This window comes from Staurois parvus, unplaced genomic scaffold (genome assembly GCF_062004578.1).
Source record: "Staurois parvus isolate SC_StPar_1 unplaced genomic scaffold, SC_StPar_1.0 ptg002198l, whole genome shotgun sequence".
NCBI classification, from domain to species: Eukaryota; Metazoa; Chordata; class Amphibia; order Anura; family Ranidae; genus Staurois; species Staurois parvus.
Genome location: NW_028319994.1, coordinates 121835 through 266013, shown reverse-complemented (window position 1 = coordinate 266013; position 144179 = coordinate 121835). Strand labels below are relative to the sequence as shown.

The 144179-nt window shown below is 45.9% G+C and overlaps 1 protein-coding gene across 1 annotated transcript; it reads left to right on the top strand.

The window, feature by feature from the left end:
* Nucleotides 1–37660: 37660 nt before the first annotated feature.
* Nucleotides 37661–126463, top strand: LOC149431624 (killer cell lectin-like receptor subfamily G member 1). Its single transcript, XM_089665461.1, has 6 exons — nt 37661–38005; nt 40224–40277; nt 45563–45619; nt 49973–50124; nt 125937–126049; nt 126143–126463. The coding sequence occupies exons 2-6, from the start codon at nt 40229–40231 to the stop codon at nt 126264–126266; spliced, it is 495 nt and encodes a 164-aa protein (XP_089521587.1). The 5' UTR covers nt 37661–38005; nt 40224–40228; the 3' UTR covers nt 126267–126463.
* Nucleotides 126464–144179: the final 17716 nt, after the last annotated feature.

Sequence of the window (144179 nt, the reverse complement as noted above, 5' to 3'; positions counted from 1 at the left end):
ATGTCCCTTAATCGTGTATCCCCATCCTAAAGCCATTTGCCCGAGATATTGTCTTTCCCTGGTGGGAAAAATTCTGTGCTCACCAGGGGAATCAATAATGAATTATACTTCCAACCCATTTGTTTGTGTATTCCATCCCATAAATTTAACACCTCCTGTGTCAAAGTGCTACTAATCTCATCTATAGTACGAAACTTTTGTGGAACCCAAATAACCTTCTCTAGTCATGTTTTACTTAACCTCCCTAGCGGTATTCCTGAGTGTAGCTCGGGGTAAAGTTTCAGTACCAAAAGCGGTTACCCCAAGCTACACTCGGGCTTACCATGCAGCGTTGCATAGGGAGTCCCTGCAGCGCTTACCTTGTCCTTCGCTCCCGCGATGTGTCCCCTGCAGTGTCCCCGGCCATCTCCTCCAGCCGATGCCGGCATCTGGCTTCTGTGTTCCGGTCCCTGTGACGTCGGGACGTACGGGCGCCAGAACCGGCAGCAAATTTGAATTTTTTTTCAAAATTTCATTTTTTAAAAAATGATTATTACATAGTAAAACATTGCTGTTTCAAAACATTTCACATACATTTTGTCCCGAGTGCTTTGTCCTGTTCCCTGCCTGCATTTTGACTGTTCTTTCTGCCTGGAAACTTAGAAAAGTCCATGGTGTCCAAAAAGCGTCCCTTTATGTTAAAATCGATTTTAGAACGGCTAGAGAACAGCGATAGTAAATCAGAACCAATTGCAGAATTGAGTGATAATGATTTGTGGGAGAAATTCGTCATCAGACACTGAAAACGATTCTGCGACTGAGCTCAGCGATGTGCGAACTTGGCGCTCTATTTCACATTTCAGTGTTTTTGGTTTGATTATATTATTTAATTAAATTAATTATTATTATATTATTATTTTTTAGGATTATTTATTAAATTATAATTTATGATTTCGTGTTTCAAGTTTTATCATATCTGGAATGTTTACTAGACTCTTGTTCGGACAGATTTCAGTGAGTTATTCCTAAATTACAGGCCTACAATAAAAAAAATACATATTTCCATGCAAAAAAATGGTACCGCTTTCAGCACCAAAAATCTGAAATAATCATACCGCCAGGGAGGTTAAAATTCCCTCTATTTTAACCCACCTTTTCCACTGTGAATTAAATGTCCAATCTACCACTCGTGACAGCATCACCACTATATAGTAATTCCTAATGTTGGGCAAATGTAATCCCACTTTCTTTTTATTATTACACAGAACTTCATAACTAATTCTCAGTTTCTTATTAGCCTATATATATATTTAAGTATTAATTTTTTTATTATCCCAAAAAAGGATATTGGAATGTGGACCGGAGGCATATGGAATTTATATAACATTTTTGGGACTATCACCATCTTAACCAAGTTTATCCGCCCAATCCAGGAGACCCTACCTCTTGAGAGTCTTCTCGGCTCATCTTTTATTTCATTTACAGTATTAATGGAATATAATTAACCTAATAAATGTTTTTTATAGAAGGAGTTAGTTTTATTCCTAAGTAACCCAACTCTTTCTCCCTCCATGTGAATGGGAAATAATTTTGTAGGGCCTGCATCTTTCTTAGAATCCTTAATATTTAAGATCTCTGACTTTGAGAGGTTTATCTTCAGATTTGAAAGCTCTCCATATTGTTTTAATAAACTCATTAAATTAGGTAATGTTAGTCCAGGGTTCGCTATATAAAACAGCATATCAGCTGCGTATGGCACTAAATTATGATCCATCACTTCTACCCTAATTCCTCTGATATCTACACTTTTTCTTACAGTCACCAACAAAGGTCCCAGGGATATAACAAATAACAATGGAGATAGTGGGCATTATACATCCTAAAAAACCCTGAGAGGGACCCATTCACCTTTACTGCCCCTGTTGGATCATTATAAAGCTCCTTTATCCACTTTAATATCCTATCTCCTATTTGTAATACCTCTAGAGTATTTATCATAAACCCCACAATCCACCCTGTCGAAGGCTTTTTCAGCATCAATCGACAGTAAAATTGTCGATTACTTTTCTCTCTTCACTTTTTGATGATCAGTGTGCCCTTATGATCAGTGTAGCCCCAGCAGTGCCACCTGTCAGTGTCCATCAGTGTCTTGTGTCAGTGCTCGTCAGTGCCACGTGCCAGTGCCCATCAGTGCCACATCAATGCCACATATCAGTGCCCATCTGAGCTGCCTTTCAGTGTCACCCATCAGTGCCAGTCAGTGCCACCTATCAATGCCAATCAGTGCTGTCAATCAGTGCCGCCTAACAGTGCCAGTCAGTGCCGCCTATCAGTGTGCATCAGTGCCGCCTATCAGTGCTAGTCAGTGCCGCCTATCAGTGCCGCCTATCAGTGCCATATATCAGTGCTGCCTTTCAGTGCCATCAGTGATGCCTGTCAATGCCCATCAGTGCCACCTACCAGTGCCTCCTCATCAGTGACCATCAGTGCCACCTATCAGTACCCATCACTGCAGCCTCATTAGCGCACATCGGTGAAGGAGAAAAATCACTTATTTACAAAATTTTATAACAAAAACTAAGAAACAATTTTTTTTTTCAAAATTTTCAGTGGTTTTTGGTTTATTTAAGAAAAAATTTAAAAAAACAGAGGTGATTAAATACCACCAAAATAAAGCTCTAAAAATGATAAAAATTTCATATGGGTACAGTGTTGCATGACCGCGCAATTGTCATTCAAAGTGTGACAGCGCTGAAAGCTGGAAATTGGCCTGGGCAGGAAGGGGGTATAAGTGTCCTGTAGGCAGGAAGGGGGTAGAAGTGTCCGGTAGGCTAGGGGTTAATAAAGATATGGGTCTATAACTAGCACATTGTGAACTATCCTTTTCTTCTTTCCAGATAATTGTTATATGTGCTTAGAGAGATTCCTTATTCCCATTCCCTCTCCTAAAACATTCATGTATGTACAAAGTTTCAGGATCATTAATCTTTAAACTTCTTGTAATACCCCACCGTATACCCATCAGGTCCTGGGCTCTTCCCTCCTATTGTATTCTTCAGGGCCATATTAATTTCATCTTGGGAGATCAGTTAATCTAGAGATGATAATTTTTCTTCTGATATTTTTGGCAGGTCTATTTCCTCTAAATAGTCCGGTATTTTCTTCCTCTTTATACCCTCTGTACCTTCCTGGTTCCTGGAGCCCACATCATACAGTCTACTATAATATGTTTGGAACACATTAGCGATGTCGGTGGTGGAATAAACCAGTTCTCCTTTTTGATCTTTAATCTATTCGATATAATTCTTTGTTTTGTTTTCATTAAGTCTTTTCCTCAGATATTTTCCTGGCCTATTCCCCCACCGCAGGGGTGGACTGACAGCTCATGGGGCCCCCGGGCAATAGGGGATCATGGGGCCCCTGTGTCCTTGCCCAAACTCAAAAAAGCCTATGAAAAAGGTACCAGGGGCATCTCATGGGGCCCTCTACTGACCTCAGGCCCTCGGGCAGTGCCTGAGTTTCCAAATGGTCAGTCTCCCCCTGCCCCACCGGTATCTTTCATTTGAAACCCTATTAAATATATTTCTTGTTTCCTGTTCCAATAGTTCTTTTAGCTCATCTCTTTTACGTATAATCTTCGAATATATCTCCATATTCTGTTTCTTTTTATGTGCCTGCTCTAAGACATATAAATCTTCCTTCACTTCTTTCATTTTTCTCTCCCGTTCTTTGTTTTGTTCTGGCCCCTATAGCTATCAGAATTCCACTAATATACGCCTTATGTGTTTCCCAAATGGTGGCTACCGAGACTTCTTCAGTTTCATTTAACAGAAAAAACTGCTCTATTTCCTCCCTCGACCTTCTTTCTACCTCAGGGTCCTGTATGAGCATCTCGTTTAATCTCCACATAGCCCTTTTGTTCCAGTCATTTCCCACCATTAGTCGTGTTATGACAGGAGCATGATCTGAAGTAGACATTACCTCTATATAAGATTTAACCAATAGGTCCAATTGTTTATGTTCGATCATTATATAGTCCAACCTTGAATACGTCCTATGCGCCATAGAGAAGAAGGTATAGTCTCTCTGTGATGTTTCACCCTCCATGTATCTATAAGTTGGTATTGATGTAACTTCTTTTTCAATATTCTTAGTTTTTTTCCTCCTCTTTTCTGCGCATTCGAAGACGCATCCAACCATGGATCCATACAGAAATTAAAGTCTCCTGCCAAGATAAGACTACCCCTCTTGAAATCCATAATTTCCTCCAGCATTCCACTCATATATACTACAGAATTTTGATCGGGATAATAAATATTAACCAGTGTATATTTTTGTCCCCACATTTTCCCTCTTAAACATAGAAACTGACCATCTGGATCAACTAGTTTCTCCTCCACATCAAAAACTCTTAAATTATATCTTCTCTCTCTATTTTCTTGATCCTCTAATTTAAACGAGAGCTTCCCCTGTTCTCTTTGAATCTCTTCCAGCCACGGAAGATGTCTGTTTTACAGTCACAGACACTGTCAGAGCAGGAGTATTCCCAGATGGCGGTAGCGGAAGAGGAGAGGGGAACGTTATCAGTGTCTGTGCCACGTAAGATGCCTGATACACAGTTGCCAGTAACAGGACATTTTCAAGTGGTGGCAGAGAAGGAGTAAAATGCAGAGCAGGAAAGAGTGCGCTAGGAGTGTCTGCTTAATGGAAGGGGCTGATGCTGGAGTATCTGCCAATCAGGAAGGGAGGGCAAAGACGGCACCCAAAGTTGGCCAATCTGAAGAGAGGTGGTATATAAAACAATTGTGCAGCGCTGAGGTATTAGATATGCATAAAAACCAATATGTCAAATGGATAGACTTAAAAAGTTATATATAAAACACATAAAGTCCCAAAAATGATGAAGACAAAGTATTAAGATGTGACCAAAAGTGACTTGTGCTAATCCAGACATAGTGTGATCCCGCAGTCCATGTGAGCGGCAAGCATATAGTTAAAGTGCGCAATTGATGCTTCTGCAAAGGACTCTGCACAGTACTACTACTGTGTAAAAAATGTGAACAGTGAGCACAAAGAAGTATATGAGCTGCTAGCACAATGTGGCAAATCCTCTGCTTCCAGTACATTACACAGCACTGAGCAAACCTTTTAGCACTATATAAATACTGTATAATATGTGCATATTATTCACTTTCATACAGTCCAGTATTGCAGTGTCCCAAAAATAATCAGTGTGTCAATGATGACCAGCAATTAAAATGTCTAACGTATTGTGTGAACCGATAGTGATCAATAATAAAAAGTGACTTCTGTAACAATCCTCCACCACTATGCACTCACCAGAAGCGAGAAGCAAAATAGCATTGAATGGAAATGACTCCTAAGGATGCATCCATCCACCCACTCCCTTTCGCCAGTCACTGATCCATCAAAGGTGAAGTGCCTCCTGGGGAAAGAGCTCACATACAGAGCCCGAAGACAGTGTAATATAGTGTAGTATTTTTTTTAAAAGATATTGCAGCCACGTGGAGCATAAAACACAATTACAAGTAACAGATCACTCACAAAGATGGCCGCCGGACCATCGCATGGACTCTGTGGCGTGACGTCAGCACTTAGGCTCCTCCCTGACATGTTTCGTGCACATTCTCAAAGGCTCCCGCTACTACTATTACAGCTAAAGGTACTCGACTCTCTCCTAAAACTACTTATTGCTACATATGAACAGAAAGTCAGTGACCTGCTCTTAGCTGAGACTTCTGCATTGCTCAAATGAAGGATAAGCTCATATGTCCTCAATGTGAATAGTTCTGATTTTGGAGTATCCTACTACAATTCCCTATCCCTATTCAACAATAAAACTCCAAAAAATCAAATCATAGACTGATCATTGGAGACAATGAGCCAAAGAATGTGTGTGTGCCTGGCTACGGGGTGACGCAAGGGGAAATCGGGACATCATACAAGCGGCCCTTACGAGGGTAGTGCTATATTTGTTATTGAACATTTTCTTTTTCTCTTTTTGTTTTTCAGAAAAAAACTTTCATTTAGCCTCGTATGCTTATGAAAGTGTTGTTACATAAACCTGCCCTATTATAATCTACAAAGCATATATTTACACTGGTGATATGGATGACATAGAATATGCTAAATTAAACCACAAGAAAAGACATAGGAAACCACAACAGACAAGACCTCACTTGGAGGGTAAGTAGCATTAATTGCTTTCTTTTCTTTTTGGATGTAGGTTACTGTGTCCAAAAAAAAAAACTATACATTTTTTTAAATGTTTTATTTATAAAGCAGGGACTTGATGTGAGGTGCTGTGCAATAGTAAAAGTGTGTAAATTACGAACTATGCCTATGATAGTTTACAATCGAATGGCTCACATAAAAAGGCCGAGTTTTCTACAATATTTAACCACTTTGAACCAGCTTTCATTTGTAGCAACCACCAAAAATATCAAAGACTACCAATTTTGATAGAAACTTTTTGAGACGGGTTGCCAGTTTTTCAGTTTCAAAAGTTGGTTACAAGTTCTTTTAATTGTCTGAAAATTTATTTATATGGCTAGTGTTAGAGATAGGGGATTCCTCCCCAACTCCATAGCCACCCCCCAAAGTATGCTATTTTATGGCAGAGCATCATCACTAGAGATGAGCGAATCGAAGTATCCGAAGTGGAATTCGAGTCGAATATCGGAAAAATTTCGATTCGTGCCGAATCCGAAAAACAGCCTAATTCGGACGCGCGAATCGAAATTTTTCCGAAAATGGCGGCTGACATGTGCGGCGACGGAGCGGGGATGTCGGGGAAGGCGCGCAGACAAGGCGCGCTGCCCCATAATGCATTCCTCAACGACATGTGATCGCATCAGCCAATCAGCAGCCAGCCAGCCAGCACTGTGTAATGGTCGAGGTATATATAGCGGCCATTTTGGAAATCTTCATTTGCCTGCAGTCATTGAACAGAGGCAGACCGCTCTGTACTAGGGACAGGGACAGAGTTAGGGCCACAGAAACGAGAATTGGGGACAGAGAGAAGTTACTTAGGGACAGAGAACCATTACTCAGGGACACAGACTTGTTAATGAGGGCCACAGAATCGTTATTTAGGGACAAAGAAACGCTAGTTAGGGCCACAGAATTCATACTCAGGGACAGACAGAATTTTCACTCAGTGCCAGAGAATTGTTACTTAGGGCCACAGAAACGTTATTAGGGCCACAGAATTTTTACTCAGGGACAGACAGAATTGTTACTGAGTGCCAGAGAATTGTTACTCAGGGACAGACAGAATTGTTACTGAGTGCCAGAGAATTCTTACTCAGGGCCACAGAATTCATTCTCAGGGACAGACAGAATTGTTACTCAGGGACAGACAGAATTGTTACTGAGTGCCAGAGAATTGTTACTCAGGGACAGACAGAATTGTTACTGAGTGCCAGAGAATTGTTACTCAGGGACAGACAGAATTGTTACTGAGTGCCAGAGAATTGTTACTCGCACAGACACAAAATTGTTACTTGCACAGACACAGAATTGTTACTCGCACAGACACAGAATTGTTACTGAGTGCCAGAGAATTGTTACTCAGGGACAGACAGAATTGTTACTGAGTGCCAGAGAATTGTTACTCAGGGACAGACAGAATTGTTACTGAGTGCCAGAGAATTGTTACTCAGGGACAGACAGAATTGTTACTGAGTGCCAGAGAATTGTTACTCAGGGACAGACAGAATTGTTACTGAGTGCCAGAGAATTGTTACTCGCACAGACACAAAATTGTTACTTGCACAGACACAGAATTGTTACTCGCACAGACACAGAATTGTTACTCAGGGCCACAGAATTCATACTCAGGGACAGACAGAATTGTTACTGAGTGCCAGAGAATTGTTACTCAGGGACAGACAGAATTGTTACTGAGTGCCAGAGAATTGTTACTCAGGGACAGACAGAATTGTTACTGAGTGCCAGAGAATTGTTACTCGCACAGACACAAAATTGTTACTTGCACAGACACAGAATTGTTACTCGCACAGACACAGAATTGTTACTGAGTGCCAGAGAATTGTTACTCAGGGACAGACAGAATTGTTACTGAGTGCCAGAGAATTGTTACTCAGGGACAGACAGAATTGTTACTGAGTGCCAGAGAATTGTTACTCAGGGACAGACAGAATTGTTACTGAGTGCCAGAGAATTGTTACTCGCACAGACACAAAATTGTTACTTGCACAGACACAGAATTGTTACTCGCACAGACACAGAATTGTTACTCAGGGCCACAGAATTCATACTCAGGGACAGACAGAATTGTTACTGAGTGCCAGAGAATTGTTACTCAGGGACAGACAGAATTGTTACTGAGTGCCAGAGAATTGTTACTCAGGGACAGACAGAATTGTTACTGAGTGCCAGAGAATTGTTACTCGCACAGACACAAAATTGTTACTTGCACAGACACAGAATTGTTACTCGCACAGACACAGAATTGTTACTCGCACAGACACAGAATTGTTACTCAGGGCCACAGAATTCATACTCAGGGACAGACAGAATTGTTACTGAGTGCCAGAGAATTGTTACTCAGGGACACCTAATCGTTGAATTAAATAGTATGTCAGACAACATGCAGAGGAGTGGCAGAGGAGGCAATGTTTTAGGAGCGAGCAGACGTGGCAGCAGAGGAAGGGGTCGAGGCAGCAGTATTCGCAGCCAGAGGCCAGTGCTCCCGGTGTCATCCAGCGGTCGTGTCTCCACCGACAACCCTGCCGTCATTGATTGGTTGGCTCGGTCGTCTTCCTCTTCCCAGGTCACCTCTGACACCTACAGCCAACGGTCGGTGGGTACGTCAGACACAACCGTTAGTTGGCATGGCCCGGGAGCAAGCCCACTGAAATCACGTGTCCTCTACCTGCCCCTGTCCTTTGCTGTTCCCTCACCAAGCGAAGTATCGCATGCTGTGGGCTCAGCCCCACTGTACAGTGAGGAAGAGCTAACAGAGGGCGGTCAGGAACGGGGGGAGACATCGGCCTTTTCAGCAGCCAAGCGAACAAGTACTGGCGAGGAGAGTGGCTCGGTAGCCGGTCTAGAGACAGGTCTGTCTCCTGACCCAGACGCAGCCGAGGGGGCTAGTAGTGAGGCGGAGACCCTACTTGATGATGAGGAGGTTGATCGCACTTGGCAGCCTCGTCGTCATCAGGCAATTTCTTCCGCATCATCAGGAGAAGAGGGTGGCAGCTTGGCAGCGAGCAAAACAGTCGGTGGGTTGCCCAGGAGACAGCAGCAGGGTCGCATCAGTGTCAGTGGAGCCAAACGTCCACGGAGTAGAGCACCAGCTCCACTGCAGCCTACCACCACGGCCAGTAGTGGTGCCGGTGCGCACGGAGGAAGTAGCAGTCAGCCAGTGAAGAGTAGCGGGGGCAAAGTTTCCTACTCGGTGGTGTGGCAATTTTTCCTCAAGCCGCCCGAGGAAGTAAACGTAGCCGTATGTCGACTATGTGGCCAGAAATGCAAGCGTGGCCAGGGGGCCCATGTTGGGACTACAGCGTTGCGTCAGCATATGCAGCGTCACCATTCGGTGGCCTGGGAAAACCGTGATAAACATACGGCGGTTCTGCCTGCCCCAGCCCCCGCTCCATCACCCGCTCCGTTACTTGCTCCGTCACCCGACGTCGTCAATCGCCCTCTATCAGCCAGTCAAGGCTCCAACACCTCTGCTGAGGGGAGTTGTCGCTCGTTGGCATCTTCCGCTCGTTCAGATGCTCCTTCTCCTGCTACTCCTCTTCTCGGATTCCGTCAACAGTCTTTCTTGGAATCCGTATCCAAGAGACAACAGTTTGCGAGCACGCACCCGACGGTGCAAAAGCTGAACGTCCTCCTGTCCAAGTTGCTGGTGCTGCAGTCCCTCCCTTTCCAACTGGTGGACTCAGCACCTTTCCGAGAAATGATGGCTTGTGCCGCGCCGCGGTGGAGAGTGCCAAGCCGTCATTTCTTTGCCCAAAAGGCAGTGCCAGCCCTGCATTCACATGTAGAAGAGATGGTGGGCCAGTCTTTGAGCATGTCGGTCTCTGCCAAAGTGCACGGCAGCGCCGACGTGTGGAGCTGTAACTACGGTCAGGGACAGTACATGTCATTTACGGCCCACTGGGTGAACGTGGTGCCGGCACAGCCGCACCAGCAACTTGGACAGGTCACGACGCTTTTGCCTCCACGTTTGCACGTCCTTGGTCCAGCAAGCATGTCCGCCTCTACCACCTCTTTTTCCGCCGTGTCCTCAGCCGCCACCCCCGTGCCAAGTCCCATTACCCGACCGGCATATCACATGTGCAGGGCGCAACGGTGTCACGCTGTGCTGCACCTGGTATGCCTTGGCGAACGTAGTCACACAGGGGAGGAACTGCTGAGTGTAATGAACAGAGAAATCGACAGATGGCTGTCTCCGCGCAAACTAAAAATCGGAACCATGTTGACTGACAACGGAAAGAACATGGTGTCTGCTCTGCGTCAAGGAAGGTTGTGCCATGCGCCATGCATGGCTCACGTGTTCAATCTGGTTGTCAAGCGGTTCCTAAAATCCACCATCCCACTGCAAGACATCCTTAAAATGTCACGTAAACTGTGCATGCATTTCAGCCATTCCTACACCGCAAAGAACACCCTCATTGAGCTGCAGCGGCAGAACGGAATTCCACAGCATCGCCTGATCTGCGACGTTGCAACAAGGTGGAATTCAACCCTACACATGTTAGACCGCCTTTACGAGCAGCGAAAGGCCATCACCGATTTCCTGATGTTACAAGCGGATAAAGGTACTCCCCTGTGTAACTTAGATGTCAGCCATTGGCAGCTCATGCGTGACACCTGCCGCTTGCTCAGGCCCTTTGAGGAGGCCACGCTATTCGTGAGTCGGCAGGACTATGGGATGAACGACGTCATTCCTCTGTTGCACGTCCTGGAACAAATGCTGTTAACAATGGCTGGTCAGGGTGCGGTAGACGTGGCGCACAGATCTCAACGCCACATGACCCCTGTGGGGGCAGGACAGGAAGAAGAGGAGGAGGTAGAGGAGGACATTTGTGCTCAGGAATTATTGAGTGAAATGGGTGGTTTTTCCACTCAGCGGACAGGAGTGGAGGAGCAGGAGCATCTGGTAGAGGAGGAGGAGGAGGAGACAGAGGACCCAGACGCACCGTGGCAGTATGCTGTGGAGATGGAGGCAGGGAGTCCCTCGCATTCCTTGGCACAAATGGCCCATAGCATGCTCGGTTGCTTGCGTAGCGACAGCCGAATAATAACCATCAGACAGAGGGATGACTTTTGGCTGTCCACCTTGTTGGACCCTCGCTACCGGTCCAAAATGGTGGCCTTTTTCACACCTGCTGAGAGGGAGGCCAAAATTACGTACTATAAAAACCACCTATGTAGTCAGTTGGTCTCTGCCTTTGTGCGCCAACGTCCATCCTCAGACACTGTGGGCCCTGTGCGCTCGCGTTCCGCTGGCATGGCAGCAGGGGAGGGGTGGGGTGGTAGGAGCAGTGGCAGCTCCACCAGCAGTGGCTGCCTCAGTCTGCAGTCGATGATGAGTAGCTTTCTTCACCAGCGCAGTGAGGAAACTACTAACCAGCCGCAGCAGCAGCAGCAGCATCAGGTGGACCTGGAGCAGGAGCTCAAACAACAGGCTTGGGCCTACTTGGACAGCACCCTGCCAACCGAGGTAGACAATCCCCTTGACTACTGGGCAACGAAACTTGACCTTTGGCCCCAACTAGCTGAATTTGCCCTTGAAAGGCTGTCATGCCCGGCCAGTAGCGTGGCATCGGAGCGCGTGTTTAGTGCGGCAGGAGGTATTGTAACTCCGCGGAGGACACGACTGTCCACCCAAAGTGTGGAGAGACTCACGTTTGTGAAAATGAATCAGGCGTGGATTAGTCTGGATTTCAAACCACCAGTTCCTGACACAACTGACTAAATCCGCCATGAATCATGCCTCAAACATGTGCCACTTTCAGGTCTCCTCACACTGCTGGTGTGTTTAATTTTTTGACATAGGGTGCTGGCAGATTACGGGCCTCCTATAGCTGCTGCCAGGCCCCTAATCTGCCATAGGCCCCTATATACCGCCTCCTCATGCTGCTGCTAGGTCCAGAGTCTCTCATGGGTCCCTGTACGGCCTCCCATTGCTGCTGTCTCCATCGCCACACTCTGCTGCCATGTGCCACTTTCAGGTCTCTTCACACTGCTGGTGTGTTAAATTTTTTGACATAGGGTGCAGGCAGATTACGGGCCTCACATAGCTGCTGCCAGGCCCCTAATCTGCCATGGGCCCCTATATACCGCCTCCTCATGCTGCTGCCAAGTCTAGAGTCTCTCATGGGTCCCTGTACGGCCTCCCATTGCTGCTGTCTCCATCGCCACACTCTGCTGCCATGTGCCACTTTCAGGTCTCTTCACACTGCTGGTGTGTTAAATTTTTTGACATAGGGTGCAGGCAGATTACGGGCCTCACATAGCTGCTGCCAGGCCCCTAATCTGCCATGGGCCCCTATATACCGCCTCCTCATGCTGCTGCCAAGTCCAGAGTCTCTCATGGGTCCCTGTACGGCCTCCCATTGCTGCTGTCTCCATCGCCACACTCTGCTGCCATGTGCCACTTTCAGGTCTCTTCACACTGCTGGTGTGTTAAATTTTTTGACATAGGGTGCAGGCAGATTACGGGCCTCACATAGCTGCTGCCAGGCCCCTAATCTGCCATGGGCCCCTATATACCGCCTCCTCATGCTGCTGCCAAGTCCAGAGTCTCTCATGGGTCCCTGTACGGCCTCCCATTGCTGCTGTCTCCATCGCCACACTCTGCTGCCATGTGCCACTTTCAGGTCTCTTCACACTGCTGGTGTGTTTAATTTTTTGACATAGGGTGCAGGCAGATTACGGGCCTCACATAGCTGCTGCCAGGCCCCTAATCTGCCATGGGCCCCTATATACCGCCTCCTCATGCTGCTGCCAAGTCTAGAGTCTCTCATGGGTCCCTGTACGGCCTCCCATTGCTGCTGTCTCCATCGCCACACTCTGCTGCCATGTGCCACTTTCAGGTCTCTTCACACTGCTGGTGTGTTAAATTTTTTGACATAGGGTGCAGGCAGATTACGGGCCTCACATAGCTGCTGCCAGGCCCCTAATCTGCCATGGGCCCCTATAAACCGCCTCCTCATGCTGCTGCCAAGTCTAGAGTCTCTCATGGGTCCCTGTACGGCCTCCCATTGCTGCTGTCTCCATCGCCACACTCTGCTGCCATGTGCCACTTTCAGGTCTCTTCACACTGCTGGTGTGTTTAATTTTTTGACATAGGGTGCTGCAAGATAACGGGCCTCACATAGCTGCTGCCAGGCCCCTAATCTGCCATGGGCCCCTATATACCGCCTCCTCATGCTGCTGCCAAGTCCAGAGTCTCTCATGGGTCCCTGTACGGCCTCCCATTGCTGCTGTCTCCATCGCCACACTCTGCTGCCATGTGCCACTTTCAGGTCTCTTCACACTGCTGGTGTGTTAAATTTTTTGACATAGGGTGCAGGCAGATTACGGGCCTCACATAGCTGCTGCCAGGCCCCTAATCTGCCATGGGCCCCTATATACCGCCTCCTCATGCTGCTGCCAAGTCCAGAGTCTCTCATGGGTCCCTGTACGGCCTCCCATTGCTGCTGTCTCCATCGCCACACTCTGCTGCCATGTGCCACTTTCAGGTCTCTTCACACTGCTGGTGTGTTTAATTTTTTGACATAGGGTGCAGGCAGATTACGGGCCTCACATAGCTGCTGCCAGGCCCCTAATCTGCCATGGGCCCCTATATACCGCCTCCTCATGCTGCTGCCAAGTCTAGAGTCTCTCATGGGTCCCTGTACGGCCTCCCATTGCTGCTGTCTCCATCGCCACACTCTGCTGCCATGTGCCACTTTCAGGTCTCTTCACACTGCTGGTGTGTTAAATTTTTTGACATAGGGTGCAGGCAGATTACGGGCCTCACATAGCTGCTGCCAGGCCCCTAATCTGCCATGGGCCCCTATAAACCGCCTCCTCATGCTGCTGCCAAGTCTAGAGTCTCTCATGGGTCCCTGTACGGCCTCCCATTGCTGCTGTCTCCATCGCCACACTCTGCTGCCATGTGCCACTTTCAGGTCTCTTCACACTGCTGGTGTGTTTAATTTTTTGACATAGGGTGCTGCAAGATAACGGGCCTCACATAGCTGCTGCCAGGCCCCTAATCTGCCATGGGCCCCTATATACCGCCTCCTCATGCTGCTGCCAAGTCCAGAGTCTCTCATGGGTCCCTGTACGGCCTCCCATTGCTGCTGTCTCCATCGCCACACTCTGCTGCCATGTGCCACTTTCAGGTCTCTTCACACTGCTGGTGTGTTTAATTTTTTGACATAGGGTGCTGCAAGATAACGGGCCTCACATAGCTGCTGCCAGGCCCCTAATCTGCCATGGGCCCCTATATACCGCCTCCTCATGCTGCTGCCAAGTCCAGAGTCTCTCATGGGTCCCTGTACGGCCTCCCATTGCTGCTGTCTCCATCGCCACACTCTGCTGCCATGTGCCACTTTCAGGTCTCTTCACACTGCTGGTGTGTTTAATTTTTTGACATAGGGTGCTGCAAGATAACGGGCCTCACATAGCTGCTGCCAGGCCCCTAATCTGCCATGGGCCCCTATATACCGCCTCCTCATGCTGCTGCCAAGTCCAGAGTCTCTCATGGGTCCCTGTACGGCCTCCCATTGCTGCTGTCTCCATCGCCACACTCTGCTGCCATGTGCCACTTTCAGGTCTCTTCACACTGCTGGTGTGTTAAATTTTTTGACATAGGGTGCAGGCAGATTACGGGCCTCACATAGCTGCTGCCAGGCCCCTAATCTGCCATGGGCCCCTATATACCGCCTCCTCATGCTGCTGCCAAGTCTAGAGTCTCTCATGGGTCCCTGTACGGCCTCCCATTGCTGCTGTCTCCATCGCCACACTCTGCTGCCATGTGCCACTTTCAGGTCTCTTCACACTGCTGGTGTGTTAAATTTTTTGACATAGGGTGCAGGCAGATTACGGGCCTCACATAGCTGCTGCCAGGCCCCTAATCTGCCATGGGCCCCTATAAACCGCCTCCTCATGCTGCTGCCAAGTCTAGAGTCTCTCATGGGTCCCTGTACGGCCTCCCATTGCTGCTGTCTCCATCGCCACACTCTGCTGCCATGTGCCACTTTCAGGTCTCTTCACACTGCTGGTGTGTTTAATTTTTTGACATAGGGTGCTGCAAGATAACGGGCCTCACATAGCTGCTGCCAGGCCCCTAATCTGCCATGGGCCCCTATATACCGCCTCCTCATGCTGCTGCCAAGTCCAGAGTCTCTCATGGGTCCCTGTACGGCCTCCCATTGCTGCTGTCTCCATCGCCACACTCTGCTGCCATGTGCCACTTTCAGGTCTCTTCACACTGCTGGTGTGTTAAATTTTTTGACATAGGGTGCAGGCAGATTACGGGCCTCACATAGCTGCTGCCAGGCCCCTAATCTGCCATGGGCCCCTATATACCGCCTCCTCATGCTGCTGCCAAGTCTAGAGTCTCTCATGGGTCCCTGTACGGCCTCCCATTGCTGCTGTCTCCATCGCCACACTCTGCTGCCATGTGCCACTTTCAGGTCTCTTCACACTGCTGGTGTGTTAAATTTTTTGACATAGGGTGCAGGCAGATTACGGGCCTCACATAGCTGCTGCCAGGCCCCTAATCTGCCATGGGCCCCTATAAACCGCCTCCTCATGCTGCTGCCAAGTCTAGAGTCTCTCATGGGTCCCTGTACGGCCTCCCATTGCTGCTGTCTCCATCGCCACACTCTGCTGCCATGTGCCACTTTCAGGTCTCTTCACACTGCTGGTGTGTTTAATTTTTTGACATAGGGTGCTGCAAGATAACGGGCCTCACATAGCTGCTGCCAGGCCCCTAATCTGCCATGGGCCCCTATATACCGCCTCCTCATGCTGCTGCCAAGTCCAGAGTCTCTCATGGGTCCCTGTACGGCCTCCCATTGCTGCTGTCTCCATCGCCACACTCTGCTGCCATGTGCCACTTTCAGGTCTCCTTCACACTGCTGGTGTGTTAAATTTTTTGACATAGGGTGCAGGCAGATTACGGGCCTCACATAGCTGCTGCCAGGCCCCTAATCTGCCATGGGCCCCTATATACCGCCTCCTCATGCTGCTGCCAAGTCTAGAGTCTCTCATGGGTCCCTGTACGGCCTCCCATTGCTGCTGTCTCCATCGCCACACTCTGCTGCCATGTGCCACTTTCAGGTCTCTTCACACTGCTGGTGTGTTAAATTTTTTGACATAGGGTGCAGGCAGATTACGGGCCTCACATAGCTGCTGCCAGGCCCCTAATCTGCCATGGGCCCCTATAAACCGCCTCCTCATGCTGCTGCCAAGTCTAGAGTCTCTCATGGGTCCCTGTACGGCCTCCCATTGCTGCTGTCTCCATCGCCACACTCTGCTGCCATGTGCCACTTTCAGGTCTCTTCACACTGCTGGTGTGTTTAATTTTTTGACATAGGGTGCTGCAAGATAACGGGCCTCACATAGCTGCTGCCAGGCCCCTAATCTGCCATGGGCCCCTATATACCACCTCCTCATGCTGCTGCCAAGTCCAGAGTCTCTCATGGGTCCCTGTACGGCCTCCCATTGCTGCTGTCTCCATCGCCACACTCTGCTGCCATGTGCCACTTTCAGGTCTCTTCACACTGCTGGTGTGTTAAATTTTTTGACATAGGGTGCAGGCAGATTACGGGCCTCACATAGCTGCTGCCAGGCCCCTAATCTGCCATGGGCCCCTATATACCGCCTCCTCATGCTGCTGCCAAGTCTAGAGTCTGTCATGGGTCCCTGTACGGCCTCCCATTGCTGCTGTCTCCATCGCCACACTCTGCCATGTGCCACTTTCAGGTCTCTTCACACTGCTGGTGTGTTTAATTTTTTGACATAGGGTGCAGGCAGATTACGGGCCTCACATAGCTGCTGCCAGGCCCCTAATCTGCCATGGGCCCCTATAAACCGCCTCCTCATGCTGCTGCCAAGTCTAGAGTCTCTCATGGGTCCCTGTACGGCCTCCCATTGCTGCTGTCTCCATCGCCACACTCTGCTGCCATGTGCCACTTTCAGGTCTCTTCACACTGCTGGTGTGTTTAATTTTTTGACATAGGGTGCTGCAAGATAACGGGCCTCACATAGCTGCTGCCAGGCCCCTAATCTGCCATGGGCCCCTATATACCACCTCCTCATGCTGCTGCCAAGTCCAGAGTCTCTCATGGGTCCCTGTACGGCCTCCCATTGCTGCTGTCTCCATCGCCACACTCTGCTGCCATGTGCCACTTTCAGGTCTCTTCACACTGCTGGTGTGTTAAATTTTTTGACATAGGGTGCAGGCAGATTACGGGCCTCACATAGCTGCTGCCAGGCCCCTAATCTGCCATGGGCCCCTATATACCGCCTCCTCATGCTGCTGCCAAGTCTAGAGTCTGTCATGGGTCCCTGTACGGCCTCCCATTGCTGCTGTCTCCATCGCCACACTCTGCCATGTGCCACTTTCAGGTCTCTTCACACTGCTGGTGTGTTTAATTTTTTGACATAGGGTGCAGGCAGATTACGGGCCTCACATAGCTGCTGCCAGGCCCCTAATCTGCCATGGGCCCCTATATACCGCCTCCTCATGCTGCTGCCAAGTCCAGAGTCTCTCATGGGTTCCTGTACGGCCTCCCATTGCTGCTGTCTCCATCGCCACACTCTGCTGCCATGTGCCACTTTCAGGTCTCTTCACACTGCTGGTGTGTTAAATTTTTTGACATAGGGTGCAGGCAGATTACGGGCCTCACATAGCTGCTGCCAGGCCCCTAATCTGCCATGGGCCCCTATATACCGCCTCCTCATGCTGCTGCCAAGTCCAGAGTCTCTCATGGGTCCCTGTACGGCCTCCCATTGCTGCTGTCTCCATCGCCACACTCTGCTGCCATGTGCCACTTTCAGGTCTCCTTCACACTGCTGGTGTGTTAAATTTTTTGACATAGGGTGCAGGCAGATTACGGGCCTCACATAGCTGCTGCCAGGCCCCTAATCTGCCATGGGCCCCTATAAACCGCCTCCTCATGCTGCTGCCAAGTCTAGAGTCTCTCATGGGTCCCTGTACGGCCTCCCATTGCTGCTGTCTCCATCGCCACACTCTGCTGCCATGTGCCACTTTCAGGTCTCTTCACACTGCTGGTGTGTTAAATTTTTTGACATAGGGTGCAGGCAGATTACGGGCCTCACATAGCTGCTGCCAGGCCCCTAATCTGCCATGGGCCCCTATATACCGCCTCCTCATGCTGCTGCCAAGTCTAGAGTCTCTCATGGGTCCCTGTACGGCCTCCCATTGCTGCTGTCTCCATCGCCACACTCTGCTGCCATGTGCCACTTTCAGGTCTCTTCACACTGCTGGTGTGTTAAATTTTTTGACATAGGGTGCTGGCAGATTACGGGCCTCCCATTGCTGCTGCCAGACATGTAATCTGCCATGGGCCCCCGTACCGACTCCTCATGCTGTGACGTTGCAACAAGGTGTAATTCAACCCTACATATGTTAGACCGCCTTTACGAACAGCTAAAGGCCATCACAGATTTCCTGATGTTAAAAGCGGATAAAGGTACTCCCTGTGTAACTTAGATGTCAGCCATTGTCAGCTCATGTGTGACACCTGCGCTTGCTCAGGCCCTTTGAGGAGGCCACGCTATTCGTGAGTCGGCAGGACTATGGGATGAATGAGGTCAAATCGGCCATGGGCCCCCGTACCGCCTGTTCACGCTGATGCTGGTCCCACAGTGTGACCTGGGTCCCTGTACGGCCTCCCATTGCTTCCACTCTGCCATGTACCTCTTTGAAATCTCCTCACACTCCTGCGGTTGTCCATTTTGTCATAGGTTGCTGGCAGATTAGCGGCCTTCCATAGGTGCCGCCAGGCCCCATATCGACCATGGGCCCCCGTACCTCCTGGTCACGCTGCTGCTGAGCCCACAGTGTGACCTGGGTCCCTGTACGGCCTCCCATTGCTTCCACTCTGCCATGTGCCACTTTGAAATCTCCTCACACTCCTGCGGTTGTCCATTTTGTCATAGGTTGCTGGCAGATTACAGGCCTTCCATAGGTGCCACCAAGCCCCATATCGGCCATGGGCCCCCGTACCGCCTGGTCACGCTGCTGCTGGGCCCACAGTGTGACCTGGGTCCCTGTACCGCCTCCCATTGCTCCCACTCTGCCATGTGCCACTTTCAGGTCTCCTCACGCTCCTGCTGGTTTCCATTTTGTCATAGGTTGCTGTATGGCCTCCCATTGCTGCTGCCTCCACCGCCACACTGTGGCTCCAAACACTGGTTTTGGCCCCGTGACTGGCCAAAGGAGTGAAGTGTGCAGTGATTCTAAGATCGACGGCACTCATCTGCATGTCATACTGACAGACAGTATTATTTCTCTTCCCCAGCAGACTCCAAGGGCATTTAAATTAAAGGTACAGTGTTCTGCACTAATATTAAGTCTCTCTGAAGCCTAGAAACACCCTTTTTTAAGTTAAATTCACAGCGAATTTATTCGACTCGAATCGAATATTGTCCACGAATTCGCCGAATCAGTCGAATCGAATTTTTCATTTCTTCGCTCATCTCTAATCATCACACATGCAACATTTTTGCATTTTTTTGCATTAATGAGCATTGCTCTAAGGCAGCCTATGGATGTAGAAAGAGCAGCAGCAGAAAAGTCAGACACAGGGGCGGACTGACCATTTGGAAACTCGGGCACTGCCCGAGGGCCCAGGGTCAGTAGAGAGCCCCATGAGATGCCCTTGGTACCTTTTTCATAGGCTTTTTTGAGTTTGGGCAAGGACACATGGGCCCCATGATCCTCTATTGCCCGGGGGCCCCATGAGTTGTCAGTCCGCCCCTGGACAGGCACCATGTGCACTGTGGTCCACTACAGTGCTGGTCTGTTGGTGCCTACTGTGCTTGGGCATCTTCCACTTGTCATCAGAACAGAGACAGCAATACATTTTAAATTTTATTTTCACCTGGTAATACTGCCCATAACCCAGTACCAGTTCTAAGGCGGCTACACTCACTTCACTGTATCTATGAAGGGAGCCATAGTTGACGCTCAGGCTCCTCTACTGATTTGTACTACAAACACATAGTCCTCTCATATCTATCATACACGGGTCATGGAGTTTGTAGTTTACAAATGCTAGCTTGGAAGGAAGATGAGATTCATTGAGTGTAATTTATTTTCAACTCACAGGAAGTAACAAGGACATTTAATGACCTACAGGGACTTTTATGTACTCTCTGAAAATGTTCCTGGCTCAAAACAAGAAAAGGAATGCAATCTTCACATCCAGGAACTACTAAGCTGCAATATAATATGAATTTTGTCCTTGAGTTTAGAAATCTGTACTGAAATAATTATTGGAGTGATGTTTCTAATCCTCTAGGAAAACTGGTTGCCTGGCTGTTTTTTGGCTCATAATGTTCTAAGTCACCGAAGTGGTCTAAGTATGCATATCAGAATGAAGTCAAAACTGCTGAGCTACATACTTGGTCTGAATCAATGACTTAGTATTAGTGGATCAGAATGGTAGACCAGCAAATGGAATATTTATAAGGAGAGATCAACAATGGTAGTCCCTATATTCTCAGTACAGATTTCCTTTAACGTGTATATGTATAGCCAAACCTTTTCCCATCCCGTCCTACAGAAACAACAAGAAATGAAAATCTCCCCTTGCAGTGGTTGTAAACCTCTGAAATGAAAAATGAACAGAGCATATTCGATACTGTGTCCTTGCCTCAACCCAAAACACCTAGCATGGTTTCTATCTTCACTTCTTTCCCTCTACTATCTGCATTGGTCACTTTTGGGTTATGTCGACACCACAGAATCTCAGAAAAAGGCCCGCCCCCCCCCTCTCCAACACACTGAAGGTGATTGACAGCCTCAGCTGTACGTTTCCCTATGAAACTGTATAGGGGGGGTGTACTTTCTTTCCACTCATGTCTCAGATTACACTGAGCTCTCCTCTTCCCGATGCACAGTGCATGATGTCTGATCCCCACCCCCTGCTTTCTGGAGCAGAGAAAAAGCCTTTATCTGAGCCCTCTCTCTCTTCTACAGCCTTCTAAAACACACAGATCAAACAGGTACAACTTATTTAGGAGGATGTGTATCATCTCTGTGTATCACCTGAGACTAGTCACTTCACTGGGTAGATGTAAGGGATTACAACCACTTTAAGGGACCTGAATTTCCATCTTAGACAGTTTTTACTAGAAAAGGTCCCCATTGGATATTTTACCTTCACTTATTGCTTTCATAGCAAATCAAACGGTGTATTTCCACTAACTTTCTGTCTCAGTGACAATGGTCACCAGGACAAACAGAATAGAGAATCTCCACAGAGAGGAATCAGTTTTTTTGCAGTCTCACCCTTTCCCACTCTGTCAAAAACATAAAAAAATGCTTTTTCCTCCAATCTTCCATTTTGCAGACCTTTCCCTATCTGGGAACCCCATACTAGACTTTGACTCAACATGCTGAGGGGGTGTACTGGACTGGGGGTACTGGATCGGCCTCCAGCATCTGTTTTGTTTTGTCTTTTCTAACTCCTCACCTTTTTTTTTGCTATACTTCCTGGGGAGCCCCTCCTCCACCTTTCTCCCCATATTCCTCTCCCTTTCTCCTACTTCTTTGTTTCTCCTTTTTCCCTTTGTCCTTTTTCCCATCCTTTTTGCTCATCTCTCATTTGAAGGACATATCTCCACTATGCTGGCCTCCTCTCCTCTCCAATCTGCAGGAGTTGCTCCTGAATGCTCACCCGGTGATGCCGAGTGGTATTCCCTATACATTACAGAAGTTAGGCTTTTAACACCCTTGTTATTAGAGATGAAATGTCTACATATGAGGTGGTATCAAAACATTTTGAGACTAGTTTTGTAACAAGCCAACAGATGGCAGCACTAGGCACAGGGAGCACCGCCCTTCATAAGTCAGTGTGCCAAAAAGACAATGTCCTGTGTACATCGGGAGCTGTGCAACTAGTGTTATTCTGACCACATACGTTACCAGGTCTGCTATTTCATCATGGACAGCAAGTTAGAACAAAGAGCAAACGTGAAATTCTGCATGAAAGTGGGAAAATCTGCCACAGAGACGTTTGACATGATTCAGCAAATTTACGTCAATGCTGCAATGAGTCTTCCAAGGTGTTTTGAGTGGCATGCGTGCTTCAAAAGTAGAAGAACATCACTGGAAGACGAGAGATCAGGAGGGCCTTCAACGAGCTCAACACCCGAAAATGTCAAAAAATTTGGCAACTTGTGCATGATGATTGTCAGAGAACAATCCACAACATTGCTGCCATTGTCAATGTGTCATACGGAACATTCCAGGCAATCCTCACATGGGATTTGAACATGCGCCATGTTGTCCCCAGGCTGCTGACCCAAGAGCAGAAGGAACACTGCATAGATGTCTGCCAAGAACTCCATCAGCATGTTGTGGATGACCCATCCTTTGTCAAGGATCATTATCAGTGATGAAACTTGGGTGTACGGGATTCATGCAGAGTTTCACATTTGCTCTTTGTTCTAACTTGGTGTCCATGATGAAATAGCAGACGTGGTAATGCATGTGGTCAGAATAGCACCAGTTGATGCCACCTCATACTGCTGTTCACTCCTTACATGTGTCTCCTTGAGCAACTTCCTTTCCACATTCCTTATCTCAGTTTCATTGATGTATGTTATTTTATTCTGTTTTATGAGCCCTTACAGATCTCTGGGGAGTGTTTCCCCTTACAGAGTTGACGAATGTTTATATAATTTGGGTTCTATACCAACGTTGTACTTTTATTTGGTATGTTGTAACTTGGCTATTAATAGGCAATTGTTTTGAACATGCTTCCATTTACCTTTTAATATTTTAAAATTTTTGTGAAGCAAACGAAAAGCATAAAAAAAGCTTTTTAATGCACTTTAATGTGGATATAAACACACTGTTAACCTGAGCTATTGTATAGCCCAGGGGTGGGCAAACTTTTTGACTTGAGGGCCGCAATGGGTTCATATATTGGACCCGGGGGCCGGACCAAGAGTAGATGAATGATGTGTATGTGTCATCCATAGTAAGTATAGTAATATTCCCCCATAGTAAGCATAGTAATTAATCCCCCATATAGTAATTCATCCCCCATAGTAATTCATCCCCCATATAGTAATTCATCCCCCATATAGTAATTCATCCCCCATAGTAATTCATCCCCCATATAGTAATTCATCCCCCATATAGTAATTCATCCCCCATAGTAATTCATCCCCCATATAGTAATTCATCCCCCATAGTAATTCATCCCCCATATAGTAATTCATCCCCCCTATAGTAATTCATCCCCCATAGTAATTCATCCCCCATAGTAATTCATCCCCCATAGTAATTCATCCCCCATAGTAATTCATCCCCCATATAGTAATTCACCCCCCATATAGTAATTCATCCCCCATAGTAATTCATCCCCCATATAGTAATTCATCCCCCATAGTAATTCATCCCCCATATAGTAATTCATCCCCCCTATAGTAATTCATCCCCCATAGTAATTCATCCCCCATATAGTAATTCATCCCCCATATTAAGTCCCCAAGTCCCCCCTGTGTCAATTCACTTACCTTTGCTCCGCGCGTTCCTCTCGCCGTGTTCCCGCGCCGTTCCGGTGTAGCATGAAAATCTGTCTCCTATGAGGATCTGTCCCCCTCGACGTATCTGCGCATGTGCCAGTTTCAGGTATTAGCAGCCGATCGGCGATCTCCGGCACATGCGCAGATATGTCGAGGGGGACAGATCCTCATAGGGGACAGATTTTCATGCTACACCGTTCTTCAGGGCGGACTGTGAGAGGAGCCTAGCGGGAGCCTAGCTCCGCGGGCCGGATTAAAAGGTCCGCCGGGCCGTATACGGCCCGCGGGCCGTAGTTTGCCCATTGCTGGTATAGCCCCACCCTACCCTACTATGTAAAGCTGTCTGAAATGTACCCATCAGCCTCAGACTCTGTCCAACCACCAGCACCTGAATACATATGGCAACTATGAAAGGGAGGGAGCTGTGCTTGCACAGAACCATTGATTGGCTGGTCTGCCTTTGACCTTGCCCATCTGACCAATACCCATGACTGATACCGCTGCTGAAGGAGGTCTAGAGCTGCCATTGGGTTTGCATGTCTGGTCAGTGACAGGGTGGCAGGTGGGTTTGCTGCCAAAAAGTTGTCCGTTTGGATCTACAGAATTTGACATGATTTGACAAAAAAAATGTGCAACAGTGTCAAGGGGTAAAATATAGTTCCATTATGCATTCCAAAGTTCAATAATTCATACAGTTTGTTTAAAAAGTGGATATTTTGCATTAAAAATGTAACTACCAGAAATTGTTTTAAAAAAGTCATAAGATATCAGACTTGCCTTGTGTTTATAACAGAACCTACCACAATTGTCTACGCTGATATAAAGACTTCCCACGTTCAGTTACCAGTGGAGGATGCAAAGCCCGGTCAGTACAGGTTTACACAATATTTCTTCTCTTAAATCCTATAGACTTGTATAGATAAATGTTCATTTCTAATAATGCCTCCCACACTCCAATGGAAAAAGTTGCAAAGGCTTGTATTTGTTTCATAGACAAGTATTGTACATGTTGTGTTAAATCTCTTAGATTGTAAGCTCTCAGGATCAGGGCCCTCTGTTTCCTCATGTACCAAATTGTATTGTAACTGTAATGTCTGCCTTCATTTTGTAAAGTGCTGAGCAAACTGTTGGCGCTATATAAATCCTATAACAATAGGAAGGTGCAGCGCTAAAACAAAATATGCAACATAAAATGTAATAAATAAATATCATAATATGCGTATAATTATAGTGAAAAAAATGAGATGTCACCAGGTGGTGAACTAAGTGCGTAAATGTCCCAAATAAAACTGCCCACGTGAGGATCCTGTATGATCCCAATAAGCATGCATGGAAAACTGATCCAAGGTGGCAGATGATAAATCCGAACTAAATTGCACACTCACCAGAAGTGCGTAAAACCACACATTTGAGATATAGCCTGTCTCATCAGGTATTACTCAGGTCAACTGCTTTCCAGGTCAGGTCAGGATCCTATACACCTTCTGGTCACATCTGCAAGGGGTGCTCAGGGGTCCTTGATGCGTATCACCATCTAGGGTCACCTTTAAAGCAGACTCTGCGAATGGCCCTCGTAAAGAGAGGCCAATAAGGGAGACCACGTAGAGTGACACTGTAGGGAACTTTATTCCATCAAAGATAGGTGCAATAACAATAGTGAAATGTAACAAAGAACACTGACCATATAGTATTCAGGATGGCCACCAGCGGTGGCTAGACGTCCAGTTGCTGTAGCCCCCCAGCGGTGGCTAGACGTCCAGTTGCTGTAGCCCCCCAGCGGTGGCTAGACGTCCAGTTGCTGTAGCCCCCCAGCGGTGGCTAGACGTCCAGTTGCTGTAGCCCCCCAGCGGTGGCTAGACGTCCAGTTGCTGTAGCCCCCCCATACATCTCGTACATCCCGTACATTTCATCCATCCCCTGCATCCCATACACTCCATGCATCCCATAGACCCCATACATTCCGTACATCCTATGCATCCCGTACACTCCATACATTCTGTACATCACACCACAATGTGCCCAGTGCATTCTGGGAGTTGTAGTTTGTATGTCCTGACCTCAGAGTGTGCCAGCTGTAAGCGGTGAGCTGTTCTTCCTAGGAGAGGGTCCAACTGCTGTTTGCCCTTGGCGGAGCATTCCATATAGAGGCTTCTGGCTATTTCCTATGTCCTGATGAGATGTGCTTACATGCTGTTTACCAGTAGTTTTCTGGTGAGTTTACATCTGACAGAGGTGGAGGATTTCTTCACTGGATCATTTCAGAGTGCTTCACCGTGATTGCTGTGCCTCATAGTCCCATGGGCATTATATTATATGCAGGGGTGGACTGACAACTCATGGGGCCATTGGGCAATAGGGGATCGTGGGGCCCCTGTGTGATTGCCCAAACTCAAAAAAGCCTATGAAAAAGGTACCAGGGGCATCTCATGGGGCCCCCTACTGTCCCCGGGCCCTCGGGCAGTGCCCAAGTTTCCAAATGGTCAGTCCGCCCCTGATTATATGTAATATATATATGGACTCTATTCATCGTCACTTTATATGTTGCACTTGACTGTTCCATATTCACTGAATATTTATCTTTGCGCTGTTCATATTACTTTCCCACTTTATATGTTGCACTTGATTGTTCTATATTAGTCATCTTAACGCAGTATTTTATATCAGCGCTGCACCTTATTGCTTCACATCAGTATTAATATTATTTATTTAATTTTAGCACTGCACTTTATACCATATTTTATAAGGAGTTTTTACCTTTACCTTTGTGCTTGCTGCTTCATTTTTAATTCCAGCGCTCACCTATGCATGACATGTAAATATATGTTAAAGGTGTAAACATATTAACAAACAAAGCAAACAAAAATAAAAAATGTTTTAATTATTAATAGTTTATAAAATGGAATTAAACAAAAAAAAATCAGCAGGAAAATAATTAAATGGAGAAGGAGAATAAGGCGTTAATTAGGGCTGATTAGAGTAAATAAAGGGTTAATAAGGGGTTAAAAAGAGGAAAATTGAATTAAACCCAAAAGGGGAAGTTCCGCTTTAAGACTGGTCCCCCACTCCCCATTAAGGACTGGCACCTTTGGGGGGGGGGGGGGGAAGCGGGTAACCGAATTTGACAGGTACTCGCTCCCACTTCCGCTCCGATCGCCCAGGCGATCGGAAGTGGAAGGTGTCCTCCCTTCCTCCCTACCCGTAGTTTTTTGGGACACGTGACAGGTCCCAGAAGACTACAGGACTATTCAGGAGGCGCAGCGCTGCTCACGCATGCGCAGTGGGTACCCGGCTGTGGAGCCGCAAGCTGTCACAGCTGGGTGCCCACACTATAGATGCCAGCGCCCAGTGAGAGAAGACGGCCGGTAAAATGGGCTGCAGGGGAAACACCGTGGGATCATGGGACAGGTGAGTGGGTGTTTTTTTAAAAGTCAGCAACTACAGTTTTTGTGGCTGCTGACCTTTATTTTTTGACATTTTTTGAGTGGAACTCCACTTTAAGGTTGCTTATAACTGACTTCATCTGCAGATGGAAATTCATCCCTTTAATCTGTAGATGAATAAATAGAAAGATACAAAATGAAATAATGTTTCTTTTATCTTTTAGGCCTAGCAATTTGTTGATAAACATTGTCAGGCTGCTTTTTTTTTGATAGCTCCAATTGCCAGGACTTGTTTCCCCTGCTGACAGCTGAATGAGTTATCAGAACTTCTTCACAACCATTAATTACTTGCTTTTTTTTAAAAAAAAATGTACATTTCAGCTGTCAGCAGGGAATCTCGGTGACAACTGAAAGAACTGAGGCTGAAGGTCTCGGTTTCAGGTATTGGAGCATTTGCACCAGTACCGATACTTGTGCAGATGCTTAATATCTGTACAGATACTGACACTGGTATTAGAGCATCCCTAATAAGTGGATAACCAGGCTTTCACAATTATTTATTTAGTGGCCATCACCACGTGTCGTGGGTCTAAATTGATGGTTCATGCGGCTATAGGTTTAAGCATGAGGAAGGTTTTGCCTGGATGCATGGGGATAGGGTTACCAAATGATAACTTTAGCATCTTATATATTTGCTTCCACAATTATTGTGCAATTGGGCCAGTCCACCATGTGTGTAGGTAGCAGGGGCGGACTGACAACTCATGGGGCCCCCAGGCAATAGGGGATCATGGGGCCCCTGTGTCCTTGCCCAAACACAAAAAAGCCTATGAAAAAGGTACCAGGGGCATCTCATGGGGCCCCCTACTGACCCCGGGCCCTCGGGCAGTGCCTGGTCAGTCTGCCCCTGATTCCACCACAACCTGTTCCAAACAGAATGGCCAACATTGCCATCAAGCAATGAATTTAATATTATTATTATTATAATTCAGGATTTATATAGTGGCAACAGTTTGCTCAGCACTTTACAATATAAGGGAGACAGTACAATTACAATACATTTCAGTACAGAAGGAATAGGAGGGCCCGGCTCGTGGAGCTTACAATCTAAAGAAAGGGGGAGGTGATACAAAAGGCGATAGCTGCGGGGGATGATCCGGCGGAGGTGATTCAAGTACAGTTCTTAGGTGGAGGTGGGGTAGGCTTCCCTGAAGAAGTGAGTTTTCAAAGATCGTCTAAAGGCAGACAGGGTGGGGGCTGACTGGACATACTGTGGTAGGGAGTTCCAGAGGATGGGAGAGGCTCTGGAGAAGTCCTGGAGGCGAGTGTGGGAGGAGGTGATGAAGGAGCTAGAGAGGAAGATATCATGGGAGGAGCAGAGTGGGTGATTTGGGCGGTATCTGTGAATGAGGTCGGTGATGTAGCTAGGGGCAGTGTTGTGGATGGCTTTGTAAGCTGTGGTTAGTATTTTGAATTTTATACATTGGGTTAGTGGAAGCCAGTGAAGGGATTGGCAGAGAGGGGCAGCAGTCGCTGATCGGTTGGTAAGGTGTATGAGTCTAGCAGCAGCATTCATAATAGACTGAAGGGGGGATAGCCTGTGTAACGGTAGACCAGTGAGGAGGGAGTTGCAGTAATCGAGGCGGGATATAACCAAGGCGTGGATAAGTTGTTTTGTGGTGTCATTGGTCAAAAAGCGGCGGATTTTGGAAATGTTCCGGAGATTGAGTCGGCGGGATTTAGCCAGTGAGTGGATGTGGGGACCAAAGGAGAGGTCAGAGTCTAGGATTACGCCTAGCACCCTGGCATGAGGGGAATATGGGCAATGGATGACATTGTTGATTAATCAATTGACAATCATTACATGTATGGGTTGAATACCATATCCTGGATCCTTTATGCTTCGGCTGTTTTGAGCCTGACCTTATTAAGACGTTTCAATGTGTGTTAATCCGTTTTTTCCATTCGATGTTGCAGGAAGCACAGGGAAAAGTGCCAAGTGTGGATATATCACCAAAATCTTCAACATCCTCATTGTACTAGCCCTTTCTTGTGCCCTTGCCGTTTTCAGTGAGTAGATCATCGTGATAAAAATTCATTTCCTGTTTCAGTATTTTGTCTTCCCTTACAAATTACCATCTGATTGTACAATCCCCATTACAGTAGATCTGCCAACAAATATGTAGCACAAGGTTCTGCCTGACTGGATACACATTGATTGGCTACTTTAGTTAAGTTCTCACATTACATAATTTTGTTGATTGTACAGAGATTGTAATGTGTAAAATAAGCCTTTGTTTCCAATCTTGACAATTCCTACATTGCAGTCCTACATTGTAGTCTGCCCCATGCTGAGAATGTGTGGATACCGTTTATAACATGCTTTACATTTTAGTGTGAATTAAAGATCAATCCCAGGTAGATATAAAAAGGCACATTCAATAAAGCTCCAGTATAATTTTTGTATACAGCTTGGCACAACATAACTAAATTGATTTGCATCGGAGGGAGGTGAAAAGGAGGAGCAGTGATGTCACAGCCCCCACCTCATCCAATCAGAGAACACCTTGGGAGAGATTTCCTAAAAGTGGTGCGCATTTGCGTGTGCAACTGTGCATAGTAACAAATCACTTTGTAGGTTTTATTGTCCGAGTTAAAGTGGACTGTCACCCTCTATATCAAGTTCCCCCCTTTCCACCCTTCCTCCCCTCCTCTACAAGAATCAAGCAGTGGATTTTTTAATTAATTCACTTTTTTTGGCAAACAGCGAGGCCTGGCCCCTCAATGCAAGTCATTCCCCTAGACCAGTGTTACTCGACCTTTTTTCAGTCAAAGCACCCTTTAAAATTATTGACAGTCCAGAGGCACCCTATAAAAAGATGGACAGTCCAGAGGCACCCTATAAAATGATGGACAGTCCAGAGGCACCCTATAAAATGATGGACAGTCCAGAGGCACCCTATAAAATGATGGACAGTCCAGAGGCACCCTATAAAATGATGGACAGTCCAGAGGCACCCTATAAAATGATGGACAGTCCAGAGGCACCCTATAAAATGATGGACAGTCCAGAGGCACCCTATAAAATGATGGACAGTCCCGAGGCACCCTATAAAATGATGGACAGTCCCGAGGCACCCTATAAAATGATGGACAGTCCCGAGGCACCCTATAAAATTATGGACAGTCCCGAGGCACCCTATAAAATTATGGACAGTCCCGAGGCACCCTATAAAATTATGGACAGTCCCGAGGCACCATATAAAATCATGGACAGTCCCGAGGCACCCTATAAAATTATGGACAGTCCCGAGGAACCCTATAAAATTATGGACAGTCCAGAGGCACCCTAAAAAATTATGGACAGTCCCGAGGCACCCTATGAAATTATTGACAGTCCAGAGGCACCCTATAAAATGATGGACAGTCCCGAGGCACCCTATAAAATTATGGACAGTCCCGAGGCACCCTATAAAATGGACAGTCCAGAGGCACCCTATAAAATTATGGACAGTCCCGAGGCACCCTATAAAATGGACAGCCCAGAGGCACCCTATAAAATTATGGACATTCCCGAGGCACCCTATAAAATTATGGACAGTCCAGAGGCACCCTATAAAATTATGGACAGTCCCGAGGCACCCTATAAAATTATGGACAGTCCAGAGGCACCCCATTCTAAAATGGGGTGCCTCAAGACTGTCCATAATTTTAAAAGGGTACCCCATTTCAAAATGTGAAGAACTATTCTAATAGTTTTATATAATGCAGCAACATCCACACATGTAGGACACCCAACATTAGAGGTGATTTATTCTTCCAAAGCAAATACACTTTTGCACACTGGTACTGACTAGTATTCCAATGTTTCTCCTCTCCCTCAGTTTTTCTCCATCACTGAGCTGATGTGACCCCACCACTGATGGACAGGGGATGGTCAAACTAGGATGCTGTGCAGGCAGCTGACATCCTCCTTATCAACTGATGATGTCATTGGTTGTCAGGATGCTGGCGGCTAGAGGGTTGTAATGGTGCCCAATGAAAACCTGTGGCTTTGTGTAACTAAAAGGCAGGTTTGTTCCACTCACTGGCTTGTATACAAGTTTTGGGCGATTTTTAGACATTTTGCAAAGGCACCTCTGAAGAAACCTCAAGGCACCCCAGGGTGCCTGAGCACCTTGGTTGAGAAAGGCTGTTCTAGACAAAATGATGTGCATACTGCTCCCTGGGCCTTCTGAGATATGCACGTCACATATCTCAGGAGGCCTTTAGTCATTCATTTAGTAAGTAGGGGGGGATGCCTAGCGGCACGTCATCGCAAGTAAGTTGGTGGCACAGGACCCAGATATCTCAGGAGGCCTTTAGTCGTTCAATTAGTAAGTAGGGGGGGGATGCCTAGCGGCGTGTCATTGCAAGTAAGTTGGCGGCACAGGACCCAGATATCTCAGGAGGCCTTTAGTCATTCAATTAGTAAGTAGGGGGGGGATGCCTAGCGGCGTGTCATTGCAAGTAAGTTGGCGGCACAGGACCCAGATATCTCAGGAGGCCTTTAGTGATTCAATTAGTAAGTAGGGGGGGGATGCCTAGCGGCACGTCATTGCAAGTAAGTTGGCGGCACAGGACCCAGATATCTCAGGAGGCCTTTAGTCATTCATTTAGTAAGTGGGGAGGATGCCTAGCGGCACGTCATCGCAAGTAAGTTGGTGGCACAGGACCCAGCAGTGCCAGTTGACAGTACGATGTCAGCAGGACAATACTGAATCTGGTGGCTGCGTGTTTATCAGAAGTGTGCCTACAACACTGATGGGGAGGGGGTACCTGCAAAAATGGGGGGGTACGCTAAAGATCCTCCTTAATTGAACAGGCTTATGTTAGAAGCTGATTGTCTACTATACACAGCTGCACCATATTCTGTGTGCAACAGTTTTAGTAAATATTCCCCTTGTGTTCACTGAAAAGTATAAGGTGTTCCATAAATGGTGGCAGTGCCAAGAGAGTACCCCTGGGGGTCAGTGCGCAGAGGGGAAACTGCCTGTGCAGAACCCCAAAGTTGGCAGCTATCAATGTATGTAGTGCTGACTCCTACAGTGTTTTACAGCATCACGAGCAGCCCATCAGAAATGCTTACTTACATTGTGCCAACCTGGGCAAATGTAAACAAATTATTTTTCTGCAGTTCAGCTTTAAAGCATACAGTCACCATCCACAGCAGTGTGATTACAGTGAAGCACACCCCACCCCCTAGTAAAATATTCCCTGCACACAGTTTACCCTTTGATCGCCCCTCATGTTAATGAGCTTGTATCTCCAATCTGAAGTGCACTGTAGCATTATGTCAGATTTGTGTCTTTTTATGTTGTGCTATGAACTCTATTTTTAAAATTAAATTGCTGAAGTTCCAAAATATTGAAACATCTCCAAATGTACATCTCCAGATAACATATTTTCAATATGAATTTTTTTATAATTAACCCCATGCCCTCCTGAGCAGGGGCGAACTGACCATTCGAGCACTCGGGCACCGCCCAAGGGCTCGGGGTCAGTACGGGGCCTCATGAGATGCCCCTGGTACCTTTCATTAACTTTTTAATAGGCTTTTTTGGGTGTGGGCGAGGACACAGGGGCCCCATGATCCCCTATTGCCCGGGGGCCCCATGAGTTGTCAGTCCGCCCCTGAGGATTTCAGTATTTAATCACCTTATATAGTGTGAGTAAATCTGATCTTGTACTGAGATTGTATAATCAGATTGTAACCTATATGACCAGCTTTGCTCTCTAGAAGCCTCGTCAAGTATTAAACACCAGCTTGAACATGTATATTTCTAGGAGATCCTTCATATACATGTTGGAAATTGATCATTGGTGAAGCTGGAGATATCTGATAGTCCAAACCCCCAGTTATGAAAGTGAAAAAAAAAATCCATCAGTCACTGGGCCTTGTAGAGATACTGTACTGTATATTTTCTATACTTGGAGTCACAGTTTTCAGTTTCGGTACCATCTACTAATGCAACCGTACGTTTACTTATGACACCAAAAATGTTATGCTCTGTTTCTTCTCTTGTCTCTTATTCAGTTTACAAATTTATCACCAAGAACCCCAATTCAGGTAGGTTCAAGTGTTACTAAACCCACAACAGTACAATCAGTCTGTAGATGCAGTAAAGCATGCTTGTTATACTCACTGTGGAACCTAAGGGGTTAATCCTCTGCATTGTGTAAAAAGGCTGCTTGATCCTTTCTTCTCTGATCCTCCTCTTGTTGAAATGACCACCTAATACAGACTGAACCTGTGGCACATGCACATGCTCAGTTTAGTGTGTATTGCTAGAGAGGCTTTTTTTTTTTTCCTTGGGAGGGTGCATGTGATCAGCACAGGGCCAATCAGCACTGCCCAGACAGAGGGTCAAAGGTTTCACATCCTCCTAGAGCAGTAAGAAAACTCCTACAAGCTTTAACCAGTGTTCTGCTGGACCCTGATAGAAGTCACAAGACTGCTATATACTGCTGATGAGAAAAGGTATTTAGCAGTTTATATTTACTAAAATAATTGCATTTCCATGTTCTGTGTACTGTGGGAGACCGGATATAGTGAATGCCGGGTCCGGGAAGACCAGATATAGTGAATGCAGGGTCCGGGAAGACCAGATATAGTGAATGCAGGGTCCGGGAAGACCGGATATAGTGAATGCAGGGTCCGGGGAGACCGGATATAGTGAATGCAGGGTCCGGGGAGAGCGGATATAGTGAATGCAGGGTCCGGGGAGAGCGGATATAGTGAATGCAGGGTCCGGGGAGAGCGGATATAGTGAATGCAAGGTCCGGGGAGAGCGGATATAGTGAATGCAGGGTCCGGGGAGAGCGGATATAGTGAATGCAGGGTCCGGGGAGAGCGGATATAGTGAATGCAGGGTCCGGGGAGAGCGGATATAGTGAATGCAGGGTCCGGGGAGACCGGATATAGTGAATGCAGGGTCCGGGGAGAGCGGATATAGTGAATGCAGGGTCCGGGGAGAGCGGATATAGTGAATGCAGGGTCCGGGGAGAGCGGATATAGTGAATGCAGGGTCCGGAGAGACCAGATATAGTGAATGCAGGGTCCGGGGAGAGACCAGATATAGTGAATGCAGGGTCCGGGGAGAGCGGATATAGTGAATGCAGGGTCCGGAGAGACCAGATATAGTGAATGCAGGGTCCGGAGAGACCAGATATAGTGAATGCAGGGTCCGGAGAGACCAGATATAGTGAATGCAGGGTCCGGAGAGACCAGATATAGTGAATGCAGGGTCCGGAGAGACCAGATATAGTGAATGCAGGGTCCGGAGAGACCGGATATAGTGAATGCAGGGTCCGGGGAGAGCGGATATAGTGAATGCAGGGTCCGGGGAGAGCGGATATAGTGAATGCAGGGTCCGGGGAGAGCAGATATAGTGAATGCAGGGTCCGGGGAGAGCGGATATAGTGAATGCAGGGTCCGGGGAGAGTGGATATAGTGAATGCAGGGTCCGAGGAGACCGGATATAGTGAATGCAGGGTCCGGGAAGACCGGATATAGTGAATGCAGGGTCCGGGAAGACCAGATATAGTGAATGCAGGGTCCGGAGAGACCGGATATTATGAATGCAGGGTCCGGGGAGAGCGGATATAGTGAATGCAGGGTCCGGGGAGAGCGGATATAGTGAATGCAGGGTCCGGGGAGAGTGGATATAGTGAATGCAGGGTCCGAGGAGACCGGATATAGTGAATGCAGGGTCCGGGAAGACCGGATATAGTGAATGCAGGGTCCGGGAAGACCAGATATAGTGAATGCAGGGTCCGGAGAGACCGGATATTATGAATGCAGGGTCCGGGGAGAGCGGATATAGTGAATGCAGGGTCCGGGGAGAGCGGATATAGTGAATGCAGGCTCCGGGGAGAGCGGATATAGTGAATGCAGGCTCCGGGGAGACCAGATATAGTGAATGCAGGGTCCGGAGAGAGCGGATATAGTGAATGCAGGCTCCGGGGAGAGCGGATATAGTGAATGCAGGCTCCGGGGAGAGCGGATATAGTGAATGCAGGCTCCGGGGAGAGCGGATATAGTGAATGCAGGCTCCGGGGAGAGCGGATATAGTGAATGCAGGCTCCGGGGAGAGCGGATATAGTGAATGCAGGCTCCGGGGAGAGCGGATATAGTGAATGCAGGCTCCGGGGAGAGCGGATATAGTGAATGCAGGCTCCGGGGAGAGCGGATATAGTGAATGCAGGCTCCGGGGAGAGCGGATATAGTGAATGCAGGGTCCGGGGAGAGCGGATATAGTGAATGCAGGGTCCGGAGAGACCAGATATAGTGAATGCAGGGTCCGGGGAGAGCGGATATAGTGAATGCAGGGTCCGGGGAGACCAGATATAGTGAATGCAGGGTCCGGAGAGACCAGATATAGTGAATGCAGGGTCCGGGGAGAGCAGATATAGTGAATGCAGGGTCCGGGGAAAGTGGATATAGTGAATGCAGGGTCTGGGGAGACCAGATATTATGAATGCAGGGTCCGGGGAGAGCGGATATAGTGAATGCAGGGTCCGGGGAGAGCGGATATAGTGAATGTAGGGTCCGGGGAGAGCGGATATAGTGAATGCAGGGTCCGGGGAGAGCGGATATAGTGAATGCAGGGTCCGGGGAGAGCGGATATAGTGAATGCAGGGTCCGGGGAGAGCGGATATAGTGAATGCAGGGTCCGGGGAGAGCGGATATAGTGAATGCAGGGTCCGGGGAGAGCGGATATAGTGAATGCAGGGTCCGGGGAGAGCGGATATAGTGAATGCGGGGTCCGGGGAGAGCGGATATAGTGAATGCGGGGTCCGGGGAGAGCGGATATAGTGAATGCGGGGTCCGGGGAGAGCGGATATAGTGAATGTGGGGTCCGGGGAGAGGGGATATAGTGAATGTGGGGTCCGGGGAGAGGGGATATAGTGAATGTGGGGTCCGGGGAGAGGGGATATAGTGAATGTGGGGTCCGGGGAGAGATGATATAGTGAATGCAGGGTTCGGGGAGAGCGGATATAGTGAATGCAGGGTCCGGGGAGAGCGGATATAGTGAATGCAGGGTCCGGGGAGAGCGGATATAGTGAATGCAGGGTCCGGGGAGAGCGGATATAGTGAATGCAGGGTCCGGGGAGAGCAGATATAGTGAATGCAGGGTCCGGGGAGAGGGGATATAGTGAATGTGGGGTCCGGGGAGAGGGGATATAGTGAATGTGGGGTCCGGGGAGAGATGATATAGTGAATGCAGGGTTCGGGGAGACCGGATATAGTGAATGCAGGGTCTGGGGTTTAGTAACTCTTTAAGTGTTTAGGGTTCCAAGACATCATTTTTTCTATTGAGCTTGATGGAGAAACTAAGCAGTTGAAGTTATTTCCCTTAGAAAACCCATAAGAATGTTATTATTTCAGCTTTTTGGTAGATGCTTTTACAATCTCTTCTAACTCTAATGTATTTTTAAACTCCAACGACATGCTGTGTCTCTGCAGCAATGAAGTAAACCTATCTGCCTGCTGGCAGTCTTCTTTAAAATGTACACCGAACTGCACATGTGCATCTCAGTTTACATTCCGGCACAGCACTTGGGTGTCAGAATAACTGAACAACTGCACATGCATGAGAGTGATGCCATACCACACCTTTCAAGATGGCCAAAGACCAGCACCCAGAAGAAACCAGAAAGAAGATGCCGGAGTCGGCGAGGTAAGTATTGCAAACTTTAGTTCCACTTAAAATTCAATATCTAGGCATGACTAAGCGTGGCTTTATGGAGCACATTACTTATTGTGGGTCTATATCAGTCTGTGGCGGACTATACCTTCATGAGTTATTGCTAAACACTATCAACATAATTTTTTCTGAATACAGGTGTACCTTGGTTTATGAATTTAATGCGTTCTCCGGGACATTTCATATTGCGAAACATTTGTAAACCAAAATGCGGTTTCCCATAGGAATGCACTGAAAACCAATTAATCCGTTCCAGAGGTCAGAAAAAAGTAACAAAAAAAGTCACTGTCACACTAGGTCAGTGCCAATTTTTAAAATGCAATTACCTCTTTTTTTTTCACTATAGCTCACAGAATCAACTGTCACTTCCTCCCCCCAAGCTAAAAGAAAGAATGTTTCCATTTAGTTTATTTCCCTGAGTTAAAAGAAACAATGTTTCCTTTTAGTTTCTTAAAAGAAACAAACTTTCCATTAGCTCCGGTGAAAGTGACAGCTAATTCTGTGAGCTATAGTGAAGAAAAAAAAAAGCCGGCTGTTAGGGCCTGGACTTGAACCTGGGACTTCTACTGTGTCAGGCAGTAACTCTTCTCACTAAGCTACCTAGGATGCTGGACAGCACTCTGCCTCATCTATTGGATAATCCTGCTCTTGAACTTTGAACTGCTTGCTCCTCCCATGAACTTCCTATATAAGCCATGTCCTTGGACTTCCTCCTTGCCAGATTATTGTGCCTTTCCAGCCAATATCCCACTACTGTTCCTGCTGCTGTCTACACCTCCACTACTGATCTTTGGCTTGTTCCTGACCACGATTTTGTCTCATCCTAACGTACTACGATTGATCTGCTACCATTTGTGACCGACCCTTGGCTTGTGACCGACTCTGCTTTTGTCTGATCCCTAACCTGTTGATCCGCTATTGGTTCCCAGTCTGCTCATTCCCTGGTGGGGTGATCCTGAGATCTGCGACCTGGTATTAACACGCAGCTCAATCCATCTCCACCATTAGGAGCTCTGGTGAATACCAGTTAATACTTAGACCCCGCACCTCAGGTGAGCCTGCGTCATTCCCAGGGAGGATCCGCTGGTGTACCTATACTGCTGGTTTCAGGTAAGCCTTTTACTGCTATAGCAACTGTTCTCTGAACCTGACCTTACACCGTGACACCGGGAATTGCATTTAAAAATTGGCACCAACATACACTTAGTGAAAAAATCATAAACCAAAACGCGGTTTTTCGTAGGAATGCACTGAAAACCAATTAATCCATTCCAGAGGTCAGAAAAAAGTTTTAAAAAGTTGCTGTCACGCTAGGTCAGTACCGGTTTTTAAATGCAATTACCTGGTTTTTTTTTTCTTCACTAAAGCTCACAGAATCAACTTTCACTTTCCCCCCTCCAGCTAAAAGAAAGAGAGTTTCCTTTTAGTTTATTTCCCCGAGTTAAAAGAAACAAAGTTTTCATTAGCTCCAGGGAAAGTGACAGCTAATTCTGTGAGCTATAGTAAAGAAAAAAAAAGAGCCGGAAATTGCATTTAAAAATTGGCATTGACATACACTTCGTATTGTGAAAAAAATTAGTAAAAAAACAGTAAACCAAGGCATTATTTTCAATGGATTTTCATTCGTAAACCAAAAATTATGTTAACCGAGTCGTTCGTAAGCTGAGGTACGCCTGTACAAATCTTCTGTTTCAGCGTTTCTGTGCCTTTGTGTATTATTGTTGAATCCTAAAATTACTTTCATACGGTGTTGCCATGACCTGTCAAAATATATATATATTTTTTTTTAATAAAAATTCCTGTATGAGGGCAATTCAGTACTAAGGCCCCTTGGCGTCTAGCTGTAGCGCACCCCTCTAGGCGTTTCAGTGTGCCCCCACTGCCTGCAGCCTGTCAAAGTCTGCACCGAGTGGTAATCACATACATTTCAGGCCCTGTGCATTCAGGGGCGAATTGTATTCCAAGCATGTGTCCTTCAACACACAGGGTCCTAAATGTGAGTACCACTCGGTATACCAGTCTTGTGTGCACCAACCTACCATAGAGACTTTGACAGGCTACAGGCAACAGGGCTGGATGCTGCACTAAAATGCTGAGAGGAAGCACTGCACATAAATGACTCCGTGTTCAAGGGGCCTAAAACTGTAAAAAACAGACACGCGGACTGTCAATAAAGAAGTGACCATCAACAGCAATGGTCCAGATTGATTACATGCTGACCCCCAAGACAGACTTTTCACCGTCTCCTTCACCTGATCACCCTGTCTTCTTTTTTCAGTCTGAAAACCCCCAACAACTGTAAATTAAATTGCTAGCAATACATACACCCTGGGCTGTGGATAAGGGGGTACCACCAGTCCTCCTGTATGGGGCCCAGGTCAGCAGGGGGGCCCAGACAGCTGGGTGAATCTAATGCGGACAGGGAGGGTGATCAGCACAGTGTGGGGGGACAATTACTAGAACCGATCCCCTGTATGGTTCTCTCTGCAGCAACTGAAAGTTAACTTCTTCTCCTCTCCCTCCCTCTGGTTTCAGCTACTGCAGAGAGAGCCCTACAGGGGATCGGTTCCAGAAACTGCCCCTTTCCCGAATGAATGCAGTAAGTGATCTGTACTGATCACTCACTGTGTTCATTCATAACTGAAGTATAGTAAACTGTTTTGTTTTTTTTTTTGGGGGGGGCTGCCAGGTTGGCTTTATGGGGCCCTGTGACCTCTGTCAGCAGAATGCGCAATTTTCATTCAAAGTGTGAGAGCGCTGAAAGCTGAAAATTGGCCTGGACTGGTAGGGGGTAAAAGTGCCCGGTAGGCAAGGGGTTAAGAGTGACTGAGCAGAAGGAGGAAGGAGAGTTTGGGTTAAAGATGGAGAAGTGAAGGTTGAGGAGCAGGAGCCTGGGAGGGGGCCCAGAAGGGAAAGGGCTCACCTACAGGCAGAGAGGAAAGCACTGCACATAAATGAATCCATGTGCAAGGGGCCTAAAACTTTAAAAAGCAGACACACGGGCTGTCAGTAAATAAGTGACCATCTACAGCAATGGCCCTGATGGATTATATGCTGACCCCCAAGACAGACTTTTCACCGTCTCCTTCACCTGATCACACTGTCTCCAGTTTTCAGTCTGGAAACCCCCAACAGTTGTAAAATACATTGCTAGCAATACATACACCATAAATACTTGTCAACAAATGGGCTCTTTTTGTTTTATCATCTTCTGTTCCACAAGTTTATGTTGTACACAAGCAACATGAATGTACTGTACAATTGTAAACATGATAAATCCTACAAAATAATCTGTCTTTCTATTAAGTTTCTTTTATTTGTTTTATAGAAGACATGGAGGAACTAAAGAAACAGCTTTGCGTGAACATCCATGAGGGAGCAGGTACATCATTTTATCTACGGCCCATTAAACGGTCACCAAGTAGTGAATAATTGTCAATACAATAGAAAATGAAAATCCACACACTTCTCGTCCAGACCACTTCTAAGATCTCTATTGAAAACAGTGGACAAATGGACAAAGCGCTTACACAGGCTGACTTCTCTGACTCATGGGGGGGGGGGGGGGGGGGTTACAAAACACAGACTGTGTACTTTGCAGTGCAGTTGCTCCAGAGTTTAGTAAATGAAGGAGAGCTCTGCTGACTTCCATCATCCAATCATATGCCCGCAAAAATACTGTTTTTTTTCTATTTATTTCCCTTGCCTCTGATTGGGTATTCTTTGCAAAGTGAAGCTTCACCTCATGTACTAAGCTCTCGAGCAACTGCACCTGCAGAGTGCACAGTCTATTTGCCTTTGTTAAATCAGCCCAATTTTGTCCCCTAGTGGGGCTTAGTCACAGGGTCAGTGGAGGAAATGTCATTAAATGTAAAATGATGTCTCACTAAACTGCACACATTTAGTTGTCATAGTTCACAAAAACATAAAAAGTGCTTGTGGGCGGGTACCTTTTGCCGTGAATGTGCTCATCAATGTCCGGGACCAGGCGGGTAGCGCGGTCATGTGAGAATCAAACATTAAGGCGGCTCCCCAACTTAGAGTGTCGCTGTGTGCAGTAATAAATGTACTGTACAGGGAATAGGTTTAACAGATTACATGCTAAATAGTTACTTCTTTGACTTTGCAGTGACAACCACATTTCTTAATAAAGCCATACCCCTTAGAAATATGCCCCACCTTGGCTGCTTTCTGGTTTGGGCCTTACTGAAAGGTGGCAACCATGTGTAGCACCCTCCTAACTAGCTAGGGGGAGCTAGAGTCAATTTATAGTTCGGAGGGCTGAGTAGCAGCCTGGGTGTAATAATCAGCTGGGTGAAATTTAGGTCAGGGCTGAGAGACTCTGCAGAGAAGTTCCCTGACAACTCCCCCTTTGGAGGAGTCTCTAGAACTCAGTGGGTGGGAGTGAGGAGGAGCTGGATTGCACTTTTGAGGGAATCCAAGAACTTCTGGCCAATTCCCAATAGGAGGTTTGGCATGGGGCCAGAACAGCCCTTAACCACTTTACAGCCACGTTATAGCCAAAAGACATCTACAGCGCGGTTGTCCAGTTCTGGGAAGGCGTCATGACGTCCTCCCAGAACACGCCCCTGTCAGTGATTGCTGTGTTCTATGGACACTACTGATCAAACGACTAGGTAAAAGGCCAATCACAGCTTCCTTTTACCGTGTGATCAGCTGCGTCCAATGTCACAGAAGATCACAAAGTAAATACAGTTACCGGTTATCAGCAGCACTTTCTTCACGCTGTCACAGAGCAGATCTACACTGATAATCAGGGCACTGATGATCAGTACCCTCATCATCAGTGCCCAATAGTGCCACCCATCAGGCTGCCCACCAGTTGCACCCATTAGTGCTGCCTATCAGTGTAGCCCATTAATGCCACCAGTCAGTGCTGTCAGTCAGTGCCACCAGTCTATGCCACTCATCAGTGCCTATCCGTGCCTATCATTGCAGCATTATCAGTGCCTCCTCATCAATGCCTACCAGTGCTGCCTCATCAGTGCCACCTCATCAGTGCCACCTATCAGTGCCCATCTGTGCAACCTATCAGTACAGTCTCATCAACGCACATCAGTGAAGGAGAAAAATTACCTTTTTGCTAAATATTCTAATAGAAACAAAGAACAACTTTTTTTTCAAATTTTTTACTCTTTTTTTTTTTTTTTTTTTTGTTTATAGTGCAAAAAATAAAAAGCCCAGTGGCAATTAAATACCACTAAAAGAAAGCTCTATTTATGTGAAAAAAATGATAAAAATGTCATATATGTACAGTGTTGCATGACTGCGCAATTGTCAAAGTGCAACAGCACTGATAGCTGAAAATTGGCCTGGGCAGGAAGGGGGGTGAAAGTGCCCGGCAAGGGGTTAAAAGTGACTGAGCAGAAGGAGGAAGGAGGGTTTGGGTTATGGGGGATGAATTACTATATGGGGGATGAATTACTATACGGGGGATGAATTACTATATGGGGGATGAATTACTATGGGGGGTGAATTACTATGGGGGATGAATTACTATATGGGGGATGAATTAATATGGGGGATGAATTACTATATGGGGGATGAATTACTATATGGGGGATGAATTACTATATGGGGGATGAATTAATATGGGAGATGAATTACTATGGGGGATGAATTACTATACGGGGGATGAATTACAATGGGGGATGAATTACTATAGGGGGGATGAATTACTATGGGGGATGAATTACTATATGGGGGATGAATTACTATATGGGGGATGAATTACTATATGGGGGATGAATTACTATATGGGGGATGAATTACTATATGGGGGATGAATTACTATGGGGGATGAATTACTATGGGGGATGAATTACTATATGGGGGATGAATTACTATATGGAGGATTAATTACTATGCTTACTATGGGGGAATATTACTATACTTACTATGGGGGAATATTACTATACTTACTGTGGATGACACATACACATCATTCATCTACTCTTGGTCCGGCCCCCAGGTCCAATATATGAACCCATTGCGGCCCTCAAGTCAAAAAGTTTGCCCACCCCTGGTCTAGATTGATTGCATGCTGACCCCCAGCACAGCCTTTTCACCGTCTCCTTCACCTGATCACACTGTCTCCTTTTTCCAGTCTGGAAACCCCCAACAATTGTAAATTACATTGCTAGCAATACATACACCCTGGGCCGTGGATAAGGGGGTACCCCCAGTCCTCCTGTATGGGGCCCAGACGGCTGGGTGAATCGGATGTGGGCAGGGAGCATGATCAGCACAGTGTGGGGGACAATTCCTGGAACCGATCTCCTGTATGGTTCTCTCTGCAACAGCTGAAAGCTGGCTTCTTCTCCTCTCCCTCCCGCTTTCAGGGAGAGCCATACAGGGGATCGGTTACAGTAATTGCCCCTTCCTGAATGAACATAGTAAGTGATCGGTACTGATCACTCACTGTGTTCATTCATAACTGAAGTATAGTAAACTGTTTTTGTTTTTTGTCTTTTTGGGGGGGGCTGCCAGGTTAGCTGTATGGGGCCCCGTGATCTCTGTCAGCACCCCGGCATACACCATAAACATCCATGAGAGACAAGCAGGTACACCATTTTATCTACTGCCCATATAACGGTCACCAAGTAGTGAATAATTGTCAATAGAAAATGAAAAGCCACACACTTCTAGTCCAGACCACTTCTAAGATCTCTATTGAAAAGAGTGGACAAATGGACAAAGCGCTTACACGGGCTGACTTCTGACTCATTGGGGGGGTTACAAAACACAGACTGTGCACTTTGCAGTGCAGTTGCTCCAGAGTTTAGTAAATTAGGGGAAGCTCTGCTGACTTCCATGATCCAATCATGTGCCTGCAAAAATATTGTTTTTTTTTTCTTTTTATTTCCCTTGCCTCTGATTGGGTATTCTTTGCAAAATGACCTCATGTACTAAGCTCTCAAACAAATACACCTGCAGAGTGCACAGTCTATTTGCCTTTGTTAAATCAGCCCAGTTTTGTCCCCTAGTGGGGCTTAGTCACAGGGACAGTGGAGGAAATGTCATTAAATGTAAAATGATGTCTCACTAAACTGCACACATTTAGTTGTCATAGTTCACAAAAACATACTCTGCAGAGAAGTTCCCTGACATCTCCCCCTTTGGAGGAGTCTCTAGAACTCAGTGGGTGGGAGTGAGGAGGAGCTGGATTGCACTTTTGAGGGAATCCAAGAACTTCTGGCCAATTCCCAATAGGAGGTTTGGTATGGGGCCAGGGCAGCCCTTAACCACTTTACAGCCACGTTATAGCCGAAAGACATCTACAGCGCGGTTGTCCAGTTCTGGGAAGGCGTCATACGGCGTCCTCCCAGAACGTGCCCCTGTCAGTGATCGCTGTGTTCTATGGACACTACTGATCAAACGACTAGGTAAAAGACCAATCACAGCTTCCTTTTACCGTGTGATCAGCTGCGTCCAATGTCACAACAGATCACAAAGTAAATATAGTTACCGGTTATCAGCAGCACTTTCCTCACGCTGTCACAGAGCAGATCTACACTGATAATCAGGGCACTGATGATCAGTACCCTCATCATCAGTGCCCAATAGTGCCATCCATCAGTGCCCGGCAGCTCCCACACATCAGGCTGCCCACCAGTGCCGCCTATTAGTGCAGCCCGTCAGTCCTGTCAGTCAGTGCCACCAGTCTGAGCCGCTCATCAGTGCCCATCATTGCTGCATATCAGTGCAGCATTATCAGTGCCTCCTCATCAATGCCTACCAGTGCTGCCTGATCAGTGCCACCTCATCTGTACAGCCTATGAGTGCTGCCTATCTGTGCCACCTCATCAGTGCCCATCAGTGCTGCCTATCAGTGCAGCCTCATCAATGCACATCAGTGAAGGAGAAAATTACCTTTTTGCTACATTTTCTAATAGAAACAAAGAAACATTTTTCAAATTTTTTACTGTTTTTTTTTTGTTTCTAGTGCAAAAAATAAAAACCACAGTTTAAAATACCACTAAAAGAAAGCCCTATTTGTGTGAAAAAAATGATAAAAATATCATATGGGTACAGTGTTGCATGACTGCGCAATTTTCATTCAAAGTGTGAGAGCGCTGATAGCTGAAAATTGGCCTGGACTGGAAGGGGGTAAAAGTGCCCGGTAGGCAAAGGGTTAAGAGTGACTGAGCAGAAGGAGGAAGGAGAGTTTGGGTTAAAGATGGAGAAGTGATGGTTGAGGAGCAGGAGCCTGGGAGGGGGCCCAGAAGGGAAGGGGCTCACCTACAGGCAGAGAGGAAAGCACTGCACAGAAATTACTCCATGTGCAAGGGGCCTAAAACTTCAAAAAGCAGACACGTGGGCTGTCAGTAAATAAGTGACCATCAACAGCAATGGTCCAGATTGATTATATGCTGACCCCCAAGACAGACTTTTCACCGTCTCCTTCACCTGATCACACTGTCTCCAGTTTTCAGTCTGGAAACCCCCAATAGTTGTAAAATACATTGCTAGCAATACATACACCATAAATACTGGTCAACAAATGGGCTCTTTTTGTTTTGTCATCTTCCGTTCTACAAGTTTATGTTGTACACAAGCAACATGAATGTACTGTACAATTGTAAACATGATAAATCCTACAAAATAATCTGTCTTTCTATTAAGTTTCTTTTATTTGTTTTATAGAAGACATGGAGGAACTAAAGAAACAGCTTTGCGTGAACATCCATGAGGGACAAGCAGGTACATCATTTTATCTACTGCCCATATAACGGCCACCAAGTAGTGAATAATTGTCAATAGAAAATGAAAAGCCACACACTTCTCGTCCAGACCACTTCTAAGATCTCTATTGAAAAGAGTGGACAAATGGACAAAGCGCTTACACGGGCTGACTTCTGACTCATTGGGGGGGGGGGGGGGTTACAAAACACAGACTGTGCACTTTGCAGTGCAGTTGCTCCAGAGTTTAGTAAATTAGGGGAAGCTCTGCTGACTTCCATCATCCAATCATGTGCCTGCAAAAATACTGTTTTTTTTTTCTATTTATTTCCCTTGCCTCTGATTGGGTATTCTTTGCAAAATGACCTCATGTATTAAGCTCTCGAGCAACTGCACCTGCAGAGTGCACAGTCTATTTGCCTTTGTTAAATCAGCCCAATTTTGTCCCCTAGTGGGGCTTAGTCACAGGGACAGTGGAGGAAATGTCATTAAATGTAAAATGATGCCTCACTAAACTGCACACATTTAGTTGTCATAGTTCACAAAAACATAAAAAGTGCGTGTGGGCGAGTACCTTTTGCCGTGAATGTGCTCATCAATGTCCGGGACCAGGCGGGTAGCGCGGTCATGTGAGAATCAAACATTAAGGCGGCTCTCCAACTTAGAGTGTTGCTGTGTGCAGTAATAAATGTACTGTACAGGAAATAGGTTTAACAGATTACATGCTAAATAGTTACTTCTTTGACTTTGCAGTGACAACCACATTTCTTAATAAAGCCATACCCCTTAGAAATATGCCCCACCTTGGCTGCTTTCTGGTTTGGGCCTTACTGAAAGGTGGCAACCATGTGTAGCACCCTCCTAGATAGCTAGGGGGAGCTAGAGTCAATTTATAGTTCGGAGGGCTGAGTAGCAGCCTGGGTGTAATAATCAGCTGGGTTAAATTTATGTCAGGGCTGAGAGACTCTGCAGAGAAGTTCCCTGACAACTCCCCCTTTGGAGGAGTCTCTAGAACTCAGTGGGTGGGAGTGAGGAGGAGCTGGATTGCACTCTAGAGGGAATCCAAGAACTTCTGGCCAATTCCCAACAGGAGGTCTGGCATGGGGCCAGGGCAGCCCTTAACCACTTTACAGCCACGTTATAGCCGAAAGACATCTACAGCGCGGTTGTCCAGTTCTGGGAAGGCGTCATGACGTCCTCCCAGAACGCGCCCCTGTCAGTGATCGCTGTGTTCTATGGACACAACTGATCAAACGACTAGGTAAAAGACCAATCACAAATTTTTTTTACGATGTGATCAGCTGTGTCCAAAGTTACAGCAGATCACAAAGTAAATACAGTTACCGGTTATCAGCAGCACTTTCCTCACGCTGTCACAGAGCAGATCTGCACTGATAATCAGGGCACTGATGATCAGTACCCTCATCATCAGTGCCCAGCAGTGCCACCCATCAGGCTGCCCACCAGTTGCACCCATCAGTGCCACCTATCAGTGCTGCCTGTCAGTGATGTACTGTAGGCAGTGGCATCAGCCAGTGCCATCAGTCAGTGCTGTTAGTTAGTGCTTCCAGTCTGTGCCACCCATCAGTGCCCATCATTGCTGCATACCAGTGCAGTATCATCAGTGCCTCCTCATCAATGCCTTCCAGTGCCGTCTCATCAGTGACACCTCATAAGTACAGCCCATCAGTGCTACATATCTGTGCCACCTCATCAGTGCCTATCAGTGCTGCCTACCAGTACAGCCTCATCAACGCACATCGGAGAAGGAGAAAAATTATCTGTTTGCAAAATTTTGTAATAGAAACAAAGAAAACCTTTTTTTTTTACACTTTTTTGTTTATAGTACAAAAAGTAAAACCTGCAGTGGCGATTAAATACCTCTAAAAGAAACCTCTATTTGTATGAAAAATATGCTAAATATGTCATATGGGTACAGTGTTGCATGACCGCGCAATTATCATTCAAAGTGCAACAGCACTGAAAGCTGAAAACTGGCCTGGGCAGGAAGGGGGGTGAAAGTGCCGGTAGGCAAGTGGTTAAGAGTGACTAAGTAGAAGGAGGATGGAGAAGTGAAGGTTGAGGAGCAGGAGCCTGGGAGGGGGACTAGAAGGGGAGGGGCTCACCTACAGGCAGAGGAGCTGGAAAGGAGGAAAGCTCAGGACCTCATCGGCTCCCAGAGCAAGGACCATCTGTGCAGTAGGAAAGGAGCGACCCAGCAAAAGGCCTGAGAGCAGCCACCAGCCCATCAGCTCACAGACAGAGGACTAAGCTAGTAGGCCTACACCCCCTGGGCCAGTAAGGGGAAGGAGCATTCTACTGGGAAACTGGATTAGCTTTCTACTCAGGACAGTCTTACATTTAAAGTGACAGACACTGGATTTCCTGCCCAGGGATTCCTTCAGACAGTTGGATAGAGGAGTATCTGGGTTCTGGGGTGGTACATCAGGAGAAGCTGGCTAGCTCTCCAAGAATAGACTTTTGCTGTTCAAAGAGATTTGTACATAGTTCCAGGAAGATTATCTTCAGTTGTCGTTCCCTTGGGCATTCCATACACCCCCTCACCCCGTCCAAGTTAAATACCCCTAATAAAATCTAAAAAAAACTACCGTATTTTCCGGCGTATAAGACGACTTTTCTTTACTTAAAAACATACCCCAACAATTAAGGGTCGTCTTATACGCCGGGTATAGAACTGGATGTGCGGAACTACTGTACGGTAGCTTCAGCTACATACAGTGTACCGCGCTGAGCCAATCAAGACGAGCGATGTATTCTATTAATGAATACAGAGCCTGCTCAGATTGGCTGAAGTTGTGACATCATCAGCACGTCTCTCTGACGCAGCCAATCCGAGCAGGCTCTGTATTCATTAATAGAATACATCACTTGCCGTGATTGGCTCATATGACGTTCTCCCATTCTCCGCGCATGCGCGGCGATGTGCTGTGTCCCTCGGACACAGCGGATCACCGATCACGGAAAGAGCCGAAGATGACGGCTCGGTCATGTGATCAGCTGTGTCCAATCACAGCTGATCACATGTAAACAGGGAAATGCCTTTTATCTGCATTTCTCTCCTCTCGAGCTGTCACGCTGACAGAGGAGAGGAGAGCCGGTAATCGGCATTCCTCAGAGGGGACATGTACACTGATCATCAGGGCCCTGATGATCAGTGTAGCCCCAGCAGTGCCACATGTCAGTGTCCATCAGTGCCAGCTGTCAGTGTCCATCAGTGGCAGATCAGTGTCACATATCGGTGTCACCCATCAGTGCCAGTCAGTGCCACCTATCAGTGCTGCCAATCAGTGCCACCTATCAGTGCCAGTCAGTGCCACCTATCAGTGCGCATCAGTGCCGCCTATCAGTGACAGTCAGTGCCACCGATCAGTGCCACCTATCAGTGCCAGTCAGTGCCATATATCAGTGCCATGTATCAGTGCTGCCTTTCAGTGCCCATCAGTGATGCCTGTCAATGCCCATCAGTGCCACCTACCAGTGCCTCCTCATCAGTGCCCATCAGTGCCACCTATTTCATATGGGTACAGTGTTGCATGACCGCGCAATTGTCATTCAAAGTGTGACAGTGCTAAAAGCTGGAAATTGGCCTGGGCAGGAAGGGGGTATAAGTGCCCTGTAGGCTAGGGGTTAAATGGTGTTGCCTCGGAAGGGGGGTAGTCTTATACGACGAGTATAGCCCAAAACCTATGTTTTAACTGGAAAATTAGGGGGTCGTCTTATACACCCAGTCGCCTTATACGCCGGAAAATACGGTAACTCAAAGACTGGTTACTGTCTCCTAGATTCACGTCTGTGTGTGAAAATGCATGTTGCCTGGCTGTGAAGGAAACCTTCAGAAACTCCTAAGGGGGTGGCGCTACACATGTTTCAGAGCATAAGCAGGTCAACCCTATCTTCAATCTCAAAATTGAAACAATGCAGCTCCCTGTAAAGATGAATACGATTGCAAATATTTCTTCTCCTGCTTCACACTCCACCCAGCTCTGTTGAAAAGGGATTGTCTCCCAAAGTCTGCCAACACTTCTGGGAGTGTGGACCTCCTGTGTCCATCACTGCACTCACTGGTTCCTTGGCCAGAAATATGGCCAGAAAAGGAACAAAAGGGGAAGGTGGGGAGGACACATTTGGAAGAGTGCAATGGCAGAGGCTAAACCTGGGTTGGCACCTGCCTGGTGTTAGGCATGGAAGTAACCCTAGTGGAAGAGACCAGAAGAAGAGATTCATCATTTTGTGGTGGGATTGCATTCTAATGCTCCAAAAATAAATACAATTTGTCTCTTTTCTATACTAAAGTGTGATTAGATTAATATAATGTATAAACATTTTATTTATTCAAAATACATTTTCTTACAGAGTGCACGGTGTGTCCTGATGGCTGGTTGCGGCACAGAGAGATCTGTTATTACTTCTCATCTGGCAAAGAATACAGAACATGGAATGAGAGCCGGGAAACGTGTGAAGGGATGGGAGCCCATCTACTGGTCATAGAGGACCGGGAACAGCAGGTATGGTATAACATGGCAATAGATGTGAGATGGAAGGACAGATGGTTTACTGCAGGAACACAAAGGAGAGATCAGTGGCTCATTTATGTTTAATTACTAATAATAGCATTCTGTTACTACAAAGATGGCTCTTTATGGTTTGAGCTGCACAAATAACACGTAGCAGCGATTAATTTCACAAACTTAGGATTTGTTCACATTTATGTTATCCCTCTGAAGACTGATCTGCAGTGGATTGCTTTTCTGAGGGCATTTGATGGGCAGAAAGGATGCGTTAGGTTGCCACCTCATTGTTTGTTTTAGCCCCTGAAATCCAGCATCACTGCACAGCGACCCCCATTTACGTGAATGGGTCAGTTTTGCCAGGTAATACAGCCTGCCAAATGCAACAGTGGGGATAAATTTTGCAGCAGCATGTTTACATCCCTGTGCACCTGCCCTTGTAGCTTAGGGAAAGCAGTTTGGGGGCAGTAAAAATGAAGCTTAGCCATGTGTTTTTACAGCCCCCTAACCACAAGTACAAATGAGCACCTAGAACAATGGGCTAAGGATTGCTACTCCATTGTTATTGTTCTTTCATACAAATGAAAGCTATTTGTGAAGCAATCCATCACTATTTTTGCTAATAAACTAACTGTATGTGCACCGCAATAATGATCTTCTGTTATTAGCTCCCTTTTGGTCTCCTCTGTGCTCACTTCCTTTGTTATATCAAGAATTCTGATGAGCCTGTGGGTGGGGTCATCTGCACCAGTGCACGCGGTGGTAACTTTTGTGTAGATCAATGCCAGGACCAGACAAGGACTGCGGCCATGTGCAAAGTCTAACATTAAAGCAGTCCCCCAACTTAGAGATGAACCAACTGTGCACAGGAATAAAGTGCAGCGTTCCTCTGAAGAGCGATTTGTCCCATGTCACTACACACTGTAACCTGTATGTACAGTATTTTGCATTAGAAGGGACGCACAGCCCGCTCCCACTCCACCAGTCCTGCTTTCTTTTGTTTTTAACCTCCCTAGCGGTATGATTATGTCAGTATTTCTGTGCTCAAAGCGGTACATTATTTTCAATGGAACTATGTTGTTTTTTATTATAAATACTCAAAAAATGTCACGCACCAAATAAATATTATATCATAAATTATATCCTCGTGTTTTAAAAACCTCTTCTTACTAAAAAATATTCAAAATAATTCATATGTGCCATGTGATTATACTCAATAGTGATAAAACTCAAAAAAAACTAAATAAATAAATATCTAAAAAATATACGATTGTGACAATATTATTATTTCATAAATCTGTAAACAATAGTCCCATAAATCCTTAGTGTAGTCCAAAACATTGAAATCCTGTGTACTTCTTATATATTGTGCGCTCACCTCCTTGTAAGCCTAATGTATTTAGGCTAACATCACTTTGTGTTCACAAATTGGAACTTGGTGAAATCTTCAATTACGACTTTTGGAAGATGATGGATATCCCTTATTTTGTGGATATAGATGCTTGGATCTCTCCCTCCTGATGCTTGCAAGTTTTCTCCTCTGTCTCCTCGATCCTTTCCTAGAGTCTCCTCCGTATTAATATTCAAAAAGAAAAAGGAGATATAGTGCCTTATCCTTTGTTAAAATGTGCTTTATTTCATGTCCAGTAATGCACTCACATTTTTTAAAAACATTTCACTCTTTGTAAGTAAATCCAACAAGAACTCCTTCTCTGTGCATGTGTGCGCCGCACACAGTCTATATTCGCCATTCTGGGTGTAGTGACATCAGAGCCCCTCCCCTATGCGTTGCGCCACAGGTCACAGGCTCTGACGTCACTACACCCAGAACGGCGAATATAGAGAGAGGAGGGGAGAGAGAGAGGAGGGGGAAGAGGGGGGGGGGGGAGGGGGGAGAAGGAAGAGAGAGAGAGAGAGAGAGAGAGAGAGAAATGGGAGAGGAGGAAGAGAGGAGAGAGGGAGTGGGAGGAGGGGAGAGAGGGGGGAGAGAGAGGAGGTGGGGAGGGAGAGAGAGAGGTTGGGGGGGGGGGGAGAGAGAGGGGGGGAAGAGAAAAAAGGAGAGGGGGGGAGGATTGAGAAATCCTATATAATAATAATTTAAAAAAAAGAAGGGAAAGAATACACAAGACTCGCTGGAGGTGTGGGCGGGGCAGACACAGGAGGAGAGAATGGGAGGAGGTGGGGTAGCTTTCTCTCTGCTCTCCGGTCTGTGTGTGTGTGGGGGGGGGGGGACGACTGTCAGCACTGGGGACTGCATATGCTGATCGATCCCCTGCAGTGCTGAAGGGGAGATCGGCCGTGGGGGAGCATACAGTAGCTGACATGCAGGAGATGGATGGGGTACCGATCCTTAATGGGGAGCGGGGGACAAAGCATTAAAGCGGAACTTCCCCTTTTGGGTGGAGCTCCACTTTAACTCCCAGTAACAGAATGGGGTCCCACTGTGCACACAGTGCTCTTTAACACCTTTCTTCCCATAGTTTGTGATTAGGCCCTGAATCTCCATTATGCAGGTTTGGATCCAGTTGCTGCTGGATACCGACCGCTCAGGAGGGAGCCAGGTTACCGACCCCTCGCTACCGGAGGACCCGTAACTTTACCAGGTAGAAACAGAGCAACTGGTTGCTTGTAGCTTGTTCCTTCAATTGGTTACCCGTAGCAACTACACTCCTCTTCTTAACTTGCCGAGTTATTCTTTTGTAGAAATGTTACTTCATGCCCCGTCAGAACAAACATGCACCCCTTTGAGTAATTTCAGGCCAAGCTCTTAATGGCTAAAATAACTTTTACTGTAGAAAAGTAATGCCCGTAGCGTAAATGACAGGAAAGAAGTAGCGCAGGGCAGGCATGACTAGGCCTAGAGTGGGTAAGGAAGGCTAGAAAGGGTTAAGTCAGTGCAGGGGTTTGAAAATGTACAGGTGGGAGCTGGTTGGTAGAGGGAGAACGTGGGTGGTCTCTTTGGCACCTTTGGGTGGGGTGTCCTGGGTGGGGGGCGGTCAGTCGGAGCTGGACGTTGGTGAGTGAGCTTCAGTGAGCTTCCCTCCCACCCTAGCTACACCAGCATTATTAGGGCCTTTTTCCCTGAGAGACAGTGGGGGCTGTCATGGATGGTCTGGTGGCCCAGCTGCGTGAGGCGGCAGCCTCACGAGGAATAGACTGGCTGCAGAGCCGGGTCTCTGCCTTTCTGCAGGACCCGGGCTTGTCACTGGACCCGGGCTTATCACAGGGCCCGGGCTTATCACCAGAGGAAGGGGGGTGGGAGCGCCCACGTGCTCGGAGGTCTCGGCCTTTGGAGCGCTTTAGCCCGGACTCCCCCTCCCCCAGAGCTCAGCGTCGCATTGGGAGCCCCGCTCGGGACCCTCCGGCCCCTAGGGCAAGGCACTCTCTGGCCTCTGCTCGCGGGGGAGCCGGGAGGAATCCCCATCTTCGGCGGAGCTCGGTGGGCGGGGTTTCGTACGGAGGTAGCCCCTCCCCCCCGCCCACGCGGCAACGGAGACGGGACGGCAACGGCTCCTCCACTGACGAGGTGCCTGTCAGGGAGGGAGCCCAACGTGGGAGAAGGAGCGCTGCGGCTGCCGGGCTGTCCCCTGCGGCAGTCGGCGGGCCCTCTGGGAAGCATGGAGCGGTGGCTCTGAAGAGGCACAAGCAGAAGGGCAGCATTGGGCAGAGTGCTGAGAAGTGTGTGCCGGGAAGGAGACCAGGGACGTCGAGGGGCGTGGCTGGTGCCAGGAGGAAGAGTCAGCAGCGGCACGGCCTGGAGGGACCCGTGGCTCCTGGGACGGGGAGGCCATGCAGCCGTCAGGAAGAGGACGGAAGATCGGAGGGCGAGCTGTCGGAACCCGATGCGGGGGCGACAGCTGGCCGCTCTGCGGCGATGGAGTCGGGACGCGCGGCTGATGGGACATCTCCTGAGCAGCCTGGTGAGTTCCCTGTTTTATTTTCTTCTGCACTTCGGGACCTGTTGGGGCGAGGCGGGGAGGGATGCAGGCGTTCCCGAGTCAGGTTTAAGGGGGGGTCTCGGCGATTTGATGTCTGGTTTGAGGGATTTGTTGCGGCGCTTTGAGCGGGGTGACGGTAGGGCCCCTGGGCCTGCTTCAGCGTGGCTTCCGCCGCCGGGTGGGGAAGGGTTCGGGGTCCTAGAGCAGGAGGGAGGGGATGTGCGGAGCTCGGGGGTTTCTCCTCCTCCTGGTTCTGCGCCAGGGGTGGTTACAGCGGAAACAGGTGTTCTGGTTTCCGGGGTTGTAGATGGGGGTGCTGGGGTCTCCGGGACGGTAGGCGTGGCGGACTCGGCCAAGGGCGAGGTATACGTATGTTTTGAGGGCCCTTTGGGTGAGCACTTACCGTCGGAGGTTCGAGAGCGGATTTGGAGAGGGGAGTATGTGGAAATTTTCACGCTCTTGACTTTGGAGCATTTTCCGTTAGATGGGTCACGGGTTGACGAGGGTAGGCGAGAGGACGCTGAGAAGCGGCGCCTTCGTTTTATCCAGCGTACATTTGCGAATTGGATGCAGGCATTTGCGATCATGGCCAGTGTCATTGGGGAGAAGACTCCTGAGCATTGCTCAGCTCTCTTTTGTTACCTGGATGCCATTAGCGAGGCTCACAGGGTTTACGGTGAGAACGCATGGCTTCGATACGACGAGCAGTTTCGGCAGCGGCGGGCTGTTCGCCCTTCGTTGCATTGGGACCATAAGGACATTGGCCTTTGGATGCGCCTCATGACTCCCGTGCGGGCTCCTGGTCTGTTTTTTCAGGGTGGGGTCGGTAGTTCATTCTCCCCAGGACAATCGGCCTCAAAGCGTAGGGGTGTATGTTGGCAGTTCCAAGAGGGCGCGTGTCGTTTCGGGGGGTCCTGCCGTTTTAAACATGAGTGTTCAGGTTGCGGCGGCTCCCATCCTTTGTCGCGCTGTTTCAAGCGGGGTAGAGGCCTGCCCGGAGAGCATGCGAGTAAGAGGGACGACTCCGGTGAAAGTGGAAAGGATGCGGCCTTTCCTAAATAGATATCCGGATCGAGCAGCCGCCGGGCTGCTGTTGGCCGGTTTTTCGGAGGGTTTTCGTATCCCGTGTAGTTTGACTTCGATCCCCCCTTTAGCTCGTAACTTACGGTCGGCGGTGCAGCATGCTGAGGTGGTTTCGGCGAAGTTGAGTAAGGAAGTGGGGTTGGGACGTATGGGCGGGCCGTTTTCTTGCGCTCCGTTTTCAGATCTGGTGGTTTCCCCCTTGGGGGTGGTGCCCAAGAAGGAGCCGAATTCGTTCAGGTTGATTCACCACCTGTCTTTCCCCAAAGGGGGGTCGGTTAATGACGCCATCGATCCGCAGTCCTGTTCGGTGTCTTACACATCGTTTGATGCAACAGTTTTCTGGGTTCGTCGTTATGGGCGCGGTTCGCTTATGGCGAAGTTGGATATTGAGTCCGCTTTTCACTTGTTGCCGGTACATCCGGATAGTTTTCGTTTTCTGGGGTGCCATTGGCAGGGCTCGTTTTACGTTGATAAGTGCCTTCCCATGGGGTGTTCGATTTCTTGAGCATTGTTTGAGCGGTTCAGTTCGTTCTTGGAGTGGGTGGTGCGGGATGTCTCCGGGATAAATTCGGTCATCCATTATTTGGATGATTTTCTTTGCGTGGGTCCGCCCGCTTCCAGGGTATGCGCGGTTTTGTTGGCTACGTTGCAACACGTTGCTGAACGTTTCGGGATTCCATTGGCTTTGGACAAGACAGAGGGCCCGGCTTCGGTGATGACTTTTCTGGGCATCGTTTTGGACTCGGATGCCATGGAGTGCCGGCTGCCAGGGGACAAATTGTTGGCCCTACAAGGGGAAATTCGTGGGGTGCTGGACAAGCGGAAAATTCAGCTACGGGCCTTGCAGTCATTGCTGGGTAAGCTGAACTTCGCTTGTCGCATCCTGCCGATGGGGCGAGTATTTTGCCGACGGCTGGCGGCAGCGACGGCGGGAATTACTTCCCCTTTGCATTTTATTCGTTTAACTAGGGAACATCGGGAGGACTTGCGGATTTGGCATACCTTTTTGGATGACTTTAATGGACGGTCGCTGTGGATGTCTGGACCAGTCAGTAATTTTGACCTGGAATTGTTCACGGATGCGGCGGCTTCCGGGGGATATGGGGCCTTTTTTAGGGGGCGGTGGAGTGCGGCTCCGTGGCCTTCTTCTTGGGCCGCGGCGGGTTTCCTTAGTAACCTGGTGCTGTTGGAACTTTTTCCGGTGGTATTGGCGGTTGAGGTTTGGGGTGAAAATTTTAGGAATCGGAAGGTTCGTTTTCATTGCGACAACTTGGGGGTGGTTCAGGTCATCAACCGGGTCTCGGCTTCCTCGCAACCAGTGGTTGGCTTGCTTCGCCATTTAGTGTTGCGTTGCCTGCAGCTGAACGTTTTTCTCCATGCTGTGCATCTCCCTGGGGTTGATAACATCTTGGCTGACGCTTTGTCTCGTTTTCAGTGGGACAAATTCCGAGAGTTGGTGCCGGCGGCGGAGCGACAAGGGGTTCCTTGTCCCGACTGGCTGTGGGAGATTGCCTTGGGGTCGTTGCAGGTTGGATCCGGAGGTCGGTGAGTGAGGCGACATGGTCTGCATACTCGAAGGTCTGGCGGGAGTGGCGGGACTTGTTACATGAGGTCGAGATAGATCCGTGGGGGCCGGAGGTAGGGGTGGCTGTTTTGTATTATTTGGCAAGGAACTTGGAACGGGGGGTCGGCTGCTGCAGTGGATCGGCGGTTGGCTGGCTTGGCCTTCCTCTTTAAGCTTCAAGGGTGTCGGGACTTCACAAAAGACTTTTGGGTACGACAGGCTCTTCGAGGTTACCGTAGGGCTTGTCGCAGTAAGGATTCTCGTCGTCCGGTGTCCTTCGAGTTGTTAGGATCGTTGTTTGAGCATCTGCGCTTTGTTTGCTTTTCAGACTTTGAGGTGTGCTTATTTCGGGCGGCCTTTGCGGTGGCTTTCTTTGGGGCATTGCGTATTGGGGAGCTTGTCAGTCCATCCAAATCCGTTCTTGGGGGGTTGTTGGGGGATGATGTCAGGGTCTCTAGTGAAAGGGTGGAGGTGTTCATCCGTCGGTCCAAGACGGACCAATTGGGTCGTGGTGCGCGGGTGCGGTTTTTTGCCCTTTCAACATCATTGGTGTGCCTGGTGCGGGCGGTTCGTGACTTTTTGTCCCGTCGTCCGGTGGGGCGTGGCTCTTTTTTCATGCATGAAGATGGGTCCCCGTTATCTCGTTTTCAATTTGTGTCGGTTTTTCGACGCTGTTTGAAGGTTGTGGGTTTGGATGCATCTTTGTATGCTTCTCACTCGTTTCGGATTGGGCCGGCTACTGAGGCTGCCCGGTGGGGTTTGTCGGATGCAGCGGTAAAACGTATTGATAGATGGGATTCCCAGAGGTTTCGCTTGTACATTAGTCCGCATCTGTTGGGTGATTAAGGTTGGATCCCGGGTTGTTGTCCCTGGGTTGGGGGGAGTTTGTCCTGTCTCTGTGCCGTTTTTGTTCTTGTGGTAGTTCTTGTTCTTTTATTTCAGATGGAGCGGTGCGCCTGGTGTGGATCCTGGGGCACTCCTACGTTTTTTGGGGGGCCAGGCGGGCGGATGTGAGGCCTAATGGGCGGCAGTTGGGATTGACTCGACAAGAGGCTAGCGAGCCATGGATAGGTGTGCCGGGGATGTTGTGGGGTCGTGTGGTGCCTGAAGTTAGGCGTTTTGCTAGTCTGGATAGGCCACCGGATGTTCTGGTATTGCATGCGGGGGGTAATGATTTGGGAGTTCGGTCCATGCGGGAGTTGGTGAGGGATGTAAAGATGGACTTTCTGCTATTGCGGAGGGATTATCCGGAAATGGTGTTGGTGTGGTCGGATATGGTAGCCCGCGCCTCTTGGCGTTTGGCGCGGTCGGTGGAGCGGCTCAATAAAGCGCGGATAAAGGTTAACAAGGAGGTGGGGCGCTTTTTCATTCGGAATGGGGGGTTGGTGGTCCGGCATTTGGAGTTGGAGGTAGATACCTGGCGGTATCTGCGGAACGATGGGGTACATCTCAATGCGGTTGGGACGGATTTGTGGTCTCTGGGTTTACAGGATGGTGTGCAGAGAGCAGTCCGTTTGTGGTGGGGCACGCATGGGTAAGGGCTTACCCAGCGTGTTGTGGCGGTTTGTTGGTCTTTGGAAGCGGGTATTATCTTGAAGGTACAGAGAATGGTGTGGGACCCATCGGTGGTATGGTGTGCCCGGGGAACATTCCAGTTAACCAAGGTTTAACTGGAATGTGGTGGTGCTGCACTGCGGACGGTAAGGTTGTCTCCGAGCTGGAGGCCTGGTGGTATATGGGGTCCGCAGGTGCATTTCAGATAATTTGTGGATGGGGCCTTCGAAGACCAACAACAAATTGGTATGTTTTCTGTTATAAGGAATGGTTTGGTGTTTAAATCGTGTGGTTAATAAAAGGCCACGTTGGCCATTTTACTCCAAATCGGTGTCATGTTTTTATTTAAGTAAGAGTTATAGGTAAGGGGATCTGGATGAACCGATCTCTGGTGCTCTAGTCAAGTAATGCCCGTAGCGTAAATGACAGGAAAGAAGTAGCGCAGGGCAGGCATGACTAGGCCTAGAGTGGGTAAGGAAGGCTAGAAAGGGTTAAGTCAGTGCAGGGGTTTGAAAATGTATAGGTGGGAGCTGGTTGGTAGAGGGAGAACGTGGGTGGTCTCTTTGGCACCTTTGGGTGGGGTGTCCTGGGTGGGGGGCGGTCAGTCAGAGCTGGACGTTGGTGAGTGAGCTTCCCTCCCACCCTCCCTATTTAGTGAGTATTGGTTTCCTCTACGAGGAATGGGGGTTATGCGGTTCATGGGCGGTTTGTTGGTCTTTGGAGGCAGGTATTATCTTGAAGGTACAGAGAATGGTGTGGGACCCATCGGTGGTATGGTGTGCCCGGGGAACATTCCAGTTAACCAAGGTTTAACTGGAATGTGGTGGTGCTGCACTGCGGACGGTAAGGTTGTCTCCGAGCTGGTTGGTTGCGGCTGGAGGCCTGGTGGTATATGGGGTCCGCAGGTGCATTTCAGATAATTTGTGGATGGGGCCTTCGAAGACCAACAACAAATTGGTATGTTTTCTGTTATAAGGAATGGTTTGGTGTTTAAATCGTGTGGTTAATAAAAGGCCACGTTGGCCATTTTACTCCAAATTGGTGTCATGTTTTTATTTAAGTAAGAGTTATAGGTAAGGGGATCTGGATGAACCGATCTCTGGTGCTCTAGTCATGCAGCATGACAGTACGAAACTAATAATGTTTTGTCCCTAATCCTAACTAAAATGATGCAGTGGTCCAGGTAGGGGTGTATTTACAGTGGTGTCACCACCTCCCAGAAAAAGGGACAAACGAAGTCAGAACAATCGTAGCTGATCAATTCCCTTAGGTCCATGCTTCAGATGGCTGTCCCTAATTGCCAGAGTAGGACAACTTCCTGTTCTGATTCAGTGTCCAGTGAATGAGTGGCTAAGTGCTATTGTATTAAATAAAAAAAAAATCTAGCTTGCTTTAATTTTTTGAAGGTTAAGGTCGTATTTGTATAGTAATAGGGAGCGCAGTTTGTTCCTGTCTATGGCCAGGGAAGCTGAGTTTGTAGGGTTTGGGGATTTTTTGTTAAGTTCCTCTTTCAGATTAATAGAGGTTAGGAGTTTGTCAATTTGGTGGTCCTTTGTCTATTGCTCTGGGAATTTAATTTTATTAGAATTCCTCTCATGTATGCTTTGTATGTTGCCCAAAGCGTGGTTATAGATATGTTGGGTGTGTCATTTGTTTCAAAAAACATTGAATGTGCTACTAAAATATGTTTTCTGTGGTTACAGTCCTTCAGAAGCGTTGAGTTTAATTTCCATATGCAAGGGAGTGGAGAGTGTTGTTGAGTGTCTATGGTGATAGTGATTGGGGCATGGTCCAACCACATTATGGTGCCAATCTCTGATGAGGTGATATGTTGCAGAGTCCACTTATCTGTGATGAGTAGGTCAATTCTGGAGTAAGATAGTTGGGATGGAGAGTGGTAAGAGTAGTTTCGTTCAGTTCCATGTTGACATCTCCAGATGTCATATAAGTCGTTGGTATGTAAGAAGTGGTTTAACGATTGGTTGGATGAGCGTTTGCCTGAGGATGTGTCGAAGTCAGGATTCCCTACCTCGTTAAAGTCTCCTCCAGTGATTAGATGTCCTTTTTTTTGGGAGGATATTAAGGTGTTAAGTCTCTTGCAATATCGTAGTTGCTTGGAATTGGGTCCATATATATTGACCAGTGTGCATAGTTTGTCGTTAATTTTGCATATGAGGATGTGATGACGGCCTTGAGGGTCTGCAGTTTCGGATATGAGTTGGAACTTGAGTGAGTTTCTTATAGCCGTGAGGACTCCCATTTTTCTTTTTAATGTTCGATGCCATGAACAGTGAAGAAAATTGCTTCATTGTGAAATGTGGTGTTTTAGATGCGGCAAAGTGAGTTTCCTGGATGAAGAGGATGTCAGCTTGCAGTGAGCGAGCTTCTTTGGTGACTAATGATCTTTTGTATGGAGAATTGAGGCCGCGAACATTGAGTGGTGCTATTTTAATCATCCTGTGTATATTGGATTCGGGGTGTGCTGTGGTCTTGAGATTTGGTGGTGGTATATGGTCGCTCTTGTCTCGGAAGGTGTATGGTCCTAGAAGGATCAGTGTGATCATTTAGCAGTAGTTGTTGTTGAAAGGATTGCCAAAATGAGTAGGAGAGATTCTTGGGGTGGTGGAGACTGGTAAAGTGAGCTTGGGGAACTCAGGAAGAAAGGGGATAAAAAAAACTTGTGAAAAATACAAGTAACATGGGTAGCATTTAATGCTACTTTCAAACAGGGGTGGTCGAGAACGCATGACTCAGGTAGGTTGTCATGCTGGTAGTGAACATGGGTTCTCATAATTTCTTGAAGATGGCCTCGGTTCCAGCTTTCAATGAAAGAAATGAATGTGGGCCAGGGGCGGACTGACAACTCATGGGGCCCCCGGGCAATAAAGGATCATGGGGCCCCTGTGTCCTTGCCCAAACTCAAAAAAGCCTATGAAAAAGGTATCAGGGGCATCTCATGGGGCCCCCTGCTGACCCCGGGTCCTCGGGCAGTGCCCGAGTTTCCAAATGGTCAGTCCACCCCTGATGCGGGCTAATTATAGTGGTACCATTGATATTAGCGAGACTTCCCTCAGGTACATTCCATGTCTATCCACTGTGGGCTATTCGGGTTGGGCGGGTGATCATCTGCAGGTAGGATGTTCCATTATTTCAGTAGGTCGAGGCCTACTTCTAGGTTTCTGACTGTGAACATTCGTCCTTGTCATTTAATAGTGAGTTTTGTGGGAAATCCCCACTGGTATCCAATTCAGTTGTTTCTTAACACTTTTGTTATGGATATTAGCTTCTTTTGGTTAAGTAGTGTTGTTTTCGATAGATCTGCAAATTGCTTGATATTAGCGTGTGGTGCGGGAAGTGTGGATATATTTCTGGCTGCAGTCATGAGGTTTTTTTTCACATAGTAGAAACGTGTATGCGCTAGTACACCTCTTGGTACTGATGCAGGTAGTAATGATGGTTTAGGGATTCTGTGTGTGCGGTCTATAGCAAGTTCTAGGTCTGTGATTGATGGGAGGAGGTGTTTCATTAGTTGTTGTAGGTAGGGCACTATGGCATCCATGGCAATGGATTCAGGTATGCCTCGGAATTTAATATTGTTCCTCCTGGAGCGGTCTTCTAGGTCAGCTAATTTTTGTTTTATTTGTTGCAATTCGTTTTCATGGTCTGCATGATCGTCTACTATGTCGTTGTAGGCTGTAAACATGTCACTCATCTTATTTTCAATATGGGGTATGCGGTGGTTATGTTCTTGAACCGTGTTAGAGATGTGAGAAATTGCTGCAGTTAAGTTGTTATGCAGAGATTGTCGTAAGGAAAGAAGTATATTTTTCATAGACAGTTCTGATATAGGTTGGTCTGAAGCAGGGAATGAATCAATAATAGATTGAGGTGCAGGAATAAGTAGTGGAGATGAGAGAGGAGATTTTAGGTCAGAGGTGTCATCTTTATCATTATTCTCTATGCGTGGCCTCGATTTAGCAGAGCTACTAGTAGAGGGTCACCTTCATATAATGATCTTCTGAGCCTGGGGTCTGGTTTGTAGGCGGACTGTCCCATAAAGGCTGTAAAAGCAATCATTTCTCACTCTCTGGCTGAATTCCTGCAGCCATTGAGAAATACTGTGTGAGCTGTGATTGGTCACAGCTTGTCACATGTACAAGTCTGTTGTGAATAGCCTTGTACCATGTGATCTCTGTTATCATTCACAGATTTCACACGTAGTAAGCAATGATGTCAGGAAGTGACATCTTGCTTACTACTATTCATGTGATCACTGATTGGCCAATCAGGGATCACATGAATCGGGACCTCAGTGTGAGGGGAGCTAGAGATCATCCAGCAACTTGAGGAAGTGATGAGCCTCCTTATAAAGGCCGTCTGGCACCAGACTGAGGCTGACGTGTCCTTCTGCGGCTATGCAGAGTACTAGTAGAAATGCCAGATCTTCCAGAACTTCTGCCGTGGAGAGGATACTGACATTGATGAATAAATAATAAAATAAATAGAATACTATGGTATACCCAGTACAATATGATATTGCATAGATCTCATGAATATAAAACAATGGATGGAATAAATAGATGAATAAATGAATATAAGGCATTAGGACATGGCAAAAGCAACATACAATAGTGACAATACCTGGTGAAGTGTATCGTCATTGAAATTCCATGGACACAACATATAAAGTGATGTGGGCAATGGGGGAGGACATAATACAATGAACAAAACTGATATATGATAATAATATAAAAGGGAAATTGAGTAAATAACACATCATGTATTAACTGTCCAGAAAAAATGTTGTTAATGACAAAATGGGTACTGTAAAGCATAGGAAGGATGGAAAAATGGGAAATGGAAAGTGCATACACACACACACACTTGTATGTGTACATGTACACACCAGTGAGAAGATATTTTTAGAAGGTTGTGGAGAGCAATGCATAGTTGGTTATTTGGAGAGTAAACCTGGTAGCAGTACAAGACAATAAATCCACTTAATCGTGGATTAAGTATTCGGCTCTGCACTTCAGCGAATGCACAAAGCAAGAAACAGCAGACAATTTTAAATACTAATCAGACTAAGACCCATCTCCTTACTCCCTTTTGCCTCCAAACTCCTTGAACGTCTAGTCTACAACTGGCTGAGCTGCCACCTTATTGAAAATAACCTTCTCGATCCCCTTCAGTCTGGATTTCGCCCACAACACTCCACAGAAACTGCTCTCCTAAAACTCACAAACGACTTACTAACCGCTAAAACCAATGGTCACTATTCCGTACTCTTGCTCTTGGACCTCTCCACTACCTTTGACACAGTTGACCACTCCCTCCTCCTCAAAAAACTCTATTTACTTGGTCTCCATGACTATACTCTCCATTGGTTTGAATCTTACCTATCTCACCACACCTTCAGTGTCACTTACAACTACTTCCTCCTCTCCTACTCCTCTTTCTGTCGGGGTCCCCCAAGGTTCTGTCCTTGGACCTCTCCTATTCTCGATCTACACTTCTTCCTTGGGTCAGCTGATAGCTTCCCATGGTTTCCTATACCATTTCTATGCTGATGACACACAAATCTATCTCTCTACTCCTCAGCTCACCCGATCAGTTTCCACACGTTCACCGATTTACTAACAGACATATCAGACTGGATGTCACTCCACTTCCTAAAACTCAATCTATCCAAAACTGAGCTCATAATATTTCCTCCCCCACGTGCCTCCTCTCCTGATTTCTCGGTCAGGATCAATAGCACCACTATCAACCCATCCCTGCATTCCAAGGTTCTAGGTGTAACCCTGGATTCTGAACTATCCTTTCAGGCCCACATCCAATCCCTGTCCAAATCATGCCACCTCAACCTCCGCAACATCTCCAGAATACGCCTCTTTTTAACTAATGATACCACAAAGCTCCTAATTCACTCCCTGGTCATCTCCCGCCTTGACTACTGCAACTCCCTCCTCATTGGCTTACCTTTACATAGGCTATCCCCCCTCCAGTCCATCATGAATACTGCTGCCAGGCTCATCCACCTTACCAACCGTTCAGTGTCTGCTACCCCTCTCTGCCAATCCCTCCACTGGCTTCCACTCGCCCAACGAACAAAATTCAAAATACTAACAACTTGCAAAGCCATCCACAACTCTGCTCCCAGCTACATCACCAACCTGATCTCAAAATATCAACCAAACCGCTCTCTTCTATCCTCCCAAGACCTTCTGCACTCTAGTTCCCTTGTCACCTCCTCCCATGCTCGCCTGCAGGACTTCTCCTGAACTTCCCATCCTATGGAACTCTCTACCCCAATCTGTCCGGCTGTCTCCTAATCTATCCACCTTTTAGACGAACCCTGAAAACCTTTCTCTTTAAATAAGTCTATCTTGCTTCTACTTCTGTTTTTTTTTTTTTGTTTTTGTTTTTTTTTTTTTGTTTATTATAATGGCCAAAGATAGGATCACTAGATTCCAATCTATTTTTGACCGGTTCCAACTTAACCCACATGAGGAATCAGACAAAAAACAATTATATGATAAATCACTATCCAATGAAGATAACAATAGACCCCCCCACACGGAGAGTTATGAAACTAATATGAGGAGGGCTTTTTTCCAATTACAATACGCTAAACAATTTGAAAATGTTCAATGGTGGGATCTTTCTTTTCTCAAAAAATATCTGGAGTTAGGTATCACCCCTAGAGGTCTACGTATTAAAAAACAATGTAGTTTCCTAGATGATGACCTTAAAAAGGACTGGGGCCTTATCTCAGAATTTTGCACTATGAAATGGATAAAAATTATTATACAACAAAGAGAGCGCAAACTCCAATATGCTGAAATGAAAGTCCTAGAAAAAGAGACTATAGTCAAGGAATACAGTTCATCTTGCCTCTATTCCAAGTGGCGTGAAGTACTAGATTCCAATGTATTGAAAAATGAGGATCAGATAGTTTCCAAAAAAATTGGAAAACTAGAAAGAGACATTGAAGACTATAAAATAGGTCGTATTTTTTCATGGAAAAAAGAGCTTACCAAGAGTACTGTCACTCGTGACAATCACCATCCCAAGCCCAAACCAGGACACAATTATAATAAGCGCAAACCCAATAGACAGTTCTTTAAACCCTCTTCCCTTACCCATTCGTTAGTTCAGACATCTCACCACATGCCTAACAACCTGTCCACATCAATTACTCAACCCAAACCCACCACACCACCTCATTTAGTCTCTGCTAATTCAGTGAATCTTTCCACTACCCTTCTCCCTACTATAGAGATAGAACCCAACACACCCTCTTACCAGCCCCTTGACACACCTTTTACTACACAGAACAACACAGATCCATCAGGTAATCCTTTTTCCATACCTACTCACAATCGATATAGCCCACTCTCCAAAGACTTAGATTCTTTTTTAAACAATGGTACTACTATTCCAACATCCATCGAGAATAACCCCCCATCCCTTGTTTTTTTAGAGACTCTCCCAATGGGGACCCTAAAAGAAAAACGAAAATTAGACGAGGCAGACGAAGCGGAAAAAGACATCAGGCTAAAAAAGAAAGAGAGAATAGAACAACCAAATTTCACAGCACGATAAAAATGTTTAATCTCTCCTCTCTTTTTCTGATGTCGAGGTATCCTTACTGCAAAAGGGCTTAAGCTTTTCACCAGCTATAGGCCCCAATAAATTTAAATTATTTCAGGATCTAAATCGGTTTATTCGATCTCTTACTATAAAACGCCATTTTTCGAATGATCCACAACCATCCACTGTACTACACACTCCATCTATAAATTCTTCCTTTCAAGATGAAGATATAGAACTTATTCAAATTTTAGAGGAACTATGGTCTGAAAGTCATTTTCAGAATTTTGAGATCCCCCCCATTTTTCTTGACCCTGACATTACACATACTCATTTTAGACCCAAATCCACATTTTACCCAGTACAATCAAAAGGGCCCTACATTGAAACTTTCTACCAAGTGGTCTATAGAGATCTTTTGACTCTATGCGATGTTCCGGCAACCAGCCGAAACCTGACAAACTCGGAACTCAAAGCCCTGAAAAATTTGGAACTCAACAAAAATATTACTATCAGACAAGCGGACAAGGGTGGTAGCCTAGTAATACAACACACCTCAGACTACATAAAAGAATCCACCCGTCTCCTGTCCGACTCTAGCACCTATCAGAAATTGAAAGAAGACCCTTTACCCGAGTACCAGAAAGCACTCAAAATATTGATTGACACTGCTTTCAATAACGGAGTAATCAATAAAAGAGAAAAATCATTTTTATTTCCTACAGTGTGTAGTACACCCTATTTTTATCACCTTCCCAAGATCCATAAATCCATTACTAATCCCCCTGGGCGTCCTATAGTAGCCAGCACTAATAGTTTTATTAATGGCCTGTCCAAATATATTGACTTTTTCCTTCAACCAATAGTCATGGAATTGCCATCGTTCATCAGGGACTCTAGTCACATTATAGAGGTTTTAAGCAAATATAGATGGCAATCAGGATACCATTGGGCATCATTGGATGTGTCGTCACTCTACACGTCCATCCCCAACAGAGTAGGTTTGTCTGCCCTTCAACACTTTTTATCATCAGGTGCCCACATGAACTCCGTTCAGGCTAATTTTATTATTGATTGCACGGAATTCTGTTTACAACATAATTATTTTACCTTTTTAAATCAGTTTTACTTGCAAATAAACGGCGCAGCTATGGGGGCAAATTTTGCTCCATGTTACGCTAATCTAACTATGGGCCTCTGGGAGAAAGAATTTATATGGTCAAACAACCCCTTTGCCCAACATATTGTCTTCTTTGGAAGATATATTGATGATATTATTTTAATCTGGGATGGTGCTCTTGAGACGTTTTTACCTTTCGTAGTGCATTGTAATTCCAACAAGTTTGGTTTATCATTCACTCACGTGTTTGATCCTATTAGTATAATTTTTTTTAGACTTAGTTTTATCATTTGAGGGTGAAACTATTCATACCACAAATCACACCAAACCCACCAGTGGTAACTCATATCTTCACTATTCAAGCTGTCACCACCCGGCATGGAAAAACAACATTCCGAGTGGCCAATTCCAGCGACTTAAAAGAAATTGTTCTAAACTCAATGATTATAAGGAATTGGGCACCGAATTGTCTGCCAAATTCTGTGAAAAGGTTACCCCCCTACACTCATTAATGAGGCTTTCACCAAACATGGCAAAAACTCAGCCACTACAAAAACACGTGCCCATGACCAGTCAAACTCCGTTAGGTTTGTAACTGGTTATAATACGGCATATCGTAAGATTACCAAGATTATACGAAAACATTGGCACATTTTGCGACTTGATCCCCGTTTGGCACCCAGTCTTCCATCTGCTCCCCAGGTCACATTCAGAAAAGCCCGTACGCTCAAAAATATTCTAGCTCCCAGTAAACTGTCCATGTCCTCTCAAAACAAACAGGACATTTGTTCCTTTTTTGATAACAGAGTTGGTATTTACAAATGTAAAAAGAAAGGTTGCTTGACATGCCAATTTATCACCCATGGTAAATCAGAAATTACTGATCCGAAAGGGATCTCTTATGACATTCGACATTTTATTACTTGTGCCACAGAATATGTGGTTTATGTGCTCACATGTCCCTGTAAATTGATATATGTGGGCCGCACAATACGTCCTCTACGTAAACGCATTGGAGAACATAGAAGGCTCATAAAAGATGGATGTGACAAATACAGTGTCCCTAGGCATTTTCTTTGCCATCACAACAAGAATTTTAGTGTCCTAGAAGTGATGGCCATAGAATACATTCCCAAAGGAACCCTTACTGACAATGAGAGGTTAGCCCTCCTATGTAAAAGGGAAACCTTTTGGATCTATAAATTTGGATCTATGGTACCGAATGGCCTTAATGAGGACCTTGAAGTACATAGTATCATCTAAGTGGTAACTTAGGGTTCTCAATATATTCTATAATAAAACACACATCACTATTATTACATGATTATTATCTTTGATATTTTATACATTATTTTTCATATTTTATATATCTAATACCACTCGGTTTATTCGGTCCATAAGAGTAATTACTGAATTGTATTCATATTTTTTTTTTAATATATATATATATATGTATATTTTATTTTTTCATTATATTGTTTTATTATATATACCTATGCAGGTTTTTTTATAAAATATGTATGTAGACTTATTATATTTATGAATATTATTAGCACTAATATAATGATAATTTTCCTATTCACTATTATAGATATGAATAGGATTATTGACAATCTTTCCCACCATTCCTGTGTTTTATTGCTGTCAGCAATGTTTTTGAGATGTGAACTCATCCAGCTGGCTAATGAAGCTTAATTAAGCAGCCTTCCCTCCCCCCCCCCCCCCCATTTTTTTTTTTTTTTTTTTTATATGGTCATATTTAGGTTTTAATCACACTTTGTTCCTGTCCTTATAATGTGTTTTCATATTTCAATTGCAATCTGATCCTGTTGTGAGACGAGCCGTCTGCTCTTGATTATCCCTTTGATTATCCCCTTGGTTGTTAAGCCGGCCCCTTCTGCCGTGCAGGTCTCCTATAAAATGGCCGATTGCTGGACTTTTCACAGACTTGACAAAGCGCATGCGCGCGAAACATGTTGTCCCAGCAACCGGCCTCTTCCTTCTAAAGCTGCGGCTCCAGCAAGAGTTCCCCCCCTCCGTCTCTCCACATCGTGGTGACGTCATCCAGGACGCTGGGACGTCGGGTACACGTGGTCCCTGCGCTGACAGGCATTCTACTCCACTGCTTCCCTCTGAGCGGACGGGCCGTCCATCTTGGAACCTGGCTTCCTAAAGCCACAGGCTGGTTATTTATTATTTTTTTACCATATGACTTATATAGGCACACCTCCATACAAGGTGTATTATTTTTATCACAAAACTACACAGCGCCTGGCTCCTGTTCATACCATTAATGTCTGCCTTCATTTTGTAAAGCGCTGTGCAAACTGTTGGAGCTATATAAATCCTGTATAATAATCATAATAAAAAGGAAGAGAAAGATTTGACATACACAGGTGTGCAAACCACTATTTATGTAAGCTCAAATAGGCTAGCACTAATACATAATGTTCGACAGGGTACTTACTAAAAGACTGACAACCCATGAAAATAACAAGATATATGTTGATATGTAGACCACCCACAAGAGTAGACCTGTAATTGAGGATAATATAGTTATTCTAAATATAAAATCTTAAGATCTATATGGTGTGTATATATTGCCTATAGATAGTAATGGCAGTGGAGAGCACAAGGAGAAGATAACTGTTAGAGTATGGTCGCTATTTCCAGTTCCTCATTGAGGCCAGAAGGAGACAGAGTATCTAAGGCACAGATCCAGAAGGTCTCCCTCTGGCAGAGCTTGTGGAAATGCTCCACCTCAGGGAGATCAATGGGCATTGCCTCAATAACCCGAAGTCCTATGGTGGATCCATATCTGCTTGTAGCTCCAAATCTATCAAGACCAGGTATTTCTCATCAACCACATGTGTGAATGCCAAAGGAGTTGCTTTTGTAATGTCCTATGAAACCACCTAAATCCTTATCAAACCCATTCCATATGTTATGATCTGCCAGGTGGTGCCCCTGGCTGCCCACTTGACAGACCTACCCAAAGCGTGGAGTCTAAGTCCCGGTCTGTGCTTTCACCAGGGCCCCTGATGGTGGGGATGGACTTGAAACAGACCGGGACCAGGTCACGACCTCCGAGCAGGCCCACCAGTGGCAGAGGGAACCTCCGGGGATGTTAGGTACCGGGAGAGCCAGATGTGGGGAGGACTGCAGGACCTAGCAGGATGAATCACGAGCAGGGGTAGGCGAGGTACAGAATCGGCAGGAGGAGAATCGTCAGGTCACACGCAGGGTCAGCAGGATAAGTCAGTCCGTAGAGAGGTCAAAACAAGCCGGGGGTCAGGATGGGAGAAGGCAGAGTAGTCAGGACAATCCGGGTCAAACACAGGAGTAGGCAGCGTAGTCAGGGTCAATCAGGGTCAAAAACACAGGTACAGGACTCAGGAACTCAGATAGACCTTGCGGCGATTACTGACAGTGCAGGGCATCTTTAAATATTGCGCCCTGCACTGTCATTGGCTGCCCAGGACGCGCCCCCGGGCTGTCATTGGCCGCCCGAGGTGCGCCCGCGGCTCCCACTGCGCATGCGCGGCGTCCTGTCATCCACGGCTCGCCGGGACCTGGTGCCTGTGTCCCGGCGTGAGCCGTCGCCAGCGCGCATGCGCCGGCCGACAGGACGCCGCGATCCCTGACACCATATGATCAGAATATCGTCTATATATCTGGCATACATGGCTAGATTGACCCAATATGGGTTGTTGTCCCATATGTACTCCTCCTCCCAATACCCCATTAAAAGGTTAACATAACTCGGAGCGAATCTGGCCCCCACAGCAATACCTTTTATCTGCCTACAGAAGTTACCTAGGAAGGAGAAGTAGTTATTTGTAAGGGTGAAATGTATAGCATTCTGAAGAAAGATGGCCTGTACAGAAGGTAGATTGATATTTTCCAGATAGTGCTCAATTGCCAACAGACCATATTGGTGTTGCATCGTGGTATACAAAGATGTGACATCTAAGGAGAGCCATTTGTGAAAGTGAATATACTTTAAAAGGTTTTTTAACGCTGCTCTCTCCATACATATCTGTGTTTGTAACATTCATTACTGCTTGTAAATTAAATGTCCACATCTTTTTCGTGAACATTTGTTGCCAGCGCAGATGGATTGTGGGACATGGTTTTACAGAATACAATATGATAAAAGTTGTATACATGTTTTTTGGGGGATTTAATGTTTTTTATGGATTATTAGGATTTCTTAGCATACCCAGTAGTGCTTATAGATTGATTTGAGTTTTGTCACCACCCTCGGGCGAGCTAGTGACGGCCCACATGATGAGCTCTTGACATATTTGTCTTTTGTGAGTATATCACTTATCATAATTAAATATCAATAAAATGTGTTTTAAGGTAATGCACTAGGCCAGTGCACCCTGTTTGTTTTCTTTGCATCTGACCTTCTCCTTTACTATGCCGACAGACTCTGACCATCTCCTGTATCATGTCTGCAGTCTCTGACCATCTCCTGTATCGTGTCCGCAGTCTCTGACCATCTCCTGTATCGTGTCCGCAGTCTCTGACCATCTCCTGTATCGTGTCCGCAGTCTCTGACCATCTCCTGTATCGTGTCCGCAGTCTCTGACCATCTCCTGTATCGTGTCCGCAGTCTCTGACCATCTCCTGTATCATGTCTGCAGTCTCTGACCATCTCCTGTATCGTGTCCGCAGTCTCTGACCATCTCCTGTATCGTGTCTGCAGTCTCTGACCATCTCCTGTATCGTGTCCGCAGTCTCTGACCATCTCCTGTATCGTGTCCGCAGTCTCTGACCATGTCCTGTATCGTGTCCGCAGTCTCTGACCATCTCCTGTATCATGTCTGCAGTCTCTGATTATCTCCTGTATCATGTCTGCAGTCTCTGATTATCTCCTGTATCATGTCTGCAGTCTCTGATTATCTCCTGTATCATGTCTACAGTTTATAACCATCTCCTGTATTAAGTCTGTAGTCTCTGACCATCTCCTGTATTAAGTCTGCAGTCTCTGACCATCTCCTGTATTAAGTCTGCAGTCTCTGACCATCTCCTGTATTAAGTCTGCAGTGTCTGACCAACTCTTGAGGTGGAGCTCTAATAGGAAGTGGTAGAGCCTAAAGAGGAAGAGGTGGGGTTTACAGATGAAGGGGTGGATCTTAAACAGGAATGGGCGGGACAAATTTAAATGTGGGGGTGACCGGTTCTTCCGAGTGTGGGGGGGATGTGGGGGGGCAGTGGCTCTTTTGGGTCTCTCCTTCCTCATTGACTAAGACACAGCAGTGGGAGGCATCAGCTCCTGCTACTGTCAATTACAGCCAGTGAGGAGGAAGCCAGGGGCAGGGTCAAGCAGCACTTTATCTGTCCATTTGACACACAGAGTGGGGCTCAGTGCAAGAGTGTCCCCAGAGCAAACAGCATGCTCTGGGAGTACTCAGCAGGGAGGAGGGGCCAGGAGCACCAGCAAGTGACCCCAGAAGAGGAGGATCGGGGCTGCTCTGTGCAAAACCATTACACAGAGCTGGTAAGTATAACATGTTTGTTATTTAAAAAAATAAATAAACGTTGAAACTTATGTAGCATTACCCTCATGAGGGCTGCTGTGTTGTTGGTATCCCCAAGCTTCCCTCCACACAGCCATGCAACTGGTATATTCACACAAACTTGTAGCCAGAGACAGTGACCAGTCCATGAACTTGGTATTGTTGTTTTATTTAGGGGAATTAAATTTGGATAGGTAAATAGGAAAAATTATTTGGATAGGTAAATTATGGGATGCCCAACTTTATTATTATACATTATTATTTAACTCAAATATTGGAAGGGGGACACTTCCCTCCAATGTACAAAGTGGATCCTGGACTGTTCTTTTCCTAAAAGCCATCAATTGTTGCGGATCAGTAGCAAATGCCCTTTACAGGTGAGGAAATAGCAGCCCCTCAAAAATCACTTTTCTTTCTGTAGCTACATGCAGACACGTCTTCTATCCCCCTATGGAGCCGCTCCTAGCTCTCTGGCATGCAAGCACCACCAGCCCTTTTGGCTTCTCAAAAGATCTCCTGGATCAAAGATAAAAGGATTTAGCTCAATGTTGTCTTTGGAATGCTTGCTACATGTGGCAGTCTTTCTCCTTCTGGATGCTAAACTGTGCTACTGTACTCACACTGTCCTCTTTGCTCCCTGCTGCTCCAGGCCTTGATCCAATCCACACCTCTCTGCAGAATGTATGCTGCTGAGCCAGGCCAAGCACAGCGTAGAGGCCAGCCCCCCCAGACTTGGGGACCCTTCCTAGACTCCGACAGTCTCCTCAGCACTCCATCTTCCACCCAACTCCTCTGTCAGCATGACTCCTCCTTCTTACCGAGCTCTGGAATGTTCTATGGTCCTCCAGGTCCAAGAGGAGGTGACATAGCCACAATCTGTTGAGTCATCCAGCTGACCTGCAACAACCCAACCTTAATCACATGAGCCACACAATAATTTTACCTATAATACGCCACACTATTCTAGTAGCACACTAGAGGGTGCTACACTTAAGTATCACCAGAGAGGTTGCTTGTGCTGTAACTATCTCTCTCTCTCCAGACACTAGAGGACAGGTCTGCCTGCCTGGCTAAAGTGAGGATGGAAGATTCTGGGAATGACCTAGGCAGTGTTCCCCCTGAGGGACCCAACTTGTGCTCTCAAGCTACATCTTCACCTTGGCTGTGGCCCTAAAAAAGGAGAATCTCTCCTTGCCTTCAGAGAGTGGGTTGCTGACCATTTGGTTAGAATTGCAAAGGAGGAGGAAAAGCTGATGAGCCTAAAAGCGGATTACAAGAAAAAGAGTTTTGCATGGAACAGCAAGCAGCAGAGTCTGAAGCCAGAGCTGAAAGTTTTGGAGGACTCCATAAAGAAACAGTAGTGTCTTGTCAAAGCACTGAAGGAAAAGAGCGGAGCATTCAAGAAGTTAAAGAATGAGGAAAGGTTCCAAAAAATGAAGGGAGATGCAAAATTGGTGGTGGCAGTATGGGTTAAGAGCAAGGAGGGGGTCCTGGATGCTGCCCCTGTTATCCTATCCACCTCAGGACCTGTTTCTCTGGAGGAAATGGTGGCCTCTGCCTCACTCCCTCCCCAGCAAGCTGGAGGAATAGCACAGGAGGTAGAGAAAAATGGTGAAGGGCTGCTAAACTTTATTCATGAAATAGTCTCCCTTAAGTGGAAGAACCTTCTGGTTTTCAGAGGATTCTGCTGATGAGGATGATGGCGAAGACTCTGTACCTGGTCCTGTAATGGAAAAAGTAACTGAGAAACCATGCTTTAATAAAACTGTTAGTATGGACTCCAGTATGGAGAGCCGTGCACAGCAGAGTTTTGAAGGGAAATCTTTCTGTGTCTGCATAGAGCTCTGCAGGATTAGACTCTTCTGAGACTGAGAATTATGTGACTGTGGACTCTGATAATAAGAAATCTGTGACTGTGGACTCTGCTGGGGGGAAGGTAAAGGTGGGACCTGCCATTTCTTCTGAAAAATCCCTGCTGGTAGCTGCAAGTACAATAGAAAATCATGGGAGGGAAAATGTCAGCTGCACTGTGAAAGGTGTTACTGAAACTCAGGGGAGAGTGACCAGGAGTGGGAGACTTTTGCCTAAGAGGAGTACGTTGGGGGAGGAGGAGGTGAACACAGGAGCATCGGGTGTGAGTGGGTCTGCTGGGAGCAGTAGTGCCACAAGTGAAAGATTCTGAAGGATAAAACTGCTTGTAATGCTGGAAAGGGGAATGTTTGTGGGGTGGTGGATGGAGTGACAGCTGCTGCCTCTGGTGGTAATTTGCAGAGTGGCGGTTCTATGGCTTCTACAACCAATGGGCAGGGTGCAGCTTTAAGGTCTGGTACATCTCATGCTACAAGTAAAACCTATGCTGGGGCTCTAACTGGATGGAGGGAGTCCCATCAGGCTGTCAGCTCAGGGGGAAGGTCTGCTGCAAGTCTTCCATCTGCACCCCTTTCCTTCAACCAGAAGAATGTGGAGCAGCTCAGGTGGGAGGGTGAGGGTGCTCCCTGATTAGGAGGTCAGCTGTGGACAAGTTTTTGGTGATGGGTTTTAAGGCTGATGACATCTTTGCTTTGATCAGTCCAGTAGGCTCCTATGAGTATGACCTGTCCTTTGTGCGCCCCAAATCTCTTGATATTTAGTAAAGGCATGTGTATAGGGTTCTGCATGAGTGGAAGAGACTCGTTCCAAAACTTGTCTCACTCCAACCTCTTGTTAAAAATGTCACCATCCTAGTAAGGGATTAATCTATTCTGTCTGCTGACTTGGCTGTCTGACTGAGAAGATTTGAGCAGCTACTGACCCCTCTGAAGAAGGTTGTAGATGAGAGGGGGATATGGACTGGTGGGTGGTCGGTTCAGATGAGGTTGTATGTGTGTGGGAATGTGCTCCAGCATCTGCCCTCCTCAGCTTTCATTGAGAAGGATAGGATTGTCGTGTTCTACCCTGGACAGTCCAAGTTCTGTAATAAGTGCGGTTCTCGGGGTCATTTCACCTCCTCATGTCCAGAGATGAAGTGCTCTCTGTCAGGACCTGGGGCATCTGGCTAAAGATTACAATATCATCAGGTGCAGTCCTTGCGATAAGGTTGGCCATGCATACAGTCAGTGCCCTGAGGCTATGCATAACTGGAAACAGAGGAGGCATAGGAGAGGGAGGCTGCACCAGTAGTCCCCAATGTCTCTGTCCCTGTTGTCTTTGTGGTATCAGTGTCTGATGGTCCATCCAATGATGTGTCATCTCCTTGTGTTGTGTCCCCTGAGTCGGTGTCAGTGGATGTTGTTTCTGATCCTCCTGTGTCAGTCTCCCCAGAGGTAGTGGGGGCTGTGGAGAGACCTAGACCAGTGTGTATGCTTGCACCGACAATGGTGGAGGTGCTGGAGTGAAGGTTGTGGGGGTTGCTGTGGCGAGTAAAGAGAGTGGGTATTGGTGGAATGGAAGGGGAGGGGGCTTTGCATTCTAGGTTGTCAAATAATGATATGGAGTGGTTGGCGGCAAAAAGAACGTCTGGGAAGAAGAAAAGGAAGGATGTGCTGTACCTGAACCTGGGAGGGTGGAGCTGTCTAACACATTTGATGTATTAGCTCAGTTGGAGGGTGAGGGTTCTTCATGTGATCAATTGGTGGTTTCCATGGAGGAAGAATCACAGAGGACACTGAAGCATGCAGGGTCTCCAAGTAGGAAGGGAGATAAGCAGGCTAAGAAACGTGTATCTCAATCAACTTGATGGCGGTTCCCAGTCCTTTGGAGGTGGCGACCATTAATGTCGCCAGCATAAAATTAGTAAGTTCTTTTAACATTGCCTTATTTTTGCTCAGCAGGTTTGATGCGGATATTTCCTTTTTACAAGAGACCAGGTTGTCTAAATTGGCTGACATTCATATGGTGTGGAGTGGAGGCTCTTCCTTCTGGTCTCTCTTGGCCGAGCCTTACACTGGAGTTGCGGTCCTTTTTTCCAGCATGGTAACCTGTCGGCAGATTATTGAGGTAGAAATGAGGAGATGTATGGTCTTAGACATCTTCTTGGGGGGGGGGGGGGTTCAGGACCTGTTCCTGATTAACCACTTGAGCTCCTGAGGATTTACCCCCCTTAATGACCAGGCCTTTTTTTGCTGTTTGGCACTGCACTAATTCAAATGATAATTGCGCGGTCATGCAATGCTGTACCCAAATGAAATTTACATCCTTTTTTTCACACAAATAGAGCTTTCTTTTGATGGTATTTTATCATCTGTGCACTTTTTATTTTTTGTGCTATAAAACAAAAAAACACAAATTTTGAAAAAAAACAATTTTCTACTTTCAGCTATAAAAAATATATCGTAAACTCAAAGTTAGTCATAAATTTAAGCCAAAATGTATTCTGCTACATGTTTTTGGTAAAAAAAATCCCGTGCATTAGCGGGCAAACTGGCGCTATATGGGAGGGGTGCTAACACTATCGGAAGTCACCAGTGACACTAATACAGTAAAAATCTGTTCACTGTAATCCATGACACTGGTGACAGGGCAGTGAAGGGGTTAACTGGGGGGGGGGGGCGATCAAGGAGTTAAACGGGATTACTGGTGTACTGGCGGGAAAACTGGCGCTATATGGGAGGGGCGCTAACACTATCGGAAGTCGCCAGCAACGCTGATACAGTGATCAGTAAAAATCGATTCACTGATCAGTGACACTGGTGACAGGGCAGTGAAGGGGTTAACTGGGGGGGGGCGATCAGGGGGTTAAATGTGTCCTAGGTGTGTTTTAACTGTGGGTATGCGCTGTTTTACTCACTGTTTAGATGTCTTCTTCTCTGTCTGGAATGGAATGTGTCCAGGCAGAGAAGAATGACATCATATCCTGTCCTGTGTAAATGTAAACACAGGACAGGATAGGACAGGGACCGATCATCTGATTTCAGCCAGACATCACTGGCTGAAATCGAATGATTGATCCCTCCGGGATCAAATGGTGTCACCCGCAGGTCGGCGGGAGCGCGCGCGCCCCCTGCCGGCGAAAACGTTGGGAGCGCGTGACCCTTTTTAAAACGTGGTTTTGCGCCCCAGTGCCGCCCTGCACACGTATGTATACAGTGGCAGGGCGGCAAGCTGTTAACATCTATGGGCCCCAGACAAAACGGGACCGAAAATGCTTCTTCATGAAGATTTCTTTTTTACAGCTCAGCAAGTTGTCTTCAGTGGTGATTTTTACACCGTCACTAGAACTAAGATCAGGAAAGAGACCAGAGCCAGGCTGGACTGTAATGGCCATTTTTTTTTTTTTTTAAATAAAATAGCTAGAGAGGCAGGTCTGATTGATATGCACATTCCTTGCTGCCCAGACGACATGGAATTCACTTTTCAAAGATTTGCTAGTCAGAGCAGAACAGATAGGGTTTTTTTTTAAAGGGGAACTCCACCTTCTCAGTACCAGCAGGCGGTGGAGTTTTCCGATCACTGTATTCTGTCTGACTCTGAATACACCACCTAGGCGGAGGGATACCTGGAAGCTGAATTTCGCGCTCTTGGACAATGAGAAGGTGAGTTGGAGGGTTACTTTGAGGATTTTTTTCAGGCACAGGTATCGTATTATGCAAATTTCTGCCCGGGAAACTCGGGCTTAGGTCACACTGAGGAAGGTGATCTAGACCAGAACCTGAATTCCGCCACCTTCCCTCGATTTATCATACCTGTCTCCATTCATTGGGCCCTGAACTTGTACCAGGTGTTTCTGCTTATGTGGACTCTGGGGCAGCCGGGAACTTCATCGAGCAATCTTTGGTCACTGAATTGGGCATTCATCTTGTCCCCTTGATGACACCCCAATCAGTATCTACAGTTGATGGCTCTACCTTGGCCTTAGGATCTCTACGCTTCGGAACCACCTTCATAACTATGCATGTTGGCGCTCTTCATCGTGAGGAAATCTTCCTGATTCTCCCTAAGTCTTCTGGAACTCTGGCCAAGTATTGTCTTGGGGGTCAAAATGTAATTGGACTTGTCTCCCTAAGGTGCTCCCACCTCACACTGTACCCGTGGCTGAGGCCACCTCCTCTCCGATGCTCCCTCAACATTGCCAGGCCTTCCAAGATGTTTCTTGTAGTAAAGCTGCTCCCCTGCCTACTCTTATTGCAGGCTCCATTCCGGTGCTGTCCACTTCTAGTTCCTTACCCTCTTTGCTGCCCAAACCATCGGTCCCTTTACATACTGTGTAGCTCAGAGCTCCTATTTCACTACTTTCTGGATGGGTAGAGGCCCCAACATCTGTGACCTCTGTACCATCTGAGTTTCCAGCTTCGTGTGTCATGCCTGCTGAGACCCCAAAACTCCCTTCAGCTGCTTTGGACCCAGCCGTGGTTTCCACATTAGTAGCTACTGTGCCTCCTGTCCCATGTCCCACCCCCATACACCCTACTGTGTCCCCTGTCCTGCCATCATACACCCTACTGTGTCCTCTGTCCCCTGTACTGCCCCCATACAGCCTACAGTGTCCTCTGTCCCCTGTATTACCCCAGGTTCCTGTTCTGCACAGCCTGTCTTGCCCACTGTACAAATCAAAGCCTTCACACCTACTCCTGTGTCCTCGCTGGCAGCCTCCTCACCAGACCCTTCATCCTGGTTATTGGTTTCTGCTCCAGCCCAGCTTACTGTCTTATGTTCTCCCATTCTTACCCCTTCTGAGGCAAATGTTTCCAAGAACTTACATCTGTCAGCTTCCAAGTACAAAGTAGCTGCAGACTGTCATCGGCGGGTGAGTCCCAAATTTTTCCCTGGTGACAAAGTTTGGCTCTATACCAAGAATATCCGTCTATGAGTACCCTCTATGAAATTTACTCCTCGTTTTATTGGTCCATTTACCATCCTCCACCAGGTCAATCCTGTTGCTTTCAAACTTCACCTCCCTTCACATCTGGGAATCCCTAATGGTTTCCAGGTTTCTATTCTGAGACCATACATCATCAACAGGTTTTCTCTTCCTCATCGTCATCCTACCCCAATAGTGAATACTTCAGATCAGTATGTAGTCAAGCAAATTTTGGATTCTAAAGTCAGAGGGAAGCTCTTGTATCTAATTGACTGGAAGGGCTATGGTTCTGAGGAGAGGTGTTGGATTCCTTCTACTGATGTTTCTGCACCCCATCTGGTGGAATTTTTTCATCAGAAGTTTCCTCTTAAGGCTGGCCCTAAAAAAGTGGGGAGACCTCGCAAGAGGGAGGGTACTGTCACAGGTTATGCAAAAAAAGGAGGGTTTGTGAAAAGAAATTCACAAAAAAGCGGCTACATTATGAACAGAATGTGATACTCAGAAAAATTTCCAAAAATTATGCTATATTACATGGCAACTAGGAAGTTGCTCAGGCAAAGTGACATAGACTGAGCATGTCTTATATAGGCAGGAAAACAAGGAGGCGGGCCAGGAAGTGATGAAAGGAAATAAAACCCAGAGAACAGCAGACGACTCCCATAGGTGAGCACAGACAAACACACATGTAAAATGGATCAGGAACAGCACTGCAACAAGGAGGTAAGAATACACAAACAAGAAACTGCAGGCTAACTTGTGACAGTAATTAAAGATAGTTATTTAGAGGTTGCAAAATAAATTACCGTATCACCCAGTAAATGGCCTCCATTCAGTAGCCCAAAAAGACATGCAAAAAAAGGAGGGTTTGTGAAAAGAAATTCACAAAAAAGCGGCTACATTATGAACAGAATGTGATACTCAGAAAATTTTCCAAAAATTATGCTATATTACATGTACAAATTTGACACATGGGCAATCGCCCTGGTTCACCATCACCTCAGTATGAGACAATACACACAGACCTAAAACCATATAAAATGACACCAAGACCGGTCTGGATAAATGTGCAGCAAAGACAATGACCACTGGAGTCTAAAGTCTTTGTAGCACTGGCACATAGGTTAACACTTCCTAAAGGAGGTGTATACAAAAATTATACCATAGGTATACAATGTCACATGTTATAGATATAGAGACATATGTCATAACCATAATGGTTATATCCCATAAAGGGGAGTTTCCAAAAATTATACCATAGATATGAAATATCACATGTATGCAATGCAGCAAGCACAGTGTGCGTCAAAAAGAGGCATACCCATAGGCCTAAATAAGACAACAATAGGATATAACATATAAAATGCAGTACAGTCCTATGCCGGCATATGTGGTTGGGGCCCATTTATCTGTAATAAAAGCGACTAATTCCTAGGGCTCTTAAATGAGAATAAGCCCCGGTTGTTGCCAGGATGGAAAAATAGATGCAAATAGCAGAACACTGCTTAAAATGGTTTCTTCACCACTGCATGTGGACTACAAACCACTTTCTGTTAGAAAACAAGATAAGGCCCAATGGATCTTCTGCCTGTTGAAATACATGTGGTATATCTTGTTTCCTATATGAAGCACCATAATGTCCCCATCCTGTAGTAAGACAAACAATATGTGGAAAGTCACTGAAAGAGCTTTCACTCTATATTAGATATTTAGGTCATATAGATCACATGGGACCTTTAATCTAATGTCCTGTAACAGTCCACTCACCACCTGTGCAATGGATAATAGGAAAGGAAAAGATGTCCTTCATAGGTACTGCCGTGTGAGACCAGGGAACCACCGCTTACATCAACCGACATACCGCGGGTTCCGACCTCTTCTTGGCGCCTGTGCTGCTTAAGCTTGCCTCATGGCATGTGAAGATGGCTTCCTCCTTGTGGGTCAGCGTGCGTTCCACCTAGTGCGCATGACCGGAAGTGACGTATCCGACGTATGACGTCAACGCGTTTCGCCGATGGGCGTATCTCACTCAGCTTCGTCAGGACCAATAAGATTCCTGCATTTCAGCTTTCTATTTATAGTGGGTTAAAACCCACCCATTTATGCAAAAATTAGCTTGCAGTTATTCCCAATGGAAGAAAAAAAGGGGGCTAAATACTTAGCACAGCTGCTGGTCATTATTAAATTCAATTAAAAGAGCAAGCGACTGGAAATATCAGAGAGAGGAAAGGCTTGACAATTTCAACAATACATACAAAAATCAAAAACCATAGATTATATATAATCAATTGGAAAATTACCACACTTTCACCAGGAGATGGCGATATTAATGAAAGAATCTCCAGACCTATTCATTAAATCAACAGTACCTGAGGATACAATATGAATTACCGCAAAGCCGCCACAAGATGGCAATGTTAATTGACAAGTCCCTCTGTGGGTTATTTTGCCAAAGATACCTAAACTTCAAATTATCCACTTATTGGTATACAATTATTATCAAAGGAGAGGAATGGCTAGCTCAACAGTTAATCCCTTCCACGCTTCTAGACCTATATTCAGATTTACACCATCAGGTCATTAAATATTTCCCAGACGAAGAAGGTTTACCTCAGTTATTTAACATATAGTCCAGCCATTGACAAAGATAAAGAACTGCCACAGGTTAGCCAACGCATGGCAATGTAAGGATACCTAACCATGTAAATCTATTTATCCAAAAATACTTGGAGATCACATTCCACATTTAACCCCTTAGGGTACAATGTATCAAGTTTATATATCCAATATTTCTCCTTTTTTAGCAATTCTCTGTCAAAATTACCTCTCCTTTGAGGAAAGTGCAATGCATAGAAACCTTTCACTTTTGTACCATCCAGTTTACCTCCATGATATTTAGCATAGTGTTGGGCAAGATTGCTTTCAGGATCATTTGATCTAATATCTCTGAGATGTTCACCTATTCGTACTTTAAGTTGTCTTTTGGTCTTACCAATATACATCTTTTTACAGGGACAAGTCAAAATATATAATACTCTCATTGTAGAACAATTTATAAGACTTTGAATTTTATAGTGAGTGTTATTTCTTGAATCATGGAAGGAATCCGTACGATCCACGTATTTACAAATTTGACATTTTCCACATTTAAACATCCCCTTAGTACGTGATTTTAACCATGTTGTCTGTTTTAACGGTTGATAATCAGAATGGATAAGGAGATCACCAAGATTTGGTGCTCTTCTTGCTACCATTTGGGGGCGTTCACCTACAATCTTATTCAATTTGGGACGTTGAGTTAAAATCTTCCAATGCTTTTCTAATATTTGTTTCATAGCTTGCCATTGGGCTCCAAATTGGGTTATCATTCTGACAGGTTGCTCACTTAATTTGGCCTTCTCATCCTTTTTAGGAGATAATAGGTCCTTACGGTCAGTTTGATATGCCCGTCTCCGAGCCTTTCTAATTTGAGAGTGAGAATATCCCCTTTCCCTAAATCTTCTATAGAGGTCCTGAGCCTCCATCCTAAAATCATTAATATTCGAGCAGTTTCTCCGACATCTCAGGAACTGTCCCACTGGAATTCCCGAAATCAGTGAACGTGGATGGTAGCTTCTGGCCTCTAATAGGGTATTGGCAGCAGTTGGTTTCCTATATGTTTTTGTGAGGAGTCTTCCGTTCTCAAGTCTAATTTCCAAGTCCAGAAAGGAAATACATCTTTCATCAGACACATATGTAAGTCCAATGTTAAAGGAGTTTTGATTTAACTCCTCCATAAAAAGTTTTAATTCCTCTGATGTTCCTCTCCATACAAGGAACACGTCATCTATATATCTTAACCAAATCTGGACATTAACAAGAAACCTTGTTGATCTGAAGACGACCTGCTCCTCCCAAAAACCTAGATGCAGACATGCATAGGCCGGGGCCCACGGTGCTCCCATACTAGTACCTCTGATCTGTTGATAAAAGGTATTATTAAATTGGAAAAAATTATGTCGTAATGCAAAGTCCAGCAACTCACTAATAAATTCATTCTGTCCTCCTAAAGTGGGGTATGTTTTGTCAAGGAAGTAAAAGGCCGATCTCAAACCACATTCATGTGGGATCGATGTGTAAAGTGATTCCACATCTATTCCCACTAGAATGGAGTTTTCATTGATGATTAAATTTTCAATTTTAGCCAACACATCTTTAGTATCTCTTACATAGGAGGAAAGATTAGGAACCATGTCTTTAAGGAACAGGTATATATATTTCCCTGTTTTGTCTAGGGGGCCATTAATGGCAGAAACAATGGGTCTACCTGGAGGGTTTTCTTGATTTTTGTGTATTTTAGGGATAATATAAAAGGTAGGGTGATTAAATTCTTCAGTTCTCAAATATTCATACACTTTTTTTTTTTTTTTTTGGTTAGAAGACCCACCTCTTTTCCCAATGTTAAGATGGAATTTAATTTTTTTGCCACCACATGAAAAGGATTAGTGGCTACTTTCCTATATGTAGATGAATCACTCAATAGGTGCTTCACCTCTTTAACATAGTTTTGTTCATTTAAAATAACTACATTGCCCCCTTTATCACTTCTCTTAATTACAATGTTCTTGGTCTCTTTTAATTCTTTGAGGGCTTTTCTTTCTTTTTTTGTAAGGTTGTCACCAATTGGCATTTTCCACTCAAGATATTTAAGATCATCAGCAACAAAATCTAGAAATGCCGAAATCCTCATGTTGGAACGTATTTTTGGCATTTTTGTCGATCTAATATTCAGATCAACTTTTCTAATCACATTATTGTGATTATCCAGATCTATTTCATTCTCATCACCATCTTCACTTTCCCCCATGAGAGATATCAACATATCGAGCATCTTGCGGTCCTCCATGGAAGAGTCAGAAGCCATATCTTCCAACTTAGTGGGATTACCATGTATCATTCTCAAGAAAACTTTTCTTAAGAATAAATTGACATCTTTAACCATTAGCCGCCCGGCCAATGGCCGTTTGGCGGCTTGAAAAGCGCTGCAGCTTTCCGGGTGCACGCCATTTGGCGTGCTCCCGCACATGCGCGGTTTGCGCGGTTGCAGAGCGACGCAGCAGTGCGATCTGTCACCGCCCGTGCACCTCGGACACGGCCGATGACAGATCCGAGTACCGGCTCCCGTTGCTGGTACCATGTGACCTGCTGTGACCAATCACAGCAGGTCACATGACAGTTGTATACAATGGATGGCTTCATTCATGATGCCATCCATTGTATACTAGTGCCTAGCTGTGAATGGTCACAGCTAATCACATGCACATGTCATGTGATTAGCTGTGACCAAATCACAGCTAAGCACAAAAAAAAACAAAAAAAAAGCTGAATGAATCGATTTCATTCAGGTAAATGCTTGCTTATAGCAAAGTAATTCTTTGCTATAAGCAAATTGTCTAAAAAAAAAAATAAAATACTGATCACTTCCCCAAAGTAGTACAGTGTTACTATGGTAACATTGTACTATTTTGGTCATAGTAAAATATGAAAAAAAATCTTAAAAAAAATAAAAAAAATGTAATAAAAAATTAAATATAATAAAAAATATATATATATATATTTTCATACTGTCACCAGTCAGGGTCGCTGTTCAGTTCCGCCATGCCAGTTATATGATGACGCTGTACTGCACTGGTGACAGTATGTAAAAAAAAAAATAGTGAAAATAATTTTTTTAATTTTTTCATTTTCCGAAAAATTATGACAAAAAAATACAACTTCAAAAAACTCGCCATGCCTCTTATGAAGTACGTCGGACTGTCTACTCTACAAAAAGGGGTCATTTGGGGATATCTGTACTGTTCTGACATTCTTGGACCTCAAGATATTAGATTGGCTGTCAGTACTTCAGGATTGATCAATATTCAGATCTATACCATAGATTGTGAACTCTATAACTTTCCTACAAACTAAAAAATACATCCTAATTTGGGTTATTTTCACCAAAGACATGTAGCAGAATACATCTGGGCCTAAATTTATGAAGAACAATTATTTATTTGCAAACTTTTATAACAGAAACAAAGAAAAATGTGTTTTTTCAAAATGTTTGTTTTTTTTTTTGTTAATTTAGCAAAAAATAAAAACCCCAGCGGTGATTAAATACCACCAAAAGAAAGCTCTAGTTGTGTGAAGAAAATGATCAAATTTTAGTTTGGGTACAATGTTGTATGACCGCGCAATTGTCATTCAAAGTGTGAGAGCGCTGAAACCTGAAAACTGGCCTGGGCAGGAAGGTGTAAAATTGCACGGTATTGAAATGGTTAAATACTTCGAACTCATCCATGGGGGTCACTGGCGAGAAGGACATACCTTTTATTTAATAAAGAGATATGTTCCCTTCTGAGTGGAAAGTTAGCCAAAAAACTCCTTTAACATTGGACTTACAAATATTGGATATATAAACTTGATACATTGTACCCTAAGGGGTTAAATGTGGAATGTGATCTCCAAGTATTTTTGGATAAATAGATTTACATGGTTAGGTATCCTTACATTGCCATGCGTTGGCTAACCTGTGGCAGTTCTTTATCTTTGTCAATGGCTGGACTATATGTTAAATAACTGAGGTAAACCTTCTTCGTCTGGGAAATATTTAATGACCTGATGGTATAAATCTGAATATAGGTCTAGAAGCGTGGAAGGGATTAACTGTTGAGCTAGCCATTCCTCTCCTTTGATAATAATTGTATACCAATAAGTGGATAATTTGAAGTTTAGGTATCTTTGGCAAAATAACCCACAGAGGGACTTGTCAATTAACATTGCCATCTTGTGGCGGCTTTGCGGTAATTCATATTGTATCCTCAGGTACTGTTGATTTAATGAATAGGTCTGGAGATTCTTTCATTAATATCGCCATCTCCTGGTGAAAGTGTGGTAATTTTCCAATTGATTATATATAATCTATGGTTTTTGATTTTTGTATGTATTGTTGAAATTGTCAAGCCTTTCCTCTCTCTGATATTTCCAGTCGCTTGCTCTTTTAATTGAATTTAATAATGACCAGCAGCTGTGCTAAGTATTTAGCCCCCTTTTTTTCTTCCATTGGGAATAACTGCAAGCTAATTTTTGCATAAATGGGTGGGTTTTAACACACTATAAATAGAAAGCTGAAATGCAGGAATCTCATTGGTCCTGACGAAGCTGAGTGAGATACGCCCATCGGCGAAACGCGTTGACGTCATACGTCGGATACGTCACTTCCGGTCATGCGCACTAGGTGGAACGCACGCTGACCCACAAGGAGGAAGCCATCTTCACATGCCATGAGGCAAGCTTAAGCAGCACAGGCGCCAAGAAGAGGTCGGAACCCGCGGTATGTCGGTTGATGTAAGCGGTGGTTCCCTGGTCTCACACGGCAGTACCTATGAAGGACATCTTTTCCTTTCCTATTATCCATTGCACAGGTGGTGAGTGGACTGTTACAGGACATTAGATTAAAGGTCCCATGTGATCTATATGACCTAAATATCTAATATAGAGTGTAAGCTCTTTCAGTGACTTTCCACATATTGTTTGTCTTACTACAGGATGGGGACATTATGGTGCTTCATATAGGAAACAAGATATACCACATGTATTTCAACAGGCAGAAGATCCATTGGGCCTTATCTTGTTTTCTAACAGAAAGTGGTTTGTAGTCCACATGCAGTGGTGAAGAAACCATTTTAAGCAGTGTTCTGCTATTTGCATCTATTTTTCCATCCTGGCAACAACCGGGGCTTATTCTCATTTAAGAGCCCTAGGAATTAGTCGCTTTTATTACAGATAAATGGGCCCCAACCACATATGCCGGCATAGGACTGTACTGCATTTTATATGTTATATCCTATTGTTGTCTTATTTAGGCCTATGGGTATGCCTCTTTTTGACGCACACTGTGCTTGCTGCATTGCATACATGTGATATTTCATATCTATGGTATAATTTTTGGAAACTCCCCTTTATGGGATATAACCATTATGGTTATGACATATGTCTCTATATCTATAACATGTGACATTGTATACCTATGGTATAATTTTTGTATACACCTCCTTTAGGAAGTGTTAACCTATGTGCCAGTGCTACAAAGACTTTAGACTCCAGTGGTCATTGTCTTTGCTGCACATTTATCCAGACCGGTCTTGGTGTCATTTTATATGGTTTTAGGTCTGTGTGTATTGTCTCATACTGAGGTGATGGTAAACCAGGGCGATTGCCCATGTGTCAAATTTGTACATGTAATATAGCATAATTTTTGGAAATTTTTCTGAGTATCACATTCTGTTCATAATGTAGCCGCTTTTTTGTGAATTTCTTTTCACAAACCCTCCTTTTTTTGCATGTCTTTTTGGGCTACTGAATGGAGGCCATTTACTGGGTGATACGGTAATTTATTTTGCAACCTCTAAATAACTATCTTTAATTACTGTCACAAGTTAGCCTGCAGTTTCTTGTTTGTGTATTCTTACCTCCTTGTTGCAGTGCTGTTCCTGATCCATTTTACATGTGTGTTTGTCTGTGCTCACCTATGGGAGTCGTCTGCTGTTCTCTGGGTTTTATTTCCTTTCATCACTTCCTGGCCCGCCTCCTTGTTTTCCTGCCTATATAAGACATGCTCAGTCTATGTCACTTTGCCTGAGCAACTTCCTAGTTGCCTGAGCTCCTGTGTGTTGCTATTGCCTGTATCCTGCACTGACTACTCGTGTACTGACCCAGGCTTCAGTTCTCTGACTGTGCTTGTTTTCCACCCGTCCTAACCTCGACTAGTCTATTGGATTTCCGATTGTCTCCTCCCATTGTACTCCTCATCCTCAGCTGGGCGTACCTGGGGGCCGCAACCTGGTCCCAGCTTGCTGCAAGTCCATCCCCACCATCAGGGGCTTTGGTGAAGAAGCAGACTGGGGCTTAGACTCCACCCTCGGGAACCCCAAGTTGATTGTCTAGAAGGGCTCCCTACCACAGGTGCTGACACAAGGTTTCCAGAGAGATTGGAAACTCTTACAGGTTAAGGATTGACCTGATTAAAACTTACCTGATCCCGGTATTTCTGTATGTCAGCTTTGTGTTTTGTCAGTGTCTCTCGGTCTACAGCTGTTTCTTCCAGCTGTTATTAGGAACCAGACTGAACCTCATCAAGAGGTCTGTAACCTACCTTCCCAGGCAGATGGGTGGCCTAGGTATGGTTAACTTGGTGGCTTTGCTTTCTCTGATGTTTTTGAAACATAATTATGGTAACATTCTGAGTGAAGAACCGCCTGGGTGGGTTGTATTTCTCAGTCCTGGTTTAGGCCTTTTCTGCGAAGCTGAGAGAATGGTGGGCCAATGAAAAGCCTGAGAGCCCAACATGGTAAGCTCCCGGCTTACGTTGCCCTGTGTCTGAAAATGCTTTGGCAGTGATGAGTGACAGCAGAGGAAATTAAGTCTCTTCCTAGGAAGGCCCTGGAGAGGAGAGTTGTTGAATTTGCCTTTAGCGAGCCACTTGCCTTGAGGGATTGCCCAAGCCCTCTTATGGATTATGAGGGTCTGCGTTTGATTAATCTGGAGAGAATTCCTTTAAAGAACCGAGGTTGTCCAAGAGTGGAGTGTGGTGGGGTGCAGGAGATAATGGATCATTTCTGCTTCAGTGCCCCTTCAATATAGAAATCTATAAGTGGGTGGGGCTCTAGGCGTCTCTTTCCTTTCCCACTTGAGTTACGCGGAATGGTCTTACAGAGCCTTTCAAACTCGCTGGAATATTGATTTTGAAACACTTTTTCTAGTTAGCTTAGTAGTCTGTTACTTCACATGGAATACACAGTGTCAGGTTTCCATTCGCAAAAAAGGCCTTCCTGGTGGTGCACAACATTCTGGGTGAGGTTAGGGAGATTCGGGTTGTAGCCTGGGCTTCCTCGTGCGGAGCGATGCGTCTCAGCCAATGGTCCCCTTTTCCAGCAAGTCTTCCAGCGCTCTGCCAAGGCAGGTATTAGAGCACAAAATCAATCCTTCCCTGCTATCCCAAACCATGAGTCGGAACTTCATGCAGGGTGAAATGAATCAATCTTTATTGAACACAGTTCAGTATATACAGCTTCACCCCCACCAGACAGCCTGGCACCTGGTTTTCCCCACCCACAACAAAACCCTACAACCAACAATACAGTATGAACTCTATAGAAGTGAAAGACTACAAGGTCACATTTCCCTAAACAAATAGTGTTGAAGGTCTGTCTACATAACAGCTGCTAAACATATACAGCTTTACAAAGGGGAAAAAACTGAAACAGGGCAGTATGTTATCACAAAGGGACGGTTCATCACAGGGGTCTTGCGGGGACAGGTGGTGGCCAGGAGCCTGGACAAAGGCGTGGAGGAATGTCAGGTCCCCGTAGTTACTGTGTCAGTCTCTGGATGTACAGCTTTTCTTTCTGTCCTTTCACACCCCTAGATTTTTACAAGATTTTTGAAAAAAGGCTGCAGCTATGGGTTCAATGTTTATTTCTAAGCCTGATGGTATGTTGAGAGGGAGGAGGAGGGAGAGAGAGAGGGGGGTAGAGAGGGGGCGAGAGAGAGAGAGGGGGGGGAGAGACAGAGGGGGAGAAGAGAGACAGATGGGAGGAGCGAGGGAGGAGAGAGAGGGGAGAGAGAGAAGACGGAGGGAGAGAGAGAGTGTTCTGTTAGTCGATCCTGCTCAGATGCTCACACACTGTAGTTAGTAGCAGACATTTTATTAGGTGCTCATAGCTGCCATTAAACATGTGTTTGCCTTCAGAACTACAACCAAAGAGCCGCAATAACACAGTTGTACCAGTATCTAAGTAGTGAGACCCCTAGAGGCCATACACAGCATATAACATATTGCTACAACCTTTCTCTTTTAAATAAAAGAACAATGAAATATAACAAACACAAAATGGTGAAGTAGAACATAGCTATAAGTTAAATATAATCCTTGAGGTGAGAAGGCTTTCTGATTGTTCTGCCAGCTCGCGTAACATATGAGGTTTCTTCACAGAAATCTTGGTGTTCTTCTGATTCTGGCAGTCTATTTTCTGGGACTGTCTCTCTCTGCCTAGAGACCTCCCTATGTTCCTCAGCAGTCCCTGTTTCTTTGTTGCTGGTATTCATAGTCTCCTCGCTTTGAGTGTCCATATACTGTTCCCAGGGCCCTGTATCATCTCCTTCTTGTGTTTTTTCTCCGATGTCTCAGATTTCTCCTCCATCTTCTTCCTTCCTCTGTTATAATTTCATAGGACCGTGGTCCCAATTTCTGTACAACATTCGCTTTTTTCCAGTGGTTGTCATATTTGCCTATTGGCTGAATCCGTACATTTTCATTGCTCTGGAGAACAGGTAGATCTTTTGCAGATTTATTATAATAGAAAGCTTGCCTATCTTGATTCTTCATTAGTTTGGCTTTAACATTGCCCACAAGCTTTGGCTTTAGTAGTTGACCTGCAGTTGGTAGGAGAGTCCTTGTACGTCTACTCATAAGCCGCTGTGCTGGACTGGTGTCTAGGCCTTGTGTAGGTGTGTTTCTGTGGTCCAGTATAGACAGGTATATCTCTGTACCTGCCTGTTTTGCCTTTTGCATGAGTCTTTTGGCTGTTTTTACTGCTGACTCTGCTTTACCATTACTCTGTGGATATCCAGGAGATGATGTCTGGTGCTCAAATTCCCACCTCTCCCTGAATTTTTTGAATTCTTCCGATGTAAATTGAGCAGCGTTGTCAGAGAACACAATATCCGGAATGCCATATCTGGCAAAATGGGCCTTGAGTCTTTTAATTACTGTTTTGGCCCTTGTGTCCTGTAAGTAGTCTATCTCCCAGAAGTTGGAAAAATAGTCCACAGTTACCAGATATTCCTTGTCGTTCCACGTGAACAGATCTGTTCCTACTTTTGACCATGGTCTGTTTGGAATTGTATGTGGTTGCAATGTCTCTTTCGGTTGCTTATCATTGCACGATGCACATATTTCACACTGTGCTATAAAGTTTTTTATGTGGTCATTCATTCCAGGCCAATAAACATATTCTCGTGCACGACGTAGACATCCTTCTACACCTAAGTGAGTCGAGTGCAATCTTTCTATAATGTCTCTTCTAAGGGATGTTGGTATTGTCTTGGAAATTCGCTTTAACAAATTTCTCCTTACCGTGAGTACTCGCAGTTGGATGCGCAGAAATCCCCCATAAAGCTGTGCGAATCTCGCTTACCACGACTGCAGCTAAACTACACGATTCCTGCCCATCCAGCTACTTTTAGCTTCTGTTGAGATGTGGGGAATTAGAGCTCTGTTACCCTAGAATGATCACACGACACTCTCAGGATGATGGTTGAATTCACATAAGGGCTGGTTTCAGACTCGGCTCTCTGTTTTATTAAAAATACACACATGCCCCCCACATGAATAAAGTCAATCCCCTCCCACCGAACAATGCAATGGGGAGTGCCTATACACAGGATGTACATTCCGATTGGAGCATAGCCTTTCCTATTATCCATCACTGGTCCTCCCCCATGAGCCTTCTGAGGTCAGCAGACTTCCTCCCCTTCCCATGAGCCCTCTGTGGAGAGCATATCTCCTCCCCTTCCCATGAGCCCTCTGTGGAGAGCATATCTCCTCCCCTTCCCATGAGCTCTCTATGGAGAGCATATCTCCTCCCCTTCCCATGAGCTCTCTATGGAGAGCATATTTCCCAGCTCCTAGCAGTATGTCCATTCTCTGCACAAGCATTCCCTAGAAATATCAGTCTGTACCTGGATGGGCCCGATACGATCTTTATTAAAACACATCCATCCAAGATACAGTTTCAAGTTGGTAATGGGTTGTAAGATATGCATAAGCCTACACGTGGAGTTCACACCGCTTGGCGCCTTGCGTTATGAAGCCCATGTGGTACTATGCTGCTGATATGTGGATACAGGCCCACGGTCTACTGCCAGCGACATTCGCATCGAATGCCGTGGTGGTATACACGCCGGTCTATAAGCGCAGATCTGCCATCTCATCCATTACCAAGCTGAGTACTGTAATACATACATTGTACATGCGCATGGCCCAATTGCAGCCTTCAGAGCTTTAATTAAGCCACACGAGAGACATATGAATAACACGAATATATGACACATTTAAAGTTCGACCAACAATACAAAATTTCCATGACATTCCCTCCTGTTTTATCATATTCTCCTCGTGTCCCTTCTTGATCTTCTTCAGCTTGATGGGTGTAGTCTCAAAACCTCAGAGTTCCTGTAGTTGTCCCTGAGAATAAAGCTCCACGGGGTACCTGAAACAACAAGACTCGACGCAAACAGGCTTGATTGAAGCAATGATCCTCAAGAGCGTTGGAACCTTCACTATGGGAAGGCTCTTGCAAAAACCACAAACAGACTTGTGGTATGAATAAGGCTTGTGATCTCACGGTGGTCTGGGGCGATCCAGCAGCAGATTCTCAAATTGCCCCTGCAGACGGGGCCACACAAGGCTGGTCTCGACCCAGACAGTTTTCCAAATCGCAGACACAAACCATGATGAGGCTTGAAGCTTGCTTGGAGGTCTTGGAGAATGTGGTCTTCAGGGAGATAAATTAGAGGGAAGCCAGGACGTAATCTGCAGAGAAGGTGGTTGGTTGGTGAGGTCTTCCTCCGATCAGTGGTTGGAGTGGGATCCCAGGAGCGGGCATGGAGATGTGGTCGTCTGCCCGAGCTTGGCTTACACGGTCGATGAGGCAACAGGAACATCTCACCGCGGCATATAAAAGGCAGATGAAAAAGAGAAGCATCAGGATATACACTCCCACTTCCTTCAACCAAGATCCGATGGAGAACAGGAAATCTCCCAATCCTCCCAAACCCTTGAACGGATTCCAACCCTCACTAGCTAGAGCTCTAGCTTTTCCCTGTAGTTCACTAACTTTGTCCATATGGGCCTGGACCTTGTCATCGGTGTCTTCTATCCAAGTACAACAATCCTCTCCGATGAACTCACAGAACCCCCCTTTGGCGGCTAAAAGATAATCAAGGGCCATCTTCTCCTGAAGCACTAAAATTCCCATCTGCCGTTGTTCTTGGGCAATTTCTCTGACAGCCTCTACGGTCTCGTTAAACATACTATCCACGATGACAGAAAAATTGTTCAGGCGCTTCATAAGTCCTATTCCCCATCCTGTCCATGAGGGGAACCAAGCCCATGCCTGGTCGCCCTCAGAGAACAGTTCCCTGCGAACTCTCCCTGCCATCCTTACCTTCTTGTGGACCATCAACTCTTCATGATCCATCACTACATAGGATGCTGGGACTAGCTTTATGAGGGCCTTTCGCGTTCTGGGGAAATGTTCTATAGGCTGCCGAACCACGCAGAAAATAGTATGGACCTGTCAGAGCAGAGCAGGAAGAGTTCCTCGTTCGGCCTCTGGCACTGAGTAACAGTTGCACAGACTGGGGGATTGCTCCCTCAGTCTGCACATCACATCCGTCCTTCCAACACACGTGGTCTGGTCGGTCAGTGTGGTTACTCAGAAGGGGGGAAGTCTGGTTAGTCAGATTGACAGTTATACCTCCCTCACAGGTGGTAGTCCCAACAAACTTGTTACCTGTGCCAAAGCTGATGTTAAAGCACACCTGAGGGCTGCCTAGCTGTCCAGTTACCCATAATGGACTGACGAGGGTCTTACAGGAGCTAGAGCTAATATTGGTGCTAAAACTGATGTTACCTGCTAAAAATGTGTCATTAAGTTCTACCGACAAATGTCTACGTGGGGGCTGACCAGGGGTCCCTTGCTTTTTCATGCCGACGCGGATGTCATATAGGGCATGAACAGCGGCCATTGCGGACATGTGATGACTGGGTGGGGGCTTAGAGCATACTCAACAGTTGGTTTTGTTGGCGGTTCTGGCTAAACGCAGGTGCATTTTAAATAAAAGGTTGGGGTATCTGCCGTCTTTTCCTCCGTTCACACACATGTATGACATACAAACAAAAAGAAAAAGGAAAATGACACCCCTCATTCTCTGGTGTAGCTGAAAAGCTTCTTGCAGTGGCTTGCGTGCACCCAGTTGTCTCGTCCCTCGAGCTTGAGTGAGGTAGGTGTCCTCAGCTGGACTTGGTATGGTCCGGTGAACCGTGGCTCGAGTCCGGTTCTTTGATGTTTCTTTAGGACGACCCAATCACCTGGCTCAATAGAAAGAACACCTGTTATTGCATTTGGATCGGGGAGCGATTCGCGAACCCGATAGTGTATCTTCTGCAGCTCCCGTTGCAGAGATTGCACATAACCTGTAAGCTGTGAATGCAAAGACAACTGTTGAGGAAAGTACAACCCTGTTTTGGGAGGTCCCCCCAAACAACACCTCGTAGGGTGACAGCCCATGTGGTTGCCGAGGGGCATTCCGGATGGAATAGGGGGCAATGGGGGGACACTCAGGCCAAGGTTTTTGGGTATCGGAAGACGTTCAACCTTACCGCTACTCTCGGGGTGATATGGGGTGTGTCGCCGCTGACTCCAGTTCCACCAAAGAAATGCAGTCGTGTCCTTTGGAAGAGAGATTAGTAGTGGACAAAAGACATGTTAGCAGAAGAGGTGTTAGTATTGTTAGTCGTGTTGCAAAATTCAGCACTGTCATTGCTGTCCTCCCCCCCCTTCTCATCTTCCAATACAGGAAGAAGAGAAGCTGGGTTAAGAATAGTGCATCTTTTGATAGTGAGGTTAGGAGGGCTTTCCCCTGAGAGGGGTACCTTGCCTTGGATGTCCTGTTTTCGCAAGACCGTTCTTGCTGCACTGGTGTCGGTGAGGCAAGGGAGGGGATATTTTAATTCCTCTAGAAAAAGATGGATCTGGGCCGACACCGATTTGTCAACTTCCTATGAGAATTCATAGGAGTTACTTACCATGTGGTCACAGGGGCGGAGGACTCATCAGGAATGAACTGCCACCGACCTTTAGGTAATTGGGGACAGCTCCTCCTCATGTGCCCCGTTTGGTGGCACTGGAAGCACCTGGGTGGGGGCCTATCCTTCCTGTGACCCAGATCCCTTGGTTTTTCGTGTGGGGTCTGGGACATAAGAACTTTGGCCTTATCTTGTTTTCTTCTATCCATTTCCCTCTCTATTGCCGCAAGAGTGGAAAGGATAGCAGGGATAGACATCTCATTATATTCGGGTCGGGCCAGAACCAGCCTTTCCCGAATTTTAATATTGATGCCTTCCAAAAATTTGGCCCGCAACAGAATGTGCGTCGCGGTCACCTTTACCCCTTCAGTTGGAGCATCAGGTCCAACTTCCAGATCCGCATCCAGTGCCGTCTGCTTGAGACGGCGCCAGAAGCAGGCGCTTTCCTCATTAGGACCCTGGGTGAGCTTCATCATGTCCGTAGTAGAGGTAGCACCATACATTTCTGGAAGCTTTGCCTTTAGCTGTGTACAGAACTCTTTGCCCCCTGAAGTCATCTCCTCATGCGTGGTTATAGAGCACCCTGCAATCACTGTACTGGCCACTTCCATGCCCACCTTAGCCCGCAGGATCTGCGCACAATCTGACCCGCTCATACCATAGCTGAACTGGTTTTGTCCAAACATTCGAGCAAATCCTCTCGGATTGACTCGATAGTCCGGGAGCTCAGCCAGAATAGTGCGGATCTCTGCCGGGATGAAGGGGACATGCCAAACTACCCGTTCCCCTAAAGTCCGTTCCCCCTGTGCATTGGGAGGACCTTCAAATTGCTGCACTCTGACTGGATAGGCCTCGGTCTGGGAAGAGTGCAAGGGCTGGCCCAGCTTCATCGATGGGCTTAGATTAACCACCTCGCTTACTGCACCTTCAGGTTTGAGGTCCCTCAGATCAGGGTATAGCTGGGGGGCAGGGGTCTGATCAGTGGTTCGTAGCGCTTTGATGCAATCCGCCCTGTTTCTTAACCGGGTGTCTATTCCCCTTGATTCACAGATAGTCTGCAAATCGGTTGTTGAGTAGGCTTCATAGTTGGAAACGGAAGGAGCTGGGGTGAAGCAGGAAGAAGGGAGAGGTAGAGGTAGAGGTAGAGGTAGAGGCTGAGGCATAGATACAGAAGACACAGAAGGTACATCAAGAGTGACGTCACTAACAGAAGAGACAGGTGCAGTTATACTTATCTCAGCCACTGTTGGTTGTTCGGGAACCCCAGCAGACCCTGATCCTGCCTGCCTTAGTAGAGTCAGCCCTGAAAGAGCTTCCTCCACCTCTGACACTGGATCCTCCTGTTTTATTCCCTCTGGAGGCCAGGTATACATCACCTGGTTCTTCCGGACAGACACCAGTTTATGTATGCCCTGCTTCCCTAATTGGATTGACCTGTGAAGCCATAGCTGTGCGATCTCTAGTTCTGACGCCTGCATCCGTGGTTCAAATTCAGAGATGAATTTTTCCCACCTCCATGCGTCAAATGTACCTTCCCGGGGAATTTCCCATCTGGTACCCTTCGACCATTTATTCCACCTTTTGAGGGGTTCTGTAGACTTCCCCCCCAAACTCACCTTCATCAGTTGTGCAGCTGTCCTTACCCTGAAGAGGGCTGGTTCCCCCTCTCTCTTCATGGACTGACTACTGCCCATCGTGACTAGTCACTGGTATATATCCCACGTCCGGGTACCTGTTTACCACCTGGAGCACTCGGTGGGATCCTACCGAGAGGCCTGATTCCACCACTTTCCCAGCACAGCGTAATTTATGTGATACTTATCGATCACCCGAAGCGCATCAAGTGGCGGTCAGACTGAGAGCACACCTCCCACTCCTACAGTGCAATTTATGTGATCCTGACCACCCGAAGTGTTTGTGGTAACCAGGCTAAGTGTTATACTTCCCTGGACCGCCCACTCGCACAGCGTAATTTATGTGGTTCTCATCACCCACTGTGTTTGGCAGGCCACACCGCACAATGATGAAAGTGGCTTTTCTCTCCCAGCACACAGTAGCTAACACAAGTCAAAACAAAAAGAGGGGTTCTAGGATGTTACTTAGGGGTCACTGGTTGGCCGGAAACCTGCTAACTGACCTTTAGGAAATTTGTGTAAAGAAAAAAACTTTCCTAATACACACAGAAAAACCCTTTTTCAACCTGAAAAACTGTTAAAAAGGACAAAGTGGATCCTTATGAAAAACACGGGACGTTTCACAGTAAAACAATTACACCGAGGTAAACCGAAAAACTGCGCCAAAAGTAACCTTGTTGCTGACGCAAAAATCACTCATATCAGCACCGCTAAACGATCCGCGTTACACACGCAATCTTCGCTGCAATCACCTAAAACCGTTTACACAAAAAGTCTGCTGGACGCGAAACACGTGACACAGCAGCTTAAAACAAACCCGCTTTACAATAAGGAACTACTTTTAACAGGAAAAACATAATCACTATACAAGAAATCTATGTGCAAAAACCCAGACTTCACCGCGCTCACTAAATGTGGAACACGTGAAGGGAAAACTCGCTTAACACACTTTAAATTGGCTGGCAATACGCAAATTTAAAGCTAAAAGCAAACAAATGAAACTAAAAAATTTGGATTAAAAACACAATATGGGTCAAATGCATATAGGAAACTTCATGCACATTGCATAGAGATTACTGCACATATGGTAGTCAACAAAATGGCCACCAACAGGGAAAGCACATGGTCATTAACAAAATGGCCACCAAGCAAAAGGAGTACATGTGGTTAGTCAAGAAAATGACCCCCCACAGGGAAGCACATGGTAACACTAGAATGGCCCCCCCACAGAGATGCACATGGCAGACTCTAGCCTCAAAATTGCCTCTAACCTCTTACATAAAACAGACTTTTGGACAGAACATACACTGGACAATTACACAACAATATACAGCACACATACAACACAATTTGGCACGATCACAGAACAGACATAAAACACCAACATATCACACTAACATGCAATGTAACAGAAAGGACCCCCTGCTGCATGCTTGCTGGGAGCAGTAGTACCACAAAACATTGCACAGACTACATACAAAGATCTTACAACAGTTAACAATTAACCTAAACCTTTCAGCACTGTAATAATTACCTCACGTGGAGGGGGGTAGAGCAATTACCACAGTACCTACAACCCGCAAATACTTACCTAACACTATGCAACAACTTTTACCCGCTAAAACATATACCCGTTTAATTTTTGGTTGGAAGATTTTTAAACTTGACCAAATCCAGCCAACCAAACCCACCCCTCTGCTGCTCTCCGCAGAGACAAACCCTTGTCTTTCACCCACAAATCAAGAGTTTAGGACAAAAAACTAGGTCCTTGCTAAGCGGTAATTCTTCTTAGCTAACCGAGAGCGAAATCAGCCACACGAACACGCAAAAAGCGATCCTCTTAATGGCAGAGAGACCTGAAATGTGCCGGCATACTTTTTGCTAGTTCATGATGGCTATTCCCCCCTCGTACTGGGTTAGATATGCAAGAATACGCGTTAGTATCCACCAGGCTCGCCAAACTGTCTTGGAAATTCGCTTTAACGAATTTCTCCTTACCGTGAGTACTCGCAGTTGGATGCGCAGAAATCCCCCATAAAGCTGTGCGAATCTCGCTTACCACGACTGCAGCTAAACTACACGATTCCTGCCCATCCGGCTACTTTTAGCTTCTGTTGAGATGTGGGGAATTAGAGCTCTGTTACCCTAGAATGATCACACGACACTCTCAGGATGATGGTTGAATTCACATAAGGGCTGGTTTCAGACTCTGCTCTCTGTTTTATTAAAAATACACACATGCCCCCCACATGAATAAAGTCAATCCCCTCCCACCGAACAATGCAATGGGGAGTGCCTATACACAGGATGTACATTCCGATTGGAGCATAGCCTTTCCTATTATCCATCACTGGTCCTCCCCCATGAGCCTTCTGAGGTCAGCAGACTTCCTCCCCTTCCCATGAGCCCTCTGTGGAGAGCATATCTCCTCCCCTTCCCATGAGCTCTCTGTGGAGAGCATATCTCCTCCCCTTCCCATGAGCTCTCTATGGAGAGCATATCTCCTCCCCTTCCCATGAGCCCTCTGTGGAGAGCATATTTCCCAGCTCCTAGCAGTATGTCCATTCTCTGCACAAGCATTCCCTAGAAATATCAGTCTGTACCTGGATGGGCCCGATACGATCTTTATTAAAACACATCCATCCAAGATACAGTTTCAAGTTGGTAATGGGTTGTAAGATATGCATAAGCCTACACGTGGAGTTCACACCGCTTGGCGCCTTGCGTTATGAAGCCCATGTGGTACTATGCTGCTGATATGTGGATACAGGCCCAGGGTCTACTGCCAGCGACATTCGCATCGAATGCCGTGGTGGTATACACGCCGGTCTATAAGCGCAGATCTGCCATCTCATCCATTACCAAGCTGAGTACTGTAATACATACATTGTACATGCGCATGGCCCAATTGCAGCCTTCAGAGCTTTAATTAAGCCACACGAGAGACATATGAATAACACGAATATATGACACATTTAAAGTTCGACCAACAATACAAAATTTCCATGACAGTATGACAGCCCTTTCTCCTTTAAAGATGATTCCATGCTGCACAAAGAGTTCATCTCTTACAGTGGGGATCGAAAGTTTGGGCACCCCAGCTAAAAATTTGTATTAATGTGCATAAAGAAGCCAAGGAAAGATGGAAAAATCTCCAAAAGGCATCAAATTACAGATTAGACATTCTTATAACATGTCAACAAAAGTTAGATTTTATTTCCATCATTTACACTTTCAAAATAACAGAAAACAAAAAAATGGCGTCTGCAAAAGTTTGGGCACCCTGCAGAGTTAATATCTTGTACTGCCCCCTTTGGCAAGTATCACAGCTTGTAAATGCTTTTTGTAGCCAGCCAAGAGTCTTTCAATTCTTGTTTGAGGTATCTTTGCCCATTCTTCCTTACAAAAGTCTTCCAGTTCTTTGAGATTTCTGGGCTGTCTGTCACGCACTGCTCTTTTAAGGTCTATCCATAGATTTTCAATTATGTTGAGGTCAAGAGATTGTGAAGGCCATGGCAAAACCTTCAGTTTACGCCTCTTGATGTAATCCCCCATGGATTTCGAGGTGTGTTTAGGATCATTATCCATTTGTAGAAGCCATCGTCTCTTTAACTTCAGCTTTTTCACAGATGGCATCAAGTTACCATCCAAAATTTGCTGAAATTTTATTAAATCCATTTTTCCTTCTACTCGTGAGATGTTCCCTGTGCCACTGGCTGCAACACAACCCCAAAGCATGATTGATCCAACCCCATGCTTAACAATTGGACAGAGGTTCTTTTCATTAAATTCTGTGCCCCTTCTTCTCCAAACGTACCTTTGCTCATTCCGGCCAAAAAGTTCAATTTTAACCTCATCGGTCCACAGAACTTGTTTCCAAAATGCATCAGGCTTGTCTATATGTTCATTTGCAAAGTTCACACAATGATTTTTGTGGTGAGGACGTAGAAGAGGTTTTCTTCTGATGACTCTTCCATGAAGACCATATTTGTACAAGTATCTCTTTAGAGTGGAATAGTGTACCACAACTCCAGTGTCTGCCAGATCTTTCTGGAGGGATCGTGCAGTCAAACGTGGGTTTTGAATTGTTTTTCTCACAATCCTGCGAGCTGTTCTGTCTGATATTTTTCTTGGTCTTCCAGATCTTGCTTTAACTTCCACTGTTCCTGATGACTGCCATTTCTTAATTACATTCCGAACAGAGGATATTGACATCTGAAACCGCTTTGCTATCTTCTTATAGCCTTCTCCAGCTTTGTGAGCATCAACTATTTTCAGTTTCAGTTTTCTAGACAACTGCTTAGAAGAACCCATGGTGCTGATTGTTGGGGCAAGGTCAGATGAGTCTGGGCATTGAAAACCTTTGAGATTGACATCACCTGGTCTTCCCAGACGATGATTGAGAACAATCCATGACACTGGCAGGTCTCAGCTTGGCAAAGGGGGCAGTGCATGCTATAAATTCTGCAGGGTGCCCAAACTTTTGCAGACGCCATTTTTTTGTTTTCTGTTATTTTGAAAGTGTAAATGATGGAAATAAAATCTAACTTCTGTTGACATATTATAAGAATGTCTCATCTGTAATTTGATGCCTTTTGGAGATTTTTCCATCTTTTCTTGGCTTCTTTATGCACATTAATACAAATTTTTAGCTGGGGTGCCCAAACGTTCGATCCCCACTGTATGTGAAAAAATGGAGAAACCTCCATTGGAGCATGCTGCTTGTGTTTTGGCCATCCCTTCAAGATGACAGTCTTTAGGATCTGTAGAGTTTTTTTATCTTCCGCTGTGCAGGTCTGTATTTGTTTCAGTCTGTCTTTTGAGACAGACAGATATTCACACATATTGATGCTTTCAATGTCTTTTTCTTCTTCATTTGTGATGGGTAAGGAAGCTCTGCTTAGGGCATCTGCAATCAGTAAATCCTTCCCTGGACAGTAACAAATGTTAAAATCATATTTCTGAAGCCTTAACAGCATACGCTGTAGTCTTTTTTGGGGCATTCAGTAGTGGCTTCTTTGTAATACTTTATAAAGGCTTGTGATCTGAATGCACCACCACCTGTCGACCGTAGGTGTACTGGTGAAATTTCTCTAACCCAAATACTACCGCTAGTAGTTCCTTCTCGATTTGAGCATATCCTTGCTCTGTTAGAGTTAATGCTCGGCTTGCATATGTGATTGGCTGTTTATCCTGCATTAGTGTGGCTCCAAGGCCGGTTTCTGAGGCATCACATTGTACTACCACTGCTTGATCTGGATCAAAATATTTTAGCGTTGCTGCGTCTGCAATAGCATTTTTACTGGCTGAAAAGCAGTTTCATGGCTTTCTGTCCATTCCCAGAGTACGTCTTTGTGAGTTAGCTGTCTCAGTGGCTCACACATGTCTGATAAATGCTTGCAAAATTTGGAAAGATAATTCACCATGCCCAGGAATCGTTGTACTCCACGTATATCTGTAGGTGTCGGCATGTCTTGTATTGCCCTCACCTTCTCTGGATCGACTTTAACACCATTTGAGGTAAGAAGATGTCCAATATATGGTACTTCTGTCATTTTTAGTTTGAATTTTGCCAGGTTCAGTTTGATTTGTTTTTTTTTCTACATCTGTCTAAGAATTGTATCATCTTTGTATCGTGATCCTTTGTTGCGGATTCTAGATCATCACCTTCCCCAACTATTAGTATATCGTCTGCTATTATTTTTACTCCAGACAGTCCTTCCAAAGCTTGCATCAATTTTTGTTGGAACACTTCTGGAGCTGGGCTTACTCCCATTGGCATTCTCAGCCACTTATAGCGTCCAAATGGGGAAGAAAATCCTGTTAATAAACTTGATTCTTTATCCAGTTCCATGTGCCAGAACCCATTTTTCACATCACATACCGAAAATATTTTAGCCTTTGATAGATCTGGTAGAATATCTTCTATTGTTGGCATTGGATAGTGATTTCTTTTCAGGGCCTTGTTCAGTGGCTTAGGATCAATGCATATTCTTAACTTGCCTGATGGTCTTTTCACTATCGCCAAACTGCTTATCCAGTCTGTGCTTTCCTGTACTGGTGCTATCATACCTCTGCTGTGCAAATCCTGCAGTTCCTCTTTAAGCGGTTGCATTAAGGCTACAGGTACTCTTCTTGTAGGCAGTCTGGTAGGCTGTATTGTATGATCAATTTCTAGTTTGTATTTACCTTCCAGGCACCCATCACCTTCAAATAAATCAGCATACTCTGTTTTTATGTGGTGAAAATCCAAAATGTATTCTGCCTTTTGTTTAGGATTTTGAGTATTCTCAGAAACTTCCAGAGCCATGATGTTATGGGACTGCACCTTTATTAAGTCCATAGCCTGAACTGCTTTAACTCCCAGCAAAGGAATGTGATCGTCCTCCTGCAACACAGTAAACTCCACTCTGTAGCTCTTTCTGTTACGTGGATTTCTTAATTTTATTGCATGTTCCAATGGGTTTCAGAACACTTTTGTTGTACATGACCAGTACCTTATCAGTGGGCTCAATGGGAACCTGTTTGTTAAGCAGAGTAAATGGAATGACATTGCAGCTTGCTCCACAATCCAGCTGAAATCTTATGGGCTGTTCATCCACCATAAATATGGCAAAGAGCTGCTTTGCATTATTGGCTACTGGCTGTTTGACTACATTGACGTTCTCTGTTGCAGACTGCAGCTGCAGCCATGTGATGCCCTCTGTGCTGTCCTCGTCTGTGTCCTGGGTCACTGTGTGGACTTGTCTGTACTGTTTGCTGGTTTTGAATCTGCACACAGCTGAAAAGTGATTCATCTTGCCACAAGTCCTGCAGGACTCCCCATACGCTGGACATTTCTCTTTGTCTCTTTCATGTCTTTTGCCACAGTATTTACACTGACTGAGCTCACAGGGAGCCTGGACCTTGCTCTGCCTTTCACAGATACTGCATGTACTGAGGCATCACTGGTGCCCTCCATCATCTTCAGCCTGTCTTTAGTCAGCTCAGCAGCCCTGCAGATTTGTATACATTTCTCCAGCGCCAGCTCTTCCTCCCTCAGTAATCTTTCTCTGAGGTGAGAGTCTCTGATGCCACACACTATCCTGTCTCGGATAAGGGAGTCCCTGATGTCCCCAAATCCACAGGTTGCAGCCAGTCTCCTCAGCTTTGTCACATATCTGTCCACACTGTCCCCAATCTCCTGATTCCTTGAGAAGAACTTGTATCTCTCCACTGTCTCATTCTTTTTGGGGTCACAGTGCTTATCAAATGCTTGCAGTATGTCTGTCAGTGCCATGCTGTCTGTGAGCCGGGTCTCGGCTAGTTCTCTGCCTTTTTCCTAAATCAAGTAATAAAACAGCTTTACTTCCCTCTGCTCATCTCTGGGTGCCACTGTCAGGTCCACATACAGAGTAAACCCTTCCAGTGTCTCCATGTCTGTGAGAGATTGGAAGAAGTGACATCCAGTCTCTGAGGGGGTTTCAGGCCACTCTCCATAGTGCCGTCTGATAGGGACTCTGTACTTACAGTTGCTGATTCTCTGTACAGTTCCAGTGTCACACAATCTGTATTTGTAGACAGAAGACTTGCTATTCAGAGGTCTGAAAGGTTGTCGCTAGCCCCTGGCTATCAGTCTTTATAGTCGGTTTCAGGTACGGACGCGTCGGGGAGATTGACTTCATCTCAGAAGAGAAAGACAACAGACATACACATACACACAGTGATAGGTAAAATCAATCTCTCAAGTTTATTAGTGGGAAGAAAATTAATATAACAGAAAAAAGAAAGGTGGGGGGCACAGAGTATCAAAAAGCTGAGTTGTCAGTAATTGATTGGCTGAATACAAAAAGACAACATTTACGTCAATTCTGAAAAGTGATGAGAAGCAGAGTTTCACTTTCCCAGGAATAAAAGTTTCTAAATTGTTTTAAAACACTTATCTACTACATACAATAGAATCTCGCTAGATACTTGTCAAGGCTGTGAAGACTTTCTCAGGCCTTGAAATCAGTTACAAGTATCCAACAATTATTTTCCCATGGGACAGAAGTATTTGACTTTTAATTATATCATAACAGAAACAGGTGCTGTTAATACAAAGAAATAATTGGATACTATCTCCTCTACCAAGGCTAACCTAACATAGCATATTTTCATTAACTCATTCTGGGTATAATACAAAACAATTAATCAACATGTTAGTACAAAATATAGAATGGAGTGGGGGGAAAACAAAATGACAGACCTAAAAAACATACATTCCCCTTCAATCCCCTCTTAAAATCATTATTTACATATATGATTTTTATTTCCCCTTATACAACATAGTTCTTTTTCTGCTTCTTTCTATATTTGGCTAGATAACTATTGTACTCTTTAGGTTTTGGGTTCAGTGGGGCAGTTTGTTCTTAGATCTCTTTTTCATACATAGTCATACCTATTCCTTTGTTCATAAGCTTCTTAATACACGGAAGAATGCATCAAACCACAAAACCTATGGTAACTAATATAATCAGAATAATAATAGCAAGCTGTACTAGTGTCTGTTTCCAGCTAGTGAACCATCCAAAATACTAATCCCAAAAATTTCTTTATGGCTAATGTGACTTTGCCATTTGGGCCTGTGTTGTCTAGAATGTAAGTGCAACAAATGTCTACCATGTCTATGTATTTTGCATGTACCACTCTTCTCAGCTAGAATCATATCTAGGGCTATCCTGTTCTGGAGTGTCATCTGTGAAATGGCTTCTAATTGTTCAACAGTTTCCTTTAGGGCATCTCTAGTATAATTAACAAATCTTTGTTGATTATAATAAATATAATTTATCCATCAATGTTCTTGTTTACGGTGACAATAAGAAATATAGACTCAAATCCAGTTGCTGCTTGGTTTTTTTTGGCCTTGAGTTTATCTGGAACCCCTCTTGGTATCCCTATGGCATCTATATATACACGGCTAACAGCATGTGCAGTATAATACATATTACACAACCAGAGTAAGTGGGAGTTATGGGGACATTGTACAATTTGGCAGTAATTAATAATGAAGGTGACAACCTCAGTATTTGATGAATTATACCACAATATGGTGTGGCCTGAGTCCTGTATTATCACCACTTCACCATGGCTAGGTGCCAACAAAATCAGTATGATCAGGAGAAAGTGGCAGAACCATGGTCCAAAATTGGGGAAGCAGTTCATCTTCAGGGTCAGGGTTTTCTACCCCCGTTAATACCCTTTTTCCTTGATTGTCCTGTTCGAGGTCAGGGCTTTCTGCCCCCGTTAGTACCTCCTTTCCTGTTTCCTTGGGTCTGGTCCTGGGCCTTTCTTGACCAGCTTCGCTCTGGAAGCATGGATCCAGATGGAACTATGTTCAGTGAGAACTGCTGTTCTGGTTACTGCTATAACCGTAATTTCTGGTCCATAGGCGAAATCCTGCTTTTTCTTGTTTCTCGTCAGCTGTTTCACCACAATACAATCTCCGGCCTGGAACGTGTGGGTATTTTCCTGTAAAAAAGCGGAAACTTGCAGATAATATCGTTCTCTTTTTGTGGGGAACATTTCTGGCCATTGGGAAAACACATCTGTGACCACACAAGCTGGTTGTTGTCCTCCCTTTGGTTGGGGTATGTGTGTAAAGTCAATTTGAAAAAGATGTTGTGGGGTAAGGCAGGTGTTGATGCATGGCTTTATTTGGGTTGTTCCTGATACATGTGATGCATCTTTTCACATAATCTTGTACTAACTCCACCATTCCTGTGATATAAAAATCTTTTTTTGGAATTGTTTTAGGGTTGCCTTCCATCCTATATGTCCTATCCTATGGTATGGTGCAATGTATATCGGGGCGCTACACCGTGGGATGCATGATTTCCCCTCTTTGCAGATTAATCCAGTCCTTGGATTCTTCTGTAAAATAGGGTAGCACCGGTCTTTGAGCTCCTTTGTGAAAACTGACTGCTACAAAGTTGTGATCAATTGAAAATCATCTGGGAAGATGGGGCATCTGCAGTAAAACAAATTGTTGTTGAGCTACCTTTTTTTCATAATCTGCTAGAGCGTTACTTTTGTTATATCATCGTCCCCTTTGGTATGTGCTCTGCAGTGTATGACAGCAAGTTCCTTGGGAAGTGTGAGAACCTTGAGCAAATTGGCTACTAGCTGGGAATGGGCAATCTTTTTCCCATCAGCTCCTATGTAGCCTCTGAGAAACCATAATACACCATGGTCATACACTATTCCATAGGCATATTAGAATCCGTGTAAATAGTGACAGACTGATCTTTGTACAGTTCACATGCTCTAGTGAAAACAATCAATTCAGCAGCCTGGGCTGATTGAAAAGGGATTGGTTTTACTTCTATAACAGTGTTAGGGAGTTTAACTACAACATAGCTGGCATGATAAATGTTATTTGGCCTAGGGCAGGAGCCATCTATGAAAACAACATCAGCATTTGAGATTGGAATCTTTGATAAATCTAGTCTGGGTGAAATATTAGACTCAATGGATTTTTTGGGGTTGCTCATCAAAATAGTATTATAACCTTTTTGAAATGTATAAACAAATTCAAATAAATAAATGAATATAATAAAATCCAAACACTTCGATATAATAATAAAATTCAAATTGAAAAATAAATAAATAAATAAAAAAGTCCAATACAAAGTGTCCCAAAAAGTCCCAATATAAACAAAAATTAGTGTCCAACAGAATTAGTGTCCAAAAATTGTCCAAATATCCAAATTTAATTCATCCAGTCATAAGAAATTCTTTTTTCATCCCGTAATACCTCGAGAAAAACAAATTTTAGAAATCTAGTGCATAGTTTTAGTACATAATATATTCTCTCCGTGCAAACACAGACCCAAGGAAACAGGAAAGGAGGTACTAACGGGGGCAGAAAGCCCTGACCTCGAACAGGACAATCAAGGAAAAAGGGTATTAACGGGGGTAGAAAACCCTGACCCTGAAGATGAACTGCTTCCCCAATTTTGGACCATGGTTCTGCCACTTTCTCCTGATCATACTGATTTTGTTGGCACCTAGCCATGGTGAAGTGGTGATAATACAGGACTCAGGCCACACCATATTGTGGTATAATTCATCAAATACTGAGGTTGTCACCTTCATTATTAATTACTGCCAAATTGTACAATGTCCCCATAACTCCCACTTACTCTGGTTGTGTAATATGTATTATACTGCACATGCTGTTAGCCGTGTATATATAGATGCCATAGGGATACCAAGAGGGGTTCCAGATAAACTCAAGGCCAAAAAAACCAAGCAGCAACTGGATTTGAGTCTATATTTCTTATTGTCACCGTAAACAAGAACATTGATGGATAAATTATATTTATTATAATCAACAAAGATTTGTTAATTATACTAGAGATGCCCTAAAGGAAACTGTTGAACAATTAGAAGCCATTTCACAGATGACACTCCAGAACAGGATAGCCCTAGATATGATTCTAGCTGAGAAGAGTGGTACATGTAAAATACATAGACATGGTAGACATTTGTTGCACTTACATTCTAGACAACACAGGCCCAAATGGCAAAGTCACATTAGCCATAAAGAAATTTTTGGGATTAGTATTTTGGATGGTTCACTAGCTGGAAACAGACACTAGTACAGCTTGCTATTATTATTCTGATTATATTAGTTACCATAGGTTTTGTGGTTTGATGCATTCTTCCGTGTATTAAGAAGCTTATGAACAAAGGAATAGGTATGACTATGTATGAAAAAGAGATCTAAGAACAAACTGCCCCACTGAACCCAAAACCTAAAGAGTACAATAGTTATCTAGCCAAATATAGAAAGAAGCAGAAAAAGAACTATGTTGTATAAGGGGAAATAAAAATCATATATGTAAATAATGATTTTAAGAGGGTATTTACCCAGACCGATGTTTCGTTTGGGCTCTGGGTATTCAGTAGAGTGAGAGAGGAATTGCGATGGCCTGGTCTCCCTATTAAAAAATGGCGGCGACGGCCTCATACCATTAAGAGACATTAACATAAAAGGAGAGTGGTGTGGGACGTCCGTATCCCTTCAGACGAAGTCCGGAAGTGACGAAACGCGTTAAGGGTGTGACGTAGTGACGCACGCACGCAGACCGGAAGTGTCGCCGCGGCCATTTTGTGGGTTGTCAACACATGGCAAATCGCATTTGTTTGTTAGGACTCACATAGAAGGCATGTTGGAAGCCGGAATTTGGCAATTTTAATGTAAGTTCTTATTAAATTGTTTTATTACATCTTGAACATGAGCCTTGAGACCCTTCTTGTCTTTTGAGGACCTTGGAATATTTTTGGAGTATTTAGAAGATCTCATATGGATACAGAGGGTAATAGTATCTAATATTGGTGCTGGTGGATACACAGTATTGCAGTGTTCACTGAGTGGTCACAGTTTATTCACATGTGCACGGAAGAGATACACATATATAGTGTTTGCACATTTTTGTGTTTGCACGGAGAGAATATATTATGTACTAAAACTATGCACTAGATTTCTAAAATTTGTTTTTCTCGAGGTATTACGGGATGAAAAAAGAATTTCTTATGACTGGATGAATTAAATTTGGATATTTGGACAATTTTTGGACACTAATTCTGTTGGACACTAATTTTTGTTTATATTGGGACTTTTTGGGACACTTTGTATTGGACTTTTTTATTTATTTATTTATTTTTCAATTTGAATTTTATTATTATATCGAAGTGTTTGGATTTTATTATATTCATTTATTTATTTGAATTTGTTTATACATTTCAAAAAGGTTATAATACTGTGTTGCTTTCTGGGGAGAAAGCGTGACTTTTTGAGGGGTTTTGGGGTTAGGTGATACACACATATTTAATATTGCTCATCAAAATAACCTCATATCCGCAGAGTTGTTGGGAAGAACATGTGCTGAGTGTGTATATTTCTTAGTAAAATAGCTATATTATGTGTAGTGTGCAATATCATAGGGTGTCCTAAGGTGAATAACATAGACATCTCCACAGCCATAACATAAAATGCCAACACTTTGAGACACGCAGGCATGCCTTGAACCTGAACTGGCACCATTTTTGAGATAAAAACTACAGGGCGAAGTCTGCCTCCGTGCTCTTGGGCGAGTACACCAGCCATGGTCTTACAATTGTCCCTTGCATACACATGAAACATTTTTACATAATCAGGAAGGCTAAGGCCTGGGGCAGTTACCATTGCATTTTTCAAATACACATATGTATCAACCATGTCATCTGACCACTTAACAATTTCTGACATTTGCTGGGTTGTGGCTTGTCATAATAGGAACAGTCAGGTATCCACTGGCGGCAGTAACCAATGGCTCCAAGAAAGGAGAGCATGTCTTTCTTGGTTTGTGGGCGGACAAGTTTCAGGAGAGCCACAGCTCTCTTTGGACTGAGTTTCCTTTCCTCCTTTTGTAAACACAAAACCCAGATATTCAACACTTGTTTGATACCATTGTTATTTTTTCAACATTTCAACAAACTCTCCCCATTCCTCAGGCCTGACCCCTTAGTGAGACTGCAGAGGCAGATGATATCCGCGTACTGCAGCAGGACTGACCCATAGTCCGGTGTCCACTCCCTCAGAGTGGCCTGGAGAACAGTTGCGTAGACTACAGAAAAATCTACAAAAAACCCCGAGGCATTAAACAGAAAGCAAAAATGGGCTGTGTCTGTGCGTCAACAAGGACGCTAAAAAATGCATTTGCTAAATCAATTACTGAAAAACATTCAGCATCAGACGGTATGGCTGTAAAAAAGACGGAATGTCAAGCACCAACAGAACAATGTTTTGTAACACAATGTCCTCTATTTCCAAACATTTAACTATTAACGTGTCTCCTACAGTGAGAAATGGATATTCCTTGGACTGTGTTTGGTTCTACCTGCCCTTCCAGGACTGAAAATTTTACATATTCCTGCTTTATTTGCCAATGTCTACTAATAGGGACCCTGATATCTCTTTTAATCCTTCAGCAGAAAAAGGTTTCCTCATTCTGTGTGGAATCAGGAATTCCTTGGGTGGGGGTTCAGGTTGGTCTTCCACAGCGTCCTAGACTGGGACGGGATGGGGCTGTGGGTTGGATTTGCTGCTGTGCTGCAAAGAAAAATTCACGTCCTATTTGGAGAAGGAAAGATATATTCTGACAGTACAGAGCGGGTCTAGTGACTCATAACCACTTATCACTCTCAACAAAAGATAGACAATAAGAACTTAAATATTGACTCTATTTCAATAACTTTGACCCGTTCACTTACCAACCGGGTTCACTTATTTGCATAAACAAATTATCTTATACTATATGCATTTGATAGTAGAAGCAAAGAAAAGAAAGTTGGTTACCCTCAACAGACTAGTTAAGACTCTGTAATTAACCTAGACCCTGTCTAGGTATTTCAAATGTAGACCCCGTCTACATAAATCACCTTTCCTTATCTGAGTCTCCCGGAGACTCAATGAAGTATTCCCAGAATACTCCTGTCACAGTTCAGAGATCGAGAGTTAAGTCAGAGCCCACGGACAGCCGGACAGACAGACAGATTTTGTTTATCTTACCGGGTGACCGCAAACGGGTTGACCTCCCGATCTCGGTGGGACCTCCAATTGAAAGGTTGTCGCTAGCCCCTGGCTATCAGTCTTTATAGTCGGTTTCAGGTACGGACGCGTCGGGGAGATTGACTTCATCTCAGAAGAGAAAGACAACAGACATACACATACACACAGTGATAGGTAAAATCAATCTCTCAAGTTTATTAGTGGGAAGAAAATTAATATAACAGAAAAAAGAAAGGTGGGGGGCACAGAGTATCAAAAAGCTGAGTTGTCAGTAATTGATTGGCTGAATACAAAAAGACAACATTTACATCAATTCTGAAAAGTGATGAGAAGCAGAGTTTCACTTTCCCAGGAATAAAAGTTTTTAAATTGTTTTAAAACACTTATCTACTACATACAATAGAATCTCGCTAGATACTTGTCAAGGCTGTGAACATGACTTTCTCAGGCCTTGAAATCAGTTACAAGTATCCAACAATTATTTTCCCATGGGACAGAAGTATTTGACTTTTAATTATATCATAACAGAAACAGGTGCTGTTAATACAAAGAAATAATTGGATACTATCTCCTCTACCAAGGCTAACCTAACATAGCATATTTTCATTAACTCATTCTGGGTATAATACAAAACAATTAATCAACATGTTAGTACAAAATATAGAATGGAGTGGGGGGAAAACAAAATGACAGACCTAAAAAACATACATTCCCCTTCAAGGTCCACTGCCCAGCTGCCACAATGTTCTGTTAGTCGATCCCGCTCAGATGCTCACACACTGTAGTTAGTAGGAGACATTTTTATTAGGTGCTCATAGCTGCCATTATACATGTGTCTGCATTAGAACTACAAAGAGAGGCAATAACACAGTTGTACCAGTATCTAAGTAGTGAGACCCCTAGAGGCCATACACAGCATATAACATATTGCTACATACACCATCACCATGTCACTGTCTGTTGACTTTGAATTACTTAGCTTCCACAAAGAAAGTCCAATACTTCAGGGACAGTCAAATATTTCCCAAAGCCTCTGGAGGATTGTTCCTTCAACAGGAGGTCATCTAAGTCTCCCACAATGGAGTAATTACAGGAACTCACTAGTGGTAGTACTGGGTCCACTATCCTTGTGAATACCTGAACTAGTGACAAAGGGTTGAGGAACATGACACCCAGCTGCTAATGTTTAGGCCCCACAGGCATGGAAATTGCTGATGTGTTGAAAAGGAGGGGCACACAGATGGCCATCTTTGATACTCAGAGACTCCAGAAAGTCTCTTAGGTAAAGGGAGGCAATGCCATATTTGGCATATTCCTATGCATAAATCTGTATCTGAACTCAGACATTCAGAGCTTTGAGATGCAGAATGGGTGATTGCCTGCCTTGGCCTGTGGAACAGTGGGCAGCAGGGCTGGACTGGCCATAGGGCACAACCAGCATTTGACAGGTGGGCCTGGGCCGCCTGGACAGGGGAAGTGGCCGGGGGGCACATAGAGCACCGTGCATTTCTCGGTTCCTCTATGTGCCGCCAGGCCGCCTCTCCTATCCATCTCTTGCAGGCTGCATGCCCTGGGCTCCTGTATGCTCCCCCCATGGCTGGCCCCCCCTGGTCCCCCGAAGCACTACCAGGGATCTGTCAGCATATTCCATCCCCAGTGCTCACAGTTCCCTGCCCACCACAGACAGGAGAGGAGAGAGAACGCTGCCCCTCCTCCTCCCACCCTCTCCTCCTGTGTCTGCCCCGCCCACACTCCCCGCCAGCCTTGTGTCTTCTCTTTCTCTTTTTCTTTCTCTCTCTGTCTCTTGTTTCTCTCCTTTCTTTCTTTTTCTCTCTTTCTCTCTCTCTCTCTCCCTCTCTTCTCTTTTTCTTTCTCTGATTTGTCTCTCTCTCTCTCTTTCTCCTGTTTCTCTCTCTCTTTTCCCTCTTTCCCTCTGTGACGGAGGGTAAGCAGGACAGAACACACAAGGCAGATGGCAAACACTTAAAGTTTTATTGAAACAGACAACAGTCACTCAATGGACAAATTGCAGGGCAGGCGGCCGCATCAATAGGGAATAGCACAGAGAGAGCCCAAAATACTTGTAATCCAGCCCCGGTGGGCAAAGTTAAAGTCTCTACAGCAGTTTGTAATCCAACAGTGAGGTAGGGGCAGTTCACAGACAGTTCAGGTAAAACAGGGGGAGCATACACTCACACAGTGCTGGCAGTGGTCTCAGGCAGAGCTGATGTGGTGGGCTCAGGCGGAGCTGATGTAGTGGGCTCAGGCGGAGCTGATGTAGTGGGCTCAGGCGGAGCTGATGTAGTGGGCTCAGGAAGAGCTGATGTAGTGGGCTCAGGCAGAGGTGATGTGGTGGGCTCAGGCAGAGCTGGCAGCTTCTGGGGTCCCCCCTACTCCAATGGGGCTTAGGCAGAGTCTGGCCACTAGGATCCTGCCGCAGCTGGGATCCCTCAGTGGCTGCACAGCAGAGTGGATGATCGGGAGAGCCTAGCACTGGTCTCTTAAACTGGTGTTAGACGATTCCTGGTCATCCTGGTAACTGGGGCGGGCCGTGGGTGGCGTGCTTCACTGCTCGGCAATGAGGCACGCCCCCCTGGACACAGGTTGCGCTCACATGAGCTTGGCCTTTGTCTGGGCAGTGTTCATAAGCACACGAACGAACGTCCGGATCATGTGGTGTCACCCTGACGCCACAATCGGGATCTTCCCCACAGGAGTTTCGCACCTCTCAGCGGAAAGGTGTGAACCTGCTATCTCTAAGGAGAGATCGTGACAGGGCGGCAATGGAGGAGACGCTAAATTACATTTGGGGCACAAAACAGGATGGACAGGAAAGGAAATACATTAATTGAATTTGGAGCTGTAAAACAGGATGACAGTGGGGAGAATACATTAATTGAATTTGGGGACCTTTTGGCAGGATGAGGGTGGAGGGGGTGCATTAATTACAGCTAGGAGCATTTGGCACACAGGAGTAGAACACTAATTGAGGATGTACTTCCTCTGGGCACAAGACATTAATGAGAGAGTTAATAATTGGGGCTGGCAGAGCACCTACATTGTGACACCCTCCTTCCATTCACTTTCCCTTCTCTATACGTCTCTCTTTCTTTCTTTCTTTCTTTTTTCTCCTGTTTCCCTCTTTCTTTCCCTCCTTCCTTTCTTTCCCTCTTTCCCTCCTTCATTTCCTTGTTCCTTTCTTTCTTTCCCTCCCTCCTTCCCTCCTTTCTTTATTTCTTTCCCTCCTTCCATTTCTTTCCCTTCTTCTATTCATCTCTCTTTCTTTCTCTTTCTCCTGTTTCCCTCCTTTCTTTCCCACTTTCCCTCCTTCCTTTCTTTCTTTCCTTCCCTCTTTCCTTTCTTTCCCTCCTTCCTTCTTTTCTTTCCCTCCTGCCTTCCTTTCTTTCCCTCTTTCCTTCATTCCTTTCTTTCCCTCCTTCCTTCCTTTCCCTCTTTCCCTCCTTCCTTCCTTTCCCCTCTTTCCCTCCTTCCTTTCTTTCCCTCTTTCCCTCCTTCCTTTCTTTCCCTCTTTCCCACCTTCCTTTCTTTCCCTCTTTCCCACCTTCCTACAAAAAAAGGTAAAACAAAAAAGATATAAAATTGTAAAAAATGAAATAAAAATAAAAACCTACTGACACTAGTGGTGGAACTACAGGATTGAAAAGGTCTCTCTTGCAACCGGGCCCTGGCGTAACACCACTGGGCTTCGAGGAAAGGGTCCCCAGGATTTGGGCTGCTCAGTTCAAAATGCCCAGGGCCTATTTTTTTGTCCCAGTCCAAGCCTGGTGGACAGATTGGAGTAATACACCTTCAACTGTCGTGTCACAGGGACTGGGGCAACATTATTTTATCCCAGAAGTGTTCGGAAGATTTGATTGGGTCTGCTGATATGTGCAATGACTTTTAAGGGTTGGAGCTGTAAAACCATGGACACCAAAGCAGTGCGGTGTGACCATAGTGGTACTGTACTGCTCTGGGGGATGATCAATTTGTTTGGTTTTTTTTTTTACACCGCAATTGCTTACACAGTCATGATGATGTGTATACAATCAGTTTCCTGTACTAAGTGATTACTGTGACCAATCACAGCGATCACAGTAGTTAACAAATGGTGCATGAATGAAAACCTTTGTTTACTACTACTACTACTATTGTGATTGCTGTAATTGCTCACAGTGATCACATGATACAGAGCCAATGACATTGGTTCTGTATCCTGATCTGTGATTTTTATACAACAGTGTTCAGCCTGTTCTATAAAAAACTTCTTCTCCATTACTGCCTGGATAGACCTTGGGACATGACACAGGAAGGGGTTTACCAGCTGACCTCTTTAACACACACCCTGCATCTGCCCTTTCCCCCTTCCATTACCACCCACATCATCAGGTGGACGTTTCTCCAATGCAATCAGTCAAAATTATCCGAAAAGCACAGAGCAAATGCACCAAACAGCACGGTAACAAATGCACCATGTTCCACCCCAAAAACAGTTCTGGAGCTTCTTTGGGGTGATTGTTGCACGTAGGGCACCCCATTTAAGTGAATGGACTGCCCTATGTGTGACGAGCAAACATGCTCCAAAACGCCCCAAAAAAGGAATGCGAGTTCCTGCTACGCGGAGATGTGAATGGGGCTTGACAGCCCTCCATCCACTCCCTCCTATGTACTTATTTAAAGATGGCCATACACTATGCAACTGATGGTACCATTTCCTATAGATCTACCATCAACTATGTAGTGTGAAGGCCTGCCTGACTGGACATAGAGTGAATGGCTAGATAGGTGGATCCTCTATTCTGATAAATCTATAGAAAATTATACAGAGGTTGTACAATCAGATGATATAGTATATGGTGAGCTTTACAGAACCCAGGACATACTTCTACTGTTTTTGATATTACAGGTCTATCCATATAGGTTGTTATATGATCACTCATCTTCTGCTACTCTGATCTATGGATGTGTATTTATTGCCCCCCCCTCCCTTTTGCCTTCCACGGCCTTCTCAGGGAACCTGAGACTGCAGCCGGTGTTTCTGCCAGCTGACCATAGAGCTGATTGGAGACCAGAATGGCGCCAATCATCTCTATAGCCTAAGAAATCGGAAGCTACGAGCATTTAATCACTTCAGTTTCACAGGACATAAACAGCACCATTTGTACATTGGGAAAGCATCTGATCACACTGATCTTGGTGAGATTAGATAATGTAAGGGCAGAGGAGATATCTAGAGCCTGATAGACCCAGATTTCTCAAAAAAGAATATATGACAATGCCCACTGAAGTTATAGGAGATATTTGCATTCCCTGTGATAGCATTAAAATGATAACATAAAAAAAAATGAAAAGGGACAGTGTAAAAATTATTTAAAAAATCAAAAATAACACCCACGCGCATGTGCGCACATGCGTACATGAGTGTTGACCCTGTGCTGGTATGTAAACAGCGGTTGCACCATACATGTGAGGTATCGCCGCGAACGTCAGATCAAGGGCAGTAATTCTAACACTAAAACTCCTCTTTAAATCTAAAATGGTAGCTTGTAAAGGCTTTTAAAGCGTTGCCTATGTCTTTTAAAAATGTATGCAGTTTGTCGCCATTGCATGGGGCATGCACAGTTTTAAAGCATGTCATATTTCGTATATATTTACTCTGCATATTTATATTACCAAATAATTGGCCAATATATTGTGTTTTTGTGCAATAAAAGTAAAAAAAAGTGTATTTTTTTCAAAAGATTTGCATTTGAAAAATCGCTGCGCGAAGTACTATGTGACATAAAAAATTGAAGCATCCACCATTTTATTCACTAGGGTGTCTGCTTTAAAAAAATATATACTGTTTGGGGGTTCAAAGTAATTTCCTAGCAAAATATACAGATTTTATTCATGGGAACAAAAAGTGTCAGAAAAAGGCTTGGTCTTCAGGTGGTTAGAAGAGTGAGTGATGTGTGGCATAAACTTCTAATGCTAGACATAAAATGCCCCCACCCCACAAAATGACCCCTTTTTGGAAAGTAGACACCCCAAACTGCTGAGAGGCATGTTGAGTCAATAGAATTTATTTTTTTACCACAAGTTTTTGGAAAATGACAGAAAAAAAAATATTTATTTATTTATTTTTACACAAAAGTTTTTAATTTAAATGATTTATTGCTCACATATGTCATGGGTATATGTGGCATTACTCCCCAAAATACATTCTGCTACTTCTCCCGAGTATGGGGGTACCACATATGAGAGACTTTTTGGCAGTCTAGCCAAGTACAGGACCCAAAATCCAATGAGTACCTCCAGCCTTTTAAATGGCTTTATTTCCTCATTACACTTCCTGACTACCTATCACAGTTTCGGAGGCCCTGAAAAGCAAGGATAGCACCTAACCCCCCCCCCCCCCCAATTACCCCTTTTTGAAAAGTAGACACCCCAAGGAATTTGATAAGAAGCATGGTGAGTATTTTGCAGATCTCGTTTGTTGCCACAAGTTTTTGGAAAATGAAAACCAACAAAAACATATTTTTTCTTTTTTTATATTTCAAAACCTTGTGAGAAAAAAATAGATCTGCAAAATACTCACCTTTTAAATTCCTTGGGGAGTCTACTTTCCATTTGGGGGGGGGGGGGGTTATCCTGGCATTTCAGGACCTCTGAAACTTTGATAGGTAGTGAGGAAGTGTAATGAGCAAGTTACGCACCTTCAGGCTTTCAAAGTGGTCATTGGATTTCAGGCTCCTGTATGTAGCTAGGCTCCCAAAACGTCTCACACATGTGGTACCCCCATACTCGGTAGAAGTAGCAGAATGTATTTTGGGGTGTAATTCCACATATACCCATGGCTTGTGTGAGAAATAGATTATTTAAATTACTACTTTGTGTAAAAAAAGTATTTTTGTCATTTTCCAAAAACGTGTGGAAAAAATAAATTTTCCATGGACCCAATGTGCCTCTCAGCAGATAGCTTAGGGTGTCTACTTTCCGAAAAGGGGTCATTTGGGGGTGTTTGTACTGTCCTGGTATTTTAGCACCTGATTAGCAGTCAGAAAGTAAAAGCTGTGTAAATTACAGTATCTATACCATAGTTTGTAGACGCTATAACTTCCACACAAAGCAATCAATATACACTTATTGGGATTTTTTTTACCAAAAACATGGAGCAGAATACATTTTGGCCTAAATTTATAACCAACTTTGAGTTTACTATATATTTTTTATAGCTGAAAGTAAAAAAATACTGTTTTTCTTCAAAATTTTTGGTCTTTTTTGTTTGTAGTGTGGAAAATAAAATGCGTAAAGGTGATCAAATATCACCAAAAGAAAGCTCTATTTGTGTGAAAAAAGGATGTAAATTGTATTTGGGTGCAGCATTGCATGACCGCGCAATTATCAGTTGAAATAGTGCATGGTGATCATATTCCCCCTTATGTGTTATACATGGAGATTATATCCCCCCTTATGTATTATACATGGAGATCATATCCCCCCTTATGTATTATACATGGAGATCATATCCCCCCTTATGTATTATACATGGAGATCATATCCCCCCTTATGTATTATACATGGAGATCATATCCCCCTCATGTATTATACATGGAGATCATATCCCCCATTATGTATTATACATGGAGATCATATCCCCCTTATGTATTATACATGGAGATCATATCCCCCTTATGTATTATACATGGAGATTATATCCCCCCTTATGTATTATACATGGAAATCATATCCCCCTCATGTATTATACATGGAGATCATATCCCCCCTTATGTATTATACATGTTGATCATATCCCCCCTTATGTATTATACATGGAGATCATATCCCCCCTTATGTATTATACATGGAGATCATATTCCCCCCTTATGTATTATACATGGAGATCATATCCCTCCTTATGTATTATACATGGTGATCATATCCCCCCTTATGTAATATACATGGAGATCATATCCCCCCTTAATCTCCTCTTCTCAAGAGAGAATAAATTCAGTTCCTCTAATATTTCGTCATAGCTTTTGGTGGTATTTAATCACCGCTGGGGTTTTTATTTTTTGCTAAATTAACAGAAAAAGACCAAAAATTTTGAAAAAAAACACGTTTTTCTTTTGTCTGTTATAAAAGTTTGCAAATAAATAATTGTTCTTCACAAATTTAGGTCAAAATGTATTCTACTACATTTCTTTGGTGAAAATAACCCAAATTAGGATGTATTATTTAGTCTGTAGGAAAGTTATAGAGTTCACAAACTATGGTATAGATCTGAAAATCGATCAATCCTGAAGTACTGACAGCCAATCTAATTTCTTGAGGTTCAAGAATGTCAGGACAGTACAGATATCCTCCAAATGTCAGAACAGTACAGATATCATTATTTTATTATTATTATTATACAGTATTTATAAAGCGCCAATAGTTCGCTCAGCGCTGTACATTACAGAGGGGGACAGAACATGTGACAGAACAATACCAATACAATGCAAAACATGAGAGGATTGAGGGCCCTGCTCTTTCGAGCTTACAATCTAGGAGGGAGGGGATGGTGGCACAGGAGGAGATAGCTGTGGGGGATGGGGTGGTAGGAGGAGTGGAGGAGGTCGGCAAGTTAGCAGGGGGTGAGGTAGGCTTCCCTGAAGAGATGGGTTTTCAGGGTGCGCCTAAAGGATAGGAGAGTATGTGATAATCTGATGGGTTGGGGCAGGGAGTTCCAGAGGATGGGTGACACCCTGGAGAAGTCCTGGAGGCGGGCATGGGAGGAGGAGACCAGGGAACTAGAGAGAAGGAGGTCTTGTGAGGAGCGGAGTGTGCGTGTTGGGCGGTACTTGGATATTAGGTCAGTGATGTAGTTCGGGGCTGTATGGTGGACGGCTTTGTACGTCAGCGTTAGGATTTTGAATTTGATCCGTTGCGCAATCGGAAGCCAGTGGAGGGATTGGCAGAGGGGGGTGGCGGAGATGGAGCGGTTGGAAAGGTGAATGAGTCTGGCAGCCGTATTCAGGATGGACTGAAGCGGAGATAGCCAGCGGCGAGGCAGGCCAGTGAGGAGGGAGTTGCAGTAGTCGAGTCGTGATATGATGAGGGAGTGGATGAGCTGTTTAGTGGTTTCTGGGGTTAGGAACGTGCGGATTTTGGCGATGTTGCGGAGGTGGAGTCTGCATGAGTTTGTTAAAGATTGGACTTGGGGCTGAAAGGATAGGTTGGAGTCCAGAATGACATTAAGTACTCTGGCCTGCAAGGCGGGTTTGATGGTGGCGTTGTTGGATGTGACGGAGAAGTCAGTGGGGGGTGGTGTCCGGGCTGGGGGGAAGACAAGAAACTCTGTTTTGGAGAGGTTCAATTTAAGGAAGTGGAGCAACATCCAGTCTGATATGTCGCTCAGTAGGTGTGTGATTCGGGTGGAGACTGAGGGGGTGAGGTGGGGGGTTGAGAGATAGATTTGTGTGTCGTCGGCATAGAGGTGGTAGTTGAAGCCGTGAGAGTGTATGAGTTGGCCAAGGGAGGAGGTATAGATGGAGAAGAGAAGGGGCCCGAGGACAGAGCCTTGAGGGACCCCAACAGAGAGGGGGAGTGAGGGGGAGGTGGTAGCATTATAGGTAACGCTGAAGGAGCGTTGTGACAGGTAGGATGAGAGCCAGGAGAGAGCAGAATCTATGAGGCCGAGGGAGTGTAGTTTTTTGAGGAGGAGGGGGTGGTCGACTGTGTCGAAGGCCGCAGAGAGGTCAAGGAGTAGGAGCACTGAATAGTGGCCATTAGCTTTGGCGGTTAGCAGGTCGTTGGAGAGTTTGAGTAAGGCAGTTTCGGTGGAGTGTAGGGGACGGAAGCCGGACTGTAGGGGATCGAGGAGGTTGTTGTCGTTGAGGTGAGAGCATAGGCAGGTGTAGACTAGGCGCTCGAGGAGTTTAGATGTAAATGGGAGCAGGGAGATGGGTCTGAGGTTGTTCGGGTCATTGGGGTCCAGGGAGGGCTTTTTAAGTATGGGGGTGATGTGTGCATGTTTCAGAGGGGAGGGGAAAGTGCCTGAGGAGAGGGAGAGATTGAAGATGTGGGTGAGGGAGCGTAGGATGGAGGGGGAGGGAGGTAGTAGGAGTTGTGAGGGGATAGGGTCGGGGGGGCAGGTGGTGAGGCAGGCATCAGAGAGGATCTTGGAGACTTCCTCGATGGTAGTAAGGTCAAAGGTGCGGAGTGTTGGGGGAGCTTCAGTATGAGGAATGTAGGGTGGGGTGGAAGAGGAGGTCAGAGCAGTGGTGGGGCCATGGGAGAGGGGTGATGAGGGGGTAGCTGAGTCAGGGTGAAGGGGGTTGGAGAGAGTTTGAGCAGCGACGAAGTCCCTGCGGGTTATGTTGAGGGGGATGAGGGGGTAGCTGTGTGAGAGGGGACGGGTTGAGAGGGCGTGTGAGTTGCGGCAATGTCCTTGCGAATTGTGTCAATCTTGTTTTTGAAGTGATTGGCAATCTCAAGGCCAGTGAGTGAGGTGCTGGGTGGAGGTGGGGGTGGAGAGAGTAGAGAGTTGAAGGTGGAGAAGAGTCGGCTAGGATTGGAGGAGAGGGCCTTGATGAGGGTCAAGAAGTAGGCCTGTTTGGCAGTATAGAGGGAGGAGGTGTAGGTGTGGAAGGCAGATTTGTAGCGGGTGAAGGCTTGTTGGGATTTGGTTTTGCGCCATAGCCGCTCCAGGGCACGACTGTGTCGTTTGAGGGTTTTGGTGTGATCAGTCTGCCAGGGCTGGAGCGGTCGGGGTCTGATGTTGCGTGTGGTTAAAGGCGCTAGTGAGTCAAGGGCTGTTGAGAGCGCATTGTTGTAGGCGGTCAAAGCCAAGTCGGGGCAGGACAGGGGGAGGATGCGGTCGTGGAGTTGATCAGCTGCAGAGTGGAGGGAGGCAGGGTTAAGGTTGTGGAGGTTACGGCTGGTAGTAGTGTGACATTTGGAGGGGTAGGCGTTGGAGGACAAGGAGATGGAGAAGGTGATCAGGTTGTGGTCAGAGAGAGGGAAGGGGGTGTTAGTGAGGTTGTGGGGAGCGCAGCGGTTGGAGAAGACGAGATCAAGGATATTACCGTCGGAGTGGGTGGTGGATTGTATGCACTGTGCAAGTGTAAAGGAGGATGTTAAGTGGAGGAGACGGGCTGTGTCCGGGTTGTCGAGGTTGACAGGGATGTTGAAATCCCCAAGGATGATGGTGGGTAGCTCAGAGGAGAGGAAGAAGGGTAGCCAGGAGGAGAAGTCATCCAGGAAGCGGGGTATGGATCCAGGAGGCCGGTATATCACAGCAATCTTCAGGGGGGTTGGGGAGAATAGTCGGACGCAGTGGGCCTCGAAGGAGGAGAAGGATAGGGAGGGGGGGTTTGGGAGGACTCGGAAGGTGCTCTGCAGTGACAGGAGCAGACCAACCCCACCACCTTTACGACCGTTGGGCCTGGGTGAGTGGGTCCAGGTGAGACCTCCGTAGGAGAGTGCAGCAGGGGAGGTAGAATCAGTGGGCTGGATCCAGGTTTCCGTAATTGCCAGGAGGTTGAGGGAGCGGGAAACAAAGAGGTCGTGGATGGCGGTAAACTTGTTGCACACCGATCGGGCGTTCAGGAGTGCACATGAAAATGGGGGGGGGGGGAGATTTTAGGGAGCAGGGGGACAGATACTAAGTTGCAGGGATTGCGGCGGGACGTGGAGGTGGGAGGGTGTTGTGTGGGTGAGGGAGGTGGTGGAGGGCCAGGATTCGGGGAGATGTCCCCCACGGTTAGGAGGAGGAGAAGGGTGAGAAAGGTGGCATGGGAGCGGGATGTGCAGGAGCGTGAGAGACTACTAGTGGAGGTGTTCGGGTCAGTGGGAGAGTGGAGTAATAGGAGGAGGTGGTGGGTGCCGTAGAGGAGCGAAGGAAGCAGTGAGGACACAATATACAATTGTTTGGGAGGAGCAGAGGGATATAGTGAATGGATTTTGGGAACGGAGGAGAGGAAAATGAGGAGGAGTGGAAGAGGCATTTTGGGGAGGTGAAGAGAGCAATAGTAGGGAGATGATAGCAATGAGGGGGAGATGTACAAGTTTTGGGGTGGAGCAGAGGGGTAAAGAAATGAGATTTGGGAACAGAGGATAGTAATATGAAGAGGAGAAGAGGGGGCGTATTATATAAAGGTACACGGAGTGGGACTCAGGTATGTAAGAGAGGTTACCCAGGGTGTTTGCTTGCAGTCTGTCCAGCATGCAGTAGAGCTTCTTGCTGTTGTTGTGTCTTCCTGCTGCTTAAGTTCAACTGCTGTGTTTAACTGTTTCGCACTCGTTCAAATCCGCACTCAATCTGAAGCAGCACCCCCATCAGAGACTGTGCCCCCCATCAGAGATCTCCCCCATGATATCCCCCAAATGTCAGGACAGCACAGATATCCCCCCAAATGTCAGAACAGTACAGATATCCCCCCAAATGTCAGAACAGTACAGATATCCCCCCAAATGTCAGAACGGTACAGATATCCCCCAAATGTCAGGACGGCACAGATATCCCCCAAATGTCAGGACGGCACAGATATCCCCCCAAATGTCAGGACGGCACAGATATCCCCCCAAATGTCAGGACGGCACAGATATCCCCCCAAATGTCAGGACGGCACAGATATCCCCCCAAATGTCAGGACGGCACAGATATCCCCCCAAATGTCAGGACGGCACAGATATCCCCCCAAATGTCAGGACGGCACAGATATCCCCCCAAATGTCAGGACGGCACAGATATCCCCCCAAATGTCAGGTATTGCTGCCATTATTAAGCTTGTGATCTACCAGAACCCCCACATCCTTCTCCACCAATTATTCCCCCAGCTTTACCCCCCCCCCCCCCCCAGTATGTATGATGCATGCATATTCTTAGCCCCCAAGTGCAGAACCCTACATTTATCAACATTAAACCTCATTTTCCCCCATAGTCCCCCAATTACAGAGCATTGAGGTCGGCTCGTAAGTTGGAGACATCCTGTAAGGACGTTATTCCCCGGCACAGCTTGGTGTCATCTGCAAAGACTGAAATGGGATGTATAATCTCAGACCCGATATTGTTTATAAATATATTAAAAAGTAAGGGTCCCAACACTGAACCTTGGGTTACACCACTGATGACCCCGGACCATTCAGAGTATGAATCATTAACCACTACTCTCTGATAGTGATCTTTTAGCCAGTTTTCTATCTATTTACATACAGATTTTTCCAAGCCTGTAGACTTTACCTTACACATTAGCCGTGTGTGGGGAACTGTGTCAAATGCTTTTGCAAAATCCAAGTATACCACGTCCACCGCCACCCCTGTGTCCAAGTATGCCACGTCCACCGCCACCCCTGTGTCCAAGTATGCCACGTCCACCGCCACCCCTGTGTCCAAGTATGCCACGTCCACCGCCACCCCTGTGTCCAAGTATGCCACGTCCACCGCCACCCCTGTGTCCAAGTATGCCATGTCCACCGCCACCCCTGTGTCCAAGTATGCCACGTCCACCGCCACCCCTGTGTCCAAGTATGCCACGTCCACCGCCACCCCTGTGTCCAAGTATGCCACGTCCACCGCCACCCCTGTGTCCAAGGTTTTGCTCACCTCCACGGCCACCCCTGTATCCAAGTATGCCACGGCCACCCCTGTGTCCAAGGTTTTGCTCACCTCCACGGCCACCCCTGTGTCCAAGTATGCCACGGCCACCCCTGTGTCCAAGTATGCCACGGCCACCCCTGTGTCCAAGGTTTTGCTCACCTCCACCCCTGTGTCCAAGGTTTTGCTCACCTCCACGGCCACCCCTGTGTCCAAGGTTTTGCTCACCTCCACGGCCACCCCTGTGTCCAAGGTTTTGCTCACCTCCACATAAAGAAATCAGATTTGTTTCACAACTTCTGTCTTTCATGAATCCATGCTGTCTGTTGCTTGTGGTCTTTTATTAAACTCTCCAGCAGGGGCAGACTGACAACTCATGGGCCCCCAGGCAATAGGGGATCATGGGGCCCCTGTGTCCTTGCCCAAACTCAAAAAGCCTATGAAAAATGTACCAGGGGCATCTCATGGGGCCCCCTACTGACCCCGGGCCCTCGGGCAGTGCCCAATTTTCTAAATGGTCAGTCCGCCCCTGCTCTCCAGTATCTTCCCAACTATAGAAGTTAAACTAACAGGTCTATGATTACTTGGTAAAGATTTTGACCCCTTTTTAAATATTGGCACCACATTGGCCTCACACCAATCCAGTGGTACTATGCCAGTCATTAAAGAGTCCCTAAAAATTAGAAACAATGGCTTTGAAATAAAAGCTCAATTCTCAATGAAAGCTCAATTCTTTAAAGGACCCGTGGGTGTGTGCCATCTAGTCCAGGTGCTTTATTCACCTTTATTCTGTGTAAATATTGTTACCTATGCTCTGCATATAGGCAGCCTATTCATTTCAATGGGTTGTCTTGTATACAGAAACGCAAAAAAAGAAGTCCCTGACCCTTTTTTTAAATTGCGCTGCACATCTGCAAATATTGCTGATGTTCCAAGGTGCCTTTAAGAATCAAACGTGCTGTATTGTAACATACATTGTTCTGTTGTTTTAGGACTTTATAAACAGATCCATCAAGCAACAAACAGATGAAAGGTTCTGGATCAGTGTGTACAGAGATGGAGATGGATGGAGATGGGTGGACGGTCAGCACTATAATTCCAGCCTGTAAGTGACTCTTCATCTACACTGACAATATGAATGTTGTCCATCCAGGAAACAATAGATCCTCATAACTACTCATTGTTATTTATTACCCAGATTTCAGCTATCAGGAGAAGTTTCAGGAGACTGCGTATACATGCATGTAACTGCTGGATATCATAGTGACAAATGCCAATCCAAACATGGCTGGATTTGTCAGAAGAGAGCCCTGAAGATCTGACAGATACCTCCCAACATCCCGACACGCTTCCCCAACAACACTTTATGTATAATTCAAAGTAATACAGGAAGATTACACTAATACCGTATATCATCACCATTATTAATCCAATTCATTTTCATAACTGTCATTTTAAAATGCGTATGGACAAGTAACATGTATATGATGTATATAAATAAAGTACCAATACTCCAGAACATCCACTATTAGTCAGAAAGGGCAAAGAGCAGTACACATAACCACAACTAGTGTAATGCTAAGCAAAAGATATTGAGGTGGAAACGAAGAGCACACGGAGGATGTTACAAGGAGGCAGAAAAAACACAGAAACAATTAAGTGAAAAATATATTTGTCATGATAATGCCCACCCATGGTGAGTAGCTAACTGAGGCGTGGTCTGTGACAGGAATAGAGGGAATGAGGGGGATTTTGGGCATACAAGACTGGCTGTGATACCCTTTCACAGCCTGCACTACCTCTGGCCACCACTAGAGGGAGACCCCACTCTAAGCTAGCAGGCTGACCACATACAGGCAGATAGGAATCTTACATACAATCTGGTGCATTCTAAGGATTGGGGCGCAGTCTAGCAAGTAGCACACCCTTCTAGGATTCCTCCAGCTATCCTACAAGCTAGAACCCCGGTGTTAATCACGCTTCCACTGTCCACACCCCCCCACACCAGACACACAACAAACAGTAGCTTGCCACCACCCAATAGTTTGTCTGCAGACTGGTCTGCTGGGTTACCACACACACACAGATCTCCATCTGGCAGATCTGCTACTTTACAATCTACATGCAATCTGCCCATACGCAGTGCAATTGCATACAGATTGGCAATGAACTTAGACCAAGTACATAGACACTACAATACAACAATCTCTCCGGAGATATGAGCCCAAGTACCCAGAAGTCACTTATTAATTTTATGACTTAATAACCCAAAAGTGCGCAGTGCATAAAATATGTACAAAGAAAACCAAGTTACAAAAAACACAAGACAGACAAAAAGACGAACAATTGGCTATTCACTATAAAATAAAAAGGTAATAAAAACAGAACTAAAACTTTTACCAAGATTTATCCTGCGACTGGAGCAAGTCATAGAAAATCCGCAATTTGCCAGTCAAATGGGACCGGCTATAGAGAAATCACGCCATCCATATCTCAGGATCCTCAATTTATTGAAATATGGATGTGGGCGGGACTTTATCCCTTGACCAATCAGTCCTGAGGGATGTTCCTGTACCAGCCCACAGGACGTTCTGTGTAGTGCCCAATCTGAAATAGTTTTGGATCGCTGGGTCAGGAATACGACACCAGCGCGTCAGTCTGATCATGACAGTACCAATCACTGTTCAGCTGTCGCAATCAGGCGCCATATAACTGTTTTGTGTGTTTCTCCGGGATTCGGCATAGGCTAGAATCACAGTTTTACATATAGATGGAGCCTAAAATGTGTCCAATCAGAAGGAATTATTTTCAGCTCTCTGCAAGTAATATTTTAGATTTTATGAAGATGAAATAGATTCTTCTGATCCGTCTGTATGAATCAAAGCTGACAGACCTTTCGGAATCTTCTCCCTGTCCTCTGCAGTTTCTTGAAGCCAAAATGGTTAGAGCTCTTCTTTTAGAATTCAGGATGGTGCCAAATCCATGTCCATAGAGGTGTCATCTCTAGCCTAGAAGCTTGCTCTGTCCTTTCAAATGCTAATTAAAAAACATATGTCTCTGACTGATTAAAGGGGCACTCTGATAGAATAAACTGATCTATGGGAGGACTTTGATGGCAACACATAATGTAAGAGGGCACTCTGATGGGGTGAACTGATGTAAAGGGGCACTCTGATGGGGGATAAATACTGTTTAAATGCTATGGAAGTTGTAAATTTCTCATTTTTCAATAAACATACAATGACTACAATCTTTTTTGAGTCGTAGCACAAATTTGAGGTTCAGACTCTGGTTGGAAGAACATTTTAGAAATCGGAACTCCTTGAATTTTAATTCAGTACCCCTGCTCTAAGCACTAGAACCACTATAGCTTTATGGAGCACAAATAAATTGCATGCCATATGGGGTGGGGGTTTCATTGTGGAGGGGAGGGAGGTGGCAGTAAGAAGGTTGTGGAGGGGGGCTTCAAAATGCACCTTCTCCTGAGTAGACAAAAATCCTTGCACTGGCCCTGCTGCTAGGCGGTGGGAGAGACAGAAAAAAAAACCATGAATTTCTTCCCGGGGACAGAGATCCTTCCCCCTACCTCCTCCGCAAGCAGCTGATGACTTTAAAGCGCTTTCTCAGGTTTACACACTCTGACTGAACATCCCCAAGGGACAGGGCCCAGCATGGCTTGAAGTTTGATTAAGTGGGTCTCTGGGAGGCGGTGTGCCCGGCCCGTCTTCTGCTGGTGCACATGTGAGGCTGTGTCCTCTTCTGCTCTTCTGTTTGGGTGGATTGGTTTAGAGAGTAGTTTGGTGTAATTGAACAGGGGAGTCCAGTTACTCCTGGCTGCCCAAAGAGCAGAGTGGTTTGTGTCCATGTCCACTCTGCAGAGACTGAATGGACATGGATGTGTCATCCGCCTGCTCTGCTCTGATCAGCATGTGATTTGGGTGCTGATCCCCTGCTGATCAAAACGGATTCCACATGGAATCCACACCCTGTGAAAGGGGCCTTATGTCCGCTATTCATACATGTTCCTGAAACGAGCTTTGGCTGTACTTCTGTGGATCACAGGAATGCAGTTTGTTCTACACTCTTGTGACCCGTTTGAGCCGACAGCAGGGTAAAACCTGCTGTCAGCTGACATCACCCAGCCGGTCCAGGCTGGGAAAGATCCAGACCATATGGTCAGGATCCACCCAGACTATTGGAATGGTACCTGGTTCACCCTCTCAGCGAGCCACTGAGGACCTGAGCCAGCCACTCCTGCCCCCTTCACAGTCCAAATCTCCAGCCCTTGACTGAGTGCCACCACTCTCTGCTAAGAGTGGAGGGGAGAACTGAGCAATCAGAATGTTTGATTGCTCAGTTCTCAGCCTTAGAGCCAGCAGGGGACATATGCAGCATAGGTAAGTATGATATTTTAATTTAAAAGAAAAAGCCATACTTTTCTTTGGAAAACCTGCCCCAGCTGCCTTTATGTGCTCAACCTACCAATTTGCTGCTCTACAATATTATGGGAATAACAGTGTGTGCTTCGTATGTGCTGTCTATGTCTTTATCTACTGTATTGCCAACCCTAAGCCTAAAGTGCTCTCCCCCCATCTGTAGAGCAAGGATGCAATATGCTTGAATGTACTGCAGTGATCCCCTCCAGGCTTCCACTCCCATCCATTTCAAGCACTTGAGTATGTAACATCATGTGGACTAGATAGGAAGGCAAGCAGGGATGAGTACACCAGAACATGTAGATATGGGTCAGCAGCTTTCCTGCGCCACTCTGCACATGGAGGAAACTGCTTCTGTACCATAGACTGTACCCTCCCAACCCCCTGTACTGTGTCCTGCTGACCCCTCTGTACTTTGGCCTCCTGACCCCCTGTACTATGCCCTATACATTCCTGAACCACTGTACTGTGCTCTCTTGACCCTCATACATTTCCCTCCTGACACCATGTCTTCTGCCCTGCTGATGCCAAGTCCTCTGACCTGATGACACCTACATATTACAGACCTCTGTACACTGCCTTATATACTACGGACCTATGTACACTGCCCAACATACTACTGACCTCTGGAAGATGCTGTACATACTATGGACCCCTGAATTCTGCCCTACATATTACTGACATCTGTACCCTGCTCTATATACTACTGGCCCATGTGCACCTCTCTACATACTGCTGACCTCTATACACTGCAATACATACTGCTGACCCCTGTACACTGCTCTACATTCTCCTTACCCCTGTACACTGCCCTACATACTACTGACCCCTGTACACTGCTATGCATACTACTGACCCCTGTACACTACCCTACATACTACTGACCCCTGTACACTACCCTACATACTACTGACCCTGTACACTGCCCTACATACTACTGACCTCTGTACACTGCTCTACATACTACTGACCTCTGTACACTGCCCTACATACTACTGACCCCTGTACACTGCCCTACATCCTACTGCCCCTTGTACACTGCCCTACATACTACTGACCTCTGTACACTGCCCCACATACTACTGACCCCTGTACACTGCCCTACATACTACTGACCCCTGTACACTGCTCTACATACTACTGACCCCTGTACACTGCCCTACATACTACTGACCTCTGTACACTGCCCTACATACTACTCACCCCTGTACACTGCTCTACATACTACTCACCCCTGTACACTGCTCTACATACTACTGACCTCTGTACACTGCCCTACATACTACTCACCCCTGTACACTGCTGTACATACTACTCACCCCTGTACACTGCCCTACATACTACTGACCCCTGTACACTGCCCTACATACTACTGACCTCTGTACACTGCTCTACATACTACTGACCCTGTACACTGCCCTACATACTACTGACCTCTGTACACTGCCCTACATACTACTGACCCCTGTACACTGCCCTACATACTACTGACCCTGTACACTGCCCTACATACTACTGACCTCTGTACACTGCTCTACATACTACTGACCCTGTACACTGCCCTACATACTACTGACCCCTGTACACTGCTCTACATACTACTGACCTCTGTACACTGCCCTACATACTACTGACCCCTGTACACTGCCCTACATACTACTGACCCCTGTACACTGCCCTACATACTACTGACCCCTGTACACTGCCCTACATACTACTGACCCCTGTACACTACATACTACTGACCCCTGTACACTGCTATGCATACTACTGACCCCTGTACACTGCCCTACATACTACTGACCCCTGTACACTACTCTACATACTACTGACCCCTGTACACTGCTCTACATCCTACTGACCCTTGTACACTGCCCTACATACTACTGACCCCTGTACACTGCTCTACATCCTACTGACCCTTGTACACTGCCCTACATACTACTGACCTCTGTACACTGCCCTACATACTACTGACCCCTGTACACTGCTCTACATACTACTGACCTCTGTATACAGCCCTACATACTACTCACCCCTGTACACTGCTCTACATACTACTGACCTCTGTACACTGCCCTACATACTACTCACCCCTGTACACTGCTCTACATACTACTCACCCCTGTACACTGCCCTACATACTACTGACCCCTGTACACTGCCCTACATACTACTGACCCCTGTACACTGCTCTACATACTACTGACCCCTGTACACTGCTCTACATACTACTGACCCCTGTACACTGCTCTACATCCTACTGACCCTTGTACACTGCCCTACATACTACTGACCTCTGTACACTGCCCTACATACTACTGACCCCTGTACACTGCTCTACATACTACTGACCTCTGTATACAGCCCTACATACTACTGACCCCTGTACACTGCCCTACATACTACTGACCTCTGTACACTGCTCTACATACTACTGACCTCTGTACACTGCCCTACATACTACTGACCCCTGTACACTGCCCTACATACTACTGACCCCTGTACACTGCCCTACATACTACTGACCTCTGTACACTGCCCTACATACTACTGACCTCTGTACACTGCCCTACATACTACTGACCCCTGTACACTGCCCTACATACTACTGACCCCTGTACACTGCCCTACATACTACTCACCCCTGTACACTGCCCTACATACTACTGACCCCTGTACACTGCCCTACATACTACTGACCCTGTACACTGCCCTACATACTACTGACCTCTGTACACTGCCCTACATACTACTGACCCCTGTACACTGCCCTACATACTACTGACCTCTGTACACTGCTCTACATTCTACTGACCCCTGTACACTGCCCTACATACTACTGACCCTGTACACTGCCCTACATACTACTGACCCTGTACACTGCCCTACATACTACTGACCCCTGTGCTCTGCCCTACATACTACTGACCCCTGTGCACTGCCCTACATACTACTGACCTCTGTACACTGCTCTACATACTACTGACCCTTGTACACTGCCCTACATACTACTGACCCTTGTACACTGCCCTACATACTACTGACCCCTGTACACTGCCCTACATACTACTGACCCCTGTGCACTGCCCTACATACTACTGACCCCTGTACACTGCCCTACATACTACTGACCCTGTACACTGCTCTACATACTACTGACCCCTGTACACTGCTCTACATACTACTGACCTCTGTACACTGCCCTACATACTACTGACCCCCGTACACTGCCTACATACTACTCACCCCCGTACACTGCTCTACATACTACTGACCCCTGTACACTGCTCTACATTCTCCTTACCCTGTACACTGCCCTGCATACTACTGACCTCTGTACACTGCCCTACATACTACTGACCCCTGTACACTGCCCTACATACTACTGACCTCTGTACACTGCTCTACATACTACTGACCCTTGTACACTGCCCTACATACTACTGACCCTTGTACACTGCCCTACATACTACTGACCTCTGTACACTGCTCTACATACTACTGACCCTTGTACACTGCCCTACATACTACTGACCCCTGTACACTGCCCTACATACTACTGACCTCTGTACACTGCTCTACATACTACTGACCCTTGTACACTGCCCTACATACTACTGACCTCTGTACACTGCCCTACATACTACTGACCCCTGTACACTGCCCTACATACTACTGACCTCTGTACACTGCTCTACATACTACTGACCCTTGTACACTGCCCTACATACTACTGACCCTTGTACACTGCCCTACATACTACTGACCCCTGTACACTGCCCTACATACTACTGACCCCTGTGCACTGCCCTACATACTACTGACCCCTGTACACTGCCCTACATACTACTGACCCTGTACACTGCTCTACATACTACTGACCCCTGTACACTGCTCTACATACTACTGACCTCTGTACACTGCCCTACATACTACTGACCTCTGTACACTGCCCTACATACTACTGACCCCTGTACACTGCCCTACATACTACTGACCCCTGTACACTGCCCTACCTACTACTGACCTCTGTACACTGCCCTACATACTACTCACCCCTGTACACTGCCCTACATACTACCGACCCCTGTACACTGCCCTACATACTACCGACCCCTGTACACTGCCCTACATACTACCGACCTCTGTACACTGCTCTACATACTACCGACCTCTGTACACTGCTCTACATACTACTGACCTCTGTACACTGCCCTACATACTACTGACCACCGTACACATAGGATGGTATATAAGAGAGGAACTGAAAATAGATATACAGTATCTCCCAGAAGTGAGTACGCCCCTCACCTTTTTGTAAATATTTGATTCTCTCTTTTCATGTGACAACACTGAAGAAATGACACTTTGCTACATTGTGACGTAGTCAGTGTACAGCTTGTATAACATGTAAATTTGCTGTACCTTCAAAATAACTCAACACACAGCCATTAATGTCTAAACCGCTGGCAACAAAAGTGAGTCCACCCCTAAGTGACAATGTCCAAATTGGGCCCAAAGTGTCAATATTTTGTGTGGCCACCATTATTTTCCAGCACTGCCTTAACTAGTTGCCGACCGCAGATAGCCGAATGACGGCTGCACTGCGGCCGGCCAGTTCTGAGTGGACGTCATATGACGTCCTCCCAGAACGCGCTCTCCTGCGCGCCCCAGGGGGCGCGCACCCGGCGATCTCCGTGATCGCTGTGTCCTACGGACACAGCTGATCACGTGATGTGGTAAAAGGCCAATCACAGCGGCCTTTTACCACGTGATCAGCGGTGTCCAATGACACGCTGATCACAGGGAAATGCAAGTGCCGGTTCTCGGCTGCACTTTCCTCACGCTGTCGGATCGTGAGGAAAGTACTGCCGAGAACCGGCAGTTGTCAGAGCGGGGATCGGTACCGATCATCAGTGCCCTGATGATCAGTGCCCTGATGATCGGTGCCCAGCAGTGCCACCCGCAAGTTCCGCTCACCTGTGCCCAGCAGTGCGCCCACTAGCTCCGCCCACCTGTGCCCAGCAGATCACCCACCTATGCCCAGCAGTGCACCCACCTGTGCCACTCTTCAGTGTCACACACCTGTGCCCAGAAGTGCCACCTACCTGTGCCCAGCAGTGCCACCCACCTGTGCCCACCCACCTGTGCCCACCAGTGCCACCCACCTGTGCCCACCCACCAGTGCTGCCCACCAGTGCCACCCACCAGTGCAGCCCAGCAGTGCTGCCAGTCAGTGCCCAGCGGTTGTGCCAGTCAGTGCCGCCAGTCAGTGCCCAGCAGTGATGCCAGTCAGTGCCGTCTATCAGTACCCATCATCAGTGTCACCTATCAGTGCCGCCTATCAGTGCTGCATATTAGTGCCGCCTATCCGTGACACCTCATTAGTGCTGTCTATCAGTGCCGCCTATCCGTGCCACCTCATTAGTACTGCCTATCAGTGCCCTTTAGTGCTGCCTATCAGTGCCCATCAGTGCCGCCTATCAGTGCCCATCAGTGCTGCCTCATCAACGCACATCAGTGAAGGAGAAAAATTACCTGTTTGAAAAATTTTATAATAGAAACAAAGAAACTTTTTTTTTTTTCAAATTTTTTGCAATTTTTTTATTTATAGCGCAAAAAGTAAAGCGCCCAGTGGCGATTAAATACCACCAAAAGAAAGCTCTATTTGTGAGAAAAAAATGATCAAAATTTCATATGGGTACAATGTTGCATGACCGCGCAATTGTCAATCAAAGTGTGGCAGCGCTGAAAGCTGAAAATTGGCCTGGTAAATAAGGGGCTATAAGTGCCTGGTAGGCAAGTGGTTAACCCTCTTGGGCATGGAGTTCACCAGAGCTTCACAGGTTGCCACTGGAGTCCACTTCCACTCCTCCATGATGACATCACGGAGCTGGTGGATGTTAGAGACCTTGCGCTCCTCCACCTTCCATTTGAGGATGCCCCACAGATGCTCAATAGGGTTTAGGTCTAGAGACATGCTTGGCCAGTCCATCACCTTTAGCCTCAGCTTCTTTAGCAAGGCAGTGGTGGTCTTGGAGGTGTGTTTGGGGTCGTTATCATGTTGGAATACTGCCCTGCGGCCCAGTCTCTGAAGGGAGGGGATCATTCTCTGCTTCAGTATGTCACAGTACATGTTGGCATTCATGGTTCCCTCAATGAACTGTAGCTCCCCAGTGCCTGCAGCACTCATGCAGCCCCAGACCATAACACTCCCACCACCATGCTTGACTGTAGGCAAGACACACTTGTCTTTGTACTCCTCATCAGGTTGCCGCCACAAACGCTTGACACCATCTGAACCAAATCAGTTTATCTTGGTGTCATCAGACCACAGGACATGGTTCCAGTAATCCATGTCCTTAGTCTGCTTGTCTTCAGCAAACTGTTTGCGGGCTTTCTTGTGCATCTGTCAGGGTCCTGTTCACGGCAGAAGTTCTGGAAGATCTGGCATTTCTGCCAGTACTCTGCACATCAGCCTCAGTTTGGTGCCAGACGGCCTTTATAAGGAGGCTCATCACTTCCTCAAGTTGCTGGATGATCTCTAGCTCCCCGTGCCTTGTTCCTGTTTCCTGTGATTGTGACCTGTGATTTCCTGATACTGACTCGGCTTGCTCTGGAACTTAGCCGCAAGGGAAGCCCTCTCTCCATTGGCCTCCGTCACCAGGTATTTGATAGCATCATCTTTAGAAGAGGCTTCCTTCTGAGACGACAGTCATGCGGACCAATTTGATACAGTGTGTGACGTATGGTCTGAGCACTGACAGGCTGACCCCCCCCCCAACCCACCCCTTCAACCTCTGAAGCAATGCTGGCAACACTCATACGTCTTTTTTCAAAGACAACGTCTGGATATGACGCTGAGCACGTGCACTCAACTACATTGGTGGATCATGGCAAGGCCTGTTCTGAGTGGAACCTGTCCTGTTAAACTGCTGTATGGTCTTGGCCACCGTGCTGCAGCTCAGTTTCAGGTCCTTGGCAATCTTCTTATAGCCTAGGCCATCTTTATGTAGAGCAACAATTCTTTTTTTTAGATCCTCAGAGAGTTCTTTGCCATGAGGTGCCATGTTGAACTTCCAGAGACCAGTATGAGAAAGTGAGAGCGATAACACCAAATTTAAAACACCTGCTCATGACACCGGGGAGGGAAAATGGCTAATTTTGTTGCCAGCGGTTTAGACATTAATGGCGGTGTGTTGAGTTATTTTGAGGGGACAGCAAATGTACATGTTATACAAGCTGTACACTGACTACGTCACATTGTAGCAAAGTGTCATTTCTTCAGTGTTGTCATATGAAAATATAGAATCAAATATTCACAAAAATGTTGGGGGTGGACACACTTTCATGAGATACTGTATAATTGTATAAAGTCAAATTGCAGAATTACATCTACACTGAATGATTTATAAGCTACCTTGTTTCCCAGATAGAAATGTTTAAAATTGCATCTTTGGGTTGTCATTTTGGTCCATTATGCCAACCCAGCCACTCTATGCACTATTCATCCTTCTGTTCACACATCTTTGCCCCATCATTCTGCACAGTAAAAAAAAAATCCTTCCTGATCCCCTGTGAGGCAATTGGATATTTCTGGGATCAACTTTACCTATAAATGTTACTATCCAGTTATAGTCTATACATTTAGGAAAGAATCCAGGACTTTTTAAAACAATCTACAGAACTGGACAGAATCAACTCTTAAAGGAGTCTATTCCATCTTCACAGCTCTTACTGTGAAGAAGCATGTCCGTATTTGGACATTAAATCTCTTTTCCTCCAGACATAAAGACTGCCCCCTTGTCCTCTGTGATGACCTCATGGTGAATAACTCACTATGAACCACTGATGTATTTATACATGTTGATCATATCCCCCCTTATGTATTATACATGGAGATCATATCCCCCCTTATGTATTATACATGGAGATCATATCCCCCCTTATGTATTATACATGGAGATCACATCCCCCCTTATGTATTATACATGGAGATCATACCCCCCCTTATGTATTATACATGGAGATCATATCCCCCTTATGTATTATACATGGTGATCATATCCCCCCTTATGTATTATACATGGAGATCATATCCCCCCCTTATATATTATACATGGAGATCATATCCCCCTTATGTATTATACATGGTGATCATATCCCCCCTTATGTATTATACATGGAGATCATATCCCCCCCTTATGTATTATACATGGAGATCATATCCCCCCCTTATATATTATACATGGAGATCATATCCCCCTTATGTATTATACATGGAGATCATATCCCCCCTTATGTATTATACATGGAGATCATATCCCCCCCTTATGTATTATACATGGAGATCATATACCCCTTATGTATTATACATGGAGATCATATCCCCCTTATGTATTATACATGGAGATCATATCCCCCCCTTATGTATTATACATGGAGAACATATACCCCTTATGTATTATACATGGAGATCATATCCCTCTTATGTATTATACATGGAGATCATATCCCCCTTATGTATTATACATGCAGATCATATCCCTCTTATGTATTATACATGGAGATCATATCCCCCCTTATGTATTATACATGCAGATCATATCCCCCCTTGTGTATTATACATGGAGATCATATCCCCCCTTATGTATTATACATGGAGATCATATCCCCCCCTTATGTATTATATATGGACATCATATCCCCCCTTATGTATTATACATGGAGATCATACCCCCCCTTATGTATTATACATGGAGATCATATCCCCCCTTATGTATTATACATGGAGATCATATCCCCCTTATGTATTATACATGGAGATCATATCCCCCTTATGTATTATACATGGAGATCATATCCCCCCTTATGTTTTATACATGGAGATCATATCCCCCCTTATGTATTATACATGGAGATTAGAGATGAGCGAATCGAAGTAGGCGAAGTGGAATTCGTTTCGAATAATAGAAAAAATTCGATTCGCGCCGAATCCGAAAATTAGCATACTTCGGATGCGCGAATCAAAATTTTTCCTAAAATGGCGGCGACATGTGCGGTGACGGAGCGGGGATGTCTGGGAAGGCGCGCAGACAAGGCGCGCTGACCCATAATGCATTCATTAATGACATGTGATCGCATTAGCCAATCAGCAGCCAGCCAGCCAGCACTGTGTAATGGTCGAGCTATAAATGGCGGCCATTTTAGAATTCTCCATTTGCCTCCAGTCATTCAAGAGAGGCAGACCTCTCTGTATTAAGGACAGAGTTAGGGCCACAGAAACGTTACTTAGGGACAGAGAAACGTTACTTAGGGCCACAGAAACGTTACTTAGGGACAGAGAAACGTTACTTAGGGCCACAGAAACGTTACTTAGGGACAGAGAAACGTTACTTAGGGTCACAGAAACGTTACTTAGGGACACAGAAACGTTACTTAGGGCCACAGAAACGTTACTTAGGGACACAGAAACGTTACTTAGGGCCACAGAAACGTTACTTAGGGCCACAGAAACGTTAATTAGGGCCACAGAAACGTTACTTAGGGCCACAGAAACGTTACTTAGGGCCACAGAAACGTTACTTAGGGCCACAGAAACGTTACTCAGGGACAGACACAGAATTGTTACTGAGGGACAGACACAGAATTGTTACTGAGGGACAGACACAGAATTGTTACTGAGGGACACAGAATTGTTACTGAGGGACACAGAATTGTTACTCAGGGACAGACACAGAATTGTTACTCAGGGACAGACAGAATTGTTACTGAGGGACACAGAATTGTTACTGAGGGACACAGAATTGTTGCTGAGGGACACTGAACTGTTACTCAGGGACACAGAACTGTTACTCAGGGACACAGAACTGTTACTCAGGGACAGACACAGAATTGTTACTGAGGGACACAGAATTGTTACTGAGGGACACAGAATTGTTACTCAGGGACAGACACAGAATTGTTACTGAAGGACACAGAACTGTTACTCAGGGACACAGAACTGTTACTCAGGGACACAGAACTGTTATTCAGGGACAGACACAGAATTGTTACTGAGGGACACAGAATTGTTACTGAGGGACACAGAATTGTTACTCAGAGACAGACACAGAATTGTTACTCAGGGACAGACACAGAATTGTTACTGAGGGACACAGAATTGTTACTGAGGGACACAGAATTGTTACTGAGGGACACAGAACTGTTACTCAGGGACACAGAACTGTTACTCAGGGACACAGAACTGTTACTCAGGGACAGACACAGAATTGTTACTGAGGGACACAGAATTGTTACTGAGGGACACAGAATTGTTACTCAGGGACAGACACAGAATTGTTACTCAGGGACATACACAGAATTGTTACTGAGGGACACAGAATTGTTACTGAGGGACACAGAACTGTTACTCAGGGACACAGAACTGTTACTCAGGGACACAGAACTGTTACTCAGGGACAGACACAGAACTGTTACTGAGGGACACAGAATTGTTACTGAGGGACACAGAATTGTTACTGAGGGACACAGAATTGTTACTGAGGGACACAGAATTGTTACTGAGGGACAGACACAGAATTGTTACTGAGGGACACAGAATTGTTACTCAGGGACAGACACAGAATTGTTACTGAGGGACACAGAACTGTTACTCAGGGACACAGAACTGTTACTCAGGGACACAGAACTGTTACTCGGGGACACAGAATTACTGAGGGACACAGAATTGTTACTCAGGGACACAGAATTGTTACTCGGGGACAGACACAGAATTGTTACTGAGGGACACAGAATTGTTACTGAGGGACACAGAATTGTTACTCAGGGACACAGAACTGTTACTCAGGGACAGACAGAGAATTGTTACTGAGGGACACAGAATTGTTACTGAGGGAAACAGAATTGTTACTGAGGGACACAGAATTGTTACTGAGGGACAGACACAGAATTGTTACTCAGGGACAGACACAGAATTGTTACTGAGGGACACAGAACTGTTACTCAGGGACACAGACCTGTTACTCAGGGACACAGAACTGTTACTCAGGGACAGACACAGAATTGTTACTGAGGGACACAGAATTGTTACTGAGGGACACAGAATTGTTACTCAGGGACAGACACAGAATTGTTACTGAGGGACACAGAACTGTTACTCAGGGACACAGAACTGTTACTCAGGGACAGACACAGAATTGTTACTGAGGGACACAGAATTGTTACTGAGGGACACAGTATTGTTACTGAGGGACACAGAATTGTTACTCAGGGACAGACACAGAATTGTTACTGAGGGACACAGAACTGTTACTCAGGGACACAGAACTGTTACTCAGGGACAGACACAGAATTGTTACTGAGGGACACAGAATTGTTACTGAGGGACACAGAATTGTTACTCAGGGACAGACACAGAATTGTTACTGAGGGACACAGAACTGTTACTCAGGGACACAGAACTGTTACTCAGGGACAGACACAGAATTGTTACTGAGGGACACAGAATTGTTACTGAGGGACACAGCATTGTTACTCAGGGACACAGAATTGTTACTCAGGGACAGACACAGAATTGTTACTGAGGGACACAGAATTGTTACTGAGGGACACAGAATTGTTACTCAGGGACACAGAATTGTTACTCAGGGACAGACACAGAATTGTTACTGAGGGACACAGAATTGTTACTGAGGGACACAGAATTGTTACTCAGGGACACAGAATTGTTACTGAGGGACACAGAATTGTTACTCAGGGACAGACACAGAATTGTTACTGAGGGACACAGAATTGTTACTGAGGGACACAGAATTGTTACTGAGGGACACAGAAGTGTTACTGAGGGACACAGAATTGTTACTCAGGGACACAGAATTGTTACTCAGGGACACAGAATTGTTACTCAGGGACACATAATCGTTGAATTAAAGAGTATGTCAGACAACATGCAGAGGAGTGGCAGAGGAGGCAATGTTTTAGGAGCGAGCAGACGTGGCAGCAGAGGAAGGGGTCGAGACAGCACTAGTCGCAGCCAGAGGCCAGTGCTCCCGGTGTCATCCAGCGGTCGTGTCTCCAACGACAACCCTGCCGTCATCGATTGGTTGGCTTGGTCGTCTTCCTCTTCCCAGGTCACCTCTGACACCTACAGCCAACGGTCGGTGTGTACGTCAGACACAACCGTTAGTTGGCATGGCCCGGGAGCAAGCCCACTGAAATCACGTGTCCTCTACCTGCCCCTGTCCTTTGGTGTTCCCTCACCAAGCGAAGTATCGCATGCTGTGGGCTCAGCCCCACTGTACAGTGAGGAAGAGCTAACAGAGGGCGGTCAGGAACGGGGGGAGACATCCGCCTCTTCAGCAGCCAGGCGAAGAAGTAGTGGCGAGGAGAGTGGCTCGGTAGCCGGTCTAGAGACAGGTCTGTCTCCTGACCCAGACGCAGCCGAGGGGGCTAGTAGTGAGGCGGAGACCCTACTTGATGATGAGGAGGTTGATCGCACTTGGCAGCCTCGTCGTCATCAGGCAATTTCTTCCGCATCATCAGGAGAAGAGGGTGCCAGCTTGGCAGCGAGCAAAACAGTCGGTGGGTTGCCCAGGAGGCAGCAGGGTCGCAGCAGTGTCAGTGGAGGCAAACGGCCACGGAGTAGAGCACCAGCTCCACTGCAGCCTACCACCACGGCCAGTAGTGGTGCCGGTGTGCACGGAGGAAGTAGCAGTCAGCCAGTGAGGAGTAGCGGGGGCAAAGTTTCCTACTCGGCGGTGTGGCAATTTTTCCTCAAGCCGCCCGAGGAAGTAAACGTAGCCGTATGTCGACTATGTGGCCAGAAAGTCAAGCGTGGCCAGGGGGCCCATGTTGGGACTACAGCGTTGCGTCAGCATATGCAGCGTCGCCATTTGGTGGCCTGGGAAAACCGTGATAAAGATACGGCGGTTCTGCCTGCCCCAGCCCCCGCTCCATCACCCGCTCGGTTACTTGCTCCATCACCCGACGTCAATCGCCCTCTATCAGCCAGTCAAGGCTCCAACACCTCTGCATAGGGGAGTTGTTCCGCTCGTTCAGATGCTCCTTCTCCTGCTACTCCTCTTCACGGATTCCGTCAGCAGTCTTTTTTGGAATCCGTTTCCAAGAGACAACAGTTTGCGAGCACGCACCCGACGGTGCAAAAGCTGAACGTCCTCCTGTCCAAGTTGCTGGTGCTGCAGTCCCTCCCTTTCCAAGTGGTGGACTCAGCACCTTTCCGAGAAATGATGGCTTGTGCCGCGCCGCGGTGGAGAGTGCCAAGCCGTCATTTCTTTGCCAAAAAGGCAGTGCCAGCCCTGCATTCACATGTAGAAGAGATGGTGGGCCAGTCTTTGAGCATGTCGGTCTCTGCCAAAGTGCACGGCAGCGCCGACATGTGGAGCTGTAACTACGGTCAGGGACAGTACATGTCATTTATGGCACACTGGGTGAACGTGGTGCCGGCACAGCCGCACCAGCAACTTGGACAGGTCACGACGCTTTTGCCTCCACGTTTGCACGTCCTTGGTCCAGCAAACATGTCCGCCTCTACCACCTCTGGTTGTCAAGCGGTTCCTAAAATCCACCATCCCACTGCAAGACATCCTTAAAATGTCACGTAAACTTTGCATGCATTTCAGCCATTCCTACAGCGCAAAGCACACCCTCTTTGAGCTGCAGCGGCAGAATGGAATTCCACAGCATCGCCTGATCTGCGACGTTGCAACAAGGTGGAATTCAACCCTACACATGTTAGACCGCCTTTACGAGCAGCGAAAGGCCATCACCGATTTCCTGATGTTACAAGCGGATAAAGGTACTCCCCTGTGTAACTTCGATGTCAGCCATTGGCAGCTCATGCGTGACACCTGCCGCTTGCTCAGGCCCTTTGAGGAGGCCACGCTATTCGTGAGTCGGCAGGACTATGGGATGAACGACGTCATTCCTCTGTTGCACGTCCTGGAACAAATGCTGTTAACAATGGCTGGTCAGGGTGCGGTAGACGTGGCGCACAGATCTCAACGCCACATGACCCCTGTGGGGGCAGGACAGGAAGAAGAGGAGGAGGTAGAGGAGGACATTTGTGCTCAGGAATTATTGAGTGAAATGGGTGGTTTTTCCACTCAGCGGACAGGAGTGGAGGAGCAGGAGCATCTGGTAGAGGAGGAGGAGGAGGAGGAGACAGAGGACCCAGACGCACCGTGGCAGTATGCTGTGGAGATGGAGGCAGGGAGTCCCTCGCATTCCTTGGCACAAATGGCCCATAGCATGCTCGGTTGCTTGCGTAGCGACAGCCGAATAATAACCATCAGACAGAGGGATGACTTTTGGCTGTCCACCTTGTTGGACCCTCTCTACCGTTCCAAAATGGTGGCCTTTTTCACACCAGCTGAGAGGGAGGCCAAAATTACGTACTATAAAAACCACCTATGTAGTCAGTTGGTCTCTGCCTTTCTGCGCCAACGTCCATCCTCAGACACTGTGGGCCCTGTGCGCTCGCGTTCCGCTGCCATGGCAGCAGGGGAGGGCTGGGGTGGTAGGAGCAGTGGCAGCTCCACCAGCAGCGGCTGCCTCAGTCTGCAGTCGATGATGAGTAGCTTTCTTCACCAGCGCAGTGAGGAAACTACTAACCAGCCGCAGCAGCAGCAGCAGCATCAGGTGGACCTGGAGCAGGAGCTCAAACAACAGGCTTGGGCCTACTTGGACAGCACCCTGCCAACCGAGGTAGACAATCCCCTTGACTACTGGACAACGAAACTTGACCTTTGGCCCCAACTAGCTGAATTTGCCCTTGAA

What these genes read in the sequence shown, in the direction of transcription:
- LOC149431624 (XM_089665461.1), top strand. Translation starts at nt 40,229, where the DNA reads ATGGAGGAACTAAAGAAACAGCTTTGCGTGAACATCCATGAGGGAGCA. An exon ending in GAACATCCATGAGGGAGCAG is followed by an intron (nt 40,278 to 45,562) that starts GTACATCATTTT and finishes TTTGTTTTATAG; the next exon opens with AAGACATGGAGGAACTAAAG. An exon ending in CAGCACTATAATTCCAGCCT is followed by an intron (nt 126,050 to 126,142) that starts GTAAGTGACTCT and finishes TTTATTACCCAG; the next exon opens with ATTTCAGCTATCAGGAGAAG.